This window comes from Argentina anserina, chromosome 2 (assembly GCF_933775445.1).
Source record: "Argentina anserina chromosome 2, drPotAnse1.1, whole genome shotgun sequence".
Lineage (NCBI taxonomy): Eukaryota > Viridiplantae > Streptophyta > Magnoliopsida > Rosales > Rosaceae > Argentina > Argentina anserina.
Window position 1 is genome coordinate 17,137,829 of NC_065873.1, and position 109,005 is coordinate 17,246,833.

General features: G+C 39.4%; 7 protein-coding genes across 10 annotated transcripts; 3 read left to right on the forward strand and 4 right to left on the reverse strand.

The window, feature by feature from the left end:
• Positions 1 to 6,789: 6,789 nt before the first annotated feature.
• Positions 6,790 to 65,433, forward strand: LOC126783431 (nuclear transport factor 2). 3 transcript variants are annotated; one of them, XM_050508901.1, is made up of 10 exons: positions 6,790 to 6,958; positions 7,368 to 7,423; positions 7,530 to 7,667; positions 8,079 to 8,364; positions 8,448 to 8,782; positions 8,908 to 9,076; positions 9,150 to 9,271; positions 9,357 to 9,416; positions 9,648 to 9,733; positions 65,418 to 65,433. In XM_050508901.1, exons 2-10 carry the CDS (start codon positions 7,379 to 7,381, stop codon positions 65,419 to 65,421), a joined length of 1,245 nt encoding a protein of 414 aa, XP_050364858.1. In that variant the 5' UTR covers positions 6,790 to 6,958; positions 7,368 to 7,378; the 3' UTR covers positions 65,422 to 65,433. The 3 variants fall into 3 exon arrangements, with proteins under 3 accessions (XP_050364858.1, XP_050364856.1, XP_050364857.1); XM_050508899.1 differs by lacking the exon at positions 65,418 to 65,433 and adding an exon at positions 10,065 to 10,840 and having other exon boundaries at positions 9,648 to 9,711; XM_050508900.1 differs by lacking the exon at positions 65,418 to 65,433 and adding an exon at positions 10,065 to 10,840 and having other exon boundaries at positions 6,791 to 6,958; positions 7,377 to 7,423; positions 9,648 to 9,711.
• LOC126783442 (senescence-associated carboxylesterase 101-like) lies at positions 11,112 to 13,472 on the reverse strand. Its single transcript, XM_050508915.1, has 4 exons — positions 13,351 to 13,472; positions 12,931 to 13,270; positions 12,246 to 12,800; positions 11,112 to 11,997 (listed from the first exon to the last, which is right to left on the reverse strand). Exons 1-4 carry the CDS (start codon positions 13,362 to 13,364, stop codon positions 11,209 to 11,211), a joined length of 1,698 nt encoding a protein of 565 aa, XP_050364872.1. The 5' UTR covers positions 13,365 to 13,472; the 3' UTR covers positions 11,112 to 11,208.
• Positions 14,123 to 16,765, reverse strand: LOC126783426 (galacturonosyltransferase 8). Its single transcript, XM_050508895.1, has 3 exons — positions 16,441 to 16,765; positions 15,085 to 16,332; positions 14,123 to 14,732 (listed from the first exon to the last, which is right to left on the reverse strand). The coding sequence occupies exons 1-3, from the start codon at positions 16,603 to 16,605 to the stop codon at positions 14,457 to 14,459; spliced, it is 1,689 nt and encodes a 562-aa protein (XP_050364852.1). The 5' UTR covers positions 16,606 to 16,765; the 3' UTR covers positions 14,123 to 14,456.
• On the reverse strand, positions 17,824 to 19,940 carry LOC126783428 (uncharacterized). The gene is made up of 2 exons (XM_050508898.1): positions 19,127 to 19,940; positions 17,824 to 19,027 (listed from the first exon to the last, which is right to left on the reverse strand). Exons 1-2 carry the CDS (start codon positions 19,674 to 19,676, stop codon positions 18,009 to 18,011), a joined length of 1,569 nt encoding a protein of 522 aa, XP_050364855.1. The 5' UTR covers positions 19,677 to 19,940; the 3' UTR covers positions 17,824 to 18,008.
• A 7,219-nt stretch (positions 65,434 to 72,652) lies between the features above and the next one.
• On the forward strand, positions 72,653 to 74,073 carry LOC126783433 (disease resistance protein Roq1-like). The gene is made up of 2 exons (XM_050508903.1): positions 72,653 to 73,166; positions 73,351 to 74,073. The coding sequence occupies exons 1-2, from the start codon at positions 72,694 to 72,696 to the stop codon at positions 73,937 to 73,939; spliced, it is 1,062 nt and encodes a 353-aa protein (XP_050364860.1). The 5' UTR covers positions 72,653 to 72,693; the 3' UTR covers positions 73,940 to 74,073.
• A 13,740-nt stretch (positions 74,074 to 87,813) lies between these two features.
• On the reverse strand, positions 87,814 to 89,177 carry LOC126783441 (wound-induced basic protein). Its single transcript, XM_050508914.1, has 2 exons — positions 89,030 to 89,177; positions 87,814 to 88,175 (listed from the first exon to the last, which is right to left on the reverse strand). The coding sequence occupies exons 1-2, from the start codon at positions 89,098 to 89,100 to the stop codon at positions 88,103 to 88,105; spliced, it is 144 nt and encodes a 47-aa protein (XP_050364871.1). The 5' UTR covers positions 89,101 to 89,177; the 3' UTR covers positions 87,814 to 88,102.
• Positions 89,178 to 92,597: 3,420 nt separating this feature from the next.
• Positions 92,598 to 96,567, forward strand: LOC126783437 (ethylene-responsive transcription factor-like protein At4g13040). 2 transcript variants are annotated; one of them, XM_050508906.1, is made up of 7 exons: positions 92,598 to 92,758; positions 93,867 to 93,932; positions 94,159 to 94,259; positions 94,605 to 94,686; positions 95,157 to 95,337; positions 95,868 to 95,989; positions 96,078 to 96,567. In XM_050508906.1, exons 2-7 carry the CDS (start codon positions 93,890 to 93,892, stop codon positions 96,215 to 96,217), a joined length of 669 nt encoding a protein of 222 aa, XP_050364863.1. In that variant the 5' UTR covers positions 92,598 to 92,758; positions 93,867 to 93,889; the 3' UTR covers positions 96,218 to 96,567. The 2 variants fall into 2 exon arrangements, with proteins under 2 accessions (XP_050364863.1, XP_050364864.1); XM_050508907.1 differs by lacking the exon at positions 92,598 to 92,758 and adding an exon at positions 93,003 to 93,083.
• The last annotated feature ends 12,438 nt before the right edge of the window (positions 96,568 to 109,005 follow it).

Sequence of the window (109,005 nt, forward strand, 5' to 3'; positions counted from 1 at the left end):
GATGCCCGCTTAAGCCGGGCACTGGGTTGCATCGAGGATCAAACGACAGAGCTGACAAGACCCACGACAGTGCTGGTTCATCATTAGTTTTGGGAGCTTGGGGCGGTGCTGCAGGAAGTCGTCGACGTAGGCCTAGGCACGGACGCCAGGACTAGGCACCTCTGGTTGCTACGCATGGGAGAGGATCCAATCAAAACATATCGGGGATGGGGAGGGATGCCCAGAGCGGATTTCTGGGTGCTCGGAGGCAAATCCGATTTTCGACCTAGAAACTCAGGGTTAGAACTACGTGTTGATAATGTGTTACAGAAGAATGTAATACGCATCAAATAAGGAGAAACATCATCTTTATTCATTGATAAGGGAAGTCTTTATATAGGCATTACATTTAATATCCCGTAGATTCAGGGATTATATATCATTTCTTATCTAGACTAACCTATACTAATTAGGATAATATACACCGGAAAATTACGGTGAGTAATTCTCCTACAACAAACTTCATGTACTCAATTGTATGTTTTCATCATCAAGTACCAAATTGTCCTAGTAGCCATACATCAGGTACCATAGGAGGAATTAACCATACTCTGGTGAGTTGTGACTATGATGTACATACAGTTAACGATCACTTAGCTAGGTATTTAGATCAGATTCTCTCCTATATCTATATATGAATTTATCAATCTTATAGTGTGCGTATTTGATTCAGTTTCTTCCTTAATCTTTATGCTAATATAAATTTTTTCTTGACTTGTTAGTGTTTAAGAACTTTGAGTTTTGGATCATATATATGATATGATCAGTGTCATCATCAGCATGCTGGCAAGTAGATCATGATGATCAAACTAGTGTTTAAGGGCCGCTTGTGGCTGCGGCTTATGCCGATTAATATTTAAAAATATCGGTATCGACATATATAACTTTTTTTTAAATGGAGATATCGGATAGGGGGCTGTTGTTTGTACCTTCTTAATTTTATTTTTTTATTCGTGTTTGACGTTTTCAACTCACATGAAATGATAGATAAGGAAAAAACTAATATGAAAGTAATCAGCCATATTTCCTTAACCTTCTCAATCTCCCCAACCACCACCACTCAATTACTCATTCTCTCCTCCATTTTTTTACTCCTCCTTCCCATCCGTTTATGTTAGCATACCCTCCTCATCCTCTTGAACTCTTCCTTCTCTTCCCAGAATCTTTGACAATCTTCCCACACTTTTCCAATCTCTGAATTCAAGGCTGACACTTTTGTTATGGAAAGCAAAATCAAATGGGATGTCAACTGACAACCTCATCACCCTCTTCATCAATGTATTACGTACTTCTTTCCCAAATATTATTCCTCAAAATCTTGAAGAGAGATTCTCAAATGGGTCAAGGCCGTTATCATAGCCATTCCAAGATCAAAACCCAGATACCCGATTCCCAAAATGTCTTTGCAGAACCGCCAAACTACCAAACCCCCAAAATTTGTCAAAATCATGAAATCGTAACCCTAAACAACGATCTACGGAGCTTCAATTGAAATGAGTATAAATTGAAATTTAACATAAATGAAAAACTAATTTAAATTGGAGAGAATTGAAACCATTGATGAAGAAAAAGAGGAAGAATCAGTTTGGGGAAAATGACAAGTCGTTTTTGAGTTTCAGAGATGAGATTTAGATCCTTCTTAATTCATTTTTTTTCTCTCAATCGAAATTAGTGGAACAAGGGGTATTATGGTGAACAAGATGAGGTTTATTTAGTTATTTGTAAATGCTAAAATTAATTGGGAGGTGTATTTAGCAATGGAGGTACAAACAACAATATGAGAGGTGCAAATAGAATTCCCTTATCAAATATATCGGGGATATTAGAAAAAAAATATTATTCATGTCCAAATTTATTTATTTGTTATTAAATTACACAAATATATACATTTTTATTTATTATTGAATTACATATAAACATATATAATTTTTATTTTATTTATAATTGAATTACATAAAAATAATTTAATGAAAATTTTCAAATATTTCTTCAAAATATCGAAGATATATCAGATATATCGTCAATATCGGGAATATTTTATGTTGTCGGAGAATTATCATAGATATGAGAGAAAATAAGATATTTACCCCTAAGATATATCATTTTTAAGAGAAAATATCGGAGATATTTTGAACCTTTGTGCCAATGTTATCAATCGACTGGGGTTGACGGAGAAGTAAGTCACTATTATGCAACATAATTGCTGGAAATTGTTGGAGTTTACTGTCACATCTAAGAAAAGCTTCGAAGTCGTATCATTTATAAGTGCTCGTGTGGAGTACTTGTCATTAATGTCAAATGTATATAAACCTATGTGGAATATATACACACACACATACATCTCAAAAATGGGCCTCGTAGACTCGTTAGAATTAGTACACCCATAAGTTTTACACTAGAATTTATTTGTCAATTGTTGCAGGATAATGACATGACAATAATAACAACGTAATTGAACATAACGTAACCGTTTATTGATTGATAATATGGTCTATATATGACATTACATAACCACAATCTCGTAAGATTCAGAGTCTTAATCTATTACAGAGATGCAAATTTATCTCTAACTGGAAACCTAATAAGGCTAACACACATAATGGTAGAATAGTAATTCTCTCGGAACACTCCCCCTTGTGTCGCAAGCCTAGGTTGCATGGTGCACACATCTTTGCCTCGGTAAAAACCTTGTCAAGCAAAATAAAAACCTCTTGGGTGAAAAACAAAAGCTTGATCGAAGGGAAAAAGAGCACAACACACTGTCTACATTTGATAGCATCATGTGAGGGTAGACTCCCCCTGAAGTCTACGAAACAATTCCCCCTGATTAGCGCCATAATCATTGAGTACGAAGTATAACATATACAACATTCATTACATACTTCTCAAAAGTAGTCTTGAGCTAATGATTAATCATTAATCTCGCCACATATCCTTAGATCATACATGTTATATATAGCCAAACTTAGATCTTAGGAAACAAGATTGCATAACAACTCAAAGCAAAAATCAGATTATCGGGTAGAATGACATTCACTCATTTAAACGGCCATTACTTCTTCGTAACAATAGGTATCAGCAAACCGTAAAATGTTCCAGGGACATAAATTTCAAAACCTAACTCGATCAGAGCACTTAGTGCTCTGTCGAAGTTGACTGACTTGCAAATTTTCGGACAAAACTGTCCTACTTTGCTAATACGGCCATAACTCACTCAATACGATAAATATGAACAAACGGTTGGTGTCCCTAGAAAGTAGACACATAGACTTTTCCAACGGTACCAAACTCATCATATTTCATCGAGTGAAAATAGTCTGTAGGTCTCGTTGAAGTTGACCTAAGAAACTGGACAGATTCTAATTTGTCACATTCAATATATCTTTCCCAAAGGAATGGGGGAATTGACCAATGAAGGACTGATTTTGGTCTGAGACGGAATCGTACGCATCCTTTACGCTACCAGTGTCGACTGTTACACCAAGACGTACGTTGATGTTGCTGGAGCTGTTGGCGGCGTTGGTGTGGATATGATTTGTGTTGGTTCACTAAGTGTAGAACTAAACTCATGTCTGTTAACGTAATGAATTGTGCTGATACAATATGCTACACTCTTTGTTGATGCGATATGCCGTGCTACTTGTTCCTTTCCTGTCACAAGTAGCACGAGTCGTTAAAGTGGAGACCACGGCGGCGTGGTCTTTAACTCTCTGATGCTCAAGTCAGGTTGGTAATAATTTATGCAGGGTAATTTAGTACACTTACCTTATGAGGTCGAAGGTTTGATCTTTTATAGTTGAATTGAGGTAGATCATTTACTCACCTTCCGATGTGGGACAAAGTCCTAGTTAAGGTGTGTTCTCTAGAGCCTTCTTTAGGATGCGCGTGAGGGCGCGTTCGTAGTCGGTTTGGGCCGCGGGGTGGCTCGTTGTGCAACTAGTACGGCTAGCTCGCTGCTGGCATTGCGATGCTGGGATATTTACTAGCCTTAGTGTGCTGATAGTTGCGCTGATTATGGCGGGCATAAGCCTATGTCAACAAGTCCCTCTAAGTTTCTAGTCTAGGGAGGCAATTTCTTGACTAGGGAGTTAAAATAAGTATTTCGCCATAATCAGCGGTGCGTCCCACGGACCCCCCTCGGAGTCCCCCATTCCCCGGTTAAGGAATGCCTAAATTGCGAACAATGTATTAAATTTTAGGGAGCCCCATTGGGTGTCTCATGGTGCATCCGTCATAGCGTAGTAAATCTTTACGCGTATGACGTCTTTTGACACTATCTTTGAGCGTAGTGCATCTGTCATAGCGTAGTAAATCTTTACGCGTAGGACGTCTTTCGACGCTATCTTTAAGCGTAGTAAATCTTTACGCGTAAAACGACTCAGACGCTATCTTCGAGCGTAGTGCGTCTGTCATAGCGTAGTTAATCTTTACGCGTAAGACGTCTTTTGACGCTAGTGCATCCATCATAGCGTAGTAAATCTGTACGCGTAGGACATCTTTCGACGCTATCTTCGAGCGTAATGCGTCTGTCATAGCGTAGTTAATCTTTACGCATAAGACGTCTTTTGATACTATCTTTGAGCGTAGTGCATCCGTCATAGCGTAGCAAATCTTTACACATAGGACATCTTTGAACGGTATCTCTGAGCGTAGTGCATCCGTCATAGCGTAGCAAATCTTTACGCATAGGACGTCTTTGAACGGTATCTCTGAGCGGAGTGCGTCTGTCATAGCGTAGTAAATCTTTACGCGTAGGATGTCTTTAAATGTTGTCTCTGAGCGGAGTGCGTCTATCATAGCGTAGTAAATCTTTACGCGTAGGAACGCTCTCTGTGCGAAGTGCTTCCGTCATAGCGTAGTAAATCTTTACGCGTATGACGTCTTTAAACACTATCTTTGAGCGTTGTGACGTGGGCCGAGAGAGGCGTGATTCGCGCTGTGGGCAGCACGTGTCGTACATGCATTGGGTGAACATGTCGTGGGCAGTTCAATTTCGGGAGGAGGTGACGTTAACCGGGGAAGCAGTTATTGCATGCAGTTATTGCGTGCGTTATTGAAGCGTTGTCTCGGTAACTCATGCCACGCGACGGGATTTGGGGCGACGCCCTTTGGGTCAACGACTAAGATGTGAGTAACAGTTTTCTGTATCAATGGTTAGGGAGCGTTTTTGAGAAATCAATGGGCGAGATGTGGTATGAAGTTATTATAAAAGGGTGAAAGGGATAGGGGAACTGTCATTATCGACAGTTCCAAGCTTTTTGAATTTCAAAAGCTCTCAGTTCTCTCGTTCCCTCCTTTGTTCTCTATCATATTCTTCAAGTTTGGACGAGATCCTACCGGGGTTCTTTGTGCAAATCGGTCTTTAAGTTGGCTGGCAGAAAGCTTGGACCGGTGGAGGTTATTGAAAAGATTAACCCAAATACTTATCGTTTGAAGCTTCTAAGTCACATCTGCACTGCTGATGTGTTTAATGTCAAGCATCTATCACCATATTGTGGTGACAATAATGATGGAGAAGTACTGAATTCGAGGGAATTTTTTTCACAACCTGGGGAGGATGATGCAGGCTACATTGCAGCAATTGAATGCAAGGATCGAAACTGATTTCTTCAATTCATTTAAGTGCTTGGTTTTTCTGAAACTTTTTGTATTATGCAATTGTCTTAGTTTCTGTTTAAAAGCTATTGCATAGCTTTTGTTATGTAGTTTTTATGATTACTGAAGATTGAATATATAGAAGAAGTTTCTCTTCTCCTATGAACTTGGTATTCCATTGGAATCAACAAAGCATAGATCCTCTTGTTCTTGGCTATTATCTTCTCTGAGAATCAACAAGAAGCAAGAGTTAGCTCTATTCATAGGGTTTGTTTACCTTCCTATCACGCACACTGTCACAAGATCACAACGTCACCATCATTGTGACCCGGCCACATGCAATCCCACCTTCTTCTTCTTCCTCTCTTTCTCTTCTACACTACCATAATCATAGATTGAGCAAGCAACCACGCTTTGCCTCAAACCGGATTTGAAGCAGTGGAAAGCGGCCGAAGCTACACTGTCGATGTCAAGCTTCTTAGACCCCAATTTGGTAAGACTGACTCCCTATCTTCATACCCATTTAATTTCATTTTAAATTTTATGGAATTCAAATACTTATTCTTTCTTCTCCTCTTTTTGGGTTCACACTGAATGCACACCACCATCAATTCTTCTTTTCCTCTCGGCAGGTCACAAGCTTGGCAAACCTTCACACTCCAAACTGGTGAGCACAGTTCTAAGAGATTTTGACTTTTGATTCCATGTTCACATAAGTTTTGAATTGGCTCAAAACCGATCCGATTCGACTCGGAATTTTGACTCAACCGAAAATTCGGCCAATAGTTTCATGGATCAGGTGTCGGAGTGTGTCCATAAAGGATACACACGTGTTTGATGCGTGTCCGAGAGTGTTCGAGCCGTGTCTGAAAAGCAATTCGCGTGTCCGAATGTATCAGAACGTGTTTGAGTGTCTGTGTCGAATACGTGACACGTGACTTCTTGAGCGTGTCCATGCATCATAGATCTTACCAGAAACAATATCATAAAGAAAATTGACATGATGAAGCTAGTTTGTAAAAAACCGATGAAGTGATGGAAAAAAATGTTGAGAACAAAGAAAATTGACCTTCTAGATTTTTCTTATAAAGATAAAAAAAAAGATATTTAGTGATAATATAAATACGCCAAAACCCTTGTCTCTTTGCTCTCTCTCTCTCTCCTCCACACTCCTCCCTAAACCAACCACACTCGCGCCTCTTGAAGATCCCAGCAAAACCCTAGACGCCACCGCCGGGCCTCTACAGGAGGTGAGAGAAGTCACTTACAACCACCTATCTTCTCCTCTTCTCTCACCTCTCTTCTCTCCGATCCACCAACTCAGGTACTCTCTCTCTCCCTCTCTCTTATACATTACTCATTCATATGCTTCTCGATTCTTTCAATTTTTGGTTGAAATTTCTGGTTTCTCCAGATCTCGATTTGTTTCACTGAAATCTGATATCACAGCCTTGAGTTGTACTGAAAATCTACGCTTCAAAACTATTTTTTTTTCTGTGAGCTGATTCAGCTAGAGTATGAGTATGAAAGAGTTTATGTATAATAGTGGCTTAAATTTGTGAAAGGATTCAGAGAAAAGTGTCATTTTTATATTGAAATTCAGTTAAATTATGTATGAAATTACTCGAAGAATTCGATTGAAATGAGTGATTGTTTTATTATTTAGTGTTAGTTGTTTGTTTTGCTTTATGTCATGGTTCAATTTGTGAAACGGTCTTTGTTGGATTTTGGAGGTTGAAAAGAGATGGCGGCTCCGACGGTGCAGCAAGTAGCTCCTACAGCCGATGTTGTAAGTATTTTGATATTGTTTGTGTTTTTCTTCCTCATTTTTATGAACTTTTATTATTGTGGGAGTTACTCGAGGTTGCTAATTGAATTCTAATGAAATATTATAGGTTGGCAATGCATTTGTCCTTCAGTACTACCATATCTTGGAGCAATCTCCAGAGCATGTGTACCGATTTTATCAAGATGATAGTAAGTTTGGTCGCCCCGAGGATAATGGGATGATGAACACCGTGACCACCATGGATGTAAGCTCCTTAAAAAAACCCTTGGTTTCTGCTCAGTGTGAACTCTGTACTATGTAGGATCATAATGCTACCCAAGTGTCCTATTTGCGTCCTAGAGGTCTAAAGAATAGTCTTTATGTCTCTTTTGTGCAATGCTGAGCTAATACTCTCCCGAAACTTAGAGAAATGGAAAAAATCTGTATATAATTTATTGTAATAATCTTGATTTAATGGCTGAGATATTCAGCAGTTTAGACTACTTATTTGTAACAGCAAGAAGAGATTTTTGGTTCTTGTATCTTTAGTATTTCTAAAGCTGAAAATTTATGACTTTTCATCTACTTGATAGAACAATATGAGTTAATGTACTCCCATCGGAACATCTGAACTTTAGAGAATTTGACTCCTGTGGGTTTCAATTTTATTGGACAGATAATCAACAGGAAAATAGTTGAGAATGGGAAGCTCAGTGCAAATGTTGTAACTGTGGATGCTCAAGAATCTTTCAACCGGGGTGTGTTTGTCCTTGTGACTGGGTATATAATTGGAAAGGAAAATTTGAGGAAGAAATTTACCCAAAGCTTTTTCTTGGCACCACAAGACAAAGGCGGCTTTTATGTTCTGAATGATGTTTTCAGATATGTGGATGATTCTATTAACCAAAATACTGACCATGGATCAGTTGCCGATGTCGAAGCTCCTCTTAATTCAGAGGAAGGTGTGTACTGCAATACTACAATGGTTCTTACACAATGTTTACACCTTTTTATGTTCTTGATTTTGAGAGTAATTTCCTTGCAGAGCCTTCTTTGCCAGACGGTCGTGTTTCTGAGCCTGTGACTGCTGTTCCCGAAGATATCACTGAGGAAGAAGTTTACAATCCTCCTGAGAATAGAGAAATTCCAATTGAAGCAGATGAAATCCCAGTACCTGAAGTCGTCGATGAAATCCCAGATGATTCAGAGGTTGTGCCTGAATCTGGATACTCGGCAGCGGTCATGGAATCTGAGAAACCTGCGTCGGTGGCGGACAATGCTAAATACTCAGCAAATGTGGTGGCTGAACAGTCTGCACCTGTGGTGGCCGGCTCTACTCCTAAAACTGAAGCAGTGCCTAAGAAGTCATATGCCTCAATTGTAAGTGGCTGTTATGCAGTGTATCATGCAGTCAAAAATATTCATATCTATAATGTTTCTGCTTTTAAATGCAGCAATGGTATTCCAGACGTGGTTAATTGAATAATGAATATATCTTGTTCCAGGTTAAAGTTATGAAGGAGAGTGCTCAACCATTTTCCGCTCCTACTGTTAGAGCTACTCCAAAACCCCAAGAACATCAGGTCATTGCCGCTCCACAACCTGCTTCTGTTTCAGAAACAGTAGTTTCCAGTGTAACTGCCAAAGACTATGGGAACCAACCAGAAGCTGAAGGTGTGCAATTGTTCAGCTTGTTACCTTCTCTCACTTCTATAATCGCCTGATGATATCATGCTATTTTGAACAGTTGAAGGGCACTCTATCTACATCAAAAACCTGCCTATTGGTGTCACTCAGGAAACTATAGAGAATGAATTCAAAAAATTTGGACCCATCAAGAATGGTGGTGTACAAGTTAGAACTCAAAAGGTCTGTCCTTTATCAGCTTATCTTGTCTTCTGATTATTAGTGTATAGCTACATATGTTAATCATTCGATAAACTTTACATTACAGGGCTTTGGTTTTGGCTTTGTGGAGTTTGAGAATGGAAGTGCTGTACAAAGTGCACTAGAGGTACTTAACTAGTTTTGTGTGCCAATTCTTTCTATTTTCATAATGTGATATCTTCGTATGCCTGGACAAAATAATTATGATAATCTGTTCTGTTTTCCTGTGCTCCTGGTGTACTTGGTCATGTTGCCCTCTTTGCTAAGGGAAAAAAAAACCAATGTAGTTTGATTATTTGCCTTCCTGGTTTTGTATCTGTTGTTTTGTTTTTAACTTCTAATATGAACTGTACCTTAGGCTTCACCCATCGCGATTGATGGACGCCAAGTTGTTGTCGAGGAGAAGAGATCTACAAGTCGAGGTGAGTTGAACTTACATGAGTATCTTTGTTTTGTGGTATGGGAATAAGGTGGTGGCCTGGTATGCCTATCTTTTGGTTGCATCTATCTTCTGTAGATTACTGTATGTCTCTTAGATGTTGTGAGACGCATTGCACATTGAAATCATGTCCCATGGATCAAATTACACACTAGTTCTCTCTGTTATTCATGGATTTTATGAGGCGGAGCAGTCCAATTTTCTGAAATCGGTGTTAATTCCAGCATAAGGGAATTGCTGTTCGGGACAGTTTTATTGAGATTCGCAGATACCCGTAATTTTTCTAACTCTTCCTGTCTTGTTCTTGATGTATCTTGTGTCTATTCTATTACGTAGGGGGGAGAGGAAGGTTTTCTTCTGGAAGGGGGGCAGGTTACAGGAATGAGGGACCTAATGGATACAGAAATGATGGCCCTAATGCTGGATTCCGGAGTGATGGACCAAGAGGACGTGGAGGCTATGGAGGTGGTAGAGGTTATGGCCGCAGCGATTACAAATCTGAATTTGGAGGTAGGAATACAGGTAGGGGAGGATCATCAGGCCGTGGAGGTGATGGGTTTCAGAGATCTGAGAATGGTGGTCGTGTGAATCGTGCTGGTGGGCCAACTGTTAATGCAGCAGCCAAAACTTCAGCTCCCCGGGTGTCTGCTTCTGCTTGAAAAACAAGTTCAGCCCTGGGTTACAAATGATTTTTTTGGAAGTAAATTAATGGTGAAGCTGTTTAATAGCATATTAAGAGGGCTATTTCCAATCTGTTGGGGGATGTGAACCACCCTAGTAAAAACAATAGGATTTTATGTCCTTTTTTTGTTTGCGGTTTTCATATTTGAGCTGTTTTTTTGGGTTTTTTTAGTGGCTTAGATTTCTGCAAGTACATGATTCCTGCCGAAGTGCCTGTGGAACTCTATTCTCTTAATTTGCCGAAGTGGAGAATTATTTAGGTTAGTTGGCAGTTTGCTGTTCTAGGTTCTATTGTATTCTGTGTTGTAGGTCTGTTCATTTAAGGTCACTAATGTCTGCGGATGATTATCTTGTCGGGGAATTTATAAAGCCTCAAGTACTGTTAAAGAGAAATTATGAGAATTTGATGGAATGTGAATTTGTTTTCTTTAGTTTTCCAACAAGTCTTTTGTACATGATCTTAACATTTTCCGAGCTGCAGCTCTTTCGTGCACGTTCTCATACGTTTTTATTGAACTGTGAGGCCTAACTGTGAGGCCTTGCAAATGGAACTTCTTTGGCCGGCAGAAGGGTTTCAGGTGGAGGAGAACAGCTGTTGCAAATTGCAATTGACACTTCAGTATTCACTTGTTTGTCACATTGAGTCATTGATAGAATGACACTAGTGAACCAAAGTAGAAGAACATAACAGTTTCTTTTAACAATTTAATGACTCCTCAAATTCCTGCGCTCTAGAACAGCAATAGCGTTATCCGTAAAACGGCGGTTGCAACCCAGTGAGGCACTGAGGCTCCCTACATCATGTATAGTTGCGGTAATTGCGATTGTTCATATAGTCGGCAAGCTGTGAACTGTAAGAACTTCCAACAATTCCTTTGTACTCCTTCCACCATCGCATAAAACTTCCCTTCTCCGAGAAAATATCAGGGCACACGGTATGGTTATCGATGCCATCCCACACATACTCCTCAAACTCCTCCAACTTCTCTGCATCATTAACTGATTCTCCATTCTTCAGACGGTTGCATAATATAAGGGCATCCTCTACTTCTGCCCAGAAACAAGAATCCTCATTTGAAGTGGCAGCCAACTGTCTTTTAGGCTTTCGCTTCTGTGTTGCTTGCTTCTGCTCAAGCCATGCCTCCAACAGAATGAAATGTTTAGGCCTTTTTCCACCATTTTTGTAATTACTCGCGCCGCTTGTCTTGTAGAACTCTGCAATATGAAGTGGTTCAATCATCCTTCTGTAGTTTGTGCCTGCCCAAAGCCAACGAACCCCAAAGGGAGCTCCTTCCAACTGAGGCTTGTTCTCTACTTTTGTAACTGCGTCCTCCCAGAAATTCCAAAGCCTTTTCTTGTACTCATTCACATTCATGTCACTTGGATTGCACTGCCTTTTGTACATGTCATAGTATCCAGTGTTCAAAATGTTCGACTCCTTCTTGTACCACTCAAACAAGGCCAAACACGTTTTCATCTTACTTAGTTTCTTGTCTGAACTGGAATTCTTCTTCTTTTGAATCAACAACTCTGTCTCATGTTTTTTCATCCTTCGAATCAGATTCTTCATCTCTTTACTAGAGTGTTGCTGTTACAATGATTAACGTGAGGAACAAGTCAATATGATTACGGTGATGAACAATTACAAAATGATCATTTTCATATTAACACGTTCATATCAACTTTATTTTCATGTAGTTTGCTTATTGTTCGAAGCGTCCATACTATAAATGCTAAATAAAGTATAGAATGTTAACATTTGTTGCAAACGTATATATTGGAGCATGATATTACTGTAGTCTACATGATCGTCAAAATGCATTGAAACTTTGTTACCTGTGTGAGACCTCCAATTGCTAGCAGTTGTGTTATAATGCTTGCTTGAAGTGGATCTGTTACCTCTTTAATCAACATGGTACTGCTTTTATATAACGCCTTATGCTTGAGATCTTCCAAAATTTGACCATAATCCCACTTACCATTAGGATCTTCGTTTCGTCCATTTTGAAGATTGATTGTCATCAAGTGTTCCAGAATGAGATCCTGATCCTCAGAGCAAGCACAACCGGATGACGAACATAATAGAAATGACCCGAAAGGCTTATAAGCACCACTCCCATTTCGAGTTAGAAATAGTTTTGGTATAGGATCTTGGTTAGAGGCTGCATGCAGGAAAGAAGACTTCCATGTTGTAAATTGCAACATACATTGCCAGAAATGTTCATCACCAACGAGGGGTGAGCCAAAAGTAATGCAAAGGGGGCGTAGGGTTTTCAATAAATTGAGCCCTTTTAATAACCATAAGGTGAAAAGTGTAGCCACACTGCCTCCCACAGATTGTCCGGTGATGATTATTAGTGAAATCTTGCTAAGCTGAGTAAGCTCTATCAACTGCAATATCAGACAATATTACTTACAAGCTTACAAGCTAAGCTAGTCGAAATGATGAGGAAGATTTAAGAGGTGCGAGAAGCAAGTTGTTTAACTAAAAGTTAAATAGTTACGAGCTGTGACTACCAACCTCAGTTTTCTTCTGATTCAGCTCATCGAAGTTGGAGCGAAAGAGGCTGATTGCTGCTTGATTAATAGAGAAACTTTCAATGCTTTTGGTGCATAAGAATTCAAATTCAGTGAAATTGTTGGCTTTCAGGGTGGATGATGAAACCATGCTTTCTTGTTCTGGAAAAGAGACAAGTGGGGTGCCAAATGCTATGAGGGTAACATTTGATACTTGGATTACATTGCATAAATGTGGTTTTGCATTTGGATTTATCTGATTTTGTTTCTCAATCGCACTCCATGCTTGGTGTACCAAATCAGAGGTCACCACCAAGTTTGCCGATTCTAAACCACTGCTAAATCTACCATCATCAAGAATAGGAATTAAAACATAGTAGAATAACTCATACATCCCAGCAAAAAACAGGTGGAGTTTACTTACTGATTGTGAGTCATCTTGAATGTCTTCTCCTATTTGCTCAGAAATATAGCAGAATAATATGAGACTAGAACGGATGGCATTTTCAAGGGTCGAGACGTGAGGTTCAACTTCTACTTTGATTTTTTCTCTCTAATCAAGAACATGGAACTAAACCCAGATTAACAAAGAAGAACTAGTCTTAGTCTGTCTTTGTATAGAGCAAAGTCAACTGTCAACGGCTAAATTATATTCCAAATAATTCAAATTGTTCTCAATGCTGCTTCTTGGTTTTTTCCCAAGTAACATTGTAGTGATTGCACCTTTTTGGATATTTTTTTATGCAAAACGAAAAATGATAAAACAAATCACCGCATGCGCTTGTTGTCAACATCCGCCTAAATTCACACTAAAGAAAATGGATTTTATGAGTTTGGTTGCATTGCATCAAATCAAGCATGACAAGGCCTACTACGGCAACAGCAGAAACACCTAATAGCAGGGGACAGAATCAGGCTTAGCTCCTCGGTTTTCAAGATTACTTGATTACTTGTGAGTTATACCTCAATATGCAAGCCATTGTAAGAAGGTAGGCATCCTAAAGGATTATTAGCATGTTTTTGGGGCCAAGCAAGGAGATGAGCTCAATGAAAGACATAAGTTTAGCTCTGAGAATTCAGAATTGTAATGACGTATCAGCAATGTAGAAATGTAATGAGCTTGCATGTCATGACAAAAAATCATACTGCATTAGCAAGAACAGAATAGTATTCGATAAAGTATGAGTGCATAAAACTGTCAACTACATTGTTTCAGACTTTCAGTGGATATATTTGGAAATAAGAGATTTACATCTTCAGGGTCCAAGAAACAATTCAAGGAAGTTTACTGATATATATCACCAATTGAATAATTTAGCATCCCAAGTAAGCTCAAGTTGTAATAAACCTAAGACTGACATAGAAAACAAGTATGCTACACTTAGATTGATGCCGATCTTTTCTATGTCTAGTACGAACAATTGGACTTGAAAGGAACAGCAACAGAACCTGAACGAGGGATTATAGCTTACTAGCTTCAAGAATAGCATTTGGAAATCCTCTGACTAGAGCCCCAGCAACTTGAGTCATTTACATTCCAAAGTTGCAGCCCTGAACAAACTCTAAATCATAATCCACATGTTTCTCCCAGATTGGCTTGAACTGATTCATGGCAATATCAAGCCAAGGCTTCATATTTCCATTAAAGTGCACCACTGCAGCATTGCGAATCTCATCCATGCTGATGCTTGGATTATAGCCAAGTCCCAGAACATGCCATGACTTGTCCAGTGGCTTTGTCGTCGAGTAAAATGTAATCAAACCTGGGGGTAAAGTCCCCAATTTCCACAAGGTACGATTCTCATTCTGCAACATTCACATTTATAGTTAGTTCTACTCAATAAAGCACCAGCTAAAGAATTAGCACAATAAAAATAAATCAACCCAACGATATCCCGAAACAGAAACAAGGAAAATGTCTTGTAGCATCAACAAAGCACAAGTTCTCCATCCGTTCGATTACAGCTAATGATAACTTTATCAATCCCTTAAGTAGGCCAAAAAGATGCATATATATATGGCAACGATAATAAAAGATGCACCACCAATTTGCAAATAAAGTGGATATATAACTAACAGATATAAAAACATTGATTTATAATGTAAGGATTCATGGCAAGAATAGCACTAAACGAAAAATAAGAATATCATCACTTACAAGATTCTGCCAGTAGTGATAATCTGCTGTGCAGTTCACCCTTCGCCAAGCATCCAAATCAAAGAAGTTCATTCCATAGGCCCAAGCGCAGGCATTGGGATTAAACTTCTTCTTGATCAATGGGTGTGAGAAATTCATGTACTGTGCATAACGATGGAAGGACCCAAAACATGTCTCAACCGCCCCATTCACCTTCCCATCCATATCAATCTTCCACAACCCCGTCAAGTCCTTCTGAACAACGATATCATCATCCAAAAACAGAATTCTGTTCAACTTGGGGTACATTTCAGGCAAATAAAACCTCAAGTGGTTCAATATAGACAAATACTTAGGGTTCCTAAACTTCATGTTGGTTGTGTCTTTAGTTGCATTCTCAAGCTTATTCTCAAAGTAAAACTGTTGCAACTTGGCATTCTCCAATTGCTTAAGCACCGGCACATACGAAGAATTCAAAAACTTGTAATCCTCCACAGCCTTCACCTCCACTCTTGCCCCATTGTACTCCTTCAACTTAAACATAACCTGCATTGCTCCGAGATTCATCTTATCAGTCACCACATGGAACACATGCTTCCACGGCTCCTTGGCATTCTTCACCGCCGAGTTCACCACCACGGACGCCGCAATCACATTGTCGGAAAATATAGCATAATGGTACAAACTCGGATCCTCCAGCTCCGGCGGCTTCGGCTTCCCTTCATCAGTATACTTCTCCGGATGCGCGATCCTCTCCTCCATCAACCGCATTGCGACGCAATGCAGGCTCTTCGGTATCGACTTTGCGGCAATCAAGCTGGAGAAAGCTCCCTGCTTCTTGGCCTTGGTCAGCTGCTCATTCACTTGAAAAATCGTATCTTTCAGCTTCTGAATCTTGAGCTGGTTATCAAAAGACTCTTTCGCCTCGGCGATCACTTGCCTAGTCACCTTGATCCTCTCCTTCACTTCCTTCTCGAACTGCCGGAGCACCGATTCATCGATTGACATCCCATCGGAGTCGAACAGAGCTCGGTACGACGGCTTGTTCATGAGATCGGAGTAGTTCCGGGACAGATCGGCGAAGATTCTGACGAGTTTTGCGTTCTCGAGCTTCAGCTTCCGAGCATAGCTGGCGTAAGCTAGGGCTAGGGTTCGGTGATCCTCGGCCTGCTTCCGGATCTGGTCCAGCCGAGGCTTGAGCGGGTCGGATTTCAAAGCCAGCACCGACCTTCTCGTCGATCCCAATCCAAAAGAGCCAGAATTGAAACCCTAAATCCCCAAATCCATAGTAAAAAAAAAATCAAAATTTGGTTGCGAGATTAGGAAATGCGAAGCGAAATTCTACTAAAGAGTTGAGATTTGGAGTGAGAGGCATACCGAGGCGTCGAGATCGGAGGAGTCTGCAGCGGAGGAAGTGAAGACGAAGGTGATGGAGGAGAAGAAGAAGACGACGGCGCAGGCGGCGATGGCGAGGGCGAGTAGCTTGAAGGAGGAGGCTGCTCCGCCTCTAGCGGTGGTGCCGGAGAGCCGTGGATTCGGCATTGTTGGGTTTTGGGGGGTTTGGCTGACACAGTGACACAGACTCTCTCTGTCTCTCACTCAGAAGAAGACATCAACTTGTGATGATATATGATTTGAATCTATGAAATTAATATTAACTGTGAAAAAACGCGGATTTAAGAGAGAGAGATTTTGCGGTGCTTATTATAATCTCCAATTTGTAGAGATGTGTGTGTTTTCTTGACTTGTTCGTTTAGTGGTAACTGAGAGGTACTGAGGTAGTGTACTTTTTACCATATTAATCCATGAGTAAATGTAATTATTCGTGTGGAGGGTTGAAATGTGAACTCCAAGTCTCCAAGTTGGAAAATGTGTACAATCGTGCTTATAGCCTAAGATTTGAGACCTCAGAGTTGAAAAATGAAGACTTGTTCACTGATTAATGTGAATCCGACTATTCTGTGTGTTCTGATGGTAATTTTTTGTGACCAAACTTGAAGAATACAATCAATTGATAGTCTTAGATAGCAATTAAAATACACAATCAAGTTCATTGAGTAGACCACCATTATTTATGTTCTTACCTATCTAAGTCATTCTATCTCCGATCTGCAAACATGGAAAGGAAAGCTTTCCATGAATATTGTGCATGTGCCTCTAGTTTGGATTTAGTTTTCCTCTTTGTATTAGTCTTTCCTTGCTTAAAAAAAAACGAAGAAAAACTTGAATGAGTAACTCAACTGTGTTAGTTTTTTTTACTGAGAATGTAAAGCATAGTGTCGGTCGTTAAGTACTACTCTCAAAGGCCAAAGCACTTGGCATGTCAATGTCCTGCTTGCTCATGCCCACACCATGAGAAGATCATCAAGCTATTAGGTATGGTTAAAGTTGCATAGAATTATGATGTGGGTGCAGCTTCTATTTGGTTGTCTCGCAAACGAACTACAACTATGGCACGCCATATGACTTTTAGTAACCCAAAGGGGACTCCTCATCATTAAACCACCAAGGCAACATTCTCCTATCCTCCATTATTCTAACACATACTGGAGAAATATCAAAATGCATTGAGCGAGTTATCAGGCTATTACAATTTACCTGTGGTCATGTCTTCTCGCGCACAAAATAAGATGTGCGAGTTAGGCATATGACGAGTTGACATATTGTCGTGGCCACTTAGGTCATAGTAGCTCTCTTGATAAATGAGTTAGGCGGTGGTAGGGAGCCTGTCACTCATTCGGTACAAATGAATCAAGGAGAAAAGTATATTCTTATTTCATGATTATCATGTAGATGAACACAGTTTATATGTTAATTAAGGTGGAATAAAAACAAACATGCATTTGTGGTAAAACAAATATAAGACATATTTACTTGTGCGTGATTTTTACTCGGTGCACACGATTCCACTACCATAAACAAAGGTAAAAAAAAAGATCAGTAAATCAACGGTACCCTTTCTTGCTATTCTTGGTGACATGATGCAACCATCCAAACCCTTTGAGCGCCTTGGTAATCTTGACAAGATTTGGCCTTCCCATATGTCCCAAATTCATCTTCCCTGCTGAGAACTTCAATGCCTGCAAGCAGCACAAGTGCCCATTATCCAATTCTTCATCTTCATCATCGTCATTATTATCACCATGCACCTCATTGTAGTCATCCTTATTGCCACTGATCTTCTTCCCCTGCTTCTTTGACTTGCTCTTCATCCCCTGCAGAACTTTACCTGATTCTGTCTCATCATATGTCTCCCAAAGCATGTCCATTCCTTCTTCACCTCCTCCATCCACATTTTGATGCCTCTCCTCAAAAAGCTTGCATGCCAGTGTCCTCCTCCACTCTTTTTCTTTTCTCATTGAACCAAAACTCCCAAGATTTGGATTCCCAAGATTTGATCCTAGAACTTGAGGATTAATCACCATAGATTTAGATCTAAATCCTCCATCATTAGCACCAAAATCTCTATCCTTGGATTCTCTTCTATCAAATCTTTTTTCTTCAACTTTTTTGAAGTATGAGCTTAGTGGCTTGACCTCTTTTTCTTCCTCAACTGCTTTTTGTCTCAAAATTACACCATCTGCTTCCAACACAACACCAGTACTACCCTTGGCTTCAAGAACGGAACAATTTTCCATTGGTGCATGGGAGACTTGTGATGAGCATTTCTTCTCAACTAGGTTCTCTCTAGTTTCTTCCAGAACTGCATTTGAAGCTTCAAAGAAATAACCTGTACTGCCATTGCCTTCAGAACTGGACTTCTTATCAACTGGTGCATCAGAGACTTGTGATGAGCATGTCTTCTCAACTGGGTTCTGTTCCGAAATTGCACTTGAAGCTTCCGAGAAATAACCAGAACTCTCACTGCTTTCAGGACTGGATCTTTCATCAAATGCTGCATCAAAGATTTGTGTTGGGCTAATTTTCTCATCTGGGATCTCTTCATTTTCTTCCCAAATTGCACCTGCACCTTCCAAATTATGATCAGTGTTGCTACTTCCTTGAAGACTGCAACTTTGATCAATTGGTGCATCAAAGGCTTGCTCTGACCTCATTTCCTCACCTGGGCTGCTTCTAATTTCTTCCAAAATTGCACTTGCTACTTCCAAGAAGTAACCAATATTGCCAGTACCTCCAAGACTGTAACTTTGGGGAATTGATGCATCAGAGGTTTCTTCTGAGCTCATTTCCTCAACTGGGCACCCCCCAACTTCCAAACTAGATGTGTCAAAGACAATTTTATACACTTCAAGCTCCTCGAGAGATCGAAACTCTTCATGATCATCACCATTGCTGTGATCCACCTTAGGGTACTGTAGTTTTGCTATAACAGTTTGGTAAGTGGTGGCAAGGCAACAAGAACCCACCTTGATCTTGGGAAGATCAGAGGTGGAGTTGGGAGAGACAGTGAGGTAAGCTAGGACAAGCAGAGCAGTGGTGATGAACAGAGGAGATAGGAAAGACAGAAGCTTGAGGAGGTATGGTGAGAAGAATATGAAGTAGGAAAAGTACAGAGGATGTGACAGAATGGAGTAACAGACATGGAAGAAATCGGCAAGGAGATCAATGCTAGAGAAACTTGAGTTCTTGGGGGAGAAAGAAAGTTCAGACATTTTGATGTTCTTGGGGGTCTAAAGAAAAAAGGGTGAAGATACTGATGAACAAGAATGGAGGTGGGGGAAGGTTGGTTTGCTCTAGCTGCTCTGTTTGAGCAGCAAACAGAAGAGTAAAAGTGTGAAATTGGAAGCGAGAGGGCCGTGAATATAGGAAATTGACTGTGAATAAGTATCAATATAGGATTACAGAAAAACTAACTACGGATTAATAATCTAAAAGAAGAAGACAAGTTTTTGGAAACTTTCTTCTTTTTCTTTCTCTTTTCCTTGTCCCGTCTACAACCACAACCACCAAATGATGCTCCCTTTTCTAATTCGGAATTACCTAACTGAACCTCTCTGCAACTTTTATCCTCAGTAGAGTAGTTAATTGGAATATCGGATGATTCTATTCAACGTAAACACACTGGGGCGTATATATATAACTATGTAAGTACAATTCAAAGAACTGAAAGTAGTAGTTTAACTCTAATAAGAGACAATGTATTCATAATTACAGGATTCCCAAATTACATAATAATCCTAATGACATAGGATTGTACAGCAACTGTAACTCAGATCATTGAAGACTGATTATTCACATGCATATAGTTATTTGCAAGTAGCTAGATGGTATCTATTATTCTATGTTCATTTCTATCTACGTACTGTTGCCACCACAATGAAACTATAGATCGAACGGTATCCAATGATAGAAAGATCAAAGAACTGTGAGATGTTTCCCATCTTAAACATGGAATAGTAGAATCATGAATGTAGTAGCCTTGTAACTGATCAACTACCAACTGTGGTCATAATTTGAAACTTCAATTGGCATCATTAACATGCAACACCTCAACTATGACATGCAGCCTTCTTATGTTAATTGTTTGTTTGAATGCTCTGTTTAAATGTATACGAGATTAACTTCTCAATATTAGATTGTTAATTTACAAACGCAACTCATAGAATGATGTTAGGACAAAATCGTTTGCAAAGAGATAGAACTTTATACACCAGAAAACTAATTCACCAATATATCTGTTAAGCCTAATTACGCATATTGGAGAACAATAGCACAGATCAAGAATTATGTAGATCCAAGTGCCCAAAGGGAAACTAAAGCATTGTCTAAAACTCATTGAGAGTTTGAGACACTGACCCTCCACAAACACCAACCCATCACCAACCGGTGTTTACTACTGCAACAGTTACTTGCTTCAAACCCAAGTCATGCATTGAAATCAATTAGGCAATCAAAGGGCCACTCTGTAAAGAGACGAGGACAAATATGCTCAATAATATGTAGGAAAAGAGAGAAACAGAAGTGTAATTTGGGAGGTAAGGAGTTATTGAATGGATGCCTAGCTTAAGTGCACATGGAAATTCACTCATGGATACTCAAGTGCTTCCCATGCCAATGGCATGCATAGTCTTGGTATCTAGCTTTTCACCTTACAAAACAATGGACCCTTCTCTTATTATCTGTTGTCACTCTCTTCTACTCATGATGATGAATGATCCGTTATGATTTGTGTTTACCGACAGTCAATTTGGCAGATTCAATCGTTCATTCTTATATGCTTTAGGTTTTTGACTAGTGAATCACTGAATCCCCTTTTCTAGTAAAGTAATTATGTAGGTCTCCCTCTGCTAACAGAACCCTTTGGATGCTTTGTGCAGTGGTTGAGCTTTAATAGCAAAATTAATGGTCTGGTAATCATGCCTTCATTTACGTTCCATCTCATAGGAAACTAATTGAATCATGCAATGTGTAATAACCCTAAATTTCAAATACATTAATTAATTTGAGTTCTATAAAGACATGAATTTCAGTTTAAATGAATATGATTGTTTGCAAACGTTACGAAACGGAAACGGAAACGTTCCGAGAACGTTTAATAAGAAAACGTTACGTTTCCGAACGAATTTATCGACTTTTATTTCGTCGCCCGGTTGCGAAAACTTTCTTCACGAAAGTTGTAGAGTGCATCGTTACGAGTTCGTGGATATGTGACGCGTTTTAATCGGACGACGTACGTAAAAGTTATTAACGTCGGAAGTTAGTTTCCGATTTGGAAACTAGTATAAATAGATAATTATAGGAGTTAGGGTTTCCATTTCTGGAAACCCTCACCCCGCACCCTCTCTCTCCCATTCAGCCCGCCTCCCTCTCTCCCTCTCGACACTCTCTCCCGAAACCTTCGCTCTCCCTCCCCGATCTCCACCACCGCACGTCCGTGAGCCACACCGCCGGCACTACGAGCGTCGCACGGCCTCCTGCAGTCGACCCCGAGGTCGACGCACTGTCTCTCGCCGTCGTGGAGACTCGTTCCACGTCACCGAGCCAAGACCGACTGGTTCGAGCTTGTCGGCGATCCTCCGGTGCTTCCACGGCGTGATAGAGGTAAGGGTTGTGAAATTGAATGAGTTGTGATGTTGTTGTGTTGATTTTGGAGGTTTTTTTGTGGAGAATCGGAGGTGGATGGAGGAGAGGGATACCGCCGCCTAGAGGCGGCGCGTGTGGGAGTATGGGGCAAGCTATGGGTGGTCGGAGACCGTAGGAAGGTGGAGGAGGAGGAGAGGATGGTTTTTGGGGCGGAGGTGACGCGATACGCTCCGGTGTCGGAGTAGGCGCGTGGGCCCCACGCGCGGTCGCCGGCGAGTGGCGCGTGCACCCCACGCGCCGCCACGTGCGGCGGCGCGTGAACAGTGATTCCGAGAAGGGTATTTTGGTAATTTACTGTGTAACGGTAATGGTAAATGTAAATTTTATTTACGTACGGTAAATGTAATTAAATTTTACCTACGGTAAATGTAAATATAAATTAATTTCAATAAATGTAAAAAGTAATTTGTAAAAGGGTAATTTAGTAAATTTTATTTACTGAAATTGTATTTACATTTAAACAGTACGTATACGTACATAAATACGTATATAATATTTATACGTACAGAAATACATATATAATATTTATACGTACAGAAATACGTATATAATATTTATACGTACAGAAATACGTATATAGTATTTATACGTACATAAATACGTATATAGTATTTATACGTACATAAATACGTATTAATTGTGTATTTGTACAGTAATCGTGAATAGTAACAGTGAACAGTAACTTCGTATAACCGAAAATTGCTTAACAGTAACCGATTATTACTGTTTCGGCATTTAAAGGTTTACGAAACGATTCTAAATTCTTTTCTTATCTTTTCAAGGTGATCGTTAAATCGAGGAAATGAATTATCTTCGGAAATTGTGGAATATCGCTCAAGTCAATAAGGTGAGTAAAATCTTACGTATTTACAAATCTACCCTCGCGGTGATTCAATATTTTGCAAGAGTATTTAATAATGAATTACAAACATGTATACAATATAGTGGATTACATATATACTGTATAAATGGTAATAAGTACATATATGTATAGTTCATTATATTATATACTGTGATTAATTCATTAGAAATAGTCATTTCAATGACGAGAAATTGGTATTGAGCATGTGTTGTGAAATATGACATGTATAGGATATAGTAGACTATATATATACAGTATAAATGGTAAATAAGTACGAATATATATAGTTTGCTATATAATATACTGTTACGATTTAATTGAGATTATATCGAGCATAATTTTGAATAGTACAATATGATGTGTGATTATTGTACGTGTTATTAACACAGTGATTGTTAAAATGTCGATTTGTCTTCGGACTTGATTTTGTACAATATGATGTGAGATTATTGTACGTGTTGGCAAGTCGGAACCTAGCCTTTGGCCGGGCGAAAGTTACGATACAGTTAGAGCTCTAGTCTGTCAGCCATAGTACTACATGTGAGGTAACGGGTGGCTATCTACTCATGAGTACTCAGATTGTTTTGGATGTTGGGTAGCGGGTGGTTGCCCAATATCAGCGTAGTACTGCATGTGAGGTAACGGGTGGTTATCTGCTCATGGGTACTCAGACTGTTTTGGATGTTGGGTAGCGGGTGGCTATCCAATATCAGCGGTGTATTACGAGAGGGGTAACAGATGTGTACCAGCGTTCTTGGTACCCGTATTATAAATGCATTTAGGTAACCAGAAGGGTTACTTAATTTCTCATGAGCGTTTTATTTCATATTTCTTTGGGACAACCAGATGGGCCGTCCATTGACTCATGAGGGCATTTATATTGTTGATTGTGATTTTTCGTATATATTGATATGCGAACTGTATTGTCATTTTACTCATACGAGCTATAAGCTTACCGGGTTGTGTTTACAATCCCGGTGCACCAATTCAATGGTGTAGGGGATAATTCCGCAGGTACTGATTAGCGGAGATTGAGTGACGACTCCGGAGATTCAAAGTCGTTCGTATCCTGTTCGTGGTGAGATTTCTGGCGTGGATTTGTGTGTGAGAATTTGAGTGAATTTATTTGTGAGCTTTGTGAGAGTTTGTGAGGATTATTACATTTTCCCATCATATTGTAATGTCGAATTATAAATTTGGTTTGTAATAATCGGTTTGACTGAGTTGTATTTGGAACTCAGAGATGATCCGCTGTGCACGTTAAATGATTTCAATTTCTTTGAGATTGTTTTTGGTGTTCTAACGACTTTGAAATTTTGAGTTTTTGGGCTCGAAATTTTAGAGTCGTTACACAATGATACAGATACTATTTTATCCTAATGATAAACAGTCGTTACTGAGACAAAATCACAGGTATTTTCTATCTAGTATCTACTTAGATGCTGAGCTAAAATCACAGGCATTGTCTTTAGTAGTGGATCCAGAAAATTTGGTCAGCCGGGGCAAAAAAGAAAAGCTCCATTTGATAACTGTAGAGAAAATTTGCTGATTTATCTCCTAAAACAAGTGTTCCCTAGAGAAGCTCTCCTGACCCCCTCCCCCATAACTCACTTCCACCAACATGATAATCTCAGACCGCACCTCCAATTCTCACCTCCATCCAGGGACGGAAGTAAGTGGCGAGCTGGTAGGGTTATACCAGCCATGCAGCCCAGATAAAAAAAAAGTTATAGCTAATCTTAACTCTTATTCCACCGACTTCCTCAGTTGTGTGATGTGGGTCAGTGGACATGCTTGCCAAGGTTGGAATTCATCACTAGTCTGCTGATTGACAGGGGCGGAACTAGGAATTCAAGATGGGTAGGGCTACTTTTATGCATACAAATTTTTGTTTGAGGTTTGGAACCCAATGGGAGGCTCATCCTCACGTCTTTACTATTTAAATTCAAAAATACAACAGAAGGGACATAAAACCAAAACCCTGTAAATTTAAAATGACAATAATCATAATATAAAAACTAACCGAATGATACCATCTGAGGTCCTAACTTTGTAAACTACTCAATTACATCATCATTGTGAACACTATCAACAAACTCTTTCTCAATGTAGAGAACCATCAAATCATCAAGAAAGTCATCTTCCATCCTATTTCGAAGTCTAGTTTTCAAAATATTCATAGATGAAAATGCTCTCTCGGTAGTTGCTGTAGATATTGGCAGAGTTAATACAAGACATATCAATCTATAAAGAATTGGAAAAAAATCCGACTTTCTTGATTCAACTAACCACCGACATAAATCAGACATAGAAGTTGTATTTGCAAATCTTAGATCACTCTCAACATCTGATAGAAAAAATCCACACTCCATCTCTAGAGCAAGCATATCAGAAGAGTCAACAAAACTCACAATCACATTTAGAGATGAAGTGTGGATTTTTTCTATCAGATGTTCAGAGTGATCTAAGATTTGTAAATACAACTTCTATGTCTGATCTACGTCGGCGGTTAGTTGAATCAAGAAAGTCGGATTTTTTCCAATTCTTTATAGATTGATATGTCTTGTATTAACTCTGCCAGTATGTACAGAAACTACCGAGAGAGCATTTTCATCTATGAATATTTTGAAAACTAGACTTCGAAATAGGATGGAAGATGACTTTCTTGATGATTTGATGGTTCTCTACATTGAGAAAGAGTTTGTTGATAGTGTTCACAATGATGATGTAATTGAGGAGTTTACAAAGTTAGGACCTCGGAGGGTATCATTCGGTTAGTTTTTATATTATGATTGTTGTCATTTTAAATTTACAGGGTTTTGGTTTTATGTCTCTCCTGTTGTATTTTTGAATTTAAATAGTAAAGGCATGAGTATGAGCCTCCCATTGGGTTCTAAACCTCAAACAAAAATTTGTATGCATAAAAGTAGCCCTACCCATCTTGAATTCCTAGTTCCGCCCCTACCTCCATCCTTGTTTCTTCACTCATATGTCCCAAAACTTCAATTTTTTTTTTTGCAACATGTACCGATAACAACTTTACCCACTCATATGTACTAATCAGACATAACTCCTAATGCTCATCAACACAAACGATCTCAAATAACTTATGAACAAATCCATATGGGAATGGGAGGCCGAAGAAAGAGTACTAAATAACCCATATGGGAGGCCCCCAAGTTCAAAATTAAACCCAAGTTTCTGATTTAAACATTTTGAAGGTATGGACATTACTCAGATTAGTGCCCATCTTGTAATACCCATGAAATCTGACTTCCGTTCAATATAGCATATGAACACAAAGATGAAGAAAATTGAAGTGTTCGGCAAAAAATCCTTAGAAAGATTGAGAATTGAGAAAGAGAAATAGAATGATGTCATATATGAGAAGGACAAAAATTTCCACCAAAAATCAAGCAAGAGGGATCGCGGCCGTCCATAAAGAATGAACGGTTTAGAAGTTAATCTGAGGCAAAATTAGGAGAGGAATGTTATGAGAGGATTCGACTCACGTTGTAAGTCGTCTTCTTCCTCCCACCTTCACTGGATTTCTGGCATTTTTACATTGATTTTCTTCAGAAAACTTTATATTCCAAACCCAGTGTTGAAAACCCAGCCTAGGTTCGCCCATGAATGAATCCGCCCTTAATTGTCTATCTAGTATCTACTTAGTTAAAGATGGTGAAAACAAAAAAGATTTTTATGCATACCAAAATAAGATGGCTTTTTAGTTGCCAAAGATTACGCACAAGTTTCATTTCATAGAACAATCTGTGTCATCGTCTCATCGATAAGTCAAGAACTTCCTGATTGTCCCACAAGCTGATGATCAGTACGGTAGCTTCAAGATTGATCAATGTCCATAAGTTTGGCCGAAAACGAGATTTTGCAGCAGCAGGTGGTCCAAAAAAATTGCCACAACAAGAAGTAATCCTGATTCAACAGCGGCTGGACATAGTAGCTAGATATTACATCTAAACTCCAAGAGTTATCTGCTAGAGGTTACAAAAATTTGTCTGCTATGCAAATACGTAACCCACTAGCCTATGAGGTATCTTTGAGCGAAAGAAAAGGCCACTGCATGACAAAAACATAACCTTCATGTGGTTTGTAATTAACACACCTCTAATTCAACTGGGTCATGCATGATATGAGATTTGTATTCTCACCAACAATTGGTATTTTTTCGTCCACCAAAATCATCACCTCAAGAAATTAAGCTGGATTCCACTGGAAGAGTTTGAACAAACTCTAAACCTGTAGTTGAAGAGCTACTTACTGCTTATCAGACGCTTCCATTCTATAAAGAACCTCACTATTGTGGACAATGGCAACAAACACCATCTCCCTTGCCGACCCTTCCCTGAATATTTACTGTCGACAAATAGCTTGATCGTTAAATAGGTTCCTCACTCAAACAGAAGGAAAAGAGAAATCTCTAAACCATAAGTGATATGTTAGAACACAGGTTCAGTAAGTAATGGAATCAACTTAATCAACACACGATGTTGTATAAAATAGCCTTTGATTTATACTTCTAATTACAACAGTAAATTGAGTTTTAAGAACCCAATTCCAATTCTATAAATACAGTAATATTACAACTATAAAATGAATTTGAAGAACACAATTTCAATTCTATGAATACAGTAATATCAATTTCAATTAAACTGAAATCAAGAGGATTGAAAACAAAGAAACTGACTTGTTGATTTTGATAGAGGCTTGCTTGTTGCAATCTCCTAAAACAGAAATTCGCCTCTACACTTGTGCTTGTAGATCTTTGGACGTCTGTCTTGCAGGATACAACTATCGAATTCAATCGAAGCACTTCAATTGAATTCCTGGCAAATTCTACTTTGTGTTTCTCAGAAATATTGAGGAAAGAAGAGAGAGGAGAAAATTAATTAACTAACCATCTGCTTTGGTTTGTCATCCTTATATAAAAGATTGGTGATGCTTTGAAAGGGTATGACTATTCACTTTAGTTGAAAACCAGAAGTCGTGTCCTTTCATTCCAAAAGACACGTTTGTTTGATTTGTTCCATTTCCACAATTCATTTTTACCCAGAAATTCTCCAACAATACCCCACATTTTCTATTCAAATCAGAAAATACCCCACATTTGAATAGAAAATAAGCTACATATTAATCGTCGTAACTTAACGTCATTTCAGAGAAAATAGAATCAATATGCGTCGGAAATGGTGTCTTTTGGACTTGAACCATTCCTAGTAATAACTTATCGGTATTACCTAGTGAAATAGTGAAATTTTTCATCTTGAACTGTTCACTATATGGTACTAATACAAGACAACAAGTATCACACATATATCATCTTCACATTTCAAATTTATACGGTTGTGTTCATTTTGGCCTGAACAAATCCCGACTTCATAAGAGCTCTAGAGAATTTAGCCATATTAATTCTCATGGATGCGACCCACATCACTCTCATATAGGTAATGCTAATTAAGAATAGTCCGTTCTATCCCACTTTAGAAAGTTATTAGCATTATTAAGAATAAATTAATATTCATCCCTTAATCGTCAACGGATTACACACATTGTTACATCATAGGAATAGGCACATATGTGTCATACTTTTGAATCTTCCTTAACCAGTTTGCCTATTGAACCTAGACCATGGGATCTCCAATGTTGCTAGGTGAGGTTTCCGCCAAGTAATGATTCATTGTATTGGCTTGAGACCCATTCCCCTCGATGTAAATACGACTTGCTCTTTAGGTAGGCCTTTGGTCAAAGGATCGGCTAAATTTTCCTTTGATTTGATGTAGTCCAATGCTATTACTCCATTAGAGAGCAATTGTCGTATTGTAGCATGTCTTCGCCTTATATGCCTAGATTTCCCATTGTATATTTTGTTTTTGGCTCTATGTAAGGTAGCCATATTATCACAATGAATACAAAGGGGTGTTAGAGGCTTAGGCCACAATGGAATATCTTCAACAAAATTTCTAAGCCATTCGGCTTCTTCGGCAGATGTATCCATGGCAAAGAATTCTGATTCCATTGTAGATCGTGCTATACAAGTTTGTTTGGATGACTTCCATGACACGGCTCCTCCACCAAGTGTAAACACATAACCACTTGTGGACTTACTTTCTGTACTACCCGAAATCCAATTTGCATCACTATATCCTTCCAAAACAGGAGGATATTTTGTATAATGTAGATCGTAGTCCATTGTATACTTTAAGTACCTTAGTACTCTTATCAAAGCATGCCAATGGTCTTTATTAGGATTGCTTGAATATTGACTTAATCGAGTTATAGAATAAGCCAAATCCGGTCTTGTACAATTCTTAATGTACATCAAGCTTCCTATTATTTGCGTGTATTCCAATTGAGACACACTTTCACCATTATTCTTTGCAAGCTTACATGTTGGATCAAATGGAGTCATCATTGTCTTATCATCATAGTGTCCAAATTTCTTTAGTACTTTCTCCACATAATGAGATTGAGTGAGTGTATAGCCATTACTATCTCTTTTATTTCTCACTCCAAGGATTAAATTTGCTAATCCCATATCTTTAATTTCAAATTTGGAACTAAGCATCTTCTTTGTGGAGTTGATAATGTCCTTGTTAGTTCCCATTATCAACATGTCATCCACGTATAAACATACAATGATGCAAGCATTTTTAGTTTGCTTGATATAAACACATTTATCACACTCGTTTATTTTGAATCCAGCAAACATCATTGTATAATCAAACTTCTCATGCCATTGTTTTGGGGCTTGTTTAAGTCCATATAACGATTTAACAAGTTTACAGACTTTCTTCTCTTGCCCTTTAACAATGAAGCCTTCGGGTTGTTCCATATAGATTTCTTCCTCTAATTCTCCATTTAAGAATGCCGTCTTGACATCCATCTGGTGTATTTCAAGATCATATATAGCAGCAATTGCTATTAACATTCGAATGGAAGTAATTCGAGTGACCGGAGAATAGGTGTCAAAGAAATCAAGATCTTCTTTTTGTCGAAAACCTTTTGCGACTAGTCTTGCTTTATATTTATCTATGGAACCATATGGTTTTAATTTCCTTTTGAATATCCATTTATAACCAATTGGTTTACATCCAGGTGGTAAATCAACCAATTTCCATGTATGGTTATTCATAATGGATTCCACTTCACTTTGGATTGCTTCCTTCCAATAAGGTGCTTCTGCAGATGCCATTGCAGCCTTATATGTTTGAGGTTCTTGTTCAGTAAGTGCCACAAAATCCGGACCAAAGTCTTTTGCAACTCTTGCTCTTTTGCTTCTTCTTGGTTCCAATTCTTGGTTTTGAACCTTTGACGTAGAAGCATTGTTATTATTTTTCTATGTATTTGAATCTTCATGTACTCTTTTCTTTGGAGTACTTAATCTATCTTTGTATGGAAATATATCCTCAAAGAATTCATCTTCATTGGACTCAAGAATCGTGTTCACATGCACTTCTTCATTTCCAGATTTGTGAACTAAAAATCTATTTGCTGCACTATTAATTGCAGGTCCAATATATACACAGTCTACTGTTTTAGGTCCAACCGTTTGCATTTTTAGAGGAGGAACTCTCACTTTTGCAAGACAACCCCACACTTTCATAGTTTTATATGAAGGTGGCCTTCCTTTCCAGATTTCATATGGGGACTGATCATTCCTTTTAAGAGGAATTTTATTCAATATTGAGTTTGCATATAATAGAGCTTCACCCCATAAACTTTGTGGAGCACCTGAACTATTTAACATGGAATTCATCATTTCTTTGAGAGTTCTGTTCTTACGCTCAGCAACTCCATTTTGCATTGGAGTGTAGGGTGTTGTTGTTTGATGAATAATTCCATGTGTAGAACAAAATTCAGAGAATTCATTTGATATGTATTCTCCACCACGATCTGATCTCAGTATTTTTATCTTCTTGTCTAATTGATTTTCAACTTCAGCTTTATATATCTTAAACATACTTAAAGCTTCATCTTTACTTGTTATTAAATAGACATAGCAAAATTTGCTACAATCATCGATGAAAGTAATATAATAATTCTTTCCAGATCTACTTGGAGTTGATTGGAAGTCACAAAGATCACTATGAATCAGTCCAAGCACTTCATTGGATTTTTCAACAGATTTGTAAGAGTGCCTTGCATATTTTGATTCAATACAGACTTCACATTTATGCTTATCAGCATTATTTCTGCTGTTTGATATGCATTCTAATTTAGGCTTGCATTTTGGTAACAAACCCAAGTTTATCATCATGTTTAGAGAACGATAATTCACATGACCTAATCTTTCATGCCGTAAATCAACTGAATCAAGGAAGTAAATAGAAGCAGTGCTATTGCCTGCATTATTATTATTATTAATATCAGCAGTAGGAATTACATTGAGTTTGAACAACCCCTCAGAAAGATAACCTTTTCCTACATACATGCCACCCTTGGTGAGTACAAATTTATCAGTTTCAAAGACTAACTTAAAGCCTTTGTTGATAAGAAGAGAACCAGAAATTAGATTCTTTCTAATCTCAGGAACATGGAACACATTGGTGAGTGCAAGTTCTTTTCCAGAAGTGAGTTTCAGTATCACTTTTCCTTTTTCTTCAATTGCAGCAGTGCTAGAGTTTCCCATATAAAGGTTCTCTCCACCAGATCCTTGCACATATGTTGTAAACATGCTCATTTCAGCACACACATGCCTTGATGCACCTGTGTCAATCCACCAATCATTGCTATTGGTCATCAAATTTACTTCAGATACAACAACAATAAATTGGTCTTCTGCCATGTTTGCCTGATTTTTATTTTCAGCAGGCTTGTCCTTCTTGTGGCGACAATCCATAGCTTTATGACCAGGCTTCCCGCACACCCAACATGCACCTTGAATTTTCTTTTTGAACATAACAGCTTTTGGGGCAGTAAGTGCTCTCTTGGCATTATCTTTTCTCTTCTTCTGATTGTGAGAAAACTTGGACCTAGAAGTATTGCCTTCAATCACATTGGCTTTTGCTTCCATTGAGGACCAATCAGATTTTTCATTCTTTCGATTCTCTTCCTCCACACGAAGCTTAAGAATCAATTGCTCAAGGGTCATCTCTTCAGATAGGTGCTTGAGATAAATCTTAAAATCCTTCCAAGAGGGAGGTAACTTTTCAATAATGGAAGCAACAAGAAAAGTCTCATTGAGTCCCATACCTTCAGCAACTAATTCATGAGCAGTAATCTGGAGTTCTTCCACTTGCTTCACCACAGACTTGGCATCACTCATCTTACAATTCAGAAATTTTCCAACAACAAATTTCTTGGCACTTGCAACTTCAGACTTGTATTTGTAATAACCCTCGTTTTTAAACGATATTTGATTTAATCAAATTCTATTAAGTTGTGAAGTTTGATTTAAACCGAATATGATTACTTGCAAACGTTACGAAACGGGAACGGAAACGTTCCGAGAACGTTTAATAAGAAAACGTTACGTTTCCGAACGAATTTATTGACTTTTATTTCGTCGCTCGGTTGTGAAAACTTTCTTCACGGAAGTTGTAGAGCTCGTCGATACGAGTTCGTGGATATGTGACGCGTTCGAATCGGACGTCGGAGGTAAAAGTTATTAACGTCGGAAGTTAGTTTCCGATTTGGAAACTAGTATAAATAGATAATTATGGAATTAGGGTTTCCATAATCAGAAACCCTTTCTCTCTCTTCTCTCTCATCCCGCCGCTCTCCCTCTCTCTCTCTTCTCTCGAGTTCTCCCTTCCCCTCCGAAAAGATCGATCGGCGATCTCGCCCTCCGGCGCACCGTGAGCCACACCGCCGTGCTCAGGAGGATCGCGCGACCTTCCTCTCCAACCCTTGAGCTTGCGAGACGCTGGCACGCCGCCCAGACCTCCACCTCTCTTCCCGAGCCTCCCTCGGCATCGCACCGTGAGCACCGCTTCCAAGCCGCCTCGTCACTCATCGCCTGACCCTGGGCACCGCGCGACCTCCCCACAACGACCCTCAGGCTCACCGCTGCTCGAGTCGACGTCGCCGACTTCTCACGCATCGCCGACGACAAATCGAATCCCATCGATCAAATTAGGTAAAGATTAGTGTATTTGAATTGTGGTTTGTGATTGTTGGATGTTTGGGTTTGATTTGGGAGAAGTTTTGGATTGAATTGTGGAAGAATCGGAGGAGGAGGAAGGGGAGGATTACCGCCGCCTAGAGGCGGCGCGTGTGAGGTTGTGGGGTGGCCTGGAGGAGCGTGAGACAGAGGGAAGGAAGAAGGGAGGAAGGAGGGTGATTTTGGAGGCGGCGGTGGCGCGATACGCGCCGTGGTTAGCCTCGGCGCGTGGGCCCCACGCGCGGCCGGCCGGAGGTGGCGCGTGTGCCACACGCGCCGCCGTGTGAGGCGGTGTAAATAGTTTTGACTGAAGGGGTATTTTGGTAATTTACTGTGTACGGTAAATGTAAATGTAATTTTTATTTACTACGGTAAATGTAATTAAATTTTACCTTCGATAAATGTAAATATAAATTACTTTCAGTAAATGTAAAAAGTAATTTTGTAAAAGGGTAATTTAGTAAATTTTATTTACTGAATTTGTATTTACATTTAAATCGTACGTATACGTACAGAAATACGTATTAATATTTATACGTACAGAAATACGTATTAATATTTATACATACAGAAATACGTATTAATATTTATACGTACAGAAATACGTATATAATATTTATACGTACAGAAATACTTATATAATATTTATACGTACAGAAATACTTATATAATATTTATACGTACAGAAATACGTATTAATTGAGTATTGTACAGTAACCGTGAATAGTGAACAGTGAACAGTAACTTCGTATAAACCAAATTGCTGAACAGTAACCGTTTATTACTGTTTTGGCATTTAAAGGTTTACGAAACGATTCTAAATTCTTTTCTTATCTTTTCAAGGTGATCGTTAAATCGAGGAAAGGAATTATATTCGGAATTGTGGGATTACGCTCAAGTCAATAAGGTGAGTAAAATCTCACTGAATTTACGAATCTACCCTCGTGGTGATTCAACATTTTGCAAGTGTGTTTATCAATTGAATTATAACATGTATATAATTTAGTGGACTACATATATATAGTATAATGGTAATAGGTACATAATATATATATAGTTCATTAAATTACGTACTGTTATTAATGCATTAAAAATAGTCATTTCAGTGACGGAAAATCGAGCATGAGTATGTGAGAATATTGTACGTATTTCTTCAGGTGTTTGTGAAACATGACATGTATAGGATATAGTGGACTATGTATATATTGTATAAATGGTAATAAATACGAATATATATAGTTTGCTATATAATATACTGTTATGATTTTTATTGTGGTGATATCGTGAAAGTTTTAAAGCGTACAATATGATGAGTGATTATTGTACATGATTTTATCACGGAGAATGTAATAAAATTGTGATTTGTCTTCGGACGTGATGTGTGGTACAATATGATGTGTGATTATTGTACGTGTTTTTAACATTGTGATTGTTAAAATGTGAATTGTCTTCGGACCTGATTTTTGGTACAATATGATGTGAGATTATTGTACGTGTTTGGCAAGTCGAAACCTAGCCTTTGGCCGGGCGAAAGTTACGATACAGTTAGAGCTCTAGTCTGTCTGCCTTAGTACTGCATGTGAGGTAACGGGTGGTTATCTGCTCATGGGTACTCGGTGTATTTTGGATGTTGGGTAGCGGGTGGCTATCCAATATCAACGGTGTATTACGAGAGGGGTAACAGATGTGTACCAGCGTTCTTGGTACCCGTATTATAAATGCATTGGGTAACCAGAAGGGTTACTTAATTTCCTCATGAGCTTTCTATTTCATATTTCTTTGGGTCAACCAGATGGGCTGACCATTGGCTCATGGGGGCATTTATATTTGTTGTTTTGTGATCTTTCGTATATATTGATATGCGAACTGTATTGTGATTTTACTCATACGAGCTATAAGCTTACCGGGTTTGTGTTTACAATCCCGGTGCACCAATTCGATGGTGTAGGGGATAACTCTGCAGGTGCTGATTAGTGGAGGTTGAGTGACGACTACAGAGGCTCGAAGTCATTCGGATCCTACTTGTGGTGAGATTTTAGCATGGATTCGTGTGTGAGAATTTGTGTATTTTCATTTGTGAGATTTGTGAGTAATTTGTGAGAATTATTACATTTCCATTTTGTGTATGGATTATAATTTGGGTTGTAATAATTGGTTGTCTGAGTTGTATTGAGAACTCAGAATTGATCTGCTGTTACACTTAAATGATTTCGGTTTATTTGAGATTATTTGGTGTTTAACGACTTTGAAATTTTGAGTTTTTATGCTCAGAATTTCGGGGTCGTTACAGTATTTCTTATCCAAAGAATCCCACAGCTCTTTTGCAGTTTTGAATGTAGAATAAACATCATACAAAGAATCATCTAATGCATTCAAGATGTAATTCTTACACATAAATTCGTTGTGCTCCCAAGCTTCAACAACTTTCATAGTTGCATCAGGGATATCACCATCTGCTGGCAATTCAGGAGCCTCAGATGTAATCACTTGTGCCAAGTTAACGTTGTTAGATAAAACAACATCTTTTGCTGCCATCTTTTGAAATCCACACCTTTGAACACAAAAGGCTTCTCAATGTGGTTCTTAACACCAACAGTAGCAGGTTGATCCATTTCAACAAATAAAATTTCTGTTTTAGATTGTTAGAACACAGGTTCAGTAAGTAATGGAATCAACTTAATCAACACACGATGTTGTATAAAATAGCATTTGATTTATACTTCTAATTACAGCAGTAAATTGAGTTTTAAGAACCCAATTCCAATTCTATAAATACAGTAATATTACAACTATAAAATGAATTTGAAGAACACAATTTCAATTATATGAATACAGTAATATCAATTTCAATTAAACTGAAATCAAAATGATTGAAAACAAAGAAACTAACTTGTTGATTTTGATAGAGGCTTGCTTGTTGCAATCTCCTAAAACAGAAATTCGCCCCTACACTTGTGCTTGTAGATCTTTGGACGTCTGTCTTGCAGGATACAACTATCGAATTCAATCGAAGCACTTCAATTGAATTCCTGGCAAATTCTACTTTGTGTTTCTCAGAAATATTGAGGAAAGAAGAGAGAGGAGAAAATTAATTAACTAACCATCTGCTTTGGTTTGTCATCCTTATATAGAAGATTGGTGATGCTTTGAAATGGTATGATTATTCACTTTAGTTGAAAACCAGAAGTCGTGTCTTTTCATTCCAAAAGACACGTTTGTTTGGTTTGTTCCATCTCCACAATTCATTTTTACCCAGAAATTCTCCAACATGATATTAGTCTCATGTTGGAGAATTTCAGACCTTGTGGTTAGTAAGGACAAAATTTTCCACCCCACCATATCCCAGGTAGTTTGCTGCCAGTATTGTTTTATTTGATGATGTAAATTCAAATTATCCTAGAATTTTTTTAAAATTATTAATTGTTTACGACGTGAAAATAGTCATGACATATGGCTATGTAATTATGTAATATCATTGGGTCTACTAGCATTATTCTCCTTATATGTAAGAGATGATGAATAATTTTTTAACAGCTAGAGATTGAGACTGAGTTCAGATAAGAGGTAAAATTATTTTTATATAAAATTATTATATTTTCTTTTTTGGTTTCCTTTATTCTAAAAGTGACAGTGAGACATGAGACTAGTCAAAGGCGAAGGAGCTCTCGGATCACCTCATTTCCACTCCTAAAACCCCAAGCTGATGAGCTCTGTTCCTATTTTATTCTCTCCAAGGCTAGGGTTTTAGTTTTCGTTTCACCAATTCTATACCTAGTCGTCCAGGCCTCCACAGTCCACACTGTCTCTGCTTCCTGAGGTCAACGAAAAATGCATCCTTTTTACATACTCCTTAGTTTTGCCTTTGCATACTGAACTAGACTGCGAAAGAAATTGGGCCTTAATTCTAATCATGAGCATTTAGGTATGTTGTAATTGGGCCTTAATTGGTTATGGGGTTTCCCCAATTTTAATGAAGCTTTTCCTTAACCAAAAAAGAAATATCATGAGCACTTTACCCTGACGATGTTTAAAGCATAAAGTTTCTCGCCCTTATTGTTAGCTTTGTGGGTTGCTATCCATTTCTTTATTCCACATTTCTACTACATGAGAATATGTTTTCAGCTTATTTTATGTTTTGGGTTTGGGTTTTTTTTTGTCTTACTTATGATCTATGCAAAGAAAGGAGCTTTCTGTTTAAACCCTAGTTCCAATTCTAAAACCCATAAAGATAAAGCCAAATTCTTTTGTTTGAAAATTATCTACTTCGATTAAGAAAAGGGGCCAGAATATCATAGTCATTTTCTCTTATAAAATCGTGAAGTGTCTCTGTTCAGTGCATTTTTAATATAAGGGCACCCATTTGGCTAGACTAATGTTATATTAAACACACCTCTTAAAATTACACCCAATCTATTTATTAGCTTGATTTTTTTCTTAAATTTTTTTTTGGACTTGAATAATAGAATTTTATTTTGCTAGTATTGACTAGATGTGTCACTCACCAAACACAAAAATCATAAAACCCAAAAATGACATATTTCGCATGATTGAAACATCTACCATTTTTTACAAACCCAACTATGAATGAGTAAATTGAATTCAATATTTGGTCTTTGATTATAGCATTTGATATTGATTTCATGCTTATATGTGAATAATATGATCAGAGCAACAAAAATCAATATATGAGGATCTTGAGGTTATGTAATCTCCTCGTATATATGAAATAAATATAGGGTATTGAATTAGTATCTCCACCTTTATTCATGATATCCGTGATATAAATGGATTGCTCAATTAGTTAGTAGCGTTGTTTTGTCATCAACTTATGCATCTGTTTATCTAGTTTGTTTTTTTATTTCCTTGGTATGTGTTAATTTTTCAATTGTATGAGTTGTCCGTGTTTGTGGTATTTGTTGTTATGGGATCCCTGTGCTATAGGGTATGACTCAAATTTGAGTTTTGTTAAATAAGTATATATGATTCGTTGTTGAGTTGAATCAAATGGTTATGTGTATTCTACCTGGAAAATTAGTTGTTGTACTTGTGTTAGGTAATAATGTGTGAGGGTTGAACATGGATGACATGTGGTTTTTTCAGGGTATGTACTTGATTGTTTTCTCTCTCTTATGGAATAGGTAAGTAACTGTTAGAAAAACAATGATATATTGCATATATAATTAATAAACTGAATTATAAATAATTATAACACAATATTAAAATCTAATGACGAAGAACATGAAAGAAATTTAATATGAATTCAACTAAAATACTGAACGATTGATGATTGAAGAACTAGTTGAGGCGTGTGTGATACCACACTGTCCTTAAAACGTTTACGCCTCCTCTACCGGTGCAAGGATGCTTGACGCTTATCTCCCAGGATAAAATGACTAAACAGTTCTAGAAAGTTGCACTACTAACTAGAACCCTCAACGAACTCGAAAAGTACATCTTTCTACCACCAGTGAAAACCTAAGAACACTTTGAGAGAGGGAGAGCTGATTGTGTTTGGAATGATTTTACAATGAAAGGATGATGACTATTTATACAGTGAGGATTTGTAATCTGCAATGAATAAAATGACTGTTATAGGAAATTAAAATATCATAGCATACATGAGTTACATATGTTACAAGCAATGATTTTAATCTGTTACAAGTTTATCCATAACACACAATAACGTTTTCAGTTACAGTTGTTACAAAAAGAAGAATTTAAACAATCAAGAAAAGTTGAAACGTCAAAAAAGAATTTTCGAAAATGCAAAAAGAATCTGTTGTCTGACCCTTAATTCGGTGTTGCATTCGTGTCCGCAGGTCGTACGGGCATACACGAGTTTTCCTTGTGACCTAAGATTTGCACCTCCACCCCTACGCATGCGCGAGATGGTATAAGGGAGCTTACACACTTTACAATTCATAAACAATGGATTTCATATAAAGTTTTTCCAACACTTCTCTTTTCCAATGTGGAACAAACACTTTTCCACAATTTAAGTATCAATCTTTGAGTGACAATTTCTTATTCACCCACTAACCAAATTACAGAAACAAACACATGATCTTGTAGCCCTTATTATGGAGAACTCAAATCTATGTTCAACTTTGATTAATTATAAGTTTAACTATTTAATTAATCAATTCAAATTAGGTTTTAAATAGTTTATTTAACCATTTTTCCAGCAATACCCCACATTAATGAAATTGGCCTCCAAAGACTCGATAGAATTTAGTGATAGATTTCTACGGTTGAAACCTGCATAGGATAGGTAGGTTTGACATTTTGAACATTCCCTTATGAAAGTATGCTTACTTTATTAACTAAATAGTAGACGCGATGTCTTTGAACTATTAGTTATATGTGTAAATGATGACATACTTCACACATGAGTCTTCCTGATATATTTCGGCTCTCATTTTTGTGCCCATTTCGGCCATGGAACACACGCTTGGTTCTGCAAGTAGTTTGATAAGAGTTATGCCCTCATTAACTCCCCTATAAGCGGCCCTACTTCTCTCTTGCATAAGTGATATCTTAATTAAGAGTAACCCGCATTACTCTGATCGGTTTCCCGACACATAAGACTCATTTAAAGTTTTAGCTTAACCTAATTCTTACGGGTATCACTGTTTTTCATCATAGGAATGAACTTGGGGAACTCCCCATAGTGATCCGAACTAATCTCCACCATTATACATCTTACTCTGTGTCCTTCTAATTGCTGATTGACCATCACAATGTATACCAATCGCAGACACAAGTTTTGTCCATCTAGGAATGTCCTGTATAAACTAGCGTAACCATTCTGCTTCCTCCCCACATTTGTCTAGTGCTACAAACTCAGACTCCATTGTGGATCTAGTTATAACTATTTGCTTTGAGAACTTCCAGGACACGGCTGCACCCCTAGCGTAAATACATATCCGCTAGTAGACTTTGAGTCTTTCATGCCAAATATCCAGTTCGCATCAGTTCCATTGGTACGAGTATACCTTAAGTATTTGAGTACTCTTCCAATCACTTATCAATGTATAGCTCCAGGATTACTCGTGTACCTACTTAGCTTATGAACCGCATAAGCTAGATCTGGTCTTGTAGAACTTGTTAAGTACATTAGCGTCCCAATTATTCTCGAGTACTCTAATTGAGAAACACTTTCACCTTTATTCTTGGACAAATGTAGATTCATATCTACATGAGTTATGATAATTCCAGAACTTTCCTTGTCAAATTTCCCAAGAATATTGTCCACATAGTGTGTTTGATTCAACACAAATCCTTATGATGTTCTCGTAATTTTAATCCCTAAAATGACATCAGCAAGTCCCAAGTCTTTCATATCAAACTTGGAATTCAACATGTCTTTAGTGGACTTGATCATCTTATCATTGCTCCTAACGATAAGCATATCATCCACATACAGAAATAGTATGACATATCCATTTTCAGTGTCTTTGACATAGACACATTTTATCACATTCATTTATTCTGAAACCACTAGTGATCATGGCATTATCAAATTTCTCATGCCATTGTTTTAGTGCTTATTTTAAGCCATATATGACTTAACCAGTTTGCACAACTTCTTACTCTGAGAAGGAGTAGAGAAACCTTTCAGTTGTTCCATGTAGATTTTTTCTTCTACATCTCCATTTAGGAAGGCCGTCTTTACATTCATTTGGTGTACTTCAAGTTTGCGCAATGCTGTAGTTGCAAGTACCATCCGTATGGAGGTTATTCTCGTCACATGAGAATAAGTGTCAAAATAATCCAAACCCTCATTTTGCCTATAGCCTTTAATAACAAGTCTAGCCTTGTATTTGTCTATTGACCCATCAGTTTTTTTTTTTTTTAAATCCACTTGGAAGTCAAAAGCTTACAACCAGGTGGCAAATCCACTAATTTCCAAGTGTGATTTTGCATGATAGAGTCAATCTCACTTTTGATTGCTTCTTTCCACAGAGGACCATCAGTAGAGCTTATTGCCTCTTTGAAAGTATAGGGACCACCTTCAACCATATATGACAGGAAGTCAGGTCCATAGGATTTTGCGGTCCTTGCCCTTTTACTTCGTCTAGGTTCAACCTCAACCTCAGACTCAGATTTTTGATCCTGAGCATCATGAGTTTCAGCTTGGTTGTCTTCACGTGCCCATTTAGAAGAATTAGATTCCTATATAGACTTCCGTTGAAATATATTTCCAAAGAAAGATACATTTCTCGATTCCATTATTGTATCCTTATGGATTTCAGGAATATTCGAATCGTGGACTAGGAATCGATAAGCCGAACTGTTATGTGCATAACCAATAAAGATTCAATCAACCGTTTTAGGCCCATTCTTTACCTTTTTAAGTTTGAAAATTTTCACTTTTGTCAAACATCTCCATACTCTTAAGTATTTGTAGGATGGATTTCTCCATTTCCATAACTCATATGGAGTTTTCTCTTGTTTCTTTTTGGACACTTTATTTAAAAAGTAATTTATCGTGAGAATCGCGTCTCCCCACATGTTGGGTGGCATCCCAGAACTGAGTATCATAGCATCATATCCTTTAAAGTACGATTTTTTCGTTCTACTACACCATTGGATTGTGGTGAGTATGGAGTAGTCCTCTAATGTATAATCCCATTCTGAGCACAAATCTCAGCAAATGGCGATTCATACTTACCCACTCGGTCACTACTTAGTGCCTTAATTTTCTTGTTGAGTTGGTTCTCAATCTCATTTTTATAGAGAATGAATTTCTATATAGTAATCTTTTGTGCTATCATCTATGAATGTAATAAAGTATTTATTATTCCTTCTAGATCACGTTGATTTTAAATCACACACATCTATATGAATCAGACTAAGAGGTTCACTGTTTCTTTCAACACTTTGGAAAGATGATCTAGTCAGTTTTGCCTCTACACAAGTTCACACTTATGCATGTTAATTGACATATATTATATTCTTTACTGCCATAAATTAGGAAGACTCATCCATATAGGTGAAAAAACTAGCTTTATTTCTTTAACAATTGTCATTTTAAACAATCCACCACCCATGGCTCTATATCAATTTCAAACAAAACACATTTGTCAACACTGAGTTTTATACTCATAAAGACGTTAGGAACTTACATCAATTTATTCGACAATTTTTAGTTCTATTCTACATATCAATCCAAAAACTTGGCTTGGTCATACCATAGCTCTAAGTCCTTTAGTCCCTAGTCATAATCACTGACTTCTTCCATGCTACCCTCTGATATCATGCAACAGAGGTTCAAGTCAGCAACCTCCTGAGTGACAGCTTTAATTCGGTTTACCTCCTTCTTCTTGTTTCTTTTTAGTTTGTTGCAATCAACATATTTGTGACCAGTCTTGTCACAGTTGTAGCACTTGCTTTCAAACCTTGGCTTTTCGGAGATGGCTCATTTCGACCCTAGCTTGGACCCTTGATACTTGTCTTTCTTGTTCTTGGAACCTTGACCATGTTCCTTCATGTTTACCTTGTCTTCCTCAATGCGAAGCCTAACCTCCAGATCCTCTATGGTCATTTCCTTTCACTTGTGCTTTAGATAGTTCTTGAAGTCTTTCCAAGTAGGTGGTAGCTTCTCAATAGCACATGCCACTTGAAAGCTTTCACCTAGCTGCATTCCTTCAGTGTGAATCTCATGTAGGATTAGCTGAATCTCAGAGAATTGACTCATCACAGTCTTGGAATCCACCATCTTATAATCAAGGAAGCGGCCCACGATAAACTTCTTGGCGCCGGCATCCTCGGTCTTATATTTTTTCTCCAATGATTCCCATAGCTCATTTGCCGTTCCCATACTAATATACACATTGTACATTGAGTCGGCCAGACCATTCATGATATAATTCCTACATAAGTAGTCAGAATTATTCCATGCATTCACAACAACAATCTTAGCTTGATCGTCTTGGTCATCTTGAAATGCAAGCCGTTGAACTTCTCAGGTTTTTCCCCATGGGATATTGAGACAGGTACAACGGGGGCAGCATGCACAATCGGTACCAAAGGTCCCTTGCCATTTACAGAATTTTCTCTGTTAGTCATTTTTGGAAACTGAAACACACACACACAAGGTGTAAGTTCACTTGAGAATTTGTAGATAAAATATCGAACACAAATTATATAAGCAATATCAAAATAAACGTCTTAAGATTGTTAGAAAAATAATGATATATTGCATATATATTTTAATAAACTGAATTATAAATAATTATAACACAACATTAAAATCTAATGACGAAGAACACGAAAGAAATTCAATATGAATTCAACCAAAATACAAAACGATTGATGATTGAAGAACTAGTCGAGACGTGTGTGATACTACACTGTCCTTAAGACGTTTATGCCTCTTTTACCGGTGTAAGGATGCTTGGCGCTTGTCTCCCAGGATAAAACGACTAAACAATTCTAGGAAGTTGCACTACTAACTAGATCTCTCAACGAACTCGAAAAGTACCTCTTTCTACAACCAGTGAAAACATAAGAAAGGGAGAGCTGATTGTGTTTGGAATGATTTTACAATGAAATGATGGTGGCTATTTATACAGTGAGGATTTGTAATTTGCAATGAATAAAATGGGTGTTATAGGAAATCAAAAGATCATAACATACACGAGTTACATATGTTACAAGCAATGATTTCAATCTGTTACAAGCTTCTCCATAACACACAATAACGTTTCAGTTACAGTTGTTACAAAAATAAGAATTTGAACAATCAAGAGAAGTTGAAACGTCCAAAAAGAATTTCGGAAATGCAAAAAGAATCTGCGTTCCGACCCTTAATTCGGCGTTGCATTCGTGTCCGCAGGTCGCACGGGCATACACGAGTTTCCCTTGTGACCTAAGATTTGCACCCCCACCCCTGCGCATGCGCGAGATGGTATAAGGGAGCTTACACATTTTACAATTCATAAATAATGGATTCCATATAAAGTCTTTCCAATACTTATCTTTTCCAATGTGGGACAATCACTTTCCCACATTTTAAGTAGCCATCTTTGAGTGACAATTTTTTATTCACCCACTAACCAAATTACACAAACAAACATATGATCTTATAGCCCTCATTATGGAGAACTCACATCTATGTTCAACTTTGATTGATTATAAGTTTAACTTAATTTAATTAATCAATTAAAATTTGGTTTTAAATGGTTTATTTAACCATTTTTTCAACAGTAACTTCTATTTAGTAAGTTGATTTTGTGGAACGTGTAGATTTTTTCTTGCATAGGGGTAAATCTTCTGTTATATAGGATCATACCTCTAAGGTAGGAAGTGTGGGTTCTATAAGTGGAGAGTGTGTGTAGCATAGGTACGTAACTTGACTAACTTCTATTTAGTAAATTAATTTTGTGGGATGTGTAGATTGGTCCTTGCATATAGGTTAATTATCCTTTCCACATAGGTAAATTTTCTATTGTATAGGATCCTACCTCCAAGATAGGAAGTGTGGGTTGGAAAATGGAAAATTAGACAACCAGAAGAAAGAAAATTGTGTTTTTGAATATGAAGAATGTATGTGGTGAAAAACATGATCATATAGCTTTGCTATAGAAAAAATAAAAAAATAAAAGACAACTTGGTAATTTTGAAGGCATTCATGAAGTGCTTTGATATATTAAGATAGTAATAGAAATAGCATAATTTTTTTATTTTGTTTGACTATTCCTTAAGATTAGGCTGATTTACCAAATTAAACATTTAATTTATGTTTATAAGTGTTGCATGTTTATATCATTTCAAAAATTGTAATAACTATAGTTATTGAGATATTTTCTATTTATAGTTATTACGGAAAAAACATGAGCTCGATTAAATAATTTAAATATATTAATTTATAGAAAAAAACCATATAAGAAATGTTGATATATGTTTTGGGTATAGATTAAAAAAAGAAAAGGGTGTGGGTTTATCTGAAAAATTGACTTGAAGAATAAGTTTATCACTAATTATCTCTTTAAGGGTTGAGCAATTTGGCTGGTTGTCACCAATGGTCTAAATAGCTATTATTGACGTTGTATCGGTTTTGTAAAATAAAGATATAACGAGAATATATCGAGATATATCGGATTTATCGTATTTGTTATTATTAATTAAATTTATTATATTTATGAATTTTACTTCAACCAAGTACCAAATAAGAAAACACAAATGGTTTCAAATAATAAAAACAAGTGTCTAAATAAGGATTTGTTGAATTTGAGGCAGATAGGCAGTGGTTTGGCTTCACATATGAAGTTAGAGGTTTCGCCTGATGATGTTTTTATCTTCCCTGATTAAGATATTGACGTTCAAAGTCACTTTGAAAATGAATATAAAGTTTTTGTGTTCGAAGAAGATAAAGTTTTTAACTGATTTAAGGCGCATTGCATCTAAATTTTAAATTGTGTCATTTTTTCTTTCCTCGTAAAAGTACAACGATGTAATTTTTATTTGAAATTTATAAAAAAAAGATCCGATATATCGGGTCAAAATTGGGTTCACCCGATATATCGGATTTTGACCATGAAATTATCGGTCAACGATAACTTGAAATGATATCTAAAATATCGTATCATTTTTTTAAGAATATATCGGGAATATATCAATGATATATCGGGATATTTAGAATATTTACTGTCACTCAGTTCGCACATATGTTAGGTACCTCACTGAACCAGCCGTATCAGAATAGTTATATCCCAAAGATGTAAATTAATGACAGATGCTGAAGTCATGTAGTTGATGGAATTATTTGCTCTAGGGAGATCTTCGTATTCTAGTTACCATATGGGACTGTTTAGCAATGCTTCTCTAGTTATAAAGGGAAACTTGTTGTTGAGTAACTATCAGGAAGTCAACATTAATTGTTGTAAGAACAACAACATGACTTTATCCAATTGCCAGTTCCTTATCGCTTGTTTTTTTAGAAAATTTTTGGCGGTAAACCGGTATTAATTAACACTTTGAAAGTAATTTACAATATTTGCTCATTCGGCTGGTGGTATGTTATAGATATTGGTTTCCTTGTGCTTTGATCATCACAGTTACGTTTGAGTTTAGTTGAGGAATGGCAAATACTACTTGTTCCAGTGAAACTTGTTGCCCTTTGATGCTATTTCTCTCTTGTTACTTTCATTTGAGTTTTTTTTAGTAGTTGTTCCAATCTATTTAGTCAAACTCATTTAAGAACAGTTTAATCGCGTGGCCCTCCCAGTTGTGTACATCATTATAATTAGTCTGCTTGTTTATTGTAGGAGTAATTTGCCTCACAATAACGGAAAAGTTGTGGTGCTCTCTGGTAATGGGATTGGAATCAACAATGGTGAGCTTAAGAAGACAGAAACGCTTAAGACCATGCTCTGGTTAGTATAACTATTTATGAGGATTATGAGCAGTATAAGATAAATACTCATTTTTGTGATACATGTGTATCCAGTGGATATACATGTTTTGTTAAGCTGCTTTCATATCATATTCACCATATGTTTTGTATTGTGTAATTTTTTGATGTGTTGATGCTTTGAGATAATTTCCTAGATTTGGTTATGATTGTTGTGCGGAAGCGTAACAAACAACAATATTGATATGAAACAATAAAAAAAAACACAAGGACACAATGATTTATAGTGGTTCACCCAATCAATGTGATTGAGCTACGTCCACTCTCGGAGCCGGCAAATATTCCAATATGATCAAATATGAGAAACAAACAACTAGAGTTAATAATTACTCTCTCCATCAAAACCCAATACACCCAAAACTATTAGTTCTCTCTTTAATCAATAGAGAAGAAGAGTAATACTTACTTCTCAATTACAATATATAGCAGCCCCAACAACTAAGCTCTTAAAGCTTCAAATTTGGATAGCTACGTCACCACCACCAAGAGAAAATACAGTAGGAGTATTCAAGTATATGGCTACAATTATGCTTCTCTTCATCTCTTTTATAACCCTCTGTGCGGCTGCTTAGCAAGCCATATATATATATATGTCACCATCCTCCACCAATTGACGAATCTTGTGAAATCTGACATGAATATGCTTAGTACGGTTATGAGTAACCTGATTCTCTGCTAAATGAATAGCACTCTGACTATCACAATAAACATCCACATAGTCTTGAACTGCACCCAAGTCCTCAAGCAAGCCACGAAGCCAAAGAGCTTCTTTTTCACCCTCTCTTACAGCCATATACTCAGCTTCTGTAGTCGACAAAGCAATAGTATGTTGCAAATTCGACTTCCAACTCACTGCTCCACTAGAGTAAATACATAAGCTGTAGTTGATCTGCACTTATCCAAATCACCTGCGTAATCAGAGTCTACATATCCAACAACACACTGATTCATCATATCCTGCTGAAACACTATTCCAACATCTACAGTACCAAGAATATACCGTAGAATCCATTTTACTGCTTCCCAATGGCCTTTACCTGGATTATGCATATATATACATACCACACTTAAGGCCTGTGAAAATATCTGGTCTAGTACACACCATAGAATACATCAAGCTACCAACAACACTAGCATACAAAACTTTAGCCATATATTTTTTATCATCATCAGTGCTAGGAGACATAGAAGAATTAAGCTTGAAATGAGAAGCAAGAGGTGTACTTACAGGTTTAGTTTTATCAACCATACTAAACCGATGTAGTACCTTCTTCAAATACTGTTTATGTGACAAACATACCTTGCCTTTAGATCTGTCTCGTTCAATTTCCATGCCCAAAATCTTCTTTGCTTCTCTTAAATCCTTCATCTCAAATTCACCACTCAACTGTGACTTTAATTTATCTATCTCCACCTTGCTCTTAGATGCAATCAACATATCATCAACATATAAGAGCAAATAAATGAAAGTCTCATCCTGTAGCTTGAAAAAATAAACACATGGATCATAAAGACTCCTAGTGTACTTCTGACCAAACATAAACTTATCAAATCTCTTGTACCACTGCCTAGGAGACTGTTTTAGGCTGTACAATGATTTCTGCAGTTAACAAACCCATTTTTCCTTACCAGCAACTTTGAAACCATCTGGCTGACTCATATAGATCTCCTCATTCAATTTACCATGTAAAAATGCAGTTTTAACATCAAGTTGTACTAACTGAAGATCAAATTGTGCAACTAAGGCTAAAAGAATACGAATAGAAGAATGTTTCACAACTGGAGAAAATACCTCATTGTAGTCTATTCCTTCCTTTTGTGCATAGCCCTTAGCTACCAATCTAGCCTTGTACCGAGATCCCTCCTTCTTGGCAAAAACCCACTTGCAACCAACTGCTCTCTTCCCATGTGGTAACTGAGCCAACTCCCAAGTCTTGTTCTTATGAAGAGACTTCATCTCCTCACCCATAGCCTTTTCCCACTCCACTTTATCTGCATGTATTACAACTTCTTCATAAGTAGTAGGAATTTCTTCTTCGGTAATCGGAAGTGCATAAGTCACCATATCATTAAGCCAAGCTGGCTTTGGAGCATTCCTCTTTCCTTTTCTCAATGCAATAGGTTCATCTTGCTGCGTAGACTCTTGGGTTTCAGCCTCTACTTCAGTACATGTATCTCTATTAGTTGAATAATCAACTGTATGTTTTTCCGAATCACCTAGAGCTTCATTAACATTTTTCTCAAGCTCCACCTGCTTCGAGTTCTCTATGATCATCTAAGGGTGGGCTCGGGCCGGAACCGGCCATTTTTTGCCTGAACCCGAGACCGGACGGGTGGCTCTTTTTTCGGGCCGGGTTTTGAAAAAAAATGGAGGAACCGATTGGGCCCAGACCGAACCGGGCCGGGCCGGGCCGGCGGCCCGAAACAGTACTGTTTTTCCAGAACAGCAGGTCTTCATCACTCATCAGTTCATCCTGTTTTTCTAGAAATTCCAATGCAACTGTGCAAGTAGTCCATTATGCAATTATGCAACATCAAATAAACACAATGAAGTGATGAACTCATTAAACAATAACACATTGGCAAATGGCAATCAAATAGGTTCAAGTGTCCAACTGAAGCAAATAATTATCAAGCAAAAATTCAAAATAACAAATAGCTCAACTGCTCAAGTTTATGTTCTAACTTCTAAGAGAGCAAGAGTCTAAGTTAAACATATACTAGGTGTAAACCATTACACCCGGCAACCTAAATGTCTAACAAAAATAACACTTCAATTATCAATAGTTCTTTGAGTTCAATAGAAATCAGAAATGAAAAAGAAATTGAAAGACTTAATAGTAGGCATTAGGCAATTCATGGGTAGCCCCTCTCACTCTCTCATTCCCCTGCAGCCTCTCAGTCATCTCTGCCTTTGCTCCATTATTCATCTTTTCCCTATAAATTCAACAAACACTAAAACATCAGATTAAACCAGAAAGTAACATGTCAAAGACTCAAAGGCACAAAGCTGTGTTTCAAATGATGAAACATACAAGTAATACAACTGATGATCACATAAACTCAAGAGTGTCAAGACTAACAGTTTGTTTAAACTTACTACACATATCATACATATTCACAGAATCACACTATGCATACGATTATGCATACAACACCATTTTCAGCAACTTAACAAATATCAACAGTCCAACACATTAACAGTCTAACACCATGAAGAACAAGTAAAAAAAAAAAACAAGCTTGATCTTTAAAGTTTAAACTCAGTTTAATAAACTTGATACCTTTTGATTTCATGCGTGCAAGAGTCATTTTTATAGGCTTCAGAGGCTTGGGATTGGAGCTTCCAACTCCAACATTAGCAGAGGGACTTAGAGCAGGCCTAGCAACACCAGTGGCTTTGATTGACTTGCCTTTGCTCCCTTTTGATGATGCTGCCACGACTTGGGCCGGTGCCTCATATTCACTTTCTTCAACCACAATCTTTTTTTTCCCTTGGTCTTTGCTTCCTTTTCCTTTGCTCTTCTCTTAGCTGCATCTGCAAGCATTCAATTACAACAACAATTACCAAAAATCAATCAAGAGAAGTATGAAATTAAATGAAAGTAAAAGAGGCAGATTATAAGTTTTGTAACCTTTCTCCATATTTTCATAAAACTCAAGCTCTTCTGAACTTGGATAATACTCAATGTCAGATTGATCCTTCTTCTTGATCCAATTTTGCAAACAAATCAGTGCTTCCACAGTTTTAGGAGAGAGAGAACTCCTAAAAGGATCAACCACTCTACCGCCGGTACTAAATGAGGATTCTGATGCTACTGTGCTAACTTGGATAGCAAGTACATCCTTTGCGACAAGAGCAAGGTTCAGATATTTACAGCCATTCAACTTCCACCAATTAAGTAGTTTCCATTTATCTGCTTCATTTGGTGGTGGACACTCAATCGGATCAAGGAGATATCTATCAACTTCATTCTCAACCACAACTTCATCAGATTCAGCAAGAGCTTTTTGCCAAGACTCCATCATATCGGCCATTTTTCCTGACTTCTTCACATTCTTGGACTTTGAGGAAGATTATGCTGTAGCATTTGTGCTTCCGGCAACAGTACTTGCTGCAGTACTACTTTTAGAACTCAAACTCTTAGAAGAAGCACTGTTTGATGTTCTATATATATCAGTTAAGGACACCAACAATTCTTTCATTGAATTAGCTTTGGCTTTTGATTGAGAAGCAGTATAGCAAAGCTGAGTACTGCATAAATGAGTTATATTCTTCAACTTGAACCTAGGATCCAACACCAAGGCAACCAACAACAACTGATTCATGTCTTCAATGCAGCCATAATACTTTTTGAATTTAGCCTGCATCTTTGTAGCCATTTCCATCATTAGATCTTTTGTTCCACTTCCATCCATCTCCTCACTAGGCACGAATAATGCATTAATCTCCATTTGTATTGCTACAACATCATGGAAGGCTTTATGAGCAGTGGGGTTCTTTGTTAAACTCATTCTCATTGTCACATCATAAAATACCCTCAAGAACTTCACTAAAATTGCAGCTTTGTCCCAATCCTCTTCACTTGGCGGTCCAACTCTTTTTCTTGTTTCCTTTTGTGTCACAACAACATATTCAGCATCTACTTCCTCCTCAGGTTCTTCATCTTCATCAAAATAACTTTTGTACTTATTCATTTCCTCCCTAGCCATCCTATCAAAATCTGGCTTCACATCCCAAGAACTGTCAAGCATTAAAAATGTGGAATTCCATCTTGTTGGAAGATCCAAAGCTGGAATTTTCATAACATCCCTATCTATGTTCCCTGCTAATTTCTCCTTTTCCATGCACTGCTTGAACACGTCTAATCGATTAGAGCTACTTCTAATATACTTCACTGCATTCCTAACTGCGGAAGTACTCTTATTGGTAATCGTTAAACCAGCCTGCACTATGATATTTAATATGTGAGCCAAACACCTCACATGAATGTACTTTCCATCTAATGCCGGAGGGTTTTTCCATTCCATCATTTTCTCCTGCATATACTCTATTGCCACCTTATTAGCACTAGCATTGTCAACCGAGATGGTCAAAACCTTATCTATCCTCCACCTCAACAAACAAGTTTCTAAGATCCTTCCTATAGTTGCACCTTTGTGATTAGGAATCACACAGAAGTTAATTATCCTTTTGTGTAAATTCCAACCAGCATCTATGAAGTGGGCTGTTAATACCATGTAGTTTATGTTCTGCACGGAAGTCCATGTATCTGTCGTTAAGCAAACTCTATGACTACTTAGAACCCTCCTCAACTCCTCTTTCTTCTCATCATACAACTTCCAAAAGCACCTCACAATTGTTCTTCTAGACGGTGGTATAAATTTGGGGACAACCACCTTACAAAAATGTCTAAACCCTTCACCCTCCACATGGCTGAATGGTAATTCATCGATAACGATCATCTGACAAGCAGCTGTAGTACACCGCTCAATAGACCAAGGCTTTTGCTGAATGAGGTTAGGGTCATCTTCACCATCACCAACTAAGTGCAGCTGACCATCAACATCATCATCATCAACTCTCTCTCTACCTGGATATGCCTTGCACACCTTTTGAATGTGCCTCTTCAACGTGCTGGTACCATTGAAGCTTGAATTTGCTTTGAAATCACCGTCACAATGTATGCAGGTTGCATGGTCCTCATGCCCAGAATATTCCTTCTTCCCATCTTTTATAGTATATAGGTTCTTTATGTACTTCTCAAAGTGATTCCAGACCATTGAAGTCCGTCTAGAGGTCCCAGATGCTCCAAGCAAGACTGCAGGTGCAGCAGCCCTTTTTTTCTTTTTTGGCACACCTTGAGAAGCTTGAGTTGGGACTGTTGCTTCTTTTACACCTTCAATTGAAGCCTTAGGTTCCTTGTTCTCAGTCTCAGCTTTAACAAGGACCAAATCATTCCCCGTTTCAGCTTGGATTGCTTCTACTGCATCATCCTCAATTGAGTTGGCCACATCTTCGACTACATCATGATCATCATCAATCCATGATGCAGATTTGACAGAAACAGAACAAATAGAATTCAGAGAACCAGAATAAGATGAGAGTGACATCTCTGCAAGGCTGCAAGTTTAAATCAAAGTCCAAGTTAAATCAATGAATCAAATCGAAACTGAAGCACAATATAAATGTATAATATCAAATTGAAAATTTGAAATCACTGTGAAATAGAGATAAATCAGATAATGTTCAAGTACTGAATTAGAGACAGAGTGAAAGGTGCTATCTGGGCGAGTGGGCGACTGGGCATACCTTCTCGGCGTTGTCGTAATCTCTGCTCTCTGGGAAAATCGACGACAATAGCCCAACAGAAACTGGAAAGTGTTTCAGTCTTTCAGACTTTAGAGATTCGAGTGGCGCGATTTGAAACTTGAAAGAGAGAAATCAGTTCATATTGAAAATGAGAACTGTCGGTGTGTTTCAGTGTTTGTGTGTATGAATTCTGAGGGAGTGACAGAGTGAGAGTTTTTTGAAGGGATAGGAATCAAGTGTGAGTGATAATATGTACACCCGGGCTCTTTTGGGTTTTTTTACCTTAAATTTTGAAAGCCCGAGCCCGGCCCGACTTAAAGAAAAGCCCGGACCGAACCGTAAAAACACTGAAAATAACACAAAAACCCGGACCGACCGGGCCGGTTCGGTCCGGTTTTACCGGTTTTTTTTTCTTTTCGGGTTTTATGCCCACCCTTATGATCATCTTCTGATTTTCAGAATTATTCTGCTCACTCTGATTAATCATAGAAGTCTCACCAAATGTAACATCTCTGCTCACAATAATCTTTCTCGTATATGGACACCATAGCCTGAATCCTTTCACACCATCACTAAAGCCAAAGAAAATAGCTTTCTTTGCTCTAGGATGAAGCTTGCTTTCCCTGACATGATAATAAGCAGGACTTCTAAAAATATGTAAGTAATGATAATCAGTAGCAGGTTTTCCAGACCATACCTCCATACAGTGTTCAAAATATCGGATATATCGCCGATATTTAGAATCTGATACGATAAGGGCATATCGGTCCAAATTTATCGGTCAACGCATAAAAAAAGTCAACGGCGATATATCGGTTGACCCGATATTGACTTCAATATATCGGTAGGTTATTTCGTGTGAAACGACGTGGTTCGATGCAATTTCATTTTTGCATAAACAAAACCCGTCGTCGCCATCTCGCATTCTCGCCTTCGACCTTCGACCTTCGACCTTCGACTTCGTCGCTTCGATCTGGAAGACTGGATCTCTACTTCAGCCTTTAAGAAGAGCTCTCCCTGTCACCGTCGCCATCGCCATCGCCATCGACATCGCCTCACCTCATCTGGGGGTATCTGATTCCGAGAAGAGAGCCGTCGCCATCGCCATTGCCTCACCTCACCTCACCTCACCGGGGGGTATCCGATTCTGAGAAGAGAGACATTGTCATCGCTGTCTCCATCGCCATCACCGTCTCCATCGCCATTGCCATCGCCATCGCCGTCGCCGTCTCCATCGCCATCGCGGTTTCGCAATAGGGCCAACAAGTAAATTTTCTTCATATCGTTCTGGGATGAATTTTCTTCATTTTCTTCTTAATTTATGCGGTTGGAACCCATTAGATGCTTGTATATTCTTTTTTTTTTGTGAATTATATCTTTGATTCTTGGATTAGTTGGATATAAGTAACTCGGCTATGTAGCCAAATGTGCTTTAGAAATTGTGAAGTGTTCTTTCCCTCCTGTTGTATGTCTAAAATAAGTTCCATCTAACATTTTTGGACACTGGTAGTCTGTCCTTTGTGAATGAAGTATTGTGGTTAGTGAATGGGATCTCTAAAAGCAATGAATTAGGGAGGTAGAGTGGAACAATCAATGAATTTAGTGTATAAAATAATGCTTGATTACATAATATCGCCTGAGAAACGGACTTGCTATGAAGGAGTGTTTTACAATTACTTTAGCATAGGTATGTACAGTTATTGTAGGATGGCTGAGATCCATCCATGGTTTTAACCTGTTGTATGTGGACATGTGGTTGGAATGGATACTGATAGTATGATGCATGCACATGGAATATCATTTATAAGCTTATGTGCAGAATCATATATATACCGAACCCTTTTATTGTGCTGTGCTAGTCTTGGTGCTTTTTCCTTTTCTGACAACAAATGGAAGGTCTAGAAATAATCATATATTGACAATGAATTTAGATACATGTGCTACAAATTAATTTCAGTCACTGAAGTCCATTGCTAGTGGGCAAAGGTACTTGCAGAGATGGGCCTGGGAATTGATTTGATATGAGCTCATGACTTGTTTTAATGTGAACCATATACATAATGGAAAATCACTGAACTAAAGTTTTTCTACAGTGAAAATAATGGATAGAAATGAACAAAACGAAAAACATATAGTTTCTGTTATGTGTATATTGTTCCTATGAGCTAACAGCTAGTCAGAACAGCTTATATAGCAGTTCTCTTGCTGTTTAATGTATTATATATGCAACTTCCTTAAGTGCTAAAATTAATTAGGGGATAGTTACCATCTACCACATAAGCCCCTTCTCCTAGTTCATGACAGCAAATTTTTTATGCATCTGAATTGCCTGTTGGTTCTATTATTTATCTCAGTCTTTTTTTTTCTTGTGGTACTTGCAGCAGCAGCACTTTCCTTAATATATTTTTTTTGTGTCTATCTTGTGGTACTTGCAGCAACAGCACTTTCCTACCTGCGTTTCTGCTACTCCTAATTGCTGTGTAGTTATTTCCTTTGTTTGTTTAGGTTTTAGTTTTTCCAAGTAGTGATTGCTTAAACTGTCTAGTGTGTTTTAGTTAAGTTTGTTGATGTTGTTGTAGTGTGGTTTGTTGTCTAGAGTATCAGGAGAGTACTACAAGTCAGATTCTAGAGATGAAGCTTCAGTTCGAGTCCGATAATGAGAGAGTTTATGATCAATGTCCATCTCAATCAATCATTTAGACACCTATGTTTATTTTAGTACTATTTTGTCTATTTATGTATTTCATTGTCAAAACATCTAAATATTTTTATTTGCCCAACTTTGTTTAGTACAATCCCGAAATATGTTGATATTAACTAAAAATTAGCAAATCCGATAATTCTGATATATCCCCGATATATCATTTTATTCCTCAACCGATACAAATCCGATAACCGATATTTAGACCCTTGCCTCCATAGGAGTTTTGCCCTCATTTGCAGCTGTAGGCAACCTGTTAATAAGGTGGCCTGCATATGTAACTGCCTCTGCCCAAAACTCTTTGCCTAATCCAACATTAGACAATATACACCGAACATTTTCTAACAAAGTCTGATTCATGCGTTCTGCTACTCCATTTTGCTGCGGTGTTCCTCTAACTGTGAAGTGCCTCACAATGCCCTCATCTTGACACAATTTCAAGAACGGATCAAACTTGTACTCACCACCATTATCTAACCTGAGCCTCTTAATTTTCCGACCGGTCTGAGTCTCAATCATCTTCTTCCACTTCACAAATATATCTAAGACTTCATCTTTATGCTTCATGGTGTACACCCATACTCTTCTAGAGAAGTCATCAACAAAAGTAATATAATACCGCTTACCTCCCAAAGATGTAGTCTTTGTAGGTCCCCATACATCTGTATGAACATAATATAAAGCTCATTTAGTCTGATGAATTGTTGTACCAAATTTCACTCTAGTCTACTTTCCCAAAACACAATGTTCACAAAATTCCAATTTGCAAGTCTTTGCACCTTTCAACAAGCCTTGCTTCACCAATCCCTACATAGCTTTCTCCCAGCATGTCCAAGACGCATATGCCATAATTTGGTAGTGTCTGTATCATCTGTAATCTCAGAAACTGTTATTTCACTTGTCAATGTACTACCTTGTAGAAAATACAAGTTTCTTTCTCTAGTACCCTTCATTATCACAAGTGAACCAGAAACAACTTTAGCAACACCATTCCTCAATATAATTGTGTGCCCCTTTGACTCCAAAGTTCCCAAAGAAATCAGATTTTTCTTCAAATTCGGAACATACCGAACGTTTTTCAATTCTCTAACACTCCCATCATGCATCTTGAGACGAACTCTACCAAGCCCTCTAGTTCTGCAAGGACTATCATTACCCATAAGAACTAATCCACCATCCAATTCTCTCAAAGTAGAGAACCATTCCTTGTTAGGACACATGTGGTGGGTACAACCCGAATCCATTATCCACCTGTCAGAATAATCAAGTGCCAATAAGCTTGCCAAAGACAAATCAATCTCAATGTCTTCAAAGTAATCTGCACTCAAAGCAAAATCGAAATTATCATCATCTTCGCTTTTCGCCACATTCACTTCTGGGCCTTTCTTGTCTCTAGTCTTTAATTTGGGACAATCTTTCTTCCAATGCCCCTTTTGACGACAGAAGGCACATTCATCTTTTGCAGGAAATTTACTTCTTGACTTGGAACGAGATTTACCTATTTTTCCATTAAACTTTTTATCATCTGATCAACCTCTTGCTATAAGTGCTTCATCCGACACTTTATCTAATTGCTTCTCCTTCTTTCTACACTCATTATTAATCAATGAATTGGAGACATCATCAAATTTCACTTCATTCTTTCCATGCAACAATGTTGTTATCAAATGCTCATACTCGTCAGGAAGAGAATTAAGCAAACACAAAGCTTTATCCTCATCATCAATTTAAACTTCTAAATTAACCAAATCTGCAAGTATCTTATTGAAATCACTGATGTGTTCAGTCATAGAAATACCTTGTTTGTAGTTGAACCAGAAAAGCCTCCTCTTCAGGTGAAACCGAGTTTTTGCACTCTTGACCATGTATTAATCTTCTAGTTTCTTCCATAACTCCTTTGCTGAAGTTTCATTCATAATATGATCCTTTGCAAGGCACAATCGAATAGAACCACAAGCCCACTTATTAATCTGTTTCCACTCCGAATCAATCATGTCATCTGGTTTGTCTTCAAGAGCAATATCTAATTCTTGTTGACACAAGATATCCATCATCTCACACTGCCACATGCCAAAATTATTTGTTCCATCGAACTTTTCAACTTCAAATTTGGCATTGCCAATTGATGGTCTAGCCCGCGAAGAACTTGAAGTCCCTTTCTTTTTCTTCTCACTGTCAACATTATCGTTAACCATGACTTCCAAACGATATCAATATCAATCCCAATTCGGAACCTGCTCTGATACCAGTTTGTTGTGCGGAAGCGTAATAAACAACAATATTGATATGAAACAATAAAGAAAAAGAAAACACAAGCACACAATTATTTATAGTGGTTCACCCAATCAATGTGATTGAGCTACGTCCACTCTTGGAGCCGGCAAATATTCCACTATGATCAAATATGAGAAACAAACAACTAGAGTTAATAATAACTCTCTCCACCAAAACTCAATACACACAAAACTATTAGTTCTCTCTTTAATCAATAAAGAAGAAGAGTAATACTTACTTCTCAATTACAATATATAGCAGCCCCAATAACTAAGCTCTTAAAGCTTCAAATTTGGATAGCTACGTCACCACCACCAAGAGAAAATACAGTAAGAGTATTCAAGTATATGGCTGCAATTATGCTTCTCTTCATCTCTTTTCTAACCCTATGTGTGGCTGCTTAACAAGCCATATATATATATATATATATATATATATATGTCTTCAAGGTATAATTAACCTAGGACATGTGCTGCTCACATGATCAACTTGGGCAAAGCCCATTATGTGTAAGCCAACACCGACAACGATGAATCTAATTCAATAGGTTTTTGTTGTGTGTTTTTCTTGTAAATAAATTATTAGGTAATTTACTAATTAGGTCTTTGCAGAAAGTAGTTTGGATGTAGCTCCACTTCATGAATTCGGTGACAATCAGGGGCGGATCTACAACTATGTATGGGGATGCTCAAGCATCCCCCAACCAATAGAAAGAAAAATAAAAGCTAGTGGTAATTGATTTATTTATTTTTAATGTTGGTTGTATTGAAGCATCCCCACACTGAATTCCTACCACTACCGAATGCCTTTCTCTCTTCCTCAACTTAATTATGTTAATATTCTTCTTGCTCAATCGATTACCTCAATCCCTCAAAGCCCCCTGATTGAACCATCTCTGCCAAAACCACCAACGCCCTCCACGGATGCACCTCCGTCGACCACCGGCATGTGTCAACAATGAGGCTAGTTTACAAAAATTGTTGGGATGGATGTGATGATGTGAGGGGCTGAGGGATGAATTTCTCAATTGGGATTACTTGATGAAAATTGTTGTTGTTAGGTAACTTGGATTTGTCTAAGGTTTTATTTTAATTTCTCATTCTCCTTGAATGCTTGATTGATGTATCTATCAATCTATGCTATATTCATTTTGGAATACTAGATTTTTATTTGCTAATTTATATTGAAAAAAGGTTGAATTTACAGGGAATGAAGAGCAGAAGAGTTTAGAGGTCATTAGAGACTGGAGAGTTTAAAAAATTGCATAATTAGATTTATTTAGTTTAAGCTCTTCTACTTATGCATTTAAGGAATTAAACTCAATGCATTCCCCTTACTACGTATCAGTTTAAAAAAAATTATAACATGGATGAGGTTAATAAAATTTAAACCAAAAAAGAAATTCAAGCATCCCATGTATAACAATCCAAGATCCGCACTGGTGACAATGGAACTTCTCTTCAAGCTTCTACCAGGTAGGGACCTGATAATGTGCACCTCATGCCTTCAAACAATGTAAATCAATCAGAATAGGTAAAAATTAATAATAACTCTACATGCATCTGATGTACCAATATTTAGTTTATGATGACCATGTTGGAAGATGTCATAGAGTTCCTAGGTTGAGAGAAGAAGAATGTGGAATGATAGTTTCATTTTGATTTGTTTGAAGGGATGTTGGGATTTCTATTTTAGTAACTGATTTATGAGAGCTGCAATGAAAATAATTGAATCATAAAGAATTTAGGAAAAGTATTGATATATTTCATAACTGGTGCTTTGGTTATACTAGAAATCAGCACTTACTGTACGTGATTGGTTCTGAACTTGTATAAGTAAGGCTCTCTGGTGCATATGCGTTACTGCTGATTCTTTTCTGTATACTTGTTGCTTTCTTCTGTTTGTACGTATGAAATAAAAAGTTCTAAGCAAGCGTAGTAGAAAACAATTGCTCAATCTATGGCTGATGGATCAGGTTTGAAAGTGATTGCTGAAAATCTTGCTGCATTCTAGGCTTAAAATATTTATATTTACAAAAAGGTCATATCTAGACCCTAGGTTATAAGTTATAACACCATTCTGCAAAGCTAGTAATTAGTTATATACCATGTTTTGATATCTTGCATTCTTAAATTAAGCTGAGTGGGAAAACCTATGCTGCGCCAGGTATGAAATAGAAACTCCCTTTTATACATAGATTTAATTGAATGTTTAGAAACAAGTTCATTAGGAATAGCATGGCTATAATAAGCCAATATCACTAAGTTGGTGAAATTGAGTTGGAAAGTAATTTGAGACGTTGGGGGCTCCCCCAGACCTGGTATTTGGTCAGCTATGCTTTCTAAGTTAAGACGGGAGCGTGTTCCTACTAAGAATGTTTTACTATGACTGAACTAGAAAGGACAACTATAATATATAACTCCTGTCTGGAAGAATCTACACGATTTGAGATCCTAGTATCCCAGTTAGTTGTTTCTAGCCTTCTTTCATTCATTAATATGTATCATAATTCTTCCCAAAATATATCGATTTCATATACTGACTACTAAAAAGGAACCCCTCAGGTCATCAGTATCTTCAGAGACCCTGCTGCTGCAGAAAGGGTTTTGCTGGACCTACTTGGCCCTGCGGATGCCAAGATTATGCAGGCATATGCTGATGGTGGTCTGAAGCAGAACTTAGCCTACCATGCCCTTGCTGTAAGTAATCGTCCTCCAGAGTGTCATCAGTTTACTTTTCTGTGTTTGTTTGAATAGTTGCAACTGATCTGTTGATTATTCTTCAGTTCTCCCTCCATTTCTCTATGTTGCTAAGGGAAACTGAAGAAGTCTCAAAGGAGCGAGATGAAGCAATAGCTCATGGCCTCATGTTCAAGAGCTGGAGAAAAGAGTTGGAAATTTTGTGGAAACCAATACCAAACAGGATACAAAAATCGAGTTTCTGAGGCTGTTCCTGAGATATTCTAGAATGAAGAGGGAGTATGAATCCAAGCTTATTGATATGTTAAATGATGTTAGTCATCAGAGGCAGAAGGCTGAAATGTGGGAGAGCAAGAGGCCTTGCATCAGGAGAAGGCTATTCGTCTGGAGGAGTTTTTTTGTCACCTGGAAGAGGTCTTAAAGCAACTTGGGGAAGCTAATGCTAATCTTTTTAAGGTCATGGTCTTCATGTGGCTGAGGACTCTAATGCATCAAGGAAAAAAGTGGAGGCTGGGGGTGCTCTGTGTTTCTGGACCATATGCAATCATTGCAAAATGTATTTTGAGTATCATAGGATTTATAAAAGTAACTGGCTCCTTTGCCATAAGTGTCACAACAGTTTTGAGGCTTCAGAAGTTGCACCACCGCTACATGTTTCCAGTGCAAGGAGCTACTCTTCTCTCCAGCAACTTTAGAACTCAACTTTTACAGGCTATATTTTCCAAAAAGAACGAAAAAATTCAAGAGACTATACCGCACTGAAGGTGACACTATACCGCAAGGATCTACTCGTGCATCACTTGCGGAAGATAAGTGAAGTGTCCTGAAACACAAGAGAGCCGCCTCTCCTCCAAAAAACCCTAGGGAGAGCGTTAGGAGGAGATCTAAACTGCCTGTCTGACGGCTGTCTGACGGCTCGCCCTCGGGCGGCGTCGTCGGACGGGATCGATGTGGACTTCGTGTCCGTAGGTGTCGAGGCTTGCCGGAGCAAGGTTGTTGGGGTTTGGTGGTCCATCTCGTACGAGAGGAGGGATGACAGGGAGGTGCTATGACGTCCTGGGCTAGGGTGAGTTCTCTGAGATCTGATCATGGATGGTGGGGCAGTGGTTGGTCCTGGCAAGGGTGCTTTGGGTGTGCGGTCGGAGCTCTTGGTTTCGCCGTTCCTTAGTCTTGTTTTTCAGGTTCTCTTCAGCAGCTTGGATCCTGGAGTTCGTTCTTGGTCTCTAGGCGACAAGTTTGGGGGGTCGCAGCAGGGTTGGAGGTCGCCAGGTGGTGATGCCGGCGAGGGGACAACACTGAACTCTTGTTGGCTTATTTTTCAGTGGGCTTGGGCTGCTGCAGTAGGCTAGGGTTTCCCTAGGCCTTTTATGTTTTATTTTATGGTATATTGTTTTTATTTTTAATAATAGGGTGTGTAGTGGGTCTTGACCCTGTATCGCTTAGCACGTTTGTGTGCTTTTTTTTTATCAGTGTAGTAGTCTAGTTTAGATTTGAATATGAGTTACTCTCCCACTAGACCTAGCGCATAGTTTTGTATTGGAGCTAGTCTCCTGCATCACTACCGGTAGTTGTAGGCTTCGGCGGCATGGGCGAAATGCCCGATGGAATATATCCATTTCCCTAAAAAAAAAAATGGGTGACACTATACTGCACTAAAGGTGTCATGACCCCGAAATTTCGAATATGAAACTCGAAAATCGAAGCCATGAAAACTCAAGAACAATCTCAAAATAAATCGAAATTATCTTATCGTCACAGCGTATCATTACTGAGTTCATAGTACAACTCAGTCGAAGGGATTATCACAAAACCAATTTAAAATTCAAGCATTATTTCAAATGGAAATGTAAAATCCTCATAATCTTCACCACAAAATAATTAAAGAAACTTCAAGTCTTCAGAGTAGTCCTTCAATTCTCCTAATCCGCACATGCAGAACTATCCCATACACCATCGAATAGGTGCACCGGGATTGTAAACACAAACCCGGTAAGCTTTGTAGCTCGTATGAGTAAAACAACAATATAACTCGTGTATAAATACAAAAGAAAAATATTAAAAACGTTTAATTATAAATGTACTCATGAGTCATTGGACAACCCATCTAGTTGTCCCATAATATATGAAAATATAAGTGCTCATGAGAAATCGGGAAACTCATCTGTTTACCCAAATACATTTATAATACGGGTACTCATGACACATATGTTACCCCTCATGCAATACGCCGCCATATATTGGGCAACCACTTGCTACCCGATATCTAAAAAATTGGGTACTGATAAGCCGGTAACCCATCTGTTACCTCTCATGCCAGTACACCGGAAAACACACTAGAGCTCTAAATGTATCGTAACTGTCGCCCGGTGAATGCTAGGTTCCGACATGCTAACACGTCCGAAGACAGGTCCGAAGACAATAAAAACGTTTTAACATAACTCAAGTTAAAACCACGTACAAAATAATCCTCATATGTTATTGTACAAACCAAGTGACATGCTCGAATAATAAATATCAATGCCATAAATGAACTTATTGAAAAACGGGAATATGACAGTATATAATATAGCAACCCATATATATGTATCGATTCTTACCAATTATACACATACATAACCCACTATATCATATACATATCATAATTTGATCTTTAAAAATAAGTTTAATTCAACAATTCAATTTAACCACCCTTACCTAGATTGAGCCGTAGAGCCTCTGCAATATCGCTGGAGAACCTGAAGTCCTTGCGGTGGTCGAGTCGAGCAGGGGCGAGATGTGGTGCGAATCGAGCTCCGATCACACACATAAGGCGTCAGAGAGTGGAGAGGGATGAGCACCGAGAGTTTGCGTCTTCAGGAATGGAGTGGAACGGAGGCGGAACTCGCAGGGGGCTCGGGTTGTAGTGCGGGCTTCATGGCGGCGAAGGGAGGCGTGTCGAGCTCGGGGGTCGCTGCGGTGGACCATGCGAAGCTCTTGAGCGAGGCGGTGAGAGTCACGGTGGTCCGGTTGGTGAGATCACCGGAGGCGATTTAAGGCACATAGAGAGAGTCGGGCGAGAGAGAAGGGAGAGGCTGTGGGGTGAGAGAGAGAGAAAGAGGGTTTCCCAAATTAGAAACCCTAACTCCAAATGATTTCCTTTTATACCCTTTTCCAAATCGGAAACTAACTTTCGTCGCTAATAACTTTCACGTACGATGTCCGATTAGAACGCGTGATGTGTCCATGAACTTGTATCGACGATCTCTACAATTTTCGTGAAGGAAGTTTTTGAAAACGAGTGACGGAGTAAAAGTCCATTCTCTCGTCGCGAAAACGTAATATTTTTCCGATTTAAATTTCCGAAGACGGTTCCGTTTCGATTTGACATAGTCATGAAGCAAAAATACATGATTTAATAACTTTAACAAGTTAAAAAATATTAACGAATCCTGACAAATTGACCGCGAAAAATCAGGTTATTACATTCTACCTCCTTAAAGGAATTTTGTCCTGAAATTCGAGTGCTTTACTCCTTAAACAATTGCGGATATCTTATCTTCATATCCGACTCTAGTTCCCAAGAGGCATCGCCCTCATCATGGTGACTCCACAACACTTTGACTAACTGTACTTCTTTCCTCTGGAGCTTCTTTGTGGATCTATCCAGAATATGAACCGGCTCAATAACAATTGTCGCATTTTCCTTCATCTCTATGGTGCTATGATCAATCACATGTGACTCATCTGGTACATACCTCCTCAATATAGAAATGTGGAAGACGTTGTGAACGCTAAACATGCTAGTAGGCAAGGCTAGTCGATATGCTAGTTGTCCTACCTTCTCAAGAATCTCAAAGGGTCTAACATACCTCGGAGCTAACTTTCCTTTCTTGCCAAATCTCATTACACTCCTCATAGGTGAGACTTTTAAGAACACATGGTAGCCGATCTCGAATTCCACATGTCTCCTCTTTAAGTCTGCATAGCTCTTCTGTCTACTCTGTGCGGTTCGGATCCTATCTCGAATGATCGAGATCTTCTCCATGGTTTCTTGAACCACCTCTGGGCCTATTGATGCTTCATCCCCAACCTCAGCCCAACAGATAGGTGATTTACATGGTCTACCATAAAAAGCCTCATAAGGTGCCATGCTGATGCTAGAATGGTAACTGTTGTTGTAGGCAAACTCAATCAACCTCAAGTGATCCCCCGAGCTTCCTTTAAAATCAAGCATACAAGCTCTCAACATATCCTCCATCACCTGATTCACAATTTCTATCTGTCCATCAGTTTGAGGATGAAAAGCAGTACTCATATCCAAGTCACTTGGTTTGTACAATAACATATGAGGATTATTTTGTACGTGGTTTTAACTTGAGTTATGTTAAAACGTTTTTGTTGTCTTCGGAACTGTCTTCGGACGTGTTGGCATGTCGGAACCTAGCCTTGGCCGGGCGATAGTTACAATACAGTTAGAGCTCTAGTCTGTCTTCCGGTGTACTGGCATGAGAGGTAACATATGGGTTACTGGCTTATGAGTACCCATATTTTTGGATATCGGGTAGTAAGTGGTTGCCCAATGTCTGGCGGCGTATTGCATGAGGGGTAACAGATGTGTACTTTGCGCTCATGAGTACCCGTATTATAAATGTATTTGGGTAAACATATGGGTTGCCCGATTTCTCATGAGCACTTATATTTTCAGATATTATTGGACAACTAAATGGGCCGTCCAATGACCCACGAGTACATTTATAATTAAACATTTTCAGTATTTTTCTTTTGTATTTATACACGAGTTATATTGTTGTTTTACTCATACGAGCTACAAAGCTTACCGGGTTTGTGTTTACAATCCCAGTGCACCTATTCGATGGTGTATGGGATAGTTCTGCATGTGCGGATTAGAAGAATTGACGAACTACTCTGAAGACTTGAAGTTTCTTTAATTATTTTGTGGTGAAGATTGTGAGGATTTTACATTTCCATTTGAAATAATGCTTGAATTTTAAATTGGTTTTGTGATAATCCCTTCGACTGAGTTGTACTATGAACTCAGTAATGATACGCTGTGACGATAAGATAATTTCGATTTATTTTGAGATTGTTCTTGAGTTTTCATGGCTTCGATTTTCGAGTTTCATACTCGAAATTTCGGGGTCGTGACAGTTGGTATCAGAGCGTAGGTTGCGTATTTGGTGATTCATCAATATCATCCAGGAGCGATGGCCCGACTGCAGCGGATCCCCATCACATGCTCTTCGGTATTGATATGTGGCTTGGTACGGAAGAGTGTTAGGAGCCACACCTAAAGGTTTGGTCATCTAGTAACGTATTGTGACAATACTTCGATGATTCACCTTCTTTCTGAATATTTTAAGTTAATATATGTTGGATCTATTTTTTTCGGATTCAAGACTTCACATGTATTGACTAAGTGCTTAAATGTTTCAAGGTGATAAATTTGGAGAAGGGTCGTGCACAAGGCCAAGGACGGGCAAGAAGCTGAAGCCGAGCTAGGGCTGTAGGCCGAGTCCGCAATGTGGAGAACCTTTATGAGGAGGTGGCACCACAGGAAGAACAGGTTGACCCCGCGGTAGTCATTAGAGACGATGGTCGCGTGCTTAAGCTGATCAAGGACATCAGTAGTCTGTCAGCGCCATCATTTCATGGGGGCCTGGATCATATGGTAGAGGATCATTGGATTGAAAGTGTGGAAACCTACTTTGAGATGATGGTGTGCTCTAAGATAGAGAAGAGGATGATAGTCACATTCTTCTTAAAAGATGAAGCTATAGATTGGTGAAAAAGCACGAGGCGGACTGTGGATGTGTCTTCTATGACCTAGGATGGTTTTACGGCACTCTTTCAAGAAAAGTACTTTCCAGCTACATTGCAGGAGGAATTAGAACTTGAGTTCCTTGATCTAGTACAGGGAGATATGACAGTCAGGGAGTATGAGGCCCGTTTTGCACAGTTGTATCGGTTTATCAGACCAATGGGTGCAACCTCCTTAGCCCAGAAATTTCTACGAGGACTTAAGCAAGAGTACAAGACCATCATATCAGCACTTTGTCTGTCTACCAAGGAGTTGATGTATAAGAGTGCCCTGAATTTGGAACAGGCAAATAAGACTCACAGAGGAGATGTGGAAAATAGGGATACTAGAGGAAAAGGCAAGGCAATCAGTTTAGGCAACGGGTCCTCAGGACCGAATGGTAGATCTTAGAAGAGGCCGAGACCCTATTACGAGATTCCGGCTAAGGGAGCATCTCCATCTATTAGGACTGCACCTGTCAGACCGATGACATCGATAAGGTGTTTTGTTTGCAACGAAATGGGGCACTACGCCACAACTTGTCCGAAATCAAAGAGAATTGGCTGTTTTAAGTGTGGGCAAGTGGGACATATAGCTAAAGACTGTACCCGACCTCCGCATGGTAGACATGAACATCAACAAAGACAGTTACCAGTGGGCCAAGCTAGAGTGTTTGCAGTGGGTCAGCGTGACACATGAGTGGAAGGTACTTTATCTATTTTTGACTACCTTGCTAGAGTACTGTTTGATACATGAGCATAACATTCTTTTATTGCTAGTTCGATAGTGGAAATGCTAGGATTGATTCCTACACCTCTTGGAAACTCTCTATGTGTCACTTCACCTCTTGGAGTGTCCCTCGAACTGGAGACAATCTGCAAAGCTTGTCCTACAGTGATTGAAGGTAGAGAATTCTCTACTTCTTTGATAGTGATTCCGGACCACACCTATGATGTGATCCTAAGAATTGATTGGTTGAGATCGCAGCACGCATTGATTAATGGCTTTGACATGGTAGTGTTCTTCCATAGGCCCGGAGAACTAGTGTTTCGTTATCATTGCCTCAAGTCAGATAATGCCATGAGAACATGAGTTTTGGCACATGTGGAATCTGTAGATCAGAAAGTAACTATTGCAGACATTGTGGTAGTATCTGAGTATAGTGAGGTGTTCCAAGAGATACCAGGGTTACCTCCTCGAAGAGTTGTAGATTTCTGCATAGATGTGGTACCCGGTATGGCACTAGTGTCAAAGGCGCCTTACAGAATGGGACAAAACGAACTTAAAGAGTTGAAGGTACAAATATATGAACTATTGGACCAAGGATTCATTAGATCTAGCGTCTCACCTTGGGGTGCACCGCTTCTATTCATGAAAAAGAAAGATGGTTCTCTGCGGTTATGTGTGGACTACATAGAATTAAATAAGGTGACCATCAAGAATCGTTATCCCTTGCCTAGGATTGATGACTTGTTCGATCAGATTAGAGGAGCAACGGTATTCTTTAAGATTGATTTGAGATCTGATTACCATTAACTCAGGGTGAAGGAAAAAGATATATCGAAGACAGTCTTCAGGACCCGGTATGGACACTATGAGTTTGTGGTCATGCCCTTTGGTTTGACAAATGCACCAGCTGTCTTTATGAGTCTGATGAACCAAATCTTTAGCCTGTACTTGGATAAATTTGTTATAGTGTTTGTGGATGACATCCTGATATACTCCAAGTCTCAAGAAGAGCATGTGGTGCATCTGAGAACGGTGTTGCAAACCCTAAAGGAAGCAAGATTGTACGCCAAACTCGAGAAGTGCGAGTTCTAGAAGGAAGAAGTCAAGTTCCTTGGTCATGTAGTCTCAAAGAATGGAGTATTAATAGACCCGTCAAAAGTGGAAGCAGTGAAGAGTTGGAGTCGTCCAAAGAACCCTACTGAGATTCGTAGTTTCCTTGGTTTGGCAGGGTACTACCGAAGGTTTATCGAACGGTTTTCTAGTATTGCATCGTCATTGACCAAGTTGACCAAGAAGGACGTTCAGTTTGTGTGGATAGAAGCATGTGAGGAGGCCTTCAACAAACTAAAGACCTGCTTGACCGCGACTCCAGTGTTGACAATTCCCACTAGTGGGGGCGGTTATGTCATTTATAGTGATGCTTCACTCCAAGGCTTGGGATGTGTGTTGATGCATCATGGATGAGTGGTTATGTATGGCTCTAGACAGTTAAAGGTCCATGAGAAGAACTACCCCACTCACGATTTGGAGCTCGCTGCAGTTGTCTTTGCCTTAAAGATTTGGAGACATTACTTGTATGGTGAGAAATTTCAACTCTTTTATGATCATAAGAGTTTGAAGTATCTGTTTTCGCAGAAGGAATTGAATATGAGGCAGAGGAGATGGATGGAACTCCTCAAGGATTATGACTTCACGTTGGAATATCATCCTAGGAAAGCAAATGTGGTGGCCGATGCCTTGAGCAGGAAACCAAGGGGTATGGTAGCTTCTCTTATGGTTCAAGAATGGATTATGCTCGAAACTGCATCCGAATTTGACTTGGTACCATTTGGAAGAGAACCAAAGGTGTTTCTTGGTAGTGTCTCTGTGCAACCTACATTAATCTCAAGGATCATTCAGGGTCAGACACAAGATAAATTCTCACAAGCTAAGTTGGCAGACCTCGTAGTGGATACGCTTGATGAATGTCCATCCGAGTGGAGAGTTGGACCCGATGGAGGGTTGAGGTTTGGGACAAGATAGTGTGTTCCAGATTGTACTGATCTCAAGGAGGAAGTCCTTTGCACAGCACACCGATCTCATTATACAGTACACCCATGGAACACCAAGATATACAAGGACCTATGCATGCAATTCTGGTGGAACGGGATGAAGAAAGACGTGGCTGAATTTGTATCAAAGTGTCTCACGCGTCAGCAAGTGAAGGCAGAACATCAACGACCTACTGGCATGTTGAAGCCATTGACTATTCCTCTTTGGAAGTGGGAACAAATATCTATGGATTTTGTGACTGGACTACCTAAGTCCAAGAAAGGTCACGATGCGATATGGGTGATTGTCGATCGATTGATGAAGTCGGCACATTTTCTTCTAGTGTCAATGAAGTATTCAGTAAATGTGCTAGGGAAACTATATGTGGATGAAATAATGAGACTTCACGGAGCTCCGGTTTCTATTGTTTCTGACCGAGATGCACGTTTCACATCGAAGTTCTGGAGTAGTTTGCAGAAGGCTATGGGTACTATGCTCAAATAATAAATATCAATGCCATAAATGAACTTATTAAAAACGGGAATATGACAGTATATAATATAGCAACCCATATATATGTATCGATTCTTACCAATTATACACATACACAACCCACTATATCATATACATATCATAGTTCAATCTTTTTAAATAAGCGTAATTATGAATCTTCGCTAATGGTAGATTCGTCACTGTGAGATTTTACTCACCTTAGTTTCCTGAGCGTTTTTCCCACAATACTGAAAGCAATTCCTTCACTCGATTAATCGATCACCTAGATTGAAGAAGAAGTGATTAGAAACGTTACGTAAAACCTCAAATGCCGAAACAGTATTAATTTTTTTACCGTTCAGCAATCTTCGGTTTTTACGAAATTACTGTTCACGTAAATTACTATTCATAGATTATTGTTCATATACGTGATGTCTACGTATTACTTTTCATATACGTACTGTTTACGTATTACTTAACCAGTAAATATAATTTACTAAATTATCTTTCAGAAATTATTTTTATAATTATTGTATGTAAAATAATTTTACATTCACCGTACATAAAATAATTTTCTATTTACTGTACGTAAATTACCTTTTACATTCACAGTACAGAAATCACTTTTTACAAAAATTACTGTTTGAAAATTTACTGTTCACGCGCCGCCGCAAGTGGTGGCGCGTGGGGTTCACGCACCACCTCCGGTGACCGCGCGTGGCTTGCCCACCGCCGCCAAAAATCTCTCCTTTTCTTCCCTCCACCTTCCCACGGCCTAATGCCGCCTCTTGTACTCCTCACCCTCCCTCACGCGCCGCCAAAGACGACGGTACAACCCTCTCATCCTTCTCCTCTGAATCTTCTCCAATTCGCCACAACTTCCACCCACACACAATCTCAATAATTCAATTTAACCATCCTTACCTAGATTGAGCCGTAGAGCCTCTGCAATATCGCGGGAGAAGCTTGAAGTCCGTGCGGTGGTCGAGTCGAGCAGGGGCGAGGCGTGGTGCGAATCGAGCTCTGATCACACACATACGGCGTCAGAGAGTGGAGAGGGATGAGCGTCGAGAGTTTGTGTCATCGGGAACGGAGTGGAACGACGGCGGAACTCGTAGGGGGCTCAAGTTGTAGCGCGGGTTTCACGGCGGCGAAGGGAGGCGTGTTGAGCTTAGGGGTCACTACGGTGGACCGTGCGAAGCTCTTGAGCGAGGCGGTGAGAGTCACGGTGGTCCAGTTTGTGAGATCGCCGGAGGCGATTTGAGGGACAGAGAGAGAGTCGGGCGAGAGAGAAGGGAGAGGCTGCGGGGTGAGAGAGAGAAAGAGGGTTTCCGAAATTGGAAACCCTAGCTCCAAATGATTTCCTTTTATACCTTTTTCCAAATCGGAAACTAACTTCCGTCCCTAATAACTTTCACGTAAGACGTCCGATTAGAACGCGTGATATGTCGATGAAGTCGTATCGACGAGCTCTACAACTTTCGTGAAGGAAGTTTTCATAAACGAGCGACGGAGTAAAAGTCGATTCTCGCGTCGCGAAAACGGAACGTTTTTCCGATTTAAATTTCAGAAGGCGGTTCCATTTCGATTTGACTTAATCATGAAGCGAAAACACACGATTTAATAACTTTAAGAAGTTTAAAAATATCAACGAATCCTTACAAATTAACCCCGAAAAATCAGGTTATTACATAAGGGGAAGGACTTTGCTGCTGCATATGACGATAGAGAATTGGAGGCTCCATATGAAAACAAATTTGGCAATCTATTTTCTTGTCCTATCTAACTGACCGAACCTCTCCAAACAAATCCCTTTTGATTTCTTTAGTGGTGGGATCTGCGGGGTATATCTACAGTATTTATCAAAGAAAAATGAAACATTGACTTAGTTTATATATAGCTCACCCAATAGGAAATCATATGTGGGCAGAATTATGCATCTGCATTGTATCATGACGCGCGGTAAATCCCTCTAAGCTTTCCTCTTGTAGACTTGTACAGCAAATTATACACGAGCAATGAGCAGGTACTCTTACCATTTGTGAAGGCTAAAAACTCTAAACCCCTAAACTCGTAAAGCAACAAAACCTTTATTATGATGAGTACGTTGATGACTCTTAAGTTTCCGCAAAAACAATTACAGAGCAGTAGCGAGCTAGGAAATAGTTCAGGAACCGAAGCCCCGTTTGCTGATTTTGGGACAGAGTTGCTCTTACAAGGTGGCGCTATATATGATCCCTGCCATGCTAGATTTCAATCAGAAGAAATGATGATTTTGAGGGTACGTACTGGAAGAATGAGGGAGTTGCTTACTAGTATATATATGTTAATATGTATGTGTATAATTGGAGTAACAGTCGCTACTTATATGTTGGTCCAAGCTAGAAGTGATGGTCCTATGACTCGTATCTCTCCCAATGTTGGTTCAGGTTGTAAGTAACTGGAAAAAATCGACAGATCGGTCACGGTGCATGTAAAGCCCCAGTCACACACGCCACCTGAAGTATAATTAATATATGGCAACTTCTTGAATCTTTCTCTGAAGTGACTGAAGCTTAATTAATTTTTATGGGGCAATCTACGTATGATTCTTCTGACTTCTGCACACGGAATTAGGTGTTGACGGACTTCGTCCATCGTCGCAAACTCGCAACGTGTAGTGCTTTCCCTCCCGGTAGTTCCGTCACTTTCGCCACTTATTGCAACGCGCCTGGACCAATGTATTTAGTATTAGTTTCCTCGTCATGCAATTTGACATCTTCCGGCCATTTGAAGATATAAAACTAGTCCCGTCTCTTTTCTGTTATACTTGCACAACACGTAATTACCAGCTGGTCTATCTTCTCTTTCCATGCAATTTACCATCTTTGATCCGTTCATGCTTTTTAGTTTAATATGCTCGTCGGGAAACATTTTATTAGTGCAAATTGTTTTTTTTTCCACTAGTTCCATCCCTTTCCCCAAAGTCAGAGGCATCTCTTTCTATCATACACCTGTAGTTGGCTTACTTGCAACACCGTACCCCAAGATCAAAACTTTTATAAAATCTGGGAAATTAACTAGCTATATAATGCGCCTATTCTCTAATCATACATGTACAACTTCTTACTCATAGCTAGCCCTTCTGTGTTGGGAAAAATTTTGAATCAAAATGGCCTCCACCTCATCTCCTCAACTGAAGAAATATCATGTGTTCTTGAGTTTTAGGGGTGAAGACACCCGCGAGCTTACACAATATATCTTTGCTGAATTGAAGAAGCGAACAATCAATGCTTTCATGGATGACTTTGTTCTCGAAAGAGGGACTAATCTCAGTGAAGGGTTCAAGCTGGCTATTGAACAGTCCAGGCTTTCGATTGTCATTATTTCAAAAAACTATGCTTCTTCACGTTGGTGCTTGGATGAACTTGCACATATTTTTCGATGCAAAAAAGAGAGTGATAATATCATGCCAATCTTCTATGGCGTGGAACCTGGAGATGTACGTCATCAAAGGGGAAGTTTTGCAGAGCATTTCATCCAGCACGAAAAGAAGTTGGGAAAAGGTTCAAAGGAGGTGCTAGAGTGGAGAGATGCAATGAAAAAGTTGGGTAATCTTGCCGGCTGGAAGCTATCGACAGATAGGTAAACATGAATGAACAACCAGCTCATACATACGTATACATAATTACATATGTATATAGTTTTGCTTGACAATACTTAAATTTTGTCTCGTTCAGATCTTATAAGTAGAAAATAAAAGTGAAAAAAAACTTATGACTAACATTATCATGATCAAATTCCTAAACATCTCTTCTTTTTCTTGTAGGTCTAAAACTGAGCTTATCGAAGAGATTGTTGATGCAGTGTGGAGGAAAATTCATAGTGCATTTGGAAGGGCGACACGTGCTGCACAGAAATCAGATAAAATAGTTAAGAAAATAAACAATATAGATTCACTTTTAAAGCTAGATTCAAATGATACTCGGTTCATAGGAATATGGGGAAGGGATGAGATAGGCATTAAAGCCACTGCTGATTTAGTCCATAATAGAATAAGAGATAATTTTGAATTAAGCATTTTTGTTAGAGATATCAGACGGAAAACCCATGATATAAGTTTAGTTTATGTTCAAACCCAGCTTTTAAAAGAACTAAATGGAAGGTCCGAGAAGGTTCCAAGTGTAGATGTGGGAAATTCTGAGATAGAGAAATCTGTACGTAATAAAAAGGTTCTTTTGATTCTTGATGATGTAGACTCAACATACAATACAACTATCTTGTGCGGAAAGAAGGACTGGTATGGCTGTGGTAGCAGAATCATCTTCACATCTATGGATCGAGATTCGCAAGTAAAACATGATGGTTTGCTGGAGGGATTGAGCGCAGTTGAAGCTCGTGAACTGAACTACAAATAGAAATCTTTCCACAGAACTATGTATGCATGGTTCCTTTGGAATGTAATAAACTGAAAAAATATATATATGTTCCGGGAGAATTACTATTTTACATTTGTGTGTGTCTTAGTCTTATTAAGTTTCATGTTAGAGAAAAATTCGCACATCTGTAATAGATTAGGACTCTAAATCCTACGGGATTTTGGTTATATAATACTTATATATATACCTACATATCATTCAATAAAAATACAGTTATTATCCGAATTACTCTCATATTTATTATTCTGCATCACGTTATCACGCACTTTGCCCTAAAACCATAAACTTTTAAAGCCTTAGAAAACCTAATTTTTCTTTTTCTCCCTGTCGACCACCCTTGTTTCTGGCCTTCGGCACATTTTCTGTCGATGCTCCTTGTTGGCGACAGACTTGCACGGCCCCGTCACCTCCGGAAGCCCCTGCAGTCCTTGCCCCGTAGCCCCTACACGCAGCCTCTGCAGCCCCTGCCACCGCAGCTCCGCATGGCCTCCTACGCATTCTGTCACTACCACGAAATTTCGAGTCTGAACTCAAAAATCGAAGTCATGAAAAACTCTAAAACAATCTCAATAAATCGAAATCGTCTAATCGTCACAACGTATCATTACTGAGTTCATAGTACAACTTAGTCAAATGGATTATTACAAAACCAATTTAAAATTCAAACATTATTTCAAATGGAAATATAAAATCCTCACAATCCTCACCACAAAATAAATAAATAAACTTCGAAGTCTTCTGAGTAGTCCGTCAATTCTGCTAATCCACACATGCAGAACTATCCTCTATACCATCGAATATGTGCATTGGGATTGTAAACACAAACCCGGTAAGCTTTGCAGCTCGTATGAGTAAAACAACAATATAACTCGCATATAAATACAGAAGAAAATATTGAAAACATTTAATCATAAATGTACTCATGAGTCATTGGACGGCCCATCTGGTTGTCCAATAATATCTAAAAATATAAGTGCTCATGAGAAATCAGACAACCGATATGTTTACCCAAATACATTTATAATATGGGTACTCATTAGCGCCAAGTACACATCTGTTACCCCTCATGTAGTACGCCGCCAGACATTGGGCAACCAATTGCTACCCAATATTCAAAAAATATATGAGTACTCATAAGCCGGTAACCCATCTATTACCTCTCATGCCAGTACACCGGCAAACATACTAGAGCTCTAACTGTATCGTAACTGTCGCCCGGCCAAGGCTAGGTTTTGACATGCCAACACGTCCGAAGACAACAAAAAAGTTTTAACATAACTCAAGTTAAAACCACGTACAAACAATCCTCACATATTGTCGTACAAAACCAAGTGACATGCTCAATAAATAAATATCAATGCTATAAATGAATTTATTTGCAAACGGAAATATGACAGTATATAATATAGCAACTCATATACATATCATAGTTCAATATTTTTAAATAAGTGTAATTATGAATCACCGCTAAGGGTATATTCATCACTGTGAGATTTCACTCACCTTATAATCCTGAGCGTAATTTCCACAATTCCGCAAGCGAATCATTTACTTGTTGGGTCAATCACCTAGAATAGGTAAGAAGTGAATCTAGAAGCGTTACGTAAAACCTTAAATGCCGAAACAGTAATAATGTTTTACTGTTCAGCAATTTCTGGTTTTTACGAAATTACTGTTCATGTAATTACTATTCACATATCACTATTTAAATACGTATTGTATATGTATTACTTTTCATATACATAATGTTTACGTATTCCTGTACACTAATGTATTATTCATAGTAAATACTGTCAGTAAATAGAAATCACTGATTTACCTTTCAGAAATTACTTTTACAATTACTGTACGTAAATTACTTTTACAATTACTGTACGTAAATTACTTTTACAATTACTGTACGTAAATTACATTTACATTTACTGTACATAAATTACTTTTTATATTTACCTTACAGAAATCACTTTTTACAAAAATTACTGTTTTGAAAAATCACTGCTCACGTGCCACCGCACGTGGCGGCGCGTGGGGTTCACGCGCCACCTCCGGTGACAGCGCATGGCGCTCACGCGACTCCCCACAGTGGCAGCCAGTGTTCTAAATATCGGGATATATCGGGGATATATCGGCAATATATCAATGATATTTAGAAACCGATAGGATAAATGTCATATCGGTCAACTCAAAATATCGAGTCAACATGCGATATATCGGGTCAAACCAAGTTTGACCCGATATTTCGGTGTTTTCGGTGATTTTTTTTAAGGAGACGATGTCGTTTGGAGGAATATCAACGCAAATAGGCAGAAGGTGATTTATGAAGATGATTTTATCTCAGAAGATGAGAATGAAGATAATGAAGAAGATGAGTTTGACTTTGATTCTGATGATGAGAGAGTTTATAATGCATGAATGCATAATCAATATCTCAATCTATATTTTGTGCACCTATTTTTGTTCAATTAGTACTTAGTAGTTAATATTATTTGGTATATTTTGAAGTATATGCTTATAAATATATTAAATTTAAATTAAAAATTAACAAAAACGATAAATCCGATATAATCCGATATATCTCTATATATTCCCGTTATATCCTTATTTTACAAAACCTATACGATGCCGATAACTGCTATTTAGACCATTGGTGGCAACGCGTGGAGCTCACAAACCGGCGCGCGTGGGTTGCCCACCGCCGCCCAAATCCCATCCTTTCCTTCCCTTATTCCCCACCACGACCCAAGGCCGCCTCCTGCACCCCTCAACTTCCCTCACGCGCCGCCTAAGGCGGCGGTATGATTCTCCCCTCCTCCTCCTCCTCCTCCGAATCTCCTCAATTTAACCCAAATTTCATTTACAATCATCACAACCATCAAATCAAATGATCCCTTACCTAGATTGAAGCTAAGAACTCTGAAATGGCGCCGAGAAGCTTGGAGCGCCGACAGGGTATGTTGTGGCTCGAATCGAGTCTTAATCACTTGCATGCGGCGTCAGAAGGTGGAGAGGGATGAGAGTCGAGATCTTGCGTCGGCGGAAGCGGGGTTTGAACGGCGGCGGAACTCGCAGGGGCTCGGGTTGTAGCGAGGGCTTCACGACAGCGAACAGAGGCGTGTCAAGCTCGGGGGTCGCTGCGGTGGACTGTGCGAAGCTTTTGGGCGAGGCGGTGAGAGTCACGGAGGTCCGGCTGGTGAGATCGTCGGAGGCGATTTGAGGGAGAGAGAGAGAGAGTCGGGTGAGAGAGAGGGGAGAGGCTGCGGGGTGTGAGAGAGAAAGGTGTTTCCGAAAATAGAAACCCTAATTCCCAAAGTTTCCTTTTTATACTCTTTTCTAAAATCGGAAACTAACTTCTGTCGTTAATAACTTTCACGTACGACGACCGATTAGAATGCGTGACGTGTCTAGGAAGTGTTCGGAAACGAGCGACGGAGTAAAAGTCGACTCCCGCGTCGCGGAAACGTAACGTTTTTCCAATTTAGGTTTATGATGACGGTTCCGTTTTCGATTGACAACGTCGCGAAGCGAAACAAATGCAGTTTATTAATTTTAGAAACTCTATTACTTTCTAAGAATTCATTTTATTTGACTCCGAAAAGTCGGGTCATTACACATTCGCCCCACAAAAAAAACTTTTTGCCCCGAAGACCCCGCATCAAAACATTCAAAATTGCTCATCCGGCATATTCACGCAAACAACGCGAACTTCAAAGGCAACATCTTCTCTCAAAGGAACCTACTCTCGTTTTCTTCACACCTTCAAAGGTAATTTTTAATTAACGTTCCCGCTTTTGAACGTATAGATATATTATATCAGACAATATTCACCTTACTTCAATCTCCTGCCATTCTTATACCGCAAATGAGGCCAAACAAGGGAACTCGCCACTCTTCTTTTTGGTCGATGTTTTTCGTGTGACGGTCCTAAGGAAGTTAATCGATTTCGTGCGGTCACCTGAGTGCACTGCTGTTTTGGGTGCGATCGTGAGTATCGCCATTTGCATTGATTTTTCTTGTGACCATATACGTCACCCCTTCTAATTCATGTTATACTTGAATATAATCGATTCCGTATTTGTTTTGTAGATATCATCGCCATCGCGATCGGAATTCGGCCTTTTTGGTCTTGATGGCAAGGAAAACCACCATTGGGGGTTTCCGATATGGAGCTCGCTTTTGAGAGCCCAGGGATTCAAGGCATGTTTGCTGACCCTCCTACTATTTTTCCACCTATGACCAAGACTTTAGCTCATGAAACGTCACATTCATGCAACTCTCAAGAGGCAATACTTGAACGTAAAAAATCCTAAAAGTTTATGCAACAAACTTCGCTTGCGCTACGGCAACGTTTATGATAAGCTTCTCCCTGAATTGACCGTTAGATGGGATAACATCTGTCTATTGGACTATAAGAGAGTGGATAACTTCAATCAGGATATGATATGCCTGCAATCTGACCTTGGCACCGTTGGTGTCATCAAGACCAACCTAGATTTTCTCAATAAGACATTGGACACGTTTCCAATCAACTATGAGGTTCAAGATCATATCTATCGCACTCATGTAGAGGAAGGGAAGATCCGGACTTTAGCCGACTTAAGGGCGTTCTTGGCAAAGAAGGAGAGACATTCTGAGATCCTCCTCAACAATAACAATAGACATGTTGGCACTAAAAATATTGATACGCCACAGTCTAAATATGGGAAAGCTTCTAAGCAAAAGAATCAATCAATGAACGTTCCATACCAGCAACAAAATAACAATTCTCGTGGTGCAAGGCAACCAGGCCGTTCTCGGTCCAAGTCCAACACTTGGACCCGTGATGGTGGCGACGCCGCACCCTCAGGGGGAGACCGTCCCTGTCCCAAACCTCGAGTAGACTATGTGCCTCCTCATGCCTCCAATTCCAGTGATGACAAGTCTCCATGCTTCAAATGTGGCTCATTCAAGCACTTTAATCGCGATTATCGAGCTAGCAAAGAGATGATCAAGGCATACTCCACCTACAAGAAGTTTCTACAACCCGAATCGAACCATGTAGATGAAGAAGTTTCTACAACATCGAGACTCACCACATCTCCATGAAGCTCGAGCCATTTGCCTCCAAGACTAAGACTCCGGCCCCTTTAATGGATATTTTGGACTTTGATTAGTCATTTTTAGTTTATTCTAGCTTTATGATTTCAAGTATTGTTATGGCCGACCATCATTGTTACGTTCATTGACTTTGTAATAGTCCTTTGATTTTGGAATTAGAAATTCATGTGTGATGGCATTCAAAACATTTTCTCAATTTCTTATTTACAAGTCGATCTCTTTGAAAATTTTATTTACCTTACACATATCATGATGGTCAATGTGTATAACTCACGTGGTTTTTAAATTGGACGCTTCTGGATTACATGGGATCCCAATAGCACTACATTATGAATTTAAAACTTAAAATTTGGAAGAATGAACCTCGGAACGTCAAAATTGACGTTGTTTTAGTCTCATTGGCCGTATACGGTCACTGTTCCGGCCTTTCAGGAATGTTTTCCGGCATTTTCCTGCGTTTCCGACCATTTTGGCCACTTTCCGGGGCCACCACACGGTTTCTGCCGGCGTCCCTTGTTGGACCTACAAATCCGGCCGTTGCCGGCTGGTTTTCCAGTCACTAGCGGCAGCGGTTTCCGGTGAGTTTTCAGGTCATTTCTTCGTAATTTCTCATCATTTTTCCGGCATATTTCCAGTAGTTTTGCTACCATGTTTTCCCAGTCCAAATTTCACCCGGTTTTGAGTTCTTTTGACATGGTTTTCCGGTTTTCTCCAAGTCCGTTATCTACACTCACCATCATTCTTTAAGTGTGTTTTTCCACCGATTTTGGATGGTTTTTACCACCCTAGTTTACTATTTGGTATTTCACTGCTTCAATACTATATTTTACCAACTCGTTAGTTGAAGAATATAGTACTATTGTCATGTGATACATTGGATGGGATTGCACTTTATTTTGATTCCCTTTCTTACAATATTCTACGATGTATTGTACTAAATTATTCATGTGTTGCTAACTCTCTTAATTTTCATTTTGTAGATGTCCCGCGGTGAAATCGAGTGTCTAGCGGATTGCGGAACCGCCCACACTGTCCTACGGCACATGCAGTTGTTCACGGATCTAGTGTTTTTGACTTCTTCGATGACTATAATGATTGGCTCAAAATCTATCATTCAAGGAAGAGGCACCGCTTCTTTTTTGTTGCCTAATTTTACGACTCTCAACGTCGTTGACGCTCTTTATGCGCCGAAGTCTCCCCGCACCTTGCTAAGTTTTAAGGACATACGTGCAAATGGTTTTCACCTCAATACTTATGTTGAGAATAGAGAGGAATATCTTTGTGTTACCTCTGGGAAATCAGGCCAACACCACATCTTAGAGATGATGAAGAGTGTCGGGAATGGCTTGTATCTTACTTCCATTCGAATCTTTGAATCATATGCGGTTGAACGCAACTTTTGTGACTCGGACTCTTATATGCTTTGGCATGCCTGCCTCGGGCACCCTGGACGTGATATGATGATTTGAATTCTCAAGAATTCCTATGGTCATCCATTTTTCAAGTCCCGGAAGTGATTGGAGGACCACCTCACCTGTACTCCACACGGTGAGGCCGTGCCTACCCATGCCTTGCACGGTGAGGCCAAGTCTGCCCCTCTCGGCAGGTCCACGGGATTCAAGCCATCGGTGGAGGCATCCTCTCCTTCACATGACCTTGTGATGCCTCCCGTGCTTTCTAATGACTCTATGGCAATCTCTAATGCCCATCGCTCGTTTTGCAAAGCTTATTCTCTTGCTAAATTTCAAGGAATTTCTTCCTTTGCTAAGGCTTAACATATAACATTTCATTCTTACAACATATTCAAGGTGACATTTGTGGACCTATTCAAATGGAATGCAGACGTTTTTGATATTTTATGGTATTGGTTGATGCATCGACACGTTGGTTACACGTCGTTTTGTTATCTATAAGGAATGCTGCATTTGCTAAGTTATTAGCTGAGATCATCAAACTTAGGGCTCACCACCCTGACCATCCTATCAAATATATTCGCTTGGATAATGCTGGAGAATTCACCTCCAAAACTTTTGATGATTACTACATGTCCATTGGGATCGAAGTTGAACATCATGTTCCTCATGTTCATTCACAGAATGGTCTAGCAGAGGCTACCATCAAGCGTATTCAGCTTGTTGCTCAGGCAATGGTTATGTGTACTAACTTGCCGGTCTCTGCGTGGGGATATGCAGTTTTGCATGCAACAACACTTATTCATTTCAGACCCATGGCTAACCAAGTGTTTAAGTGCGTACCAGATGGTACTGGTTACGAACCCACTATTTGACACTTACTCATATTTGGTTGCACCGTCTATGTGCTTATTACGCCTCAACTACGTACCAAAATGGGTCTGCAGAGATGATTAGGTATCTATATTGGCTATAATTCCCCAACTATTGTCTGCTACTTAGAAACAACCACCAGAGATCTTTTTACTGCAAGATTTGCAGATTGTCACTTTGATGAGATATACTTCCCATCGTTAGGGGGGATGGGAATGTTATCATTCCAAATGAACGTCAGGAATTGACGTGGTGTGTCCCCACTATTTCTCATTATGATCCCCGCACTGCTCAAAGTGAGTTAGAAGTGCAACGCATTATCGACCTCTAAAAAGTTGTAGATTCGATGCCCAACGGCTTTGTAGATATTTCTAAAGTGATGAGATCAAACATACCCGCTGCAAATGTACCGGCGCGGTTGGATGTCCCGAAATACGGGCATGGAAGACAAACTCCTGGACCTAGCAGCGTTAGCACAACCCCTGCCAGTGGGACAGAGGCTGCCGGCAGCACCACCGTATGTCTGGTGTTGCCGGCGTCTCTATGGACGGCATCGCTAAGATGGACCGGCATGGAGCATCTTTGGCCTCGGCTCCTCAAAGAAAACTGAGGACACCGATAAACTATAAGGATTCAAAGCCTAGAAATAAACGAATGACCAAGGCATAACTAATGACTAAAAAATCGAAAACAAATCCACGATATATCGGCGAAATTTTCGTTTTTATGAGGGTTCGATATATCTTTGGGGTACGAACCAAATTTTGTTCGAAATTCCGGAAGTTTCTCGATATTTCGGGATATTTGGCGACATTTCGCGATATTTTCGAGATTCTATAGAATATTCTTTATTTTTCTGCCACGTGGTTCTTGTATTTAAAAAACAAGAGATTGCTTGGAGGGAGAATCGAACCCTAGTGGGTGTAACCCACCCACATTCAAGTTTGCCAACCCTGCCAACATGCTTGCTTACAAATATCTTGCAACCATTTATATATATATGATCGATAATTTATTTAATATTTATATACTTTTCTCCAAATATCGATATTTCCAATGAAATTTCTAATTTTTAAACGATTTATATTTCTTCGAAACCTGATATTTTAGTCATTGATCTCAACTAAGTTTACTATATTTTTTTCCTACATTTAATTATTCACTATAAGCCTATTTTTAACTACTTTATAAAAATAAAATTACTATGAATACATCCATTTTGGATGCATTGTTTAATCGTTGCACAATATACTCGGGGCTCTACTCAAGGAGACGAAGAAGATAGTAAATATTTGTACATCATAAATCATTTTAAAACAATCATGTAATTTCGTGTTCAATCTATTATATGCATCAAAACAATAGATGTTTAAAGTAATTTTTTAAAAAATTCTCAACAACTATTTCACCAAAAATTGCTACTACTCTCTATATAGTAGGGTTTGTACAAGGTTACCATATGAAATATAATAGATCATGATTATTGAATCATCTGTAAAGTTTCATTTATAATTTCCATGTTTTTCTTTAAGTTTCCATCAATTTTATCAATATTTTTTTGAAATCGATATTTCCTCGAAATTTCCATCGAAATTTCCAATTTTCGGACTCTCGATATTTTCGTTCTCGTCGATATTTTAGTCCTTGGGCATAACACATCATCAATGATGAATTTTCATCGTATGAAGTTGTCTCTAATTACAGCTATGTCCATGAATAAACTCAAGTGTTACCGTGAGACGCTATGGAACCTTGTTTGATGCTAGAGAACAACGAAATCTCAGTGAACTATACAAGTGAGCAATCGGTCCGAAACTCAGCCACCACACGCATTGATGACATTTTCGCTTATTCTGTCGCACATGAGATCATATCTAAAGACAACGTTGAATCTCACTCTGTAGCTAAATGTGAATGCATAACAGATTGGCCGAAGTGGAAGGAAGCAATCCAGGCATAACTTAACTCATTAAAGAAGAGAGAAGTCTTTGAAAATGTTGAATTGACTCCAAGAGATGTCAAACCTGTTGAACATAAATGGGTCTTCGTTCGTAAGCGTAATGAGATGAACGAAATCATGCATTATAAGGCAAGACTCGTGGCGCAAGGATTCTCACAACGACCTAACATTGACTATGAGGAGACTTATTCTCATGTTATGGACATCATTACCTTCCGCTACCTCATTAGTCTGGTAGTGTTTGAAAGACTAATTATGCAGCTTATGGATGTGGTCACAACTTATCTCTATGAGGATCTTGACGCAGAGATATACATGAAAGCTCCAGAGGGATTACATTTACCTCCATCAAGTGCCTCCAGACCACAGAGTGCTCATGCGGTCAAATTATGTCGTTCATTGTATGCTATGATGACGTTTTCGCTTATTCCGTCACACATGAGATCATATCTAAAGATGACATTGAACCTCACTCTGTAGCTGAATGTGAACGCAGAGTAGAATGGTCGAAGTGGAAGGAAGCAATCCAGGCAGAACTGAACACATTAAAGAAAAGAGAAGTCTTCGGAAATGTTGAATTGACTTAAAGAGATGTCAAACATGTTGAATATAAATGGGTTTTTGTTCGTAAGCGTAATGAGATGAACGAGGAGACTTACTCTCATGTTATGGACATCATTACCTTCCGCTACCTCATTAGTCTGGTAGTGTCCGAAATACTAAACATGCAGCTTATGGATGTGGTCACAACTTATCTCTATGTGGATCTTGATGCAGAGATATACATGAAAGTTCTAGAGGAAAAACCTTTATCCATCAAGTGCCTCCAGACCACAAAGTGCTCATGCAGTCAGATTACGTCGTTCGTTGTATGAGTTGATGCAATCCGGAAGAATGTGGTACAATCGGTTGGATCAATACTTGATGAGAAGGGGTTATAAGAATGATGAACTATGCCCATACTGGATTCGTTATCGTTGCGTTTTACGTTGATGACATGAATATAATTGGTACTCTTGATGAGATTGAAGAGAATGTGTCTCATTTGAAGTCGAAATTTGAGATGAAGGACCTAAGAAGGACGAAATTTTGTCTCGGCCTTGAGCTTGTGCATAGGGCCGACGGTATCCTTGTCCATCAGTCGAATTACACGCAGAAAATGCTTGACATTTCAATATGGATCTATGCAGTCCATTTTCTACTCCCATTGTCGTCTGAAGTCTAGATATCAAGAAGGATCTATTCTGTCCTAAAGAGGATGATGAAGAAGTTCTTGAACCTGAAGTTCCATATCTTAGTGCAATTGGGGCACTATTGTATCTTGCTCAATGCACCAGGCCGAACATACCTTTCACAGTAAACTTATTAGCTAGATTTAGCTCAATGCCTACGCTACGTCATTGGAATGGTATCAAGCATTTATTTCGGTACTTCAAAGGTTCCCTTGATATGAGATTGTTCTATCCTTACAACAGAGAGAACACCATGGCCGTGCCACCTCACACCGGCACCGCAGGCAGCCTGGTATCACCACCGTATGCGGCAGACCACGGTGCCGAGAGTAAAAACCAGTCGCATCCTGCTCCTTCTCTCGATGCAAAGACTCCAAATAACATGTTAATTGGTTATGCCGATGCAAGGTACCTCTCTCACCCTCACAAGGCTCGTTCTCAAACCGGTTATGTGTTTACCATTGAGAATACGGCGATATCTTGGAGATCCACTAAGCAAACTCTTGTTGCTACTTCTTCGAATCACGCAGAGATCATTGCTCTTCATGAAGCAGTTGAAGAATGTATTTGGCTACGGTCACTTGTTCGTCATATTCGTGATTCTTGTGGATTAGTCTCTACAACAGATCAACCTACGTGCATTTATGAAGATAATGCTGCTTGCATAGAGCAGACTAAGTTAGGTTTCATCAAAGGAGACAACACCAAGCATATCTCGCCCAAGTTCTTCTACAATGTTCAACAGCAGAAATTCTTGAATGTTCAGATTAATCAAGGGAGTTCAGAATCCAATGTTGCAGATTTGTTCACTAAGTCTTTGCCTAAATCTATTTTTGTGAAACATGTGAAGAGGATTGACATGCGTCGTTTATCAGAACTTTAGAGTTTGGTAGACTTCAGGGGGAGTCTACACTACATGTTAAGATCATTAGTAGTTGGTGCGTTGTGCTCTTTTTTCCTTCGATCAAGCTTTTATTTTACCCAAGAGATTTTGTTTTGCTTGACAAAGTTTTTACTGAGGCAACGTTGTGCGCTATGCAACCTAGGCATGCGACACAATGAGGAGTGTTCCGGGAGAATTAATATTCTACCCTTGTGTATGTCTTAGCCGTATTAAGTTTTCTGTTAGAGATATATTTGCATCTCTGTAATAGATTAGAACTTCGAATTTTACGAGATTGTGGTTATATAATGCATATATATATATATATCCCCATATAATTCAATAAAGATACATTTATTATCCGAATTACTCTCGTATTTATGATTCTGCATCAAAATATATTTTGTTTTGCTTCTTTTAGTAAAGTTGAATTCATTAACATAGACATCAGCCAAAACTCAAGACAATTGTTAGCTCGCATACCGCAAGCCTAATACAACTAAACTAACTTCGTGAAGAGGCCATAAGTGTCACTACAGCTTTAAGGCTTTATAAGTTGCTCCACCGCTACAGGTTTCCAGAGCAAGAGCTACTCTTCTCTCCAGCAACTTTAGAACTCAACTTACAGGCTATATTTTTCAAAAAGAAAGAAAAAAATTCAAGAGACTACTGCATTGAAGGTGAAGGACTCTGCTGCCGCATATGACGATAGTGAAGAGGAGGCTCCATATGAAAACAAACAAAATGTTTTGGCAATCTATTTTCTTGTCCTATCTAACTGACCGAACCTTTCCAAACAAATCGATCCCTTTTTGATTTCATTAGTGAAAACAATATATATGCTCTATCCACATGCTAATGTGTAAAACGACTACTGTTTTCACTTTCAGAATAAGACTGCTGGAAAAAGTACGGTTCCCCTGAGAATATCGGCATGTTGAGTGATCCGGCTGCTGCTGAAAAGATACTTGACCTGCTTGGCCCTTCTGATGCTAGCATTATGCAGGTGTATGCCGAAGGTGATCTAAGGCGGAACTTAGCTCACCACGCACTTGCTGTAAGAGCTTGTTTCTCATCAAGATGTCACTTTTTTTAGCTTCGTAGTTCTTACGATTTCTATGTTGGTTCAATAGCTTTTGAACTGATTTGTTGAGTGAAGCCATAGCTCGTGTTGCAGAGCTGGAGGGAAAGAGCTAGGAGGTTTGATCTTCTCTTGTGAAACAGGAGGCTGAAAATGAGATTCTGAGCCTAGAAGTCGATGATTACTATCAGAGTATGAGTCTAAGATTGAGAGTTTGTCAAATGAGCTTAACCAGCAGAAGCACGCGACTGAGGTCATGGAGAATAAGTGCAAGGAGTTGGAGGCCATGCACAAGGAGAAAACTACTCATCTGGAAAAGGCCATGAAGCAGCTTAGTGATGCCAACATGCTGCTTGGTGAGGCAAGTGAAGGTCTTGCCGCGGCTAGGGAACCAGAGGCCAGGGATCCTAGGCATTTCTGAACGGTTTGCATTGTGTCTCCGAATCTCAGGAACTATCAGAACTGCAGGCTTCGGTACCCAAATTGTCAAGATGCTTTTCTTGCTAGCAGAAATTTCTAACCCCCAACATCCTATCCATGGAGAAGCTCTGCTAGGCCAAAGCCTGAGGAATAAGGCCAGGATACTGCTGCAGTCAAATTGGAGGCTCAGGATGATTCTTTAGGTGGTTCGAGACTTCAAATAACCTTGTTTTTTTTTTTGGACAACAAACAACCTTGTTTTGGAACCTTAAAACAGTCTTCGTATCAATCGTATGTAAATGGAGTCCTTCGGGGAAAACCTTGTTTGCTTGTCCCTGAGAAAATCTTACCACCATTACCAGCTTATAAGTTCATTTTTATAACTTCCATTGAAACTTTTTAAAGTTTCATTTACCTATTGACTAATAACCATTTAAGTTAAATAGATGATGAGGAACATTTCAAAAATGTGCATAAATGATGTTATGATTTGGTTTGTTTTACCTTGTAACATCCTGAATAAGTGCAGCTAACTATTGTGCCCTGACTTAACTATTTGATTAGAAGGTATTTCATGAAAAATTGAAAAAAAAAAAAAAAAAAAAAAAAGAGGAAATCTAACTAATCCCAGTTGGTAATCCAGCTTGAAACAAAGTTCAGCAATGGATATCCCACAAAGGCCTTTTGGTTACACTATTACCTCATCTGCATGGAGTGGAAGAAGGCTGGGTAAATGGCAATTCTGTCTTCGCAAGACGGTTACCATTCACATAAAAATGATTTCAGTATGGAATGCAATATCCCAGAATTTTACCAAAAACCAATAGTTTAAAAAAGAAAATGTACAGGGTTGCCAAACAAGAAACAACTCATAATATCAAGATACCAAAACACAGCGTAACATTAAGCCCAAATTCATTTCAAAAGCACGGGTACCTCATTTCTGAAGCCTGTTTTGCAGTACCATTCATAGACTGCCAAGAAAACAATTTCCTGGACATTCCATCAGCATCAACATTACCAAACAGACTTGAACATCTGAATTCTATTTTAGGGTCAACTTCTAGAAAAGATACATAAACACCAAGTCATATAATAACAAGACGGTCTTAACAGAGTACCAGAACTCATAAACTCATGAATCTTAAACCCCTAAATAGTTGCATAGCTACTGTGCAGGGCAGCTGTCACTCATTCATAACAGGCTTGTTCTCATTGGCCTTGGGCCTGTGTTCCTTTGGCTTCTGCTCTTCCATTTTCCTGCAATGCCGAAGAAGGATACAACCAATTGTCAAGCATTGTCTCATAAAAACAACAGCTAAGAACAATACTAATCAATGAGAAAAATAAAAAATCATCTCGGGCAGAATGCTGTTCGCAAAAAAAACCCTACGTATGGAGCAAAATAAACACCAAAATTACACATATCAGCAATTTAGCATCCCACTTGCACCAATTTAGTATCCCACTTACACCGATAACATTCCAAAGCACTTACAAGGGTTGACTTCAAAAACAACTAACACTACTAAATCACGAAACTGACATTGTCAAATGTTCTGGCACCTTAAGAGCTATACAAGCTTCACACAAAGCATACGTAATACAGAAACCATAATACCATACAATTTTAAATGCAACTCATCATACTCAGCATCTTACAAGTCCGATACAGCCATCACAGCTTGATGCACCATAACATGGTCCAAAATCTAATAATTGCTAATCTAGAGCCCTAGGCAAACCAAAACAGCTCTAAATGTATCATCACAAGAATGTAATACAACTCACAGAATCATCTAATGCACCAACCGAACAATTAAAACCAAATGACAAATAGGATGTCCTCAGCTAACAAAAGCCACATGAATTATAACACAACTACTTCATACACCAACCTAACTAAACTTCAACTTTCACAGGATATGGTATCAACCTCACAAGAGAATCAACATCCCCAATTTCACATTAACAAAATTGGCCCAAAACTAAATCACTCCTGTTCAAAACACATATCTCAGAAATAAGAGGCACCAATTACGATCGAATAGCAACAACAGAATCCGTAAAACTAAAAAGCAAGAAGTTTGATTAGATTGAAGAGAAGGAAAGACCTCTTATCGGAGGAGCCACCCTTCTGGCTGAGGAAGGACCTGAAGAGGGGGGAGTTGACGTCGTAGATCATCGTGTTCCGGTTGCTCGTTTCGCTCTGGAAGATTGAAGAGGAGCCCTAACCCTAGTTCTCTCTCAGTCTAGCAGCTTTTGCGTCCTGAAGCCAAAGAGGCGCTGTGATCCTTTTATATACTTGCATCAGGTCGATGTTGGGCTCAGGGGCCGAGTCGGGTCGACGTAAGCCCAACTTTCTTTTAGATTTTCCAGAATTTTGTTTTGGGAAAGTTTAGTACATGGGAAATACTTGCTACTTTTGGAGTTTGGAGCTTGGCAAATACTTTACTGTCCAAAAAAAAAGGAAGAGTTTATTGCTTTGGATCAGCCCAAGTTTATTGCTAGATTTAGTACATAAATCCATCTCCTACTATCTATTTTGGTGAGCTAGCATTGTGGGATTTGCCTCTGTTTGAATCAGTTTTCTTTAATTTGTAGCACTTCCACACCCTGGCTATTTATCTGTTGTCTAGCTTACTTCGTGAGTGATTGTTTTCTAGCTATATAAAGCTGAAGAAATAGAAAAATCAAATAAACCACAATTAGAGTAGAGAATTGACATAACATAGAGTAATTTGCATGCACATCCACAATAATTCACTGCCATGAAAGAATGCAGCACATGCTTTTACTTGTCTTGCGTATCTATCTGCTTGAGATAATTGGTGGTCATCGATTCATTATTCAGTATAACATGTGTGCACATCCACAATAATTCTCAAAATTAGGGAGCTAATTGGCAATCCAAGGACGACGATTTTGGGGCGATAATGAATTTCCAACAAACAACAAGTTCCAATGGTATTGTAGCCATTTAAGAGAAAACGTACACTTTTCAAGTGCAATATGCAATGGAGCGGTGGGCATAAAACTTATATTGGAACACAAGGTGTGTGAAAAATTGCATATGAAAAGTAAATGAAGGAATAATACCATTATCGAGTAGGAAAAAAGAGGGTGATATATTCATGTGTCACTATATAGCTTATCACTTTGTCGGAAACACTTTCTCCTACTCTTACAATCGAATAATGAACTTATTTATGTCAATGTTTCCTCATGGAAATAGTCTCAAACAAGACATACACTAACGTATTGATTTGAAATGTAATGTGGAAACTCAATTGCTCAAACAACGCACAGATATAGTATGATTGAGGTGATTAAATACTTGTTTAGGAGGGAGGGGTCCCAACAGGCAGCCGTGTTTGGTTGGCGGGACATTATCTTCGTTTTTGTTGTTATTATACTGGCCGTCCATCCAATCACAGTTTCGTCGGTGCCTCCCTTTCATTTGCTTCGCGCTACCAACCAACCCCCCAATCTCACACACACTATTAATAATTTCCTTTTTCCCTCTTTACTTTATGAAGTGACTGATTTGCCCCTGTCTTCGTTACCTGCTCTCGTGAAGGTGGCAATGGGTTTCTACGGGGATGACATGATCACCCTTGTTGCCCTTTCACTGTCAGTGTCACCTACATGACCAATCATGGTATTACTATCTCTACTCAATTATTGATTTACATACATCTTCACGAGTTAGGCAAATATATAGGTTTTCATTGTTCTTTTTACTACGCATAATTTAGGTTAGGTACTACCTATATCTTCATCATTGGTTGAAATTATTAGGGTGATTTAAGGCTAAATTGTGGTAACCGGAAGAATTAATGAAACGAAATAACGAAAAAAAAAATGTAGTCTTTAATCATGCAAATGGTTCGATTTTGACTTGTTTAAAACGCTGGAGCAACAATTGTAAGAGACTCGAAATAGAACTTAGCTAGAAATCAGAAATCTGCTGTGCTATTGCCACACTGGAGCTAAACATGGAAAAATGTATCATCTGTTTCTCCTTCCTTCTTGTCCATGGACACCTATTAGCTCATTTTCACCTACTTACTGATTCTTCATATGTTCTCTTTCTTTGTAGGTTTTTCGAGGTTCACTGTGTCAAGGAGGCATAGGCAGTTTTAGATTGTTTTCTAGTGGGAAGTTAAGTTGTTCAAAGGGACTAATTCCATTTATCCTTCAGTGTGTACTTGTTGTTGATGTGCTAGTGAGCCACCCTTGCCCCGGACCTGATGCTTTTGGGATTAGGTCATTTAGGTGCAAAGAGAATGTAGTTCATTTTGATGTTAGGAGAATTTATTTGACTTTGCTCATTTCTAAAAGAAACTATTTTTTTTGTAAATATGGTATGAGCTGTTTGGCTCGATCATCGTGCTCATAAAAGATTAAATGTATGTTACAAAAAACGAAATGTATGTGCACAACGTTGCAAGAATTGGATTAGTCTGTGCTTTCATTTGCCCTAAAAAAACGGAGCAATGACAATGCATGACGAATCTTACCCACTTATTTGTTCCTATGAAGATCACCGTCTGCAAAAGAGTGCTACCTCAAGAGCACTAAAAATCATAATTAAAAATTAAATTTTAAAATTAAGATAAAATACCCTAAGCCCAACACGAGACTTAAACTTGATAATAATAAGTAAATAAAAACACACAAAAAAAAGAACCCAGAGCCAGACCGAGCCGAAAGAAAAGCCCAGACCTAGGCAAAGGTGAATAAACGATGTCAATCAAGGCTTGATCAAACCCCCGTCAGCCGCGGTCATCCGGTCACACACGCTGCCAATCCAATATGGCTGCACCACCATCCCTAGCCAACCACCCGCATGCTACCTCTCCAAATAGCACCGGCCCTAGATCTCGACACATACTTTCATACCCACATGGTGCGTAAAGCCCCTTACGTCCATTAACGGCAATAGGCAAGCCGCCGGATAGGAACGAAAACCTAAGGTTCTTTGAGAGAAATTTGCTCCATGTAAAGCTCCACTATACTCTCGCTTGTTAGTTCATGGAGGTCCAAGTTAGTAATATAATCTCTATTATCCATAAACATCATCTTTTTCCTTCCTAAATTAGTAGTTAGCTCACATGATTGATTAGTCATATGACTCACGTGAGCCATTTCTTTGTAAGTATACAACCTTTTGAGTTCTACTCTTCTACAATTGATGAACAAATAAATTTTCATATTGTTAACAGAAAGACATGCTTAGCACGTGTTACGAACCATAATAAGTTTGAGAAACATCCCAATTCAACTACATGGGGTTGCAATAATTATACAAAGGATTTTTATGCAAGAGCGGAAAGAACAAGGATGCTATGAAGTTATGAACAAACACCAACCCCTTAACAAGAACGTTAATGAAGCCAAAACCCCCCCAAGGCCAATTTGGTCAACCAAAAGAATCCCCAATGCAATGGTACTATCTTTGCTAAAGGTCCAAGGGGTCAAAACCGGAACAAAATAATAATTCCATCAAAGTACACGGAAGCTCAAGTTCCACACTTCCACCCTTGTCCATCTAAGACCAAAAGACTAGTCTCCCCCAAGTCTCCCACCCAAATACCACCACCAGTCTACCACCCTTTAAACGCCCAACATTTTTGGGCACCTAAAAAAAATAAGAAAAACAAAAACAAAAACAAAAGGTGGTAGATGCATGAGACACAACTACACTATACACCAGTTTTGGTTTTTGTTTTGTTTTTTCACCACCACCTTCTCTAATAAATCCCAAATAATCCTTGTTTGGGATTTTACCAAGTCCCTCTGTGGACTCCTGCAAATTCCAACCACTGCCACCTCCTCAGGTAAGGCAAAGCAGGCGCCTTTCTCATCCCCATTGGGTTTGTTATGTGTTCTGGCTTTGTGGGTGGTCCATTGTTGACTTGTCTACTCTGGTTTTTTGTGGTCGTGGGCATTCTGCGTTGACGAGGTTCAAGGGGTCTGGGATTGGTTTTCTTTCGTTCTTGACTTTGTGGGTTGGTCTTGATTTTCTGTGTTTCTGGTTTTGTGTTGGAGTTATGTTTGGAGGCTGTTTTTGAGTTTCTGGTAGGGGTTTTTGGTTTTAGTGATGGACTGATGGCCATTCCATGAAAGGTGGTAGGTTGGTTTGGGTTGACTTCACTTTCCAAGGTCAGAGATTAGGCTTTTCCATCAGCTTGGGGTGGTTTTTGTTAAGATTTGCAGTTAACCATGTGAATGATTTTGCTTTGCTGAATGAACTTGAGGATGAGCAGAGGTTGAACCTCGCTATCCAATTAGAATGATTGAGAACCTAGAGATAAGTCAGATAACTTGATTAGGGATAGATGCTGAACTCAGGGCATGGAAGAATGTTAGTCAGAATTGTATGTACTTTATGTGGGGATTGTTTTGGTTGTATGAGCATCATTGACATTGTTCTGTACTCGTTTAGATCACAAGGTTCGTAACTGTCAGGAAAGTTGTTCTTAGTTTTTGTTTTCTTTGTTTAAGTCTTCCTGCTATGTGTGAGTTCAGAGTTGATTCATAGGAATCATATCTACAATAAAAATCTCTACTTGACAGCTCCTTGTTGTAGCTTTTACTGACATTAAGTGGTGGTTGCAACTGAATGCTTGAAACCAGAAACATTATTTTGGTCTCTTGGATAGTTGGATTGTTGGATCATGTAAAAACCCAGTGATCTTAGATGCTACTTATTATGAATTTGTTATGGTAGTTTTGTTGGAACAGTCTTTAATCTTGTTTATAATTCTTTTAGTTGATGTATTATTAGAATATTATGCTCCAACGTTTATGCTGTTCTTAAACATACTGGGAATTCTGTGATGATTTTTCTTTTGACGAATGTATGTCAAGGCCTTGAATAGCATAAGGAAATCTTTAGAAATTGTGTCCAGTTCTATAATAATCAATGCTGCCTTTTCGTTGCAGATTAAGTGTTATACACATCAACAATGGTGAGCTTAAGAAGGCGCAGGCTCTTGGGATTATGCTCTGGTAAAAACTTAGTTGGAATCTGTTATACAAGATACGATTACTACTTCTGTTGAACACTGTTTTTCTGATACGTTTTCACATTCTGACTTAGTTGAGCTTTAAGTTTTGTTATTCTGTCTTTTCAGAGCTTTAAAATAAATTTGCAGCTTTCATGACGAGAAAATTAGTTAATACGTTCCTGTTTGCAACTAAATGATGGCCCTTACCAAATTTTTGGTTTTTGCAGGGCGAAGTTCCGTTCTAACTCCACTTCCTTTGTTTTGTGACAACACAAAACTTGACAATGTACACCTCATGCCTTCGGAAAATAGAAATCTTCGAGACAGGGTAAGACTGAATTCAGTCACTTCATATTACAATATGGTTTTAATTAACCAAACCACATTCTCAGAAAAAAAAAAAAGCCAAAACCATGGAGCCTTGGCCAACAATTTGAAAATGTCGGTGGCTCCAGACCTTTCTGTGACCCAAAGATGCTAGTTCTTTCTAGTTTTTTCATAATGAAGTTTTTTCAGCATCTAGTTCTGGCTGTATGCTTTATTGCGAATAATTCAATCTACCCAAAATGGGAAAGATACACACAGAAGTACGAGTAGGAAATCAAAAATCTTATTGGGAAAACAAAGTAGATGCTTTTATGTTCAAATCATCTGATATTTCATTCATTACTAGAGTGGTGCAAAAACAGAACCTCCATCATCAACAGCTTATGGTTCTAGCTTGGCAAACGAGCAACCTCAAAAATACGTTCCAGGTATGTTGTTTCATCTAAAAAACCATTAGTATGTGTATTGAGTTATTATTGAGTGATCACATCTTCGTGGAATGGGCTAATTGATATAATATACTTAGTTAAATTATCATTCTCATAATAACATAGTAGGGAATGATCCACAAAATGGAGGCTCAAATGTGCAAACTCATCTTTATGGCTTCCATATCTCTGGCTTTAAGCTCTGGTGAACATTGTGATTGTGTTTTCATTCATCGGACAAGATGGAATTTTTATTTTTTATACCAGGAGAAAGGGATGGATTAAAAATCTTGTTTGATTGTTCATGTCTAGCTTAGAATTTCAACATAACTGACTATATTTGTATAGAAATGGAAGTATTTCAGATAATGTGCAATCATATCAAAAAATTTGAGGTGTTGAAACTGTTTGGGATTTAAGCTGCTGTTGCGGTTTTTGATCAATTCTAATGTTCTGTATGCTCTTCATAGGGCCACCAATTAAGCGCAGAAAACGACACCGCAGAAAGCATATTCATAACCAAGAACCATGTCTGATGAGAGGTGTCTATTTCAAAAATATGAAATGGCAGGCAGCAATTAAGGTTGATAAAAAACAAATTCACTTGGGCACTGTTGGTTCACAAGAAGAGGCTGCTCATTTGTACGACAGGTAAAACTGCATCTTCAAATTTTATTTTTTATTTTTTGACTAAGCAGGTTATACAAGCTCATTCAATTGTGCATAACCCACTGATAGAGTGATATACTCTATTCAAATATGACTTATACCGGTTGAAATAATTTGGATAACCATAAAGTTAGCTGCAGTATCTATTCTCTTTTGATTATTTGGTGCCTCCTCTTTATTAGAGACTGGGCATCATGTTAATAAAAATATGAAGTCAGATATTTCTACACCTTATCCCTGTCGAATGTTTAGCAGCTTGAAGTTCAAGAATAGTATCTTTGTTTTTGCCTCACTAGTTTGTGTTCTGGAAGCTAGAATTTTAAAGGCTCAATATGTTAATTTTCCTGTGCATCTTTCCTAGTCTCCTAAGCTTCTCTGTGTCTCACAATATAGTGGTTCCACTCCCCAAGATGCAAAAGTGAATATGATTAGCTAAATGTGATGGGGGAAGATAAGCATGATTTGTTTTGGTTATTGGTACACATAAAACTAATCTTATTATTTGTATCCAGGGCTGCTTTCATGTGTGGGAGGGAGCCAAATTTTGAGCTTCCTGAAGAGGAGAAGCAAGAATTGATGAAGTTCAAGTGGGAGGAATTCTTGGCGGTGACTCGTCACTCCATAAACAACAAAAGTTGGTTTCCAACCTTGTCTTGTCTAACATCCCTCAGACCTATATGTACCATAGATCTTTAATCGTTTGCTTTCTCAATATAATTCAGAGCTCAAGAAATGGCAGTGGTCTGCCTCAGAAAAAAGGTCTGAGACACCTCCATTACAACATGGTGACTGGGAAGACAAGCAAGACGTAAATGGTCTCTCAACCTCGGAAGATGGGGAGGAAGACAGACGAGTTTCTTGATCATAATGGTTTGAGAACAATGCCTGATATTTCCGGTTTTAACAGTTAAGTGCTAGCTGATAGTCCTCCATTTTTTAAAGTATAAAGGCCCATATTAGAGCAAAGATGCTAAATTTCATTGTCTTTATTAGGCAAATGCCCAGTAAGTAGCTTCAGATTAGAAGCATCATAGTGTTCATTTGCTGTTAGTTCAAATGAACCAGTGTCTATGAGAAATCTATTGATTTATTACATGCTGTTCGCTGCTGAGCAGACGAATAATGTCCTGAGAAATTTAATTTGCAGAAGAAACATGACCTGAAGGTTACCTTTTCCTATTCTGCAATCACATAGCAGTACCTTGAGTTTAGCAGTACTTGAAAAGAATGGTATTTCTAGTATTTCTTACGGTTTCTCTCTTCTTAATAATAAGATCAACTTGGGCTTGTTTAAGTTGAAAATAGGAGTCTTAATACAAAAAGAAGTTGCTTGTAAAGGAGGCTAAGTGTATTTCGTTGACTTCCACTATGAATCTTTGTACAAAAAAATAAAATTCAAAGAAAGGAAGGCGTATTGATCATGTTGATGCGTCTTCAGATTCTAATATGAGCGACACACCAAAGTGCTATAAAGGCGTAAAATGATGATTTACAATACAACATGCTTTGCAGACGCCTTTGTTCTTACTTCTGTGTAAACCCGTAGGCTTAGTAAGAAAGCTGAAAGCATAATAAAGATAGATTGACACAATGCTTATAGTGGGTCACTATGCCTTCAGTGAGCATGACTACGTCCATTTAAGATTCCACTATGTTCAGCAATAGCCTTTTCCATTTATAACTAAAGAAAGCTTCCTCACATTCCTTGTTTCCAATGTGGGACAAAAGTCCACATATCTATTACTGAGCATATTCTGGAGCATGGGAGAGTGACTTCCAGGTGTTTGGGCCTAAAATAATACTCCGGTATTATCTAGACTATTTAGGCTCATGGACCGGTTATTTGGGGAAAATATATCACAAAGCGAGATTACCTGCCGTATTGGAATAGATTTATGGGACTATCGCTGTATAGAATTTGAGTTGATTAAGGAAGGTGAATCTAAATCAACTAGGAGGTTCTCAAGACTTCATTCGCAAGAAAGAACAAGTTGTGTTCTCTATACAAGGGGGTCGAATGCGCAGAATAACACACGCAACGTCAAACAAACTATCGCGCAACCGCATAGTCAAATCTCTCTACGGAGTAAAAGTCCGATTCGCTTCGGCAACCAAGTCTCCCATCGGAGCGGAGCTACCCAGATGTACGCCTCGCACTGCATGTAGCAAAAAAGTCCGATTAACCTCGGCAACTAGAGTCAAGTCCATTGAGTCGCTAGCCTCGCTTCTAGCAAACACAAAAGTCTGCACTAGTCAGCAAATCCCATTCGCGAGAGAGTCCTGCTATTAACGACACAGTATAAGCTCTGCTTTTCTCCAAGCGGTCTAAAGTAAGATCAGCCATCTACTTGAGGTGGAGTGAAAGGTACCTAGCAACTCCGGTTGTGTATAGGTCATTCGAACTTCAGCGGTTTATCATCAACTGTGGAGTAATCGTTTGAGAAGAAGACAGTACGTGGAGCGCAATCATTGTCAAACAAAGCAACAGTTGTACCTAACTCAAAGGTACTGGCACGCCAACAACAACAGAGAACGAAGGGTCGAACCGTCTAGGGTTTGACACCGGGGGTTGCTGATTGTTCTCTGAGGAGGATCCGTTTTCCCAGCGCGAACATTTGGCACGCCCAGTGGGACCGTGTCAAGATAGCAAGCCGGAATCCTTACTCGCGAGGATATTCCCCTTGCTCGAAACCAGAGCATTCGCATTGTGTTCCTCATAACACAATGACTTGTAGAGGTTTAACAGCGGTTGAGGCATTACTGAAGTTTGGAGTGATGGTGGCACCGGAAGACATGCAACTAGCTTTCAAAGAGTTGACGACGGTAGTCAAGTCGTTGGAGGAGTCCTTCGGCAATCGAATGACTACAGTTGAGAGAATGTTGGATAATGTGTCGCAACTACAGTCGACACAGGGTCAGCGTCTGGCTGAGACCAACGACAGGTTGAAGAAGTTGGTTCTGGGTGCTAATGAGCACGCGAAGAATGCTCACTTAGAGTTTGCGGGTCAGGATGAGCGATTCAAGCAAATCGAAGAGGCGTTGGGAATCCAACGGACTGTCACCGGGCTTTACGAGAGCCAGAACCATGACAAGCCTAATGCCACCAAAAAGGCTAGGTCCAGCAAGAAAGATATAGCCGGTACTAACAACGGCGCTGAAGAGGACGAGGCCAGAGGTGATGAGGCTGACAAATCAGATATTGAGCTTGTCAAACTTGCGAGGAGGAAGAAGGTGAAGGCTAAGAAGGGAAAGTTCACGCTTGGAGGTTCCAGACGGTCGAACACTCCCGAGGTTGAAGCTTTACAAAAAGCATTGGCACTTCTTCAACCAAGCAGAAGACAATAGCGTCAACATCAGTTCCGTCGCGAGCGGCGAGAGGAACATCGAGAAGAGTCTGAGCAGGAAGTAGAAGAAGGTCGGAGCCTTACTAAGGAGCAGGTTCATAAGATGATCCAGGAAAGTGTGAGGACCAATCATGGTCATGTTGCTGTGAACATATCATATACAAGTCCATTCCCGGAATGGGTGTCAGCGTGTCCTTAGCCCTCGGGTTACCGACCAATAAAGTTCCAGACTTTCTCAGGAGAGGGTTCCGAGAATGCTGCTGAGCATATATTGCGTTTCCACAGTGATTGCGGGCCATATGCATCTGATCCAGTCTTCAAGATGAGGGCTTTTGGTTCATCGTTGTCAAGACCGGCGCTGTCTTGGTTCTCCAAGTTGGCGCCAAGGTCCATTTCAGATTGGTCCATGCTCGAAACAATGTTTAAAACGACTTTTGGGAGTGTTGAACCTGAAGTGGATTTGTCATATTTGACTTCCATGTATCAACAGCCAATGGAGTTGGCAGTGGAGTTCCTGAAGAGGTTCAAGGTTCAGCAAGCAAAGTGCAGAACACCGCTCGCGGAATAGGATGCCATTCACATCGCCATAAAGGGTTTGGAGACCCGTCAGTGGGCCAAACATCATGATGCCTACTTTTCTAGCATGGCTGATTTAATGAACAAGGTAGGTTCTTACCAAGTGTTCCTCAGGGAGATGGAGGATAGTGCTACAGTTCCAAAAGGTCCACATGTGTCCTATCACCCTGGAACTTTGAAACCACGCTATGCAGTTCCATCCGGAACTAATAGGGTTTCCACTATCTACTCGCATGTAGATCTTTTCTACACACCATATCCATACGAAGAGCAGTGGGTCGAGGAGGTAGATGATGAAGTAGCTGCCGTAGAGATAGCTGGAAGACAGGCATTGAAGTCTAAGGCTTTGAAGATGTCCAGGGACCCTGTCAAGATTTCTACAGCAGCATTCACCAAACCCGAGTATGACTCGTATACCTACAACGCTCACAAGGCTCCAGAAATTCTGGATGAGTTGTTCGCGAGTGGAAGAGTGAAGCATGACACTGCAATGCCTACTGCAGCGCAGATTGAAGGGAAGAAGTACTACAAGTTTCACAACTTGTTCAATTACCACACAGCTGATTGTGTTAAGCTCAAGGATAAGTTGCAGACCTGGATTAACAAATGAATGCTTGGGGTAGACACTAAAAGAGCTGCAGCTTGGGTCGATGTTGATCCCTTCCCTACAGTGTCAATGGTGGAGGTTACGCCATTGACAACACCGTTGAAGACTCATCGCCCTTCCAAGTTTGCTGAGTACACTTATGATGCGTCATTGACTCATGAGATCTTGGACAAGCTTATTACTGAGGGTAAAACCATTGTACCATGGACTGAGTTCCCGACCGTGGAAGAAGTTAAAGGTAAACGGTATTGTAAGTTTTATAACGTTTGGACTCATGATACTCGTATTTGCATACAGCTCAAGAACCAGGTACAGTAGTGGTTAGATGAGGGAGTGTTGTCATTTGCTTCAGATCCCGATCTGGGTGTGGAGGCAACATCGAAAGGAGTGCCCATGGCGAAGGAGGTTGTGAGAACCAAGCAATCTGACCCGGGTAAACAATGAAGTGTTGTCCAGGACAAGGAACAGAATGTCGCAAAGGCAAAAACTTATGTTCTTTGCAATCGATGCAAGAAAGAGTGTTCCATAAACTGTGACAATGCTCGTAGACACGAGGAGTCGCGAAGGCATCGGAGGCCTCGCTCGCCGACAAATCTTTTCGAGAGGAAAAACTCTAAGAAAGCTAGAGTTCAGACATACACTTATGCTCAAGTGTTGAAAAGGCCACACTCAGGTCTTGGCGGGGTCGCGAACGTTCTTGGAGGGCAGCGAGTTAGGACGAGGGTACTAGAAGCTCAGGCTTCACGCGAGGCACTACAACGGCCATACATACCGCCTGCGCCGAGGTCACTAAAACTCGATGTCTGGTACGTTCAGGAGCACGGAAGAGCAATGGAAGCTACAAAAACTCAGAAGAGGAACGTTCAGAAACGATGGGGCAGGGCTAAGCGAATGTTAGAGGCGTATAACAGAGGAAAAATCTCTCGCGATCAGCTAGAACAGCCACCTTGGTTGTTGCGAGAGACAGTTGAAAAACTTAGTTTCAAGCCATATGTGCACATTCGCCGGAATGATCGCTATAGGAGGGAGCCATACCCTAGGTAAAGCGTTCCTAATCGAATTGAGCGACCAATGGAAACTGCTCCTAAACAAAGAGTTTCAATCCATGATAGGTTGTCTTACGCGTCCACTGACGGCAGAGCAACAAACAAACAACACGCACATGGTGTTGCTATCCAGCAGAAACAACAGAGAAGTAGTGTTGCTCGACCTGCGCAATCTAAATGGATGCCTAAAAGGTCTGTAAGTAAGCCAGGCCATCAGGAACCAGTTCCAGAGGGAACCAAGCCACAGTTCGAATAGAAACTGAAGATCAAAGAACCAGCACTAGTGGTTCCAACAGCGAAAGAGCCAACACTTGTGGTTCCAGAGTTAGTGGAGACGGCGGCAGTGGTTACTTCTCCCAAGGCTCATCAGGAGCAATCACTTACGGAGTTTCTCAGAAGCAAGTTTCCCTCGCGAACACCAACTGAGTCCATTCCAGATGACAATATGGAAGAATCAGGTGGTGATGAGCAAGGGTTAGGGTTTTCTGAGGACGAGCTGGAGGAAGGTTATGATGAAGAAATGACAGTTACGCCAGATTGCAACATGTTTAGCCTATGTCACGGAGATAGCGACGAGGAAGGAATACCAAGGTTAGACATTGTTCCTAGTTGCAACATGGTATTCAATTTGTCCTCGAAGTATGCTCTTCCACGGCCGATGCCATCTTATTTATTCATTGGAGGTGAGACGCATGCTCAGGAGATGGGTATAGTCGCGGAGTTGTCATCTACAGAGGTGCCAACTGTTGAGAAGGACACGAGGAAAGAAGGAGCTGATAAATCTCACACGATGACAGAGCTCCAAAGATTCTTTATGATGTTCACAAAGCCTACAACGGCCATGACTCAGCACATTAAACCTTTATACATATCAGCTGAGATGGAGGGTAAGAGAGTGAACAAAATCCTTGTCGACGGCGGTGCAGCAGTTAGGATCATTACAGTGAAAATAGTCGAAGCACTTGGCATTGCGAAGGAAAATGTTCTCAGTAGCAATCTCAAGGTCAGGAGTTTTGCTGGCAACTTAACTAAGACCTTGGGCGTTTTGATCCTCAAAGTCAAGATATGACCTTCTGAGCTGTTTCAGACATTCTTCGTTATAGATTGCACGGCTCCATACAACATCATACTTGGCAGGGATTGGATACATAGAGCTTATTGCATCCCTTCTACTCTACACCAAGAAATGCTGATGTGAGATCCCGCAACTGATAAGGCAGAGCTAGTGAGAGCAGATGATCGACCATACTCCGTCGCCTCCTGCCTTTTGGATGCGGAATACTATTATGGTGACATGAGGCCTTTAGGAGTTGCCGGAATCGATACCAAGGGTCGTCCAGTTGGGGTGACTTCTACAGAATTGACACGATGGGGTTTAGTACAGGTTAAAACAGACATAAATAGACATGGCTTCATCGTGAAAGCAAAAAATAATCATCCATGAGTACATCACTGGCCAAGGAGCAAGAGCAGGCCTATGTGTCCTTTCTCCAATGTTTATCTATTTACAGAGAGGAACAGGAGGCTTGGGGGCAGTGGCGCTAGTCGAGTGCATTGAGGATGATTTAACTGAGGTTCAAGTAGAGGAGGAGTTCATTCAACCAGCACCTGCAAGTTTGGATGATACTCCACCTAGAGTAAAAGATCTAGTAGAAAAGATCAATTTGGGGACCACAAAGGAGCCCATGGAGGTTGGAATAAGTAAACACTTGGATGAGGAACTTAGATAACGTTTGATAAAATTGTTGCAAGAGTTCCGCGATTGTTTTGCTGAGAAATTTGAGGACATGCTAGGCTTGTCGCCAGATTTGGTTTGCCATCGTTTGCCCATAATGGAAGGGTACAAGCCTGTACAACAAAGCCCACGGCGAATGAGTGCAGACACAGCAGCAGCAGTCCAGAAAGAGGTTCAAAACATGTTCCAAGCCGGTATTATCCGACCAGCTAAATACTCTCAATGGTTGTCAAACATAGTACCAGTGCGGAAGAAAAATGACAAAATTCGCGTGTGTGTGGATTACAGGAACCTGAATGCGGCGACACCAAAAGATGTTTGTCCTATGCCTGTGGCGGATATGTTGGTCGATGCGGTTGTAGGACACGAACTACTATCTTTTATGGACGACACAGCTGGTTATCACCAGATTCTTGTTTATAAACCGGATAGACACAAAACATCGTTTAGATGTCCAGGGTTCACTGGAGTGTTTGAATATAACAATATGTCATTTGGTTTGACCAATGCAAGGGCTACGTACCAGCGAGCAATGAACCTGATTTTCCATGATATGCTGGGGGGCATTCTCGAAGTATACATCAATGACGTGGTGGTCAAGTCTAAGAAGAAAGAAGATCACATCGAGAATTTGAGGACAGTGTTCATCAGGATGAGAAAGCACAAGCTCAAGATGAACCCAGCTAAATGCATTTTTGGGGTTCGAGCAGGAGACTTCTTAGGTTTCATAGTGCATGAAAGATGTATTGAAGTCGCGGAGGATAAGGAAAAAGTGGTTCTAGACACGCCGGCACCTAGGAACAAGAAGGAACTTCAGAGTTTGCTTGGGAAAATAAACTTCCTTTGCTGTTTCATTTCTAATTCCGCTGGCAAAACCACAGTCTTTTCGCCCTTGCTGAGGCTTAAAGCGGATTAAGAGTTTCAGTGGGGACCTGCGCACCAAGCAGCTTTTGATAAAATCAAGGAATACCTTACTCATCCACTTGTTCTTAGACCCCCATGGCCTGGAGTACCGTTGAAGCTATACATCTCAGCATCCCCTTCATCAATTGCAGGATTCTTAGCACAAGATGGTGATGGAGAGGGGGGCAAGAAGATTGAGCATGCGGTTTATTACCTAAGCCGAACCTTATTAGATGCTGAAACTAGATACTCGCCAATTGAGAGGTTGTGCTTAGCTTTGTACTTTGCTGGTACTAAGCTCCGCCATTATATGTTGTCCTTCACTACAGTGGTGGTGGCACAAACAGATTTAGTAAAGTATATGCTTACTAGACCTATGCTTAGGGGTCGGATTGGCAAGTGGATCTTGGCGTTATCAGAGTTTTTTTTGCAGTATACACCTTTAAAGGCGCTCACAGGACATGCAATGTCCGACTTTTTATTGCACCATCCTGTTATGGAGGACGTTGAAGACCAGAACGTGGTTGTTTCCTTTGTTCACACTCAGTCTTGGGTTTTGTATTTTGATAGTAGCAGCACTGATAATTTATTAGGAGCGGGTGTCGCATTGGTTTATCCTTCCGGAGTAAGACATTGTTACTTTTTTCAGCTAGAATGGAAGTGCACTAACAATCAGACAGAATATGAGGCCATCATCATTGGCCTGGAGCTGTTGCTTGATCTGGAGGTCACCGAGGTAGAGGTATTAGGTGATTCACTCCTAGTTATTAACCAGCTCAAGGGTGTCTATAAGTGCAACAATTTTACATTACTCCCTTTTTCGAAGCGAGCATCGGAATTGTTAGAACAATTTATAGACGTGGTGCTTGACTATATTCCTCGAGAACGAAATTTCGCTGCCAATGAATTAGCACAGTTGGCTACGGGCATTCGCTTGGCAGATAGCGTTCGCGAAAGGATTTTGAAGGTTCAGAGACGCACATTACCTTCCTTTATGGCAAGGAAAGAGGTTAACGATGAATGGTTGGTAGCTGTGATTGACACTATTGATGTAGATTGGCGGCAACCGATTATCCAGTACCTCACTGATCCTTCTGCGCCGGTGGATAAGAGGGTTAGATATTTTGCTATTAACTACGTGCTTCGAGGCGGTGAGCTATTGCGCAGGGCAGAAGATGGCTTGTACCTGCGATGTATCTATGGAGCTGAGGCTAAGAGGTGCTTACGAGAGGTTCATTGTGGCAATTGTGGTTCTCACCAAGCTGGTCCAAAGATGCGGTGGCTCATTCGTCGCTATGGTTTCTATTGGCCTATCATGCTCAAGGACTGCATCAGCTTCGCGTAAGGTTGCATCGAATGTCAAATGCATGGGCCAGTCCAGCATGTGCCTGACGTTCCTCTGCAACCAATCATTAAACCTTGGCCAGGTCGCGGCTGGGCTTTAGACTTTATTGGGGAGATTCATCCCAATTCTTCCTTACAGCACAAGCACATTCTACTGGCTACCGATTTCTTCACCAAGTGGGTCGAGGCCATACCAGTCAGGACGACATCTTCAGAGGTGATCACCGACTTCATCTTCAAATATATTATCACTAGGTATGGCATTCCAGAGTGTTTGGTTCAGACAGGGGGGCAGGTTTCATGGCTGAAAAGACTCAGAAGTTCTTAGTTGGCTATGGGATAAATTTTATGCATTCTAGTCCTTATTATGCTCAAGCGAATGGCCAGGCAGAAGCTAGCAACCGCGTCATTATGTCTATACTCAAATGAATGTTAGATGCAAATGCGCGATCTTGGCACACAGAGTTGGATCACACGTTATGGGCTTATAGAACTTTCAAACGCACTCCAACTGGTTCTACACCTTATGCCTTGATATATGGACTTGATGCAGTCCTTCCTATTGAAATTAATGCCCAGTCGCTGAGGGTTCGCGAGCAGCACCAATTGATTGGTGAAGACTATGTTCAAGCTATGTATCAAGAGCATGAGGACTTGGACTCTCGACGGATGGAAGCTCTCGACAGCCTTATTGCAGAAAAGAAAAAGATAGCACAGCTATATGACAAACGCACGAGAGGACGCAACTTTGGAGTTGGGGACTTAGTTTGGAAAGCTTGTTTGCCTTATGGTGAGCGAGTTGATGGTCATGGTAAATGGTCTGCTAAATGGAAAGGTCCTTTTGTGATTGATCCAGTAATGGGCAAAGGCGCTTACTACCTTCGCGACACTGATGGGAATGTCCACAGAAATCCCATGAACGGTCGCCATCTGAAGAAGTACTTTCCTAGTGTTTGAGAGTATGAAGATCCACCGGCAGCGGTGCAAGCAACATAGCTGGTGTTCGAACTTAGTGTTTCCTTAGTTTCCATTCTTTCAACCAAGTAAACAGGGGGGCAACACCATGGGTACTCAGTACTTAGCGATCGCAGACTTAGAAAATTTTGCGGTTCGCGAACGTTACTGCCGGTCGCGAGCGGAGCCCATAATTTTTTTTTTCGAAACTATCGAGTTTCTGAAACTTTATGAGTTTCTTAATCGTGCTCCGGCATTTTTTGTAACACATTGGACCAATACTTGTGGTCCAGAATTGGTTGTAACTTTTGTGACGCAGCAATAAAACAGTACATGTGTTTTTATGAAACAAATTGTGTTTTATTCATATGGCTTTGTGGCCAGAAAACTTCATACAAGATCTATACTATTACAAGTGAGCTTTAACAAGCTCTGATACCATCTATGCTAGGTGGAAAGGTCTTCGCGATTCCTCCTGTTCATCCCACCATCGCGAGAAACTCGAGATTAAGCTGCACCAGTTGAAGGCCAAACATAGGTTCTAATTGGAAAATTGGTGGTAGCATGAGGGATCCAGAGCCTTGATTTGTACACTTCTCCTGATGTTCCTTAAAAGAAGGGAGATTGGAGGATATTACACATAGGAGGTACAACAGCTCGCGTCGCGTATCAAAAGAGGTACGTGACGAGCATGAAGTACCTATTGGCTCGGGTCCTGAATTTGGCAGCCTACTTCCCGATGCTTGGCGACTAAACAGTGATGAATAGGCCACAGGAAAGGCTGCCATTTCCTCTCTCACTTGTAATCCTTCTCTAGGAATAACCCTTAATGCAGGGCAGATCCCTAGTGTTGAACTACAAAGAAGGGATGATGTGAGGGTGGAATAAGACTCCCACATCACATTTGAGGGTAGAATAAGACTCTCAGAGGATTGCTACTGAGTTTGCAAGTCTAGGGGATGAAACTTAAGAAACCTAAGGGGTTTCGAAGGAAGAAATGGAACAGACATGGTTGGAGGCTGCGGAAGTGAGTGTTGTGCGTTCGTTCCTTAGGGTTTCATTTTATAGCAGAGGAAACTTGGATTCAAGGGCTGAGATTGGAGATACAAATTTGGAGATCGCTCCCGGGATTTATTGCAGTTATAGTGGTCAAACTGAAACGGTTTGTGCGTTTCCCAGTATTGATTGCTCCTGTTTTCGAGAGTTTGCATGCAAACTTGGACGGTGGTGAATTGAGTTGGGCCGGGGCCGTGGGCCTGTATTTGGTTTTTTTTACGGGTCAAAGAGATTCAAGTAACGTGAGCAGACAAAGATAAATTGCAATTCTTGCTACTAAAATACTTTGATATTCAAATTACATTTTATGTCCAACAAGGCGGATATCTAGGAGAAGTTTGCCAGCGTCATTGGCTTTGTCGCATATCAGGTTGTTGATCCTCCTTCTTCAGCCTCAGAGGCCGCCAGTTGCCTTTTGCGCTCCTATATCTGGGGTACAGTACTTCTTATCTCTTCCTCCACAGCCTTGAGCTCCCTAGCTTGCTCAGCTTCAAGCTCCGCTATTTGTTGTCGCAATGCACTGATTTGTTGCGAGCGGCTGGTCTTGGCATGCTGAAACTTGGTCTTAAATTGGGCAGGGCTTTGCGTAATAAAGTGTCTGGCATCAGCGTTGTGTTGCGACAGACTCTGAGATTGGTTCCTCAAGGTTTGGCATTCTGCCAGGAGGCATAGAATGGTGCTCAGTGTCTGTTTAGCATTCGTGACTAGGCTGGGATTAGCTGAGTGTAGCTTAAGGTAGCGAATGGCGTCTTTCACCTTAGCCAGGCAAGCTGGATCAATTAGATCTTCAGAGGATAGTTCCGCAAGTTGTGCCCGGGCCTAGACAAGTTCTTGAGACTCTAGGGATATTAAGGGGCTGGTCGGACCCAACATATCATCTAGAAGATCTTCCAAAGAGGGACTAGGATGATTCTCTGATGGATCAACAACTGGTGTGGATCCAGAAGCTCCAACAGTTGGCACAATTGGCAGGCTAGAAGTAGTCGCAATAGCTACAGCCTACAGAGAGTAAAGAACAATTAATAAGACAGTTTACAAAGGGGAACATAAACATATAAACCATGAAGTGATTAAGGGTTTTACCCCATCAGATTGAGAAGAATGAGCATTGTTTCCTGAAAGGGGTTGTGGTGCAATATCAGGGCTCACTGAAGCCGCATTTGCGAGGGGATGCTCCACACTTGCATTTTCTTGGTGAGAGCTAGTCACACCTTCTTCATCTCCTACCTCATCCCCCAGAATTTGAGTTGAGGAGGAGGAGGAGAGTACTGCCGTTGGGTTGATTAAGGTTTGTGGCTCCAAGGTCCGAGTGTTCGCCACTGGGATAGGAGGAGTAGCTTGAATGGGTTCTCTGTACACAACCACAGCCTGTTGGATAGCAGTCGCGACTTCTATGGTAGGTGACTGAGCGTCAACATGAACCTGTGTTAGAAACCATGAGGGATATCATTGATTCACAGACGATCAACATAGGGTAAAGGCATTACATCTTAGCAAACAACAAAGTGTTGCTTGGGGGGCAATAGTGTGTTTAACCACTTATAGCAATGTCTTCCATCGTGGTGACAACAGCTTAAGGGGTAGATAGAGGTGGTGAAGTTGGGTTCTCGCGAACCTACAAATCAGATAAGAATCAGTCAAAGTGGTTCATGAATGTATCGCCAGTTGGAACAAATAGGGTGTTCTTTTTACCTCAATTGATGTCTCTGGGTTGCTGGTCCCAGTCACTGGCTCAGGGTTGACCTGGTGAGTTGATGCACGCGGTATTACATCAGCCGCGAGCGGGGCAGAGGTGCTTGAGGCAGCTGTTCTTCTCCTCTGAATCAGCTGAGGGTCACAGATATTGGTTAGTGGCGAACATTTAACACCTTTTAAGAAAATCAAATAGGGGTGAGGACTTACAGGATTGAAGTCTATGGCGTCAGGATCATTCTCGTCGTTATCAGGGCTAGGGGTTGTTCTCCCTCGTTTACGGCCTTGGGAGGAGGAAGCACCAGCTGTATTCTAAAAAACTTGCAACATGAACCAGTTAGTGGTTTTTAATCAGTGTTGGAATAAGAACTGTAGGAGTTCGAAGGAGCGTTA

What these genes read in the sequence shown, in the direction of transcription:
- LOC126783433 (XM_050508903.1), top strand. Translation starts at nt 72,694, where the DNA reads ATGGCCTCCACCTCATCTCCTCAACTGAAGAAATATCATGTGTTCTTG. An exon ending in TGGAAGCTATCGACAGATAG is followed by an intron (nt 73,167 to 73,350) that starts GTAAACATGAAT and finishes TTTTTCTTGTAG; the next exon opens with GTCTAAAACTGAGCTTATCG.
- LOC126783428 (XM_050508898.1), bottom strand. Translation starts at nt 19,676, where the DNA reads ATGTCTGAACTTTCTTTCTCCCCCAAGAACTCAAGTTTCTCTAGCATT. An exon ending in AGAAATTAGAAGCAGCCCAG is followed by an intron (nt 19,028 to 19,126) that starts GTGAGGAAATGA and finishes TGGAAGGTGCAG; the next exon opens with GTGCAATTTGGGAAGAAAAT.
- LOC126783437 (XM_050508906.1), top strand. Translation starts at nt 93,890, where the DNA reads ATGGTGAGCTTAAGAAGGCGCAGGCTCTTGGGATTATGCTCTG. An exon ending in ACCTCAAAAATACGTTCCAG is followed by an intron (nt 94,687 to 95,156) that starts GTATGTTGTTTC and finishes TGCTCTTCATAG; the next exon opens with GGCCACCAATTAAGCGCAGA. An exon ending in TCACTCCATAAACAACAAAA is followed by an intron (nt 95,990 to 96,077) that starts GTTGGTTTCCAA and finishes AATATAATTCAG; the next exon opens with AGCTCAAGAAATGGCAGTGG.
- LOC126783426 (XM_050508895.1), bottom strand. Translation starts at nt 16,605, where the DNA reads ATGCCGAATCCACGGCTCTCCGGCACCACCGCTAGAGGCGGAGCAGCC. An exon ending in CCTCCGATCTCGACGCCTCG is followed by an intron (nt 16,333 to 16,440) that starts GTATGCCTCTCA and finishes TTGGGGATTTAG; the next exon opens with GGTTTCAATTCTGGCTCTTT. An exon ending in ATCACTACTGGCAGAATCTT is followed by an intron (nt 14,733 to 15,084) that starts GTAAGTGATGAT and finishes TGAATGTTGCAG; the next exon opens with AATGAGAATCGTACCTTGTG.
- LOC126783431 (XM_050508899.1), top strand. Translation starts at nt 7,379, where the DNA reads ATGGCGGCTCCGACGGTGCAGCAAGTAGCTCCTACAGCCGATGTT. An exon ending in ACACCGTGACCACCATGGAT is followed by an intron (nt 7,668 to 8,078) that starts GTAAGCTCCTTA and finishes TTTATTGGACAG; the next exon opens with ATAATCAACAGGAAAATAGT. An exon ending in CTGTACAAAGTGCACTAGAG is followed by an intron (nt 9,417 to 9,647) that starts GTACTTAACTAG and finishes ACTGTACCTTAG; the next exon opens with GCTTCACCCATCGCGATTGA.
- LOC126783441 (XM_050508914.1), bottom strand. Translation starts at nt 89,100, where the DNA reads ATGATCTACGACGTCAACTCCCCCCTCTTCAGGTCCTTCCTCAGCCAG. An exon ending in GGTGGCTCCTCCGATAAGAG is followed by an intron (nt 88,176 to 89,029) that starts GTCTTTCCTTCT and finishes TCGGCATTGCAG; the next exon opens with GAAAATGGAAGAGCAGAAGC.
- LOC126783442 (XM_050508915.1), bottom strand. An exon ending in TGAATCAGAAGAAAACTGAG is followed by an intron (nt 12,801 to 12,930) that starts GTTGGTAGTCAC and finishes CTGATATTGCAG; the next exon opens with TTGATAGAGCTTACTCAGCT. An exon ending in CAATTGGAGGTCTCACACAG is followed by an intron (nt 11,998 to 12,245) that starts GTAACAAAGTTT and finishes TCATTGTAACAG; the next exon opens with CAACACTCTAGTAAAGAGAT.